The sequence below is a fragment of the Aplidium turbinatum genome, chromosome 5, assembly GCF_918807975.1.
Source record: "Aplidium turbinatum chromosome 5, kaAplTurb1.1, whole genome shotgun sequence".
NCBI lineage: Eukaryota > Metazoa > Chordata > Ascidiacea > Aplousobranchia > Polyclinidae > Aplidium > Aplidium turbinatum.
Window position 1 is genome coordinate 21,787,201 of NC_137476.1, and position 144,179 is coordinate 21,931,379.

The 144,179-nt window shown below is 36.8% G+C and overlaps 8 protein-coding genes across 10 annotated transcripts; 3 read left to right on the plus strand and 5 right to left on the minus strand.

Moving 5' to 3' along the window:
* The first annotated feature begins 2,758 nt into the window (after window positions 1-2,758).
* Window positions 2,759-21,576, plus strand: LOC145770309 (uncharacterized). Of its 2 annotated transcripts, none has more exons than XM_082581909.1 (8): window positions 2,759-2,995; window positions 3,993-4,117; window positions 4,825-4,990; window positions 8,750-8,854; window positions 10,657-10,757; window positions 11,112-11,258; window positions 13,275-13,513; window positions 18,293-21,576. In XM_082581909.1, exons 1-8 carry the CDS (start codon window positions 2,827-2,829, stop codon window positions 18,603-18,605), a joined length of 1,365 nt encoding a protein of 454 aa, XP_082438035.1. In that variant the 5' UTR covers window positions 2,759-2,826; the 3' UTR covers window positions 18,606-21,576. The 2 variants fall into 2 exon arrangements, with proteins under 2 accessions (XP_082438035.1, XP_082438036.1); XM_082581910.1 differs by having other exon boundaries at window positions 13,275-13,478; window positions 18,293-18,407.
* Window positions 21,577-21,865: 289 nt separating this feature from the next.
* Window positions 21,866-22,405, minus strand: LOC145771031 (protein FAM200A-like). Its single transcript, XM_082582773.1, has one exon. It carries the CDS (start codon window positions 22,403-22,405, stop codon window positions 21,866-21,868), a length of 540 nt encoding a protein of 179 aa, XP_082438899.1.
* LOC145771032 (zinc finger BED domain-containing protein 5-like) lies at window positions 22,406-23,278 on the minus strand. Its single transcript, XM_082582774.1, has one exon. It carries the CDS (start codon window positions 23,276-23,278, stop codon window positions 22,406-22,408), a length of 873 nt encoding a protein of 290 aa, XP_082438900.1.
* Window positions 23,279-28,439: 5,161 nt separating this feature from the next.
* On the plus strand, window positions 28,440-43,279 carry LOC145771383 (guanine nucleotide-binding protein subunit alpha-13-like). The gene is made up of 8 exons (XM_082583139.1): window positions 28,440-28,629; window positions 30,195-30,341; window positions 35,244-35,444; window positions 35,851-35,901; window positions 36,107-36,238; window positions 36,880-36,984; window positions 41,486-41,676; window positions 42,084-43,279. The coding sequence occupies exons 1-8, from the start codon at window positions 28,522-28,524 to the stop codon at window positions 42,226-42,228; spliced, it is 1,080 nt and encodes a 359-aa protein (XP_082439265.1). The 5' UTR covers window positions 28,440-28,521; the 3' UTR covers window positions 42,229-43,279.
* Window positions 43,280-43,962: 683 nt separating this feature from the next.
* On the minus strand, window positions 43,963-57,980 carry LOC145770355 (NAD-dependent protein deacetylase sirtuin-7-like). 2 transcript variants are annotated; one of them, XM_082581974.1, is made up of 10 exons: window positions 57,860-57,980; window positions 56,099-56,284; window positions 55,156-55,287; window positions 51,830-52,010; window positions 51,145-51,314; window positions 49,430-49,581; window positions 47,218-47,334; window positions 46,840-46,922; window positions 46,329-46,395; window positions 43,963-46,225 (listed from the first exon to the last, which is right to left on the minus strand). In XM_082581974.1, the coding sequence occupies exons 2-10, from the start codon at window positions 56,276-56,278 to the stop codon at window positions 45,766-45,768; spliced, it is 1,542 nt and encodes a 513-aa protein (XP_082438100.1). In that variant the 5' UTR covers window positions 56,279-56,284; window positions 57,860-57,980; the 3' UTR covers window positions 43,963-45,765. The 2 variants fall into 2 exon arrangements, with proteins under 2 accessions (XP_082438100.1, XP_082438099.1); XM_082581973.1 differs by lacking the exon at window positions 57,860-57,980 and having other exon boundaries at window positions 56,099-56,334.
* A 2,957-nt stretch (window positions 57,981-60,937) lies between these two features.
* Window positions 60,938-79,415, plus strand: LOC145770818 (uncharacterized). The gene is made up of 23 exons (XM_082582548.1): window positions 60,938-61,072; window positions 61,233-61,328; window positions 62,459-62,563; window positions 63,751-63,912; window positions 64,113-64,322; window positions 64,747-64,907; window positions 65,135-65,229; window positions 65,860-65,950; window positions 66,354-66,434; window positions 66,593-66,706; window positions 67,407-67,515; window positions 67,772-68,224; window positions 68,779-69,326; window positions 69,684-69,873; window positions 70,467-70,613; window positions 71,108-71,293; window positions 71,975-72,078; window positions 72,586-72,679; window positions 73,307-73,441; window positions 73,546-73,664; window positions 74,567-74,775; window positions 76,878-77,182; window positions 77,592-79,415. The coding sequence occupies exons 1-23, from the start codon at window positions 60,938-60,940 to the stop codon at window positions 78,021-78,023; spliced, it is 4,281 nt and encodes a 1,426-aa protein (XP_082438674.1). The 3' UTR covers window positions 78,024-79,415.
* A 398-nt stretch (window positions 79,416-79,813) lies between these two features.
* Window positions 79,814-109,552, minus strand: LOC145770287 (myeloperoxidase-like). Its single transcript, XM_082581885.1, has 18 exons — window positions 109,474-109,552; window positions 108,121-108,283; window positions 107,228-107,337; window positions 102,824-102,988; window positions 102,282-102,419; window positions 101,269-101,382; window positions 97,700-97,858; window positions 97,108-97,235; window positions 96,846-96,959; window positions 94,720-94,880; window positions 92,220-92,374; window positions 91,405-91,585; window positions 89,229-89,398; window positions 88,353-88,565; window positions 85,976-86,194; window positions 85,563-85,678; window positions 84,535-84,680; window positions 79,814-81,762 (listed from the first exon to the last, which is right to left on the minus strand). The coding sequence occupies exons 1-18, from the start codon at window positions 109,535-109,537 to the stop codon at window positions 81,693-81,695; spliced, it is 2,586 nt and encodes an 861-aa protein (XP_082438011.1). The 5' UTR covers window positions 109,538-109,552; the 3' UTR covers window positions 79,814-81,692.
* Window positions 109,553-122,649: 13,097 nt separating this feature from the next.
* On the minus strand, window positions 122,650-137,807 carry LOC145771392 (polypeptide N-acetylgalactosaminyltransferase 13-like). The gene is made up of 12 exons (XM_082583152.1): window positions 137,691-137,807; window positions 137,340-137,478; window positions 136,552-136,726; window positions 133,002-133,168; window positions 132,277-132,484; window positions 131,697-131,867; window positions 129,739-129,856; window positions 128,702-128,882; window positions 126,166-126,305; window positions 125,379-125,477; window positions 124,558-124,692; window positions 122,650-123,985 (listed from the first exon to the last, which is right to left on the minus strand). The coding sequence occupies exons 1-12, from the start codon at window positions 137,727-137,729 to the stop codon at window positions 123,836-123,838; spliced, it is 1,722 nt and encodes a 573-aa protein (XP_082439278.1). The 5' UTR covers window positions 137,730-137,807; the 3' UTR covers window positions 122,650-123,835.
* Window positions 137,808-144,179: the final 6,372 nt, after the last annotated feature.

The window sequence follows — 144,179 nt, forward strand, 5'->3', positions numbered from 1 at the left end:
CAATGAGAAATTCAAAATTCACAGCGATTTGACACACAGGTGTACAAACGATTAAACTGTCTGAAAGAACTCCTTAAAGCGAAGAAAACATGTCGACAAAATTTGGCGGAAAAGCAAAAAGTTAAAGGTAATCGCACCACAGAAAACAATTGCCCCGATAGCTCAATTGGTTAGCACGTCACTTCTGGAAAGAAGAAGCTTCAAGATCAAACGGCGCTGGTTTGACTTTCGGGGTGTGCGCTTGAGCAACAGACGTTAAAGACTGCACTCCATTCAGCGGCATCTAATGGATGGAATAGTTCCCCGGCAACAAGACTTCAACAATCGGAAACTTCACTCTGTCAATCTCGGTGACCGGGTCTGCGTCAGTGAATCAAAGCCTCTACAAGTATGCGAAACTGCCAGGATTAAGCTCTGCAACAAGCTTTCCCAGTCCGAGGATAAAGATTCAATGAATCAATCAATCAATGAAAGTTTGGGATCACAGAAAACGTGTTAAAGTGTAGCAAATTTATTAATAGGGGCAAACCTAATCAATATTTGATTATATTTAAACAATATGCATCTAATAATAAAATAGACTCTCGGATTTGAATGTAAACTTGCGGCATAGCCGTACGAGCCAGGGGGGCAGGGGGGGCAGCCGCCCCCCCTGTTGTTTCAAAACGTCGCAAATTCGGGCAAAATCTTGCAATTATTAGGGCAAAAATTGCTATATAAAAAGCTACAAAATTGCATGAATTAAGAAAAACTATAAATTAATATCTTTTACCGGTACCTATCAAACTAAGTACAGCCTCTTATTTGCACAAGAAATGTGCCGCAAATTTTCATTTGGCACACCCGTATTGATGTATTGTATTGCATGGTGATCAAACTATAGTACGAAATGCATTTAACCAACTGCATCATGCCAATTTGGGCAGCCACCAAAATATGTCTCTAATACTTTTGTGAAACTGCCCAAATCAAAATGCAAAATTTGCTATATAGCTAATTTTATTAATTTTCACAAATGCATTGTGTTGATTTGGTCAGCTAAAAACATGAAATTATTTGATGAAACTGATTAGTAGTCTGTTTATGCAACTGCCCAAATTAGCGAGAGGCAGTTTCCCCAAAATGAACAAAATTATTAATTTTTCCCATTTACATAACTGTATCGTTTAGATTTGGGCAACAAAAAAATATGAAATTATCTGATCATAGTCTATTTATAAAACTGCCCAAATTGGCATGATGCAGTTGCCTCGGCATCAAAATTTACAAAGTCTTTAATTTTTTTCATAATATCCATAAATGCATCATCTTGATTTGGGCAACTACAAAATATGAATTTATATAAATCTGCTGGTGAATATAGCCTACTTTTACAAAACAATTCGGGTGGGGAGGTCACAGTATACTTTTTCAACCATAAATGGACATAGCTAAGCAACACCACAGCATTTAACAAAAACTTGTAAGCCTATACCTGTTAAAAGTACTGTTAAAAGTTCTGCTACTATTCGGCGAGTTCCCTATTCGGCGAGAGCCTTTTTCGGCGAGTTTCCTATTCGGCGATTTTTTGAAAATCCAACGACGCCTTCTGCAAATCCGATGATTGAATATTATTCAATATTTAGACATTGAATCAATGTAAATACGTACTGTTAGGCTAATTGGGTTCTTTGAATCCTATGTCACCGTCTGTATGCAAACTTAGAATATATTAAACTTAGTTATTTTTGTCATCAAATTACCTAGCCTAACTATATTTTTAGAAGTAGTGCTGCCAGACCTTTTTATTTTTATACTAAAATTCGTATCATCAAAATTACTTTAATTGATTGAACAAAGTTTATTTGAACAGAAGTAGTATGTCTGTGTTTTATTACATTTAATTATAATTTCTCTATTGTTATGTACTTTTTCTGAATCCGCATGGTCACCCTGAGCCGGTTTCCTGCAATGTTTATTTTTCTGAGTCTTTTATGACATCACAACTGAATATTTAAGTGGCCTTGTTTATTATTTGTGGTGTGTAAAACAATATTTGTTACTCCTACTTACCATGCTCTTCAAAGATGAATTCAGTTGTTCTATCTTGATTACTTTGGTAAGAAATTCTAGCTAGCTGGTGATCAGTAGCGTAGCCAGGGAGGGGGGAGGGTTGGGGATGGCAAAGAGCGAGTTTTGCCATTACCAAACATTCACATATCTCAGCCAGGAATTAACAACAAGAAAACATAGAGAATTGTAGCTTTATTTCCGAAAAATATCGAAGAAAACATGATCTTATCCTTTTGCTATGCCACCGGACAGCACCATTTTACAAGAATATTCATAACCACATTTTTGTTGAAAATACTCTCAGAATGCACCAAATTCAAAGTAATTTTTCAAAAATTTTTGGGGGAGGCCCCCCAGACCCCCCGCTGCTGGGTGTCGTCATAAGTGAAACACGCCCTTAACCCCCCCTTTCAAAATTACTGTCTACGCCACTTCTGGTGATCTTGTCATGTCACTTTTTCACTGTTATTATGCACCGCATACATTATATTTGGGCAATTTCTATAAAAGCGTGCACATTTGGGCAAATTTACTTTCTGCCCCCCCAAAATAGTTTGGTCTCGTACGGCTATGACTTGCGGAACCCCTAGACTTACTGACGGAACCTTAGGGTTCCGCGGTACCCTGGTTGAAAACCACTGCTCTATGTTATATAGCTAGCACAATTGTTTCAATGATTGTACAACATATTTTGCAGCCAGGCAAAGTTTCTTTTAAAATGTTTTGGTAAAATTTAGAATGCTGTAACTAAGGTTACAAAAACAAATAAACAACATGACTTTACCTGCTCCCTTCAGTATTGAAGTTAACTTGGCGGATACTGGTGAGGTATTTCCTGTGGACAATGTTACTAGTTTCACAAAAATTGGCACTTTGAAAGAGAAGTTGGAATTGATTGCTGGAATTCCAACTCACTTGCAAAGGATCATGTACCTTGACCAAGGTACGTATTTCAATAATTTTTTTTAATTAATTCGCTTAGTGATGCACTGTATCCATTAAATCAAGCTAATCATTTCACTTTTGACTTACGGGCTTTACAAATTCATCCAAATCACTTAATCATTGCCTGTTTGCATCTTTTCATCACCAATCTTTTCAGAATCATATTTTACTGCTTTGATCTTTTTCTAATTTGCTTCCTATTTTTAGGATTTATTCCAGTGTTATTTAACATGTCTATTTTTTCCTACTGCACGGCAAGAAGACTTTTCCACAGCTTTTTTTCTGTTTGAACATTGAAGATATTTGTTTATTTTTGTAAAGTAGTTCGTTCTTGTTCTGTTGGTATTCGTATGAGTATGTGTACCGTACTTCTTTTTGTATTTTTTTGGAATGTTTTCAGTTTCTTTATTTGTTATTTTGTGAGTGACTTTGTATCAGCTGCAGAGGTCAATCATGGTTCTATTCTTCTGTCCATGGTTTTCCATTCCAAGCTGCTTGTTGTATTTATTTTTCAAAAAATACTTCAGGCATTAGGCTACTGGATAAATTTTTTCAACCTGATGTTTATTTCACTTTTTTTGCAAGTTACTTTCTTGGACAAGAACAAGCGTACATCCGGAGTGCAGCTGATTCCATTTTTGATTATCCCTAGAATGTTTAAGGTTCAAAATCTTTCAATCATTTTTTTGCATTATTGCAACTTGTTTTGGTCATTTTAAATGCTATGGAATCTTTTGTAGTGGTCTGCAAGGTTTTGTCAACGCGGCTGCTTTCTCCACTATGCCTTATTTTATGGCCTGAATTTATTTTTAGAATTATTGATTTATTGTTTTGTGCAAGGTCTATGTGTAAACTTTAATAGAGTTTTGAACACAATATTCTACAAATTTTAATTATAAATTTTCATTGTCTTTTTGTTACTCTGAACAGCTCTTAAACACTTGTGAGGCTATCCTCTTTTAGTTGTAATAATTTGGTAGAAACTATGTTTTTAGGTGACATGGAAGACGACAGCACATTGAAACATCATGACGTTGTTGCAGGTGCAAAACTGACCATGCACATTTGGAGCTCATGGTTATCTCTGGTTAAAGCAAGCATAGGTGGAAATATTAAAAAGGTAAAAGTAATACGTTCATTCCATCTAACTTAGTAAACTAAGAAAAAAAAAATGCAATTGTCAGTCATTTTTGTCTCGTTAGCTTAATAGTTACGCATCCGACTCAAATCAAACGGGGTGTGCACTTGAGCAATGCATTTCAAAACAGCTCTCCATTCAGCGGCAGTTAGTGAATGGAATAATTTCCCGGTATTAATACTTCAACAACTATCGGTAACTCCACTCTGTCAATCTCGGCGACTGGGCTTGCGTCAGTGGTTTAAAGCCTCTACAGTCTACAGGTATGCGACACTGCCAGGATTAAGCTCTCATAGAAGGTTTCCCAGTCCAAAGATAAAGATCAAATTAATCAGTTTGTTTATGGTATCGGTAGCCTATATAGTTTTTGTAAGAAAATAAAATTTAAATTTTGTTGATAAAATGTGCATGATAGTAAATGAAATAGATATTTTATTGTATTGGAAATGTACAACTTGTAGCAACAGAGTGCTGCTTCAATTAATCAGTCTAGTTGAAACCATACTTTTATTTCTCTGAACGGATGAACAGTCAAATTCTAAACAATTTAATGTCAAATTCTCATCTTTTATTCAACAGGCACTAACAGAAAGAGGTTTTATCTGTCTGCTGTATGTAATTCAATTGTTGTGCCCACATATCTGAAAACATAAAAACACCATAATGTTGACATTGTATCCACTATCCAGGTTATGAGTTTGGGAGTGACGGCGAAAAGCAACTTTTCCAATCCGAATATTGCACAGATGTTACCTGAAGCGAAAAAGCAATACTTCCTGTCTCGATCTGCTATTGCTTTGTATGTGGCTGCCCATCGTGGACATATTGAGTTGATGAACGCTTTGCTGAAATCAGGTGAATTGACGCACTTGCACCTATTAAAAATTTATTTTTTCTTTTTATCGTTCTGTATAAGACATATACAACCAAGCAACCACACGGCATTTAACATGATCCATTAAAATTGAACATAAACTATAAGCTACAAACGTTTTCGGCCATACACACGTTAGCCCTTATCAACACAAAAAAAAAAAATTACTGCTTATCATATCTACAATGAAAATGAATAACTGATCTAAACACTGAATTGAAAAACGAAATGCAAAATGAAACGGCAGAGCATAGGAGAAAGGCACATCACATGGCGTTTAAATTACGCGAGGCAAAGACGCATCATATGACGATTCAAGAAAAGACGTTGAGTTAAATAAGATGCACCTGAAGCAAACAACTGTGTATTGAGGCGAGGATTGTATGATTTTATTAGCAAAGCCTCGTGGATTTTAGTGTCGAATTCGGTGGAACATTTGGTGATATTTCAAAAATAAAATTTGGTAACGGACAGACATTGATGCGAAATTCTTTAAATTTGAAGACCACAAGAGCCCCAGCTCCACAATATTCATTGTGTTAAAACTACTAAGTATGATGGTTTGTGCAGGAAAAAATTTTGGGTCTGGTATCAGTATTACCAATTTTACGGACTATTAAAATAAAGTAACGGACAGACAGATAGAATTGGGAAAAACCACTAGTCAGCCTTCACATGCACTTTCTATCTAAATTCAGCTCCCAAACCCAATAGATCAATGTTTTTTTTAATTGGAGATCTACCCCCCATCTTAAAAGTAATATTTTTTGCTAATCCCTGATGCAGTGTTTGCGCAACAATTAGTTCAAAACCTTGATATAAAGTAACGGACAGACATTCTAAAAAGTAACGGACAGACACTATCTCATTTCTGAAATTCTTTGCTGCACTGAACCAAGGTGATGGAAAAAATGTTTATTTCCCAATAGGAAAAATTATGGTTTGCAACTTTGGAAAATTTTCGTTGAAAAAAAGTTCGTTTTTTTTACAAAAAAATTGTTTTAATATTCATAGGCTACCATTACAATTATACAGTATACATAAATTACATACATTTTCGAATTTGTTGTCATGTATTTCCAAATAGTGGTGCTCCCCTGCTTTTTCCAGCCCTGCTGAAGTGTTTTTCTACCCTTGTTCTTTCATTTCTTACTATATTTTTATATTCTTATCAATATTTGCATCATCATAGCGGTCACTTTTCACTAGTGGAAGATAAAAGCAGTTTATTGTATATAAATTCTTGAAATTATCTTTAATTCATGAAAATTTACGACTTTTTCAAGTTAGTTCGTAACACAATTTGAGTCATAGTATCCCCAATTATGTGATGAAGTTCTGGTATGTAAAAGGAAACATTTCTCTCTCCTCCAGGAATAAGGCGTGGTGTGACTATAGCCTGCACAACATCACTTATTATAGGGTAATCATGGAAGATTGGAAGTCCTCATCCTTTGGCCATCTCCATGTTGATCCTGATATGTTGGCTTTGGAATAACATTTGACAGTTACTCTCTCTTCACTTGCAATCAAAACTTGTAAATCACATTTGCAGCGAGTAACCAACAATTGTTAGAACAAACATCTTTGATATTTCCCTGACTCAAAACATGATCTTCATTAACGAATCACAATTATAATGGGAATTTTTTTTAATAAAAAACATTTACATATAATTTTTTTTTACTTCAAAATTTTTTTTTCAATCTATAAAGGGGGGTGTCTAGTGCGCTAGGGCTAGTTCCCACCTTCCCTTTATGACTACATACCCAGTCATCTTTGACAGTCTTGGTGTTTAAAGCCCTATTTACAATCTACACAAATTCATCAAAAATATGGTAACGGACAGACACAATATCAAACTTCCATAAATGTAGTGATTGAAATTGGAGGAAAGATAATTGTATAGGGTTGATATGTGCTGCCAAATGTGAGATAGTCAATATATGTTAGAAGTTAAAAAAACATATAGTTGTTCATAAAAAAAACTTTTTTGAGATTTTTTGGTAACGGACAGACATGTGTGGCTTACCAAACTTGCATACCTATTTTCTAAACTATGTATCAAACACAGAGCTAATTTTTTTTATATTGTTTCATATTGTTTCATATATATATGACTTCTCCAGATACATTGAAATTAGAAGAATAGAATAAAACAAAAGTCATTTACACCTGTACCATTCTAAGTGAATTTTTAATGAAAATTTGCTTGTAAGCAGGTGGAGATTTCAAAAATTTAGAAAAAGTTTGTCTTTAATGATAAAAACAAAGTAAGGTTAAATATTTGCTGTAGAGACATTACCCTAACATTTGAACCTACTCAGACTTAACTGCGTTACAATTTTATTTTTTCTTACACTGTCACACAATTTTGAAATATGCCCATTTACGCATAATTCTAAACGACTCCAAGGATGGTTTGTTATTTGAACATGTTTGACAATTGAATATGTGATCTTTAATGGCACTTTGCTTGTTCAAATTAGTTAAATCTAAGTGCTCCCTCACTCCCGTGGCCAAATGCCGCGTAGACATACCGATGTATGTACAATTCGCGTCATGCGAACAAGTGAACTTGTACACGACATTTGAACACAAGTAGGAGGGAGTCCTAGATTTAAGCTGAAAATAATAAAATCATGCAATCCTCGCCTCAATACACAGTTGTTTGCCTCAGGTGCTTCTTATTTACTCAACGTCTTTTCTTGAATCGTCATATGATGCGTCTTTGCCTCGCGTAATTTAAACGCCATGTGATGTGCCTTTCTCCTATGCTCTGCCGTTTCATTTTGCATTTCGTTTTTCAATTCAGTGTTTAGATCAGTTATTCATTTTCATTGTAGATATGATAAGCAGTTATTTTTTTTGTGTGTTACTTGATACTAAGGGCTAACGTGTGTATGGCCGAAAACGTTTGTAGCTTATAGTTTATGTTCAATTTTAATGGATCTTGTTAAATGCCGTGTGGTTGCTTGGTTGTATATTTCTGTGGTTGAAGAAAGTGACCTCTTTACCAAAATTGTATTCTGTATAAGAGGATTACAAATTTATTCAATGCATTGTTTCAAGCGATGAGAAACTTAGGTACAATGTAAAAGCTATGTTATTTTTTACTGAATAGCTTACTTTATAAATCGACATGTCATGTTTAGCATATGCAATGAAACACAAAGAGGGAAAATTGACCCCGTGGCTAGCAAGAGCGGAAGAGAGAAATAACTTAATTAGCAATCAGATTCTATAATATAGTAGGCTACACAATAAGCTTACATCACAATGGAATAGATTTAGTTTCGCTTTTAGCAGCTTAATCGTTAATTAGTTCAAAAGTGTAGATTAAATGTTCCTTTTCAGCCTAGTACTAGTAGTAGTAGGTGTAGTAAGCCAGTTGTAATCCGGTGGCGGTGATGTCCCATTGTCCCCATTGCAGAAGGTTGCCGGTCCACCTCCACGTGCCGCAATCGCCTTCACATTTTGCCTCCATATTGATTTGTTTAAAGCGTCCTCTAATGCTGTGCAAATTGACGAGAGTTTTTGGAGTCAGAGTGTCGTTGTTTTATAAGGGCTCTTATACATGACTAGCGAACTGTGTTCCCTTTTTGACGTATTATTTTTTTTCTAGTATTGGTTAGGCTCGCTAGGCTACATATTATTTTACATGGTAATTTTCCAATATGTGTTTTGGCTACTGTAGCCACTAGCCAATGCAGCCTAATAACTTGTGATTTTTATTGTAGGTGCTAACATAGCGGCTCGGACTAAAAACGGACGAACTGCTCTTCATGTTGCGGCTGCTAGTGGGAAGAATGACAGCATAGAGGTTCTGCTAACTCATGGTGCTGGTATGTCCATTGTCTAATCGACATGTTTTCTTGATAACATAAAAAATTATTTTTTAGTGGAACATTAGCTATATATCGTGGATTTGTATGTTGATTATATAGATCCAGTAAAACCTCGAAAACCACACAGTTTTTGGTAGAGTAGCAGCTTGAAATCTGACTAGTAGGTGCTACTTCACAGAAGAACTGACAAATTTGTATGGGAGAGATCATCTCATTATAACAAGTTGAACTTTGCTCTCAGTCTTTCTTGTCAATTTATCTGAATGCCTGAAACATCCAATATACCAGCAAGCTCCAATAGTTCTCTGCAAGCCATTGCTTTTGCAAACATCAGAAGTGACGTCAACAGTGAGACAACTCCAAAGTAAACTTGTGAGAAAAAGCACCGGATGGCCTTAGAGTGGAAAACACGCTTCCAGACACTTTTACGGTAGCTTAATTTCTCAACGAAAAGAGTAAGTGTAGACTAAAGACAGGGACATCACAGACAGGCCAGACCCACAGCCCAGTAACATGGTGGATCAATCTATAGAGTCAAATTATTTAGTGATGTAATAATTCTACAGGTTACACCCCTACAGTTATCACACAGCAGCAAGCAATACGTATCATGAATTTTCATTTGGCTTGAAGCAATCATTCGTCGTCAAAACGTGATCGTTGTATCAGTCTTTAACTGATGCCGATATTGGCTGAGTGCAATTATTTTAGATTACAGCATCTACTTTACAAACCTTCATTCTCGCGCATGCTACCGCTGTTCCACGGCGTTGCTTTTTTCTAGTGACTGGCTGGTCTCTACCTACGCTGTTGGCTCCAACAGCCAGCATATACTTGACAGCATTCAAAAACACCCAACACCTTATTGTCTTCATGTTCTGCAACTAGTTATTTGGCCGCAACAAACGAACCAACTTGTTTTCAGTTTGGTTTCTGAGAAACAGAGACAAATCCTGATGTGGCCATCAATATTACTGATAAATCTCAGTTTGCCATGTGTGTGCTTGAAAAGTTTCAACATCACTGCTCTGAAACTTGTGGCACTCACATTATTGAAGGGGTGTATTTTCAAAAAAACATACTGAAATTAAAACAGCCTGTCAACCGCTTAACGATACTACCACTTGACACAGCTATTGGGAGCGAGACTTACAAGGATCTACAACATGCAACGCCCTAGATTCATCTTTCACGTGCCGCTACCAAGCTGTTGGTAACAAATGAGAAAAAACACAATAATACTAAGCTATACAAGCTGTCGACTTCTCACATTCAAGTCAAGCTGAAAGCACGGCTTACCAGTACCACTACCAGCTTCAGTAGATTAATGTGTGCCACGTAATGATACCAAATGAAGCAACAAGTTTTCTTTTCATCTGTACAGTTATTGATTGATTTTATTTTTATCCTAGGACAGAGAAAGCTTCTTCGAGTGCTTATTTCTGATAGTTTCGCATGCATAACTTGTTGAGGCTTTGAACCATTGATGTAGGCCCTGTCAACGAGTTTGACAGAGTAAAGTTTTCGATTGTCAAAGTGTTGCTGTCTGCGATTTATTCCATCTATCAAGTGCCGTTGAATGGAGAGCTGTTCTAGAAGTGGGTTGCTCAAGCGCACACCCCGAGAGTCGAACCAGCGCTGCTTGATCTTGCAGTTTCTTTGTTTGTAAAGTCAAGCGCTCAACCAACTTGAGCTATCGGGGCGGACTGTCTGCTGTTACGCAAGCATGGTGTTATTGATTCCGTAGAAAAGTTTTTTCTCTTCAGGTGTATCTTTATTAATTTTTTTTTTTTCGATAGGAAAGTTTGTGAACGCTGAAGACAAGTTCGGAGAAACAGCTTTACAAGTTGCGACCGAATGGGGTCATAAATCATCAGAACGAAGATTGTTTTTATATCAGGTTTGAACAAGAGATAATTCAACTTTTTAAAAATTATATTATAAAAAAAATAAGATTACGTAAATCGGCTATATTCTAATTATGCCGGGTATCTGAAGCTTAGGATTGACAAAACAAAAAACGGATCTTTGTGATCATTCTATTCATTGTCTTGGCAATCCTCAAATCGCAGTCAGTAGTTTTTCAAAATGTGCGAGTCACTTTTACAACATATGGCATAGCAATCTAAGTCTTTCAACTACGAAATTATTAGGTAAGCTACAGTTTTTTTGGGCATTTTGCTAACAGTTATTTGAAATTTTACAATTGTGTATCACTTGCGGTAGCTTAGCTAATTGCCTTTTTTTTCAATAGTGGCGAAAACGGGCGTCAAAACTGTCCAAAATGCATTCAGCAAAGTTTCACGACTTGATGGCACATCAGTTATACGACTCTTCCTCCAAGACATGGTTGTCTGGACCCCAGGCGCAGCGATATCACAGCACCATTCTACCTCCGCAGGTAGGCTTATTTTTAAGTAATTTTTTTTAGTTTGGAGTCATTGTTTTTTGAAAGTTGCTGGTGTTTCATGCTTTTTAGTGTAAGCAAATCGCTGCATAAGATTTGTTTGTTGACATGTATAGCGATGAGTGGTTTTTGAGCTGTTTCACATCAAGTCACCTCAAAATTTTACATATGAACTAATTTTCTTAAAAACAATCTTTAAGTTTACATGTTAGTTTACTCAATTTTATGCTGTACAATAATAGGTAAGATTACATTAAATTTTAATTTTGAAAATTCTATGCTTTACAACAGAGGTCACCAACTGGCGGGCCGCATGCGGCCCGCCACGCTGTTGTGTGCGGCCCGTGGAAGGTATCAGCGTACAAATATAACCAAAAATAGTTTTCTTGAGGAGTTAAAGAGCATGAAGGCAAAAAATACTTTCCGGGAAGCATATTTTCGCTTTGCATACGATTCTACCGACCAACCAATTAGATTGTAGTTCTATGTGGGGGTCGCTTAAAGTTATTCCAATGCGATGTCCAGCCACACTGTCCCAGTGGTTGATTAAAACGTCTGTTTTCGAATTTCGAAATTGTCTGTGAGCATAAGGTTGCTTATTGTAAGTTTGTAAATGTCATGTAAACACTATATTGTGCGTTTCACCGTTATTGTGTTTCATGAGCTGTGTTCCGTTTATGCAAGTTTTTGTTGGCAAAATAGGCCGTTGTGCCAACTCAATTTATAATAAATTGGCAAAACAAAATAGCCTATTTAAATTTAAAGACTTTCTGGTTGTAATGCGAAAATATTTAGCTTAGTACTGCAAAATGTTGTTAATCAACAATTCTTGCCATGCTGATAAGCACCGCGAGTGACATTTCTTTTATAATCAAAGAAAGACGGTTTTAGAGACTCTCACAAAAAGGATGAAAAACCAATTCATTGCTTTTTTAGAGGGAACACTGTTCATGAATTTCGATAGAAACGCTTTTTCGGTGATTTCCACAAGCGTTTGTTTCATGGTGCCTGGTTTCTTTCTCCCTGTTAATGGAGCCTATTTTTCACTGACATGTTTGCAGGTCACTATCATTGCCTGTATTGCCATGTGTCAAACATTTCCTTGTTTACTGAAACTGTTAATTGCAAGATATATTTTGTGAAGCGAAATGACAACACCACTCTTGCTTGGCGATGAATATTCTGATGAAACCGCTTCCCTCGCTTTAAGTGCGCAAAACAAGTGGCCTCGTTTATTAGGAATTGCTAAAGAAGTCAAAAGTGTTGTTAAAGAAGTTTGGCCCGGAAGTAGCGTTGTTCGACTAATTTTGTTGCTACAATATTCTAAGATAAATATTAACAACATGTAACGCTGGATACTGGATACGAAATGAGTTCTTTTCTAGCATAAGAGTCAACCTACCTAAAATTTTATTAGTGCGGCCCGCCACAGCTCTCCAACAGTGCTAAAGTGGCCCGCATGCAAAAAAGGTTGATGACCCCTGCTTTACAATAATAGTTAAGATTAGGTTAAATTTTAATTTTGAAAATTCTTTACAAGTTGACTTGGAATTTAGATCTTAGATTTATTTTATGTATAGTTTATTTAAAGTGTGTGGACCACCAGCGGTCAATACTGTAAGTACTACTTCATGAACACTGACGTAAATACAATGAAAAATAACCATAATTGAGCATATCATTTAGCCTACTTTCTATTGGTTTACTACAGTTTAAAGCCATTCCGATTTGGTTTGATGCTTTTTATTTACATGTGGATGCTCTAATTAATTGCTCTAAATGTCGTAAGCATTTATAAAATATCTTCATCTGGTGAATTGAATAAGCCTGTTTACGAATAACAAAGCTATGAATGACATGGTTATTACTTTATGCTTGTTTAACAGCTTTTATCACAGTCATGAAATAATTTGCTGTATAACGATCTGATAAAAATGAGTGCTCAACTTTAAGCTTTGACTGTTTTTTCTACAATGTTTATGAAATGTTGAATTTGGTTTAAACCTTAAGGAATTCCAAGGAACTGGCATCGATGCAAAACTCAGTGATCACAAAAACGTTGGAGCTCCATCTCCTCCGCGGTCGAAGACTCCAACCAATGTTGATGCAATGGACAAACTATCAAATAGCAAAAAGTCTTCCAAGCTTGATGTCTCGTCTCATGATGCAGTTTTAACAAAAGGATTTCGCAAAGACGACGATAGCTCTTCATCAGTAAGCCAACAACCTTCGTTTGTACGACAACACAGGTGCCTCCTGTAACTATTTCAAAGCATGAAATGGTGCCAATTGCATTCATAGCCGTAGGAAATGGGGGTGCAAGGGGACAGTCGCATCCCCGCTACAAAAAAAGGTCATAAATGTCCAGGTATTTGAGTAAATTGTTGCGCATTGAAAATATATGAAAATATATTTGCACAGACAAAAGTTGGGCAAATTTTGTTCGCACCCCCAAAATGTTTTATTGATCTCCTACGGCGGAGAAGAGAAAGTAACTTGATACATTTTTAACATTTTTGCCGGTTAACTGAAAATTAAGTGGTACAAACTATTGATTTTAGGTTGAAATAAAAGTCTGATCTCGTACCCACTTTTTAAAAACATTTTCACTTTCCTATTTTTGTTACTTTTTTAAAAATTGGAATGTTAAAAACGTCAAATGTATCAATTTACCTTGAAAATTTACACCCGGAAAGTAATTTGATAGAGTAAAACTAATACAGAAATCCCCTTTGACAGCAAAGCAACAAATGAAAATTTAATGTTTCGTTGGCGTGCTTGGGTACAAAGATAACTATTGAGCCCCATATGTGTGGCAAAGCTTCTGCTGCGGGATGAACATGGGAAGGATGATTGGCCGAAGTTCTTATTCAAGGTTCGGGCCTTACGCTGTTCTTGTTTTTTGACAGCAGATAGCATATAGGGGCAGGCCTACGAAAGCCTATATAATAGCTGTTTCCCAAAGTAGCAGATCTAGTTGAAAAGAACAACTTATTTAAATCAACTAGATCAGTGACAGCATTTATTACACTTACGGAAGGGAATTTAATATACTGTATCAATTTACCTTCTGCACACGTATCGGTTTACCTTTTTTCACTTTTTCCAATTTTTTTTTTATAAAATTCTGATTTTTGTATGCTCGGAATGCTCATTGCAAAAGAAACGTAACATGCCCTTGAAGCATGGCTTACTATATTACAGGCCTTCCAGACGCGCAGTACCAGCTAAAAACTGGAGACGAGTGTTTTAAAATCACATTTAACGTGTAATTGGTACAGACCAATCATTTTACCGTTTTGCAACCATTTTTACATTTCTGACTGTCAAACCTACTACTTCTACACTGAATAAATGTTGCTAGATATTGAAATAACATAAAATAACTGATTTTGCTATAGGTTGTGTAGTGCTCAGAAAGCATGCAAAATTGCGATTTAACCAAATGTCAACAAAAGAAACTTAAAAGTTTATCAACATGAAAATGTATGCATTACACTCAATTCAACAATATTTATAAACAAATATGCAGTTATTTGCTGTGAGCTTTGAGTTTTTAATTGAGTTTTACATTGCCAATTAATAAATTGTAACTTCTGGCAATAGCCTATAGTATACGAAAGCCACATGCTAGCACAGTGATTCTCAACCTTTTATCTTTTGTGGCCCATTTTTACCAAGCAGAAATTTCGTGACCCACTATCTTGTTCAGTGTTCACACTGTTGTAGTAGCTTAAAATCAAGGTTCGTATATGGTGCAATACAAGGCATTGATTGCAACATGCCACCGAATCTATAATTAGAACAAAAATTGCCACTCTGTAGTAAAAAACAGCAGCATCATTCGTTGTTACTACTATCAAAACTACTAAACTAACGCACAAGTGAAAAATTAACTACCAGTGAAACAAATGAAACTAAAATTTTCAATGAATCTAGCATTTTTTAAATAGGTCTGCAGCCCATCTCAAAATGTTTCCATGGCTGAGAACCGCTGAGATTGCAATATTAATTCTTCCTTAGTTTCTAGCAAAATTAGCTTTTTAGCACAATCAAAAGTTTTAATGCAATGGCACAAGTTATCAAAGCTTTTAATTTTTTGTGCCTCTGCATACATGGCATACTGGTCTGGCTGGACATTTCGTCCCGCATTTGATGCTTTGACAGTGCTTCTACGCTTAAGTATAGAATTTCTTGTTGGAAGCAAACTTGGTTTGATATCATTAAACACAGATGGTGGCTCAGCTGGTCTATCCTTGCCATAGCACTTAACTGTTGCATAATTTTTAGGCCAATGCCGGCGTTCGCAGATAACTGTATTGGGGCTGTCTGGCACATTATCCTGCGCTATAATTGACATCCGCAACTTTTTTTCTTTGGCATTTTGCGGTAAACGGAGTTGTTAATTATTGATTCTATTTTTTGTTAAGGCTCTCACTCCTAAGGAGGTTTTGAATCGAATGAATAAAGTCCAGTCTGATTCAGCATATTTTCATATGTATTTTTATATCAAGGGTGAGACTATTTACATCTAAATAAGTCAATTCCAGATAGTTAACTACAGACTAGTTCAATAAAAACATTTCTACCTTATTCAAATACAACAACACATTAATTAAAATACACATAATGAACTATCAACCCAAAGAAATCAAGCTAAATGACTTTTATTTATTCTAAAATCCATAGCTCACTATCAATTCTAATTTCGTTTCGACCACGATGTACTGTAATGCTGGCACGCTAGACCTTAAATCTGGTATCCGGTCATTAATAAATAAAATAAGTACGTTGTTCGAATATTTCACAGGAATGTTTTTTGCTTTTTGTCTTTTTTGAGTCACACAACATTTGCATCCCATTCAGTATTTACTAATTTAAGATAATAAGTTTGATTACAAGCTTGATTAATATTATGTATGGCTGCATCAAAAAAGAAGTAAACATATTATTTCTGTGTTGTTGCACACAATAAATTGTCTATGCACCGTAGGCTACCGGTAAAAAGTTAATTTTCCAAAATTTTGCAACAAAACCAATACCAGTAAATCACTTTCTGGCCAAAATATATAATACCTATGTGACAGATGAAAAACTATAATAACTACATTTCGGCAAACCTGAACTTTAGCATTGAAAATTATTCCAATCGAAAGATGACAACCACAACCATGCGGCCACTCCATACCCTTGCGCAGGTTATTAAACTATGCCAACTTTGACAGAAATAATTTCCAATACTAAACTGCCTTAAGGCCAGGCTTCTTGGATCACAATCAAATTAGCTCACTCGTCAGTAGTCTGATTAAAACATCTTTCGGCTTTGATTTTTCAACTACTTATTCTTTTACCCATTGCTGGACAACATTGTACTTGCAACATTGTACTTACTGTTCAAAGATGGCCAGTGCAGTATTACTCAATATCTTAGCTCTTAGGTTAGCACTCACTGCCATGCAAGAATACTGTATGTGGATACTTTTCAAAAATTCACACCACATCCATACACTTTGCAAAATGTGAGAACTGTTCTGCTATAAAATGCACCATGCACCTTTTTTCAAGCTAAAGTAGCCGTCTGAGTGAAATCATTTCATTTGAATTCTTCAATAAAATACAAAACTTCTATATATACTAGACTTTTATCTATAAAGCTACACAGGCTGCAAGATCTGAACTAGCAAAACTAAGAATGGCTAGTGCTAGTGCAGGTGTACTGCATACCTAGTGCTGGTGTACAGCATACCCTAGTTGGAGTTACTCTTCTAGTAAGTAGTATTAATAGTTAATATGAAAGCACCAACAAATGTTTGTGCAAATACAGAAAAGAAATAAGCTTCCTAAAAAACAATATAAAAACATCCTGGGCTATAGCAATAACATGAGCTCTCTGCCTCTTACAACAAGATTGTAGCACTTTCAAACACGCACAAATGTTTGGACCAAACATTCAGGGTTGCCATTCTCTATACATAACAGAGAAGCTCGCCTCCAGTTTTTAGCTAGCACTGCGCGTCTGGAAGGCCTGTAATATAGTAAGCCATGCCTTGAAGCCTTATCAACGAACTGTTAAATGAGTTTGGTTTTATCTTTCTAGAACTTTTTTTATTTTTCCAGAGGAAAATAACTATTAGCTCAAAACTTTACCATAATACACAAAAACACACTTTTCCAATTTTATGTCACAAAAGCACGATCGAGTTAGCTGCATGGTGTAATTTTTGTAGGCATTATTTTCACAGATCTTCCACTTCATGATAGTATTTTCGATTAATATTTTTTGTTCAATTTTGTAAGGGGGCTGGACGGGGTGTATCCAATTACCTTCTCTTCCCCTATGATTGATTTTAATGTACAATTTTGTAACATTTATCTTGGAGACAGTTAATCATGCAGACAGTTGGTGTGTCCATGAAATAGGGTAATCACTAATCAGTCTACCGGTGATTATTGTTACGTTTAACACGTTAACTTACTTGGGACATCACGACTAAGAGGTGACTTCAGGTGTAGAATAGATGTTGATGGAAAAAAGATTTGAAGACCGGACAACTGCATTCACCTCATGCTGCTTTGTCGTTGCATAGCTGACTGCTGGACTACAAAACAGTACTTGTTCAAACTTCCATAAAATATTGAGCCAGGAGAAATCTCAACTGAAGGAAGAGTGACATTTGTTGACGGTTGTTGATATTATAATTTCGAAACTTCATCATCATTTAGTGTGCGGATAGTTTGGCCCATCTAACCTTCATGGTTTAAAAAGCAGAAAATTGTAATGTTTGGTTGCAAGTAGCGTAATAGTTAAGAGTTCTATTTGTGCATGGAGCAACTGGCAATAACATCATGACATGCATTGCACCACAACTGCATGTGTCTTTGAACAGGATTGCTTATTTTTATGTATTGTGCTAGTGTCTCACATAGCCTACTTACTGGTTTGTATTCATCAAAACTTCATGCCCAGCATTTTCTTTCATATCTCACGTTTGACCGCATAGATTTATCACTAACATTGTTTGTTTTAGTGAAGCGAAGCTATCAAGATTTCAATCAAAATTTCTCTCCATTGATTCTGGAAAAGAAAAGCGGTTATGGCGTGGGGCGGAGCAAAATATCAATGTGCCTAATTCAAAGCATAGAGATATGGGATATTCTTTCAAACACTGGAACTTGAAAGATATCTCAGAACACGTAGATGTAGAATATTCTTCAAAACCCAAGAAGGTGGACTCTGAAGTGAAACATGTAGGCCTACACAGAGAATCCAATTCAAAACTTATTTCTGAGGATGCTAGTCTGATACAGTTGAAAAAGCACTCGCGTAAAGTTAGGTTTTAAATCTGATTAAATTCAGATAACTTTTTGCTTATGAGTAAACATTCAAACTTAGAAACTTAAATTTTTTTAGACTCAATCTAGGCCTACTTATATTTGTGGAACATGGTTTAATTGACACAATTTTCAAGTGGGTGATGTAAGTTTCGTTTCATTTAAAAACTTGTGTTAATTGATTTGATGAAGTCAATGATTTGCTTTAACTGATTTTTTTCATTTTTGTAAAGCCGATGCCATCTTCACGTTATGATTTTACGTTGCTTAGACGTAATTCGCATTTTGCACAGCTGCAGTCAAGATGACTTCTCATGTTAGACCAATTTTACACGTTAGAGAAGGTTGACCGGTTTTGCTAAATAGCTTATTTCTTTCATTAATCACGAACTTTCCATCTACTTTCTCGAAACTAACGCTACGCACATCCCTCAATCATTCCTCAAAACTTTACCATTTTTGCTTCAGTCTTCCTTCGTCACCATCCACTTCATAATTTAAACCTAATCTGTATTCTTTTTGCAACACCAGCTCATACCATATCAACTGCCTTCTTCACACATTTAAAGCAGATTTTAGGTTGGCTAATTCCACAGTTGGCAAACATACAAAACCTTCGAACTATAATTTCAAATTTGACTGTTTCTATGTAGTTTGCTTTGTGATAAATGGTAAAATTCATTCATTTATAAACACGTTGTGGTTTAAATTTTTTGATTTATTATTTTTTCTCATAAACGTAGGGCAACACTTGCTTTTTACTTGAGGTCACTGTATGCGGGTAGCCACTTTAACATGACAAAATTCCGCCACAGCCATTGAAACCTCGAACCAATCAACCAATCATAAGCTACGTTTTCCGTGACGTAAAAAAGGGGAAAAGAATATGATACAAAGCAAATGAAGGGATGGATTCTCTGTCAGCTGGTTGGCTTAGGGCTAGAAAGTAGTCATTTCATGACATGGGTTCGATTACCACCCCTGCCATTAGACTATACTCTCTTTTTTATTCTGTAAATACCAAATAAAGCTTTGGTTTTAAACCATAGACAAGCAAAACAAGCGGATATAACATAGGCTAACTTAGCTGTCTAACATTATGTGTTTGCTTACACACAAAACAAGATAACATAATAACTCAAACGTTTTCGACACGTAGGATTAAATCTGCAACATACATGAAATGAAAAATTGTAAGATAAATTTGACTTTGCACTATAACTGTAACGACACTCCTGACTGAAAAGCACAAACTGAAAAAATGATAAGCCTACAACTACAAGAATGATTTCGAGTAAATTATACGGTGGGAAACAGATCACATGAGGCGTAAACTACAGGCATTTGACAAACTATTAGAACACACACAAAAGGAACGATGATCTACATGCGAATAACTGCCGGCTGAGAGATGGATTGTTACGTTTGATTCTTGGCTTCCATGATCTTAGTCTGAAAATCAGACCTGCCTCGAGAGATGATTTCGAAACAGTTATAGTGCAAAGTCAAATTTATCTTACAATTTTTCATTTTATGTATGTTGCAGATTTAATTTTTGATGAAGACACACGTAGCCTACGTGTTCAAAACGTTTGAGTTAGCCTGCTATATATTTTGTTTTGTGTAGGTGTCACGATTTCTTTCTATCTCTTACCAGGAAAGAGACTAGGAAAGGTTCAATGACGTAGTTTAATGGGATATTACCGAAAGGCAGTCAATTAAATGTCGAATATTTCTACTGGTGAAATGATAATGAAAATTCTTGAAGGACTTTAACGAACGGCTTCTCAAATAACTCTAATTTCGAACAAAATTTATATCAGCACCAATTCTCATCTACTTGTATTCAATTACTTTAAATCTCAATCAACAATAATTTCTGCACCTTTTACCAATCCACAACTCATAACACAACTCTCATAATCAACTCATAAAAAAAAATTCATCAATTTACACCACTATTTATAGAAGATTGTTCGGTCTAGTAACTTCGAGAGCGTTACGTAATGTTATATCATAAGGACTCATTGCTCTGTCGCGCTGCACTAAACGTAAACAAGCAAGTTTAAAGAAACTTCTAGATCTTCACGTAGCAGTAAAATGATCTAGAAAATACGTTACATAATAAAGATTTCGCAATTACAGATCTACTGGTAAACATCCTTATGACGTCATGACAAACGACATTTGGCAATCGTGGAAAACAAAAGAACATTCTAGGTTTGTTCTGAATGAATGTTCTGGAAATACATTACATAATAGAGATCTCGCAATTAAAGGTTACTTCTGGACAATAGCCTAACCGATGATAACCTATAGCATAAGAATTTTACAATCAAAACAGCACGCTCGATCACGATACAAAGTAGCCCGTCGCGAGACCTCCCACATTGATTGTGACAGAGGCTAAAATACATTATGTTAAACCACCAAATAAAGCTCAAAACAAGGATTAACTCTCTGACTGAGTGCTAGAAAGGTCACAATTGGACGATAGCCTCTTATAACGTGTTCTGATTGGTTGGCGTTGTCATTGGGTTCTGGCAGAATTTCTTCATGTTAAAGTGGCTTCCCTGTATGCGCTTGCGTCTTTTTGCCCAAAGTTTCGAAAACTCTTCGGACAGAGAAGCGAAATGAGGTAGCCTATCGATTTAAAACAAAAACATGTTTTTCCTTAGTTGTGTTTCACCGATATAGTTGTCAACACCAATAGCCTAACCAATTGTCACGGTGTTTCTTGGGAAAATGTAGCCTAGTTTCCTATGTGCCTGTTTTTTTTTAAAAATAGTAGGCCCCATCGGCTACGATTTACAAGCTTTTTTGTGGGCCTGCTTCTTATTCCAATCCTAATATTTCTGTTTTAAATATAGTCTACTCATGCACTTTTATTTACACATTCAATGACACCTCTATTTCAGTGTTATTTTGTGCATTGTTTCTTCATCACTTCCAGGGTTCAGCACTGTTTGTGGTTTGTAAATCCTACATTGCAAAATACAGTTTTAATTGGACGTAGCCTATAGTCTATTGGGAGAGAATGTTCATGGAAGGTGTGATAACAAAACTGCTTGCCTTGATAGGAAGTGTTGACGTTGCGCTATGGCAGTGGTTCTCAACCTTTTTGACCCACGGACTATTCTCAAGCTCGCCTATATATCCGCGGTCTCAAGCTATATATTAACGAAAAATAGGTTTTTTGATTTCTATCCAAGAGAGTTTAATACGGTATCAACGAAAAAAGCAAGCACTGTTTTTCACTCAACACACACTCAATGAGAGCCTTGTCCTTGAACTTGCTTGACAAGTTTATCGAATTCTGGAATTATGGTTGTCAGTGCACATCTAATGTCATCTTCCGGTTGAAGTCTATTGCCATACTTCGTTTTGATCATCGTCAGAGTTGAAAAGCCAGATTCACACAGGTATGTGGTTGGAAATGGCAAAAGAGCTGTTGCAGCTTGCTTGCAAAGATCTGAAAGACTAGGCTCCATCGACTGCACATTTGCCCAAAATTGAGTCAAAGAAGCCTTTTTAAACTTGTCTTTCCACATCTGTCGGCTTTGCAATTCAAGCAACTGTTCAGCAATACAGTCCATATCTGAGTGAAGTTCTAGCGCTGACACCTGAAAAGGATTCCGAACCCAATTAAAGATCCTGCAATAATTGTTGGAAGGAATATAACGATCCAATTCAGAAAGAAATGTGTTGAGGTGCTCAAGATAGATGGGAAGAATGACGCCCAAATTGATATCTTTCTCTTCCACAAATAAGTTCAATCCTGGGAAAGCAGCTAACCTCCCACTTTTCATTCAATGCATCCACAGCTTTATTTTACGTTTGAATGCATCAATACTTTCCAAAACATCAAAAAATAGTTTCTCTTTTCCTTGCATAGAACTATTCAGTTGGTTTACATGGCTGAAAACATCGGCCAAAAATAGCAACTTTGCAATCCATTCATCATCACGAAAGCGATCAGCAAGTTCATGATTTTGCTCTTTTAAAAAAGCATGGGTTTCCTCTTTAAGAGTAGCCACTCTCTCAAGCACCTTTCCTCGTGACAACCAACGAACAGTTGAATGGAACATAAGCCCACTGAGTTCCGCTCCCATTTCGTCACACAAAGCACGAAATAAGCGAGTGTTCAAAGGACGAGATTTAATATAATTCACCACAGATACAACCTCTTTGAAAACTATGGCAAGATTTTCTTGTATTTCTTTTGTTACCAAATTTTCTCTGTGGAGAAGACAATGAACGACCGAAATGTTATTGTTTTTCTTTTTCACAAAACTCATGAAGCCTTTCTTACTTCCCATCATGGCTGGAGCACCATCAGCACAAACAGACACGCAATTAGACCACTCAAGCTGATGTTCTTCAAAGAAGTAATCCACTTTTTTGAATATTTCTTCTCCTGTGGTATTTTTAGCAAGTGGACGGCAAAACAGAAACTGCTCAACGAAATCATTTGTGTCAAAATATCGCACAAACACCATGAGCTGTGCATCACTTCCGATATCGGTTGTCCCATCCAGTTGCAAACTAAATCTTTGACAGCATCTTATGGCAGCGATTGTTTGTTGCAGAACATTTTTTGAGAGTTCTTCGATACGCCGCTTCATGGTGTCGTTTGACAAAGGAACCATTTCCAGTTTGTTAGTAACAGCATCACTACACATTATCCTGGCCATTTCAACAGATGCTGGTTTAATCAAATTTTCTCCAGCTGTGTGAGGTGCTTTTGCACAAGCGATTTTCCATACAACCGCAAAAGAAGCACGCACTGCATGACTGTGAGAATATACTATTCCTCCCCAAGCAGTTGGGCGATCAATGCGACTTTGCTTCACCTGATGCTCTTTTTCTTTAAATAGCCTACTTCAAGAGATTTGTTAACAAAATTTCCATGGTTTGATTTTAGGTGCCGACGAAGTTTCGTGTCCTTTAAAGAGCTGTGAGCTTTACGTTTTATTTGTAATACAATATTAACTGACTAGCCTACTAGCAAAAGCAACTGTGCTCGCGGACTCATCCAGGCCCTTCCGCGGACTCATTTGAGTCCGCGGACTCGGGGTTGAGAAACACTGCGCTATGGTATCTGAAATTAGCATAGGCTATTGGTAGAATTTATTGAGCTTCTTTGTAGACCTAAGCTTATTCTTGACAGTTTTGCATATTTGGATGAGCTTTTAACCACTCGACAGAATGAAGCTATCGCTTGTTGTCTGTGAATTATTCCGTTCACTATGTGCTGCTGAGTGCTGATTAAAAACCAGTTCTTAAAATTGCGTTGTTTAAGTGCACATTCATGAGTCGAGTTTATCCACCTTTGCTTGATCTTGAGGACGTGTTTTTTTTTAAAAGTCGGATATAACACTTGAGCTGTCGAGGCGGAAAATGACCGAGGCCTAGAAACTTGCTTAGCCTTACTTTGCCATTTGAAGGCCTATTTTTAATTTGGTGCGATTGCATATTTGACCAGGCCTACTTCTTGCGTAGACACAAAAAAGTGAGATTTGCATTTTGCAAAAAAATGTGATGGTATATTGTATATCACAAAGAGAATCTTCATACAGTGTTCCCATTCACAGATTACGCATCAGTGTCTTACAAGCGGACGCGGTAATGTCTGTGTTGGATGTTTTCTTGAGCAGAAATAAATCTACTCAAATAATATTAATTTATCTGCTCATATATCACCACCAAGCGGACCGAATTGTTGGATGTTAAAAAAGTTTAGAAATAGGCTGGTCCAGGGTTGCCAGGTTGGCCTTTTTACGGCCAAATTTCAGAAATATGGCCTTTTTGAAAAGTGTTTGGGCGGACAATTTTTGTTTGGCCCAGGGATATCTATAACTACGGGATTGGAAACTCTGTGGAACTGAAAACCATTTTATACACCAGTAGGGTCACTTTTCTTTGTGCGCTGCTGTGATAAATAATCACGTAAATTGACCACAAAGGGCAGCAAGTAGTAGGCTAAACAAACAACCAAAAGTGTAACAATCAATTCACCTGCTGTAAATTGTAAAGTCTACGCTTGCCTGGTTTGTTTATTTGTTCGTATTCCATTAGCGTACATGCTGTATTTTGTTTGCTGCTTAAAAAAATTCCAGAATGACTATTGGTTATAGTTCTGATGACATCTTGAACGTATTGGTTTCGTACTAGATTGGTCTGTAAACAAGTTGATGATAGAACAGCATATTTCACTGATTGCTGAACACTCCTCGTTTATTTCTGATCCGATTTGCAGCACGCAAAAAGCTAAAGAACAACAGTAGGCGGTTTTTGGACTCTTTTTGGTTGCATTCATTCATTTTTTGTATTCATCGTTTTTTTTTCTAGCAGCTTAAATGTACCTTTATAATTAATTAAGTTTTAATATGAGTGTACATTTTGTATTATTATTGTAAAATCAAATTTTGTATATCTTTTAGTCGGTATTTTGTTTTGTTAATCTTTCTGTAGTCGTAGTAATGTGATGACCCTACTGATGTATAGCACTGGATAGAGTTTCCAATCCCGTAGTTATAGATATCCCTGGTTTGGCCACTTGGCCTTTTTTTGGCTTTTTTTAGTTTCCCGATTGGCATTTGTTTGGCCTTTTTTTCTTTTGGTTTTCATAGTTCTTTTGGGTATCCCTAGCAACAGTGAAAAGTTTTAGTGTAGCGTTTTACATCATGCCCATTTCAAAGACCTTGCTAGCTATGCTTTAACATGTCTCTGCATCCCTGTCAGTAATGCAGTAGTAGAGAGGATTTTTTCATCACTTACTGAAGTGAAAACAAAACCACGAAACAAAATGCAGACTGAGCTTTTGCAAGCGATTTTGCAAATACGAAACGGACATGCTGCTGAATGGAAAATGTTGCTCAAACTTTGATGCCAGTGTCATAATGATAAGGCGTTTCACATCTGATATTTTGTTTGTTTGTTTTTCATATCTTTACCCTGCATTGCGGGAAAGCGGACTTGAGCGCTATGCAGGGGCGCCGGAAGCGGGGGGGCAGGGGGGGCGAATGCCCCCCCTGCCCTCAATTTTTCTGCAGATGGAGGGGCAGGGGGGCAATGGTGCCTTTTTAAAGTCATGTAAGCTACTGCACATTTTGCAATATAACAATTTCTGCTTTTCGCTTTTAGCCTAATTATAATCTTTCATTTTTGCCTCAAAATAATATTTACTGCACAAAATTTTGCAACACAGTACAGGCCTTAAACCTCGTTTTTTTTTTTCGGCAGCCATCGTGGCCTACCGGGAGCTCCTTCTCGGCGGCCAAATCTGCGTGCTTGGAGGCCAAAATACAAAATAAAAATAACGATAGCACAAGTAAGCTTAAATAGAATTAAACTTGCAACAATGCTAAAATCACTTAGCGTTGTTGAAGCCCGAGCCTGGGCGACGTCCTACAATTATAGAATCGTTGCACCACGCAATAAGTGCTTTATCGGGATTGTGATCCAGTACTGCGGGACCATCTAACGACACTCGCACGAGTGTCTCCAATGTAGCTGATTTTAAAGAAGTTCGCCACTCCCCTAGAATTCTTTTTAACAACGAAAAACAACGTTCGACTTGTGTTGACGATGACGGCAAGGTAATAAAATAAGTATTTCAATGATGTGAAGGACATAGCTAAAAGAAGCATTTGCAATGATCAAAAAATGTTTTCCCCTCCGATGTCAAACTAACCAGTCTAACCTAGTTCTCCTTTTTAACAACGATTCAATGTCCGACAACATCGAATCGACATAAAAACGACAATATTGCCAGCCGATGTAAATTAGCACTTCGGATTAAGACTTTGTTAAAATAAACGTCGGAAATTACAAACAAGACTTACAGCGCTGGTGATCGCAGATGGATATATTTCATCAATAACAAATATCCCCGCACAATGCAACAGTGGCGATTATGACTCGCTGACCTAATTTTGCGTCACTCTTTGATACTACATATTTTCGACAGTTAATCCACGATCATTCTATTGCGAAATTAAATTATTGGTTAGAAGAGACCGGCGGCCAAACTTGGCCGATTGAGGAGGTAGCACCGGCGGTCATTCAAGCACTACTTAGCGGCCATGGCCGCAGGTTGCTTTAAGGCTTGACAATAGGTTACATCATTATAACATAGCATGATGCCCTTCTTTGTATACCGGACGCTTGTAGGCTATCATTACTCAATACATAGTGAGCTGATACATTAGCATTATCGCTATATGTTACTTGAAAAAAAATTGCCCTTTCAGTAAACAAAAGTGCCCTTTTTTCGTAATCTTGCCCCCCCAGTCAAAAATCGTTCCGGCGCCCCTGGCGCTATGCATCGGTGTAGGCCTTCCGACGTACGCCTAACCCACGCTGCAGCCGACTGCAATGTCTGTTTCCAGTTGTCCACTCTACTTATGACTTAAATTTGGTACTACTCATTACTTGAAATCGATCACTGGGTAGAGGCAATTATCGTAAAGTTTCTTGCCCAGAGAAACAACAGCAAGTGCGGGTGGCTGGAATCGAACATGCAGGCTCTCGACTGCGAGCCTAACGCGTTAACCACTCGGCCACAGCTGTTTATGGTGAAACTAGCAGTAACGAAATGGCAGAGGCGCTAGCATTCCTAGAATAAGGAGTGTTCATTGTGGAAGGATGTTGGACATAAATGCAATTGATTTCTCTGATTTTGCAGTGTTGGGTGTTTAATGTAGCCTACAAGTAATTGGATTGGGTATAAATATTGTATATAGGCATATATAGTATTTTATATTGCATTAAGTGATATGCCAATATTATTTCCTTTTGCCTCTGCTCACTAGTCACCAGAGTCTCACTGGTGGACGTTAATAGCTTTTTAGTCTACAGGATGATGCTTAGCCTAATGTTATATATATAAATACATATCTCAGTTGTATTTGTAATTGCTTCCATACCTATCTGTTTGTATTTTATGGATTGCATTTTTTCAGGAATTTTACTAAGCAATTTTTCTTTAACAGATAACATGTAGAACAATAGAAACTGGGTAAATATTATCTAATTTGTTGTTGAAAGGAAGTGCAAAAACACCACTGATTTCAACAAAGAGAACAGAACCTCAGGTTTGGCCTTTTTTTCTATAATTTGGCCTTTTTTTCTATAATTTGGCCTTTTTTGGGGATGCATTTGGCCTTTTTTGTTTTATCAATCTGGCAACCCTGGGCTGGTTTGGTAAACTGAAGTAGGGTAAGGCAGCCTATCTAGTAGAATCAGAATCCTGTAGAATATAGACTTGTCAGTTTTCAACGTTGGTACTGATGATAGCAGAAGTAGTGCAGTCTATTTATTGGTCTTCTATTCATGCGACAGCTAAACAGCTTATAAAATTAGGCTACCTTATTTAGTTTAATTTTAATGATTTTGTGTTTTTGAGCCTTGTGCTGATATTCGTTAAACTTGTTTGCCTTTTGTTGTGTATTTTGAGATTTTCTTGGAATATATAGGTGGTAGGCTATGCAAACACTGTATGAAACTGCTGTATGGTACACGAATAGAAAAAGTTTGAAAATTACTGCCCTAGTCTATGGACTGATGACTGAGTCTTTCTAGAATTGTAAAACTGCTTTTGGCTAAAGCTGTAAAAAGATTAGCCTACTACTGCAGTCTCATCATCAGCCATGCCTGAATAAGACGTTGGCTACTGTGATTTTCCACAACAGTTGATCGTCCATTGTTGTTACTACAGTTACAAAATCCTGGTTTGTCCATATTAAAAGATTCTTAAAAATTTCAAACATAGATGGCGGAGTTGGCGGACGCTCCTGACCTTAGAAGTCTACACATGTTTTTATATTTAGATCACTGAAGGAAGGTGTAAACCTACTTAAAATAATAATTTTTATTGTGGTCACTTTGTCAATGGAAGGTAAATGGGCAACTTTATAGTAACATGCCTTTGGATTGTGGTTTAACATGCCTTTTTGATGATGTCAACAAAGCTAAAAGTAACAAAATTGACAAAGATTTGGCAAAGGAGAAGCTTTACTATAAACGCCAGGTTTGTTATGTGTTTGTTTTTTCTTCTTTGCTCGGGTAAAATTAATTATAACTAGCTAGCAGTATGCTATTACCTGCTATACTGGTACGGTACTGTTTTTCTGTTGTAGAGGAGAGCTGGTCAGACCATTGTCGTATTAAGTTACTCTTGCTTTTTGTTCAACTTCTAAATTAAAACGATACAACCATTAGTCCATTACCATGTATTGTTGAACTGAAATACACCATATACTTCAATGTTTTAAACCTTTCAAGGTTTTGCCACCTTTTCCCGTTCGTTAACGTGCTGGTAGGTCTATATGGTGGGATGGCGCAGTGGGTAAGGCGCTCACTTTCCAATCACGCAATCCTGGTTCGACTCCCAGCTTATGCTGGTTGTTGACAAACACTGCTCACCTCTACCCAGGGTGTAATAAATTGGGTGGGCGACGTAATTGCTAAAGTAAAAGCAGCCAAGAGAAAGGAACTGGTCACCATACTCTCGCTAGTGGCGATGGCTTAGTTACGGTACCTTAGTATAATGAGAAGAGAACCATCTTCTCATCCCCCTGATGCTTGGATTCAAGTATGGGACTCACCTTATTAGGTCTATATCGTTTTTTGTAGTTAGTATCTTTTTTGTCCCGGACGCGTAAATGACGAAAAATATAATGATTGATGTGACTGTATTGAATACATCTTCGCCATGCATCTTGTTGCTACATTTTTATTTAACATTTGTTTAGAACTCTGTCTGCTTTTGACACCCTCCCCACTTCCAGTTTTGTTTATATTTTTTCCTTCACAATTTTTGTTTTGTTTTTACAAAAATCATATTGGATAGGCTATAAAACAAACACAAAAAAATGACTCACATCAGATACACATCATCAGGTAATGATCAATATCTTGCTAAACCAGGCCTTTAAGCTCTCGGCGGCCATGTCCTCCAAAGAGTCGTCAAACGGGCTCCAAAACTAGCCCGCCTGTAGGCTATGTTTGGTCGCCGGCTTCCAAAAGTAAAAATTTCTCCACTGCATTCCCAGACAACAATGTATTACATTGGCTGAATCCATGTAAAAAAACGATTGATTTGTTGTCTGGGTTGGTATTAGGGTACATTTTTTACACTTGCAATCGTATTTCAAAATGTTTTCTGCACTCGCATTTGTACTTGAAACTTTTTTTTCTTCACTACCACTTAACTGATTCACTTAACTGATTTTTTATTTTGGCTACCAAACGCGAGAATTTGGTCGAGATGTAGAAGCTCTTGTAGGTCATGCTTAGTCGCCGGAACAATATAGGAGCTGAGAGGCCTATAAACCATCGTGTTTCTGTGACTGTGAGAAGGGTTTTATAACACAGACAAATTATATATAATAAAAGAAAACTTTTTCACTGAAAAGAAATTTAACTACTGTTGAAAAATGCTACTTTAAGGGATTAACCTCCTGAATAGTAATTTATTTTTATATTGTTACTTAGCATGGTTTTGAATTGTTCTTATGGTTCATGTGCAGATGTTAACCAGAGACTGAAAAAATACCAATTAGTGTTGGGTAGCTATGTTTTTCTATTGTTTAGGTGAAAGTTCTTTTGCTTGGTGCTGGAGAAAGTGGAAAAAGTACATTCCTTAAGCAGATGCGCATTCTTCATGGACAGGGTTATGATAGAAATGCCTTGCTCGAGTTTCGATCAATCGTTTACAGCAACATTGTCAAGGGAATGAAAGTATGTGTAAATTGTAACATTCAATAATTTTCACTATAAGTGGTTGGATTGTACTGTTTTGAATGACTTGCTTCAAATAAATGAACACTTCATTAAATCCATGCTTTTACTGAGACAGTTGCAACCCACGTGCAACAGAGTATGGCAACTTTTTGTCAAACTGTGTACGACGTGTAGGCTCAGACACACATGCCAGGTACCCACACTGTGGTCCTGAGTGATTTAGATGCTATTTCTTATAACCTGTATGACTGTATGTTATTGGATGCTTGGTGATTAGTAATTGTGCAACACTTAAGTCACCCAGCGCCACAGTGTGGTTGCCTAGTGCCTACATGTTTGCACCTACAGGCCATCGACCCAAGATTTAGACCGTTTAATATTGCAGTGTTGAGTATTTTAGCTCTAATTCCACAATCCTGCTTGGCAGCCCATGTGTTGCATTCTATAAGAGTTTAGATTTACAGGCCTCGAAACTCGTTTTTGCTGACGGCGGACAACAGGGATGGAGGAACCACGTGGGCCTTGGCCCACCTACTTTATTTTCTAGGTGGGCCTGGCCCACCCACTTTTAAAAGCCAAATTTCTTTGAAAATGTAGCGAAAACGGCAAACCAGAGAGGGAGTATATATAAAAAAAGGTCTTCACTCATTTGACACATAGTATTAGTAGTTTGATTATCTTTGATACTGATAGCTCAATGAAATCCAATCTTCAAACTTTTCTGTTGAGTCGATTATTGATGTGCAGCACATGTGGGTGTGGTTGCGTGTGACTGGTGGAGCAATCTATCAATCAATATAATTATTATTTATGATCTCTATGGTTAGAACAGTGATATCATTACATATGCACAATGCACATACTGTATAATGCTGCATATTATTACTCCCAGGAGGTATTATAACTGTGTGTGTATTGTTGCCTTTTTAATTGTGTGTATTATACATTGCCACATTTTGTACAGCGCTATAGAGCAATTCAACAATTTTGTAAAAATTTTTGACCAAATCCGGCACAAAAATGGAAAATTTTGCCTATTGGCACGAAAGGCAATTATGAAAACGCAATGTGTAAACCAGGGGTCGGCAACCTTTTTCTAACAGCGGCCAAAGCCAAACTTTACATGGTCTTGGCGGGCCGTAGCCTATTAATACCAGTTTTGATAGATTCAGAGGCATGATTTCAAGGCATTGATGTAGCCTAATGCCTTCAGAATATCGGCTAGTAATATCCTTGACGGGCATCAGCTGAACAAATTCTTAAACATCAAAATCTTTGTTTACTGCACGCACAAATACTGCCAGCTCAGTTGTAAGCTTATCTGTCATGTCTGTGCTCTCACCGATTGCCATTGCGAAGAACTGCAGATACATATACAATTACTTTTTGCTAGATGTTACGTTCTCCGATATCTCTTCTTTTCGTCGAGGTACGGTTCTTGTTGAAAGACTTATAGGCCTATATCTGAAAAGTAGTTTTTTTTTCTCTGGACATATGTTTTCAATAACATCCATCTTACACTCTTTTCCCAAATTCTCCATCACTATACGATTTCTTGTCTTTTGCGATTGATTGTGCTACCTTGTAGCTAGCAAAAGAATTTTCTGATTGATTGGTTTTCCTTTCCTTTGTAACAGAGAAATTTGCTGTTTTAAAGCTATTTTTGAGTAGATTAACTTTGCCGTTCCTTGTTTGACCCATTAACTTGGAAAAAAGAATATATGTTTTGTATCGTAATGGCGCTTTATATTGAGTTCTTTGTTTTAACAAACAGAAACGCTGCAAATCAAAGACGTGGGCCTACTAAAATGATTAATGAAAAGTAGCCTACTTGTTCTTCCATTCGATTATACTGTAATAAACCACTGGCCTGGCCACATATTATTATAATTTGTAAAGGAGCGGCGGGCTGGATGATTTTTCTTGGCAGGCCGTAGGTTGCCGACTCCTGGTGTAAATGATTTTAAATATTATGAATGCAAGAATGTTATGGGGGGTCTGGGGGGGCGAAGCCCCCAGAAGTTGGATTGACTTTGACTGCTGCGCCTCTGGGCCCACCTACTTTTAAAATGGTTCCTCCATCCCTGGCGGACAAACGTGTCCGGTCTGAGCAGCTATCTCGGCGGACAAATTAAGTCTCACGGCGGACACACCAGTTTTAGCGTCGATCGTCTGCTTAACACTGACTTTGTCTTGATAATTCTTCGCCATTTGAGAACTATAGGTACGGTTTAGAAGGCTTTTTAAAATTTCAGAGAAGTCACTCTGAAAGGCTTTCATCAGACTAACGGCGTGCGCTTGAAGAGTCAAAGCGCCGTGTAGCTGCTTAAAACGCCGCATAACTGATTAACTTCCACCGAACGAGGTCGTGTGGCTTCTTGCGTCACAATGCTCTTGGCAAGAGTCGGAAAATTTCAGCTCTAACGCTACTATTTTCTGCTTTGCAAAGTTTCACTAGGGTTTTTTCGTTAGGTTTATTTTTGAGTGTCATGTGAGCGAAAGTGAATTTTCCCTGGGCCTTTTCTTTCTTACTGTACTACCAAAACTAACAAATTTTGCTGCATCTTGATGTAATAGCCTACTCGTATAATCTCATTTTGTAACCAACCTTGCCTTATCAATATTACTCGGAGATCAAAGCCAGACATTGTGACGTAAGACTTGAACTAAGTTGCGCGTGCTTAGTGTAGAAGTACGGGTACTCCCATCCATAGGCGCCGACTTTTATTTTTGCACGGGGTGGCGGATAGCACAATATGGCAACCTAAAAACTTTCAAACTGCATGTTTTTGTTTGATTTTTACTAAGCGTGTTTCGTAGATGCAATTGTTTTTTCACACCTGCTTTGTAGCTCGATAATTTACAAAGCAACTTTAAAACAAAGCACAGGAGGTATATCGTGAATTTTATTGTTACGTTGCTGCTCTGACACTTAACATTTGGAAAAAGTATTTTTGCGAACAGCAGCTCTGTCAATCCAACTGTCAATCAACTGGTCAAGTTGTAACCGTGAAGCTTCAGCTTGATAAACATTTAAAATTAGGAAGTGGTTCAATCGCTGTTGCGTCATGGTAGATCGCAAGTAGGGTTTTATGCGCCTGAGTGCACTGAACGATCACTCCGCACAATGCAGACCACGTTTGGAAGCATTAATGAAATTGTTTCATTTCTTGCAAATAGATCAAGCAGTTGCGACATAGTTGCAAATCGGACAGAATGCTCTATCTTTGCATCTATCGTATTCTAGCCACGGGAATTCGCTCTCCCACGATTTTTGATATAAGCTTCTCCCTTCAACAGCGATTATCCTGCCCGTGCTCTGTTCTTCCACCTCCTTGATCGTGCTAACGCCTTTTGGCAGTGGCACACTTTCGTTTCGTTCAGGCATTGCCATTTGGTCACTTTCATGCTGGCTGAAATCCTGACTAGACGCAACAAAAAATAACTCAATGGAGAGCTGCAATTTTGAATGCTTTTTTGGTGGCATCTTTAAGCTGAATAAAGCTGGAATGTTGGCGAAAACTTTTACTGGACGACTTTTCGTAATTTTTTCTATGATGTAACCAGCAACTCCTATGTCAGACCAATAAATTCCCGCCTCACAGTTTGTCACGCATCGACACGCAATATTACTGCATGAAGTAGATAACACAGTAGAAATTAAAGCATAAAGTAGATGACGGTACACTCCAATTGAAATCGGAAAATAATTCAAAATGCAAAATCTTGAGTAATTGAAAAAGGTTGCTTTTATTATTGGGAATTGGCAGGGGGTGTAGCTTTCCTCGAATAGAATCATGTAAACGTGTAAATTTGCAGAACGTTAAAACTGCTAGCTTACTTCACTAAGTGCACTTTTTAAATAAAACTCAAAAAGTTTCAAAAATTGCATTTTTTTAATGAAATTTGAAAATGGATATTCATTTATTTAGGGGGTGGAGCTATCAATCATCGAGATAATTTTATTTCCAAGTATTTTATAGCTGGCATAATTTATAGCGATATTATGAGCAGTTTAAAAGTTTTCAAAAAAGATTTTTGAGGGAGGCAATGGAAAGATCGTATTTTATTGATTAATAAATCCCATTGTAAACCTAACAAATGTAACAATGATTTATGACAAGTAACAAATAAAACGATCGCAACAACAAGGAAAAAACTCGTAGCTACGTGTTGCGTAATCTTCACGTAGCTTGATGTTACGCGAGTATCATGCTTGTGACAAAAACAATCATTTTCTTTGCAATACTGTATTGGTTCACTTCTTGCTTTACGTTGACTTGAAGCGAAAATCAATGATCAAAAAAGATTAAAACGTCCGTTTAAATTACATTTATTTGCAGTAAGTAATGTAACCTAAACGGGGTGGCTGCCACCCCGCCACAGCGGTTACGGGGTGGCGTGGCGTGGCCACCCCGTAACCCCGTAGCCGTAAGTCGGCGCCAGTGCTCCCATCGATTCTGAGCGAAAAATTCACCATTGTTACGCTGATTCAATGTCAGGAAGAAGAAGATTGTCATCAATAGTTGAAGCAACATAAAAACCGAAAGTTTTCCTGCTGGAATGGAAGCTAAGGGATACAGTATTCACATTTTCCAGATTCGCGCTAGAATGCGCGGGAAATTATATTCTCGCAACAATTGTTCGTGCTATGCAATGACAATTTGTATCGCTCCTGTGTTATTTCTCGGCGGACAAATATGACCGATCTAGATGGTACTTCCCGCGGACATCATATGCTGTGACGGCGGACATGTCCGCGGTGTCCGCCGTGAATTTCGAGGCCTGGATTTAGAAGCGGCTTTTTAATTTACTTTATAAGGCTATGTTAGAAAAGATGCGTTTGCATCACGGTTTGCATAATTTTTTCACAATTTTGAGAAAATGATTTTCTTGTAGGTGTTGGTCGATGCAAGAGATAAACTCGGCATAACCTGGGAAAATCCAAGCAGACAGAGTCAAGCTGATTATATCATGACTTTTGATCGTTCATTTTCAATGGATGTCAGCACATTCCTTCAATACATTCCTCATATACGAGAACTTTGGAAGGATGAAGGAATCCATCAAGCATACGAACGGAGAAGAGAATTTCAATTGGTATTTTTCTGTTGTCTTTAAATAGTACATTGTTAGAATAGGTTTCTTCCATTGTATATATTTATAATTTTATCAAGTTGTTCAGAAGATATACCGCGAAAATTAGCTAACTTTGTGCCTCTAAGTCTAGTGTGACAATGTTAAGTGCTTTTGGACTGAATCTAAGGCGAACTCCTTGTTAGTATTTCTTGGTATTGTTTGCTTCCTAGACACAGTTTTGTTAATTTTTATTTTAACTTCAAGTACTATTTTTTAGCTCTTGTGTAGTATAATTGTGAATTGCATGGAGTTACTTTTGTACAAATACGAAATTAAATGTGGCATGGTTTGCTCTTATAAAGTAATGCCAGGTTCATGTGCTTTCATTTTAAGAAATTTTTTAGTTTTGTTGTGTTGTTATTGGCAGGGAGAATCTGTTTACCATTTTCTAGAAAATTTGGAGAGAATTGGCAAACCAGTAAGTTTTGTTTAAACTAATGTATATATAGTTGTTTCTTTGTATGTCTGTAGATGTCTAATTAACTCAAAACAACAGCATTCTAGCTACCATTTATTCCTTTAGGTACACCACTGTAGGCTATGCAAAGAATCATCTGCTACTGGTGCATAGGTGGTTCTTTCTTGACATCATTGGAAAACAATATCTTTATTTAAAATTGCAGGATTATGAACCAACCTTACAGGATATTTTACTTTCTCGACAAGCCACTAAAGTTATCCAAGAGTATGTCTTCGAAATACGTAGAATTCCCTTTCGATTTTTTGATGTTGGAGGGCAGCGCAGCCAACGTCAGGTATTGATTAGAATATTTATAAAACTTTACACAAGATTCTTTATGCTCAAAAGTCGTAGCTTGTGTAGCGCAAATAGGTTCACAGCATCGCCAATAGTGACAGCTTTAGGCAGGTGAAGAACTACTTAACTCCAATCAGGGCATTGTGAAACTCACCTGGGTGACCTTATTTCTCGCCAACGCAGTAAACTGGTTTGGTTTCGAAGAGAGAATTTATGAAATGTCACGTCATGACCCAATTTCGATTTGGTCCCGATTGATGAAGTGGCCGATGTTTTTCGATGCGTTGTCGATTCAACACCGCCCATGAGGATGTGGCTGTGTCTTTGGAAAGACACGTAAAGGCGTGCCTGAAGGTTGACACGATGATTGGCTTCCTTACCTTCCTGTTCACTAATCTAAATCTTTAACCACCGGCACTTGGTGGTGAATTCTGCCACCCTCGGTAACGGGGACACCACCGGATTAAAACTGGACTACTACTACTCATGGCGAGAACTTTTGTAGTTTAGGTGAAACTTTACATCGATTGGCTAGTGACCGAATTTTCCTATAGGGCCTTGAAAACGAATGAAGTTATTGATGGTTGTTTGATGACAAGAATAATCGGGTGATTTAACGGCCTTTCATTTTGTATCCAGAAATGGTTTCAATGTTTTGAAGATGTCACGTCAATCTTATTTCTTGCCTCGTCATCTGAGTTCGATCAAGTCCTAATGGAGGATCGAAAGACAAATCGATTGCAGGTATGTAACTGCGCAGGTTACGATTATGTTCTAGTATTTATGCCGGAATGGCCCGTTTCGGCGAGTTCCCTATTCGGCGATTTTTTGAAAATCCAACGATGCCTTCTGTAAATCCAACGATTGAATATTATTCAATATTCAGACATTGAATCAATGTAAATACGAACTGTTAGGCTAATTGGGTTCTTTAATCGGGTTCAACTTATACCTGGTCAGAAAAAGTTCCCTTTTGTACACGATTTCAACGTCTGGCGGACGTTAAAACGATGTGATTGCCTTTACATTACATTCAAAAGTTTTGTTGACGTCAAAAATTCTTTGACTGTTTTGAGTTACATCATCGTTTTGTGAAAAAGGTTGTTTTGATGTAAAATATATTTGAAATATCATATAAAATCAACAACTTGTTTAAAATATGAATGACATGACGCAAAGAAGGTGGATGTACCGTTGCAAGTGTAGGTTGTACCCATAGGCGTCATTTCAGGGGTGCGAAGGGTGCTTGAGCACCCCAAAATGAAAATCTGAGGTAACAACATAAATGCGAGAGCACCCCTGGGCCCTGGTTTGCATACAAAATACACCAATTCAAATAGAAATTTGCATTGCTAAATAACGTTTTTTTTTCTTTCTTGAAAGTCGTTTCACCAAAGCGCAATATTTTCAGTGTTTTACATTTGTGTGTGGCACGCAGCGCCACGCATATCAAAGGCAGACATGATTGTACTATTGCATAACAATTAAGCACAAACATGCGCACTGCGTCAAGAAGTGCCGTTCGAGAGAAAACAATTTGTCTCAAACGTCTACAAAAACATTCTGCAAACGGCGTCAGATGCAATCGTTAGCCGTTTCTCTTCTTCATCATACCGAATGGCAGACTTGCTACGAGAGCTGCTAGAGCAGTGGTTCCCAACCTTTTTTATCCGGTGGACCCTTTCAGTCAATATTCAAATCTAAATTCCCCCTCTATAAATTTAGTTTGTTAAAAACTCGTTTACATTAATATTTTAATTTAAGTTTTGTAAGATAAACTAAACTTTCACTAGCCTGTAATATTCCTTTTCATATTAAAATAATTTAATTAATGAAGAACGTTGCTGAAAAGTATTTTATTCAAAGAAAAAAGAAAAAAAGAGACACAAAGACCAGCTGAAAGTCTCCCACAATCATGCAAACATTGATCTGGATTCATGGGAACAACTTGCTAGTGACAGATCACTCTGGAGAAAAAGAACTAGGGAAGGCACGAAAATTTTCGAAAAAAAAAACAGGATACAAAAAGCCTATGAAAAACGAAACACTAGAAAAGAAAAGCTGAAACTACCACGTCCCCCACCATCCATACAATGTGATTTTTTCAAACGTTCTTTCCATCATAGACTGGGCCTCCAAAGCCACATATGACATCACCATCCAAAGCCAAATTTGATCGGACACGAGCTGGAGCCAACGACATTCAAAATATAAGAGTCAATGCATTTAACAGTCTGTGTGAAGCTTGTGATTTTTTGCTTCGACAGCTGATGAATGTGGAGAAAGAGTAGACCTATTGGAAAGAGCATAACGAATATCATTCTCCACGTCTAATCTGTTTCTCTGTTTTCTTTTCATCTGCAAGAGTTGAAAAACCTGATTTGCATAGATAAGTGGAATCAAACGGAAGGATACTTCAAATAGCTTTCTCTGCCACTTTGGGATAGAAATTACACGTTAATGGCCAAAATCCAGTGATTGATTTTTTTCTCTGAATAAGTCTCTTGCGCAAGAATTCGTTTTGAGTTCTAAAAATTCATTCTGCAATTTATCGGGAAGTTTTTCCATCAACAATGTGAATTAATTTCGTATTAAATCAAGCTCATCGTCATAAAGTTCAGGAAAATATTGAATGAATTCCAGTTCTAATGCTGTGAGATGTTGCAAATCAATTCTTTTTCCAACTCTTGTTCTTTGCCGTCAACAATCAGCACCGATGATAATTCGTTAAATATGGTGACAGGTTCAATTGTTCATTCTAACTTTTTTCTTTCAATCATCAAGCTTGCTTGTGAAAGCTTCCAAAGCATCTTTAAATGCTGAGCGGTACTGGCATCTGCTCCTGGAAAGGGCTACCCAAGCCAGGCTGGTCGAAAGGTAGAAGCCAGACAAAACGTAGTCCCCCCGCGATCAGGACAGCAGAGCCTTCTAGTACCTTAAGACAATCTCCTTATGACAGTGACATAAATCAATCACTCTCTTCCAACCTGCCTTGAGCCAGCATGGAAGCAGTACAGTTTGTAACTTCACATGGGATACAGATAGCCCATGTTGAATTGTTGATGCGCAATCTGCTTCAAACAGAGATGGCGATTGAATATATACCGTATATTGGTGTTTTTCCCTTGCATTTTCAGATTCAGTTTATTCAATGGACCAAACATATCAAACAAATAAGCCAGGAATCTAATCCATTTGTCATCATTCAGCAATGAAACAAATTTCAATTTTATTTAAAGGTCAAAAAATAATTTAAAATCGTTTCTGAGCTAAAACACTCGCTTGGTTACGTTTCCTGATGAAAACCATCGAGTATTTGCATGAAAAAGAAGTAGGCCTACGTGATGGTTTGCATCCATGTCAGTGCACAGTTGCTCAAATAATCGGGAGTTAAGGGCTCCTCCTTAACGCTTTAAAGATTTGGTCTAGGCCAACTTAGGCTACTAGGCTTAAAAAGCTTTACAATCCTAAAAACAAATTCCCCCCTGAAAATTGCAAAATTCCCCCCTAGTGGGGAATTCCCCCCCGGTTGGGAACCACTGTGCTAGAGAATCCCACAATGAAAGAAGCCGATGTTACGAAAGTAAGCAAATTTTATGATGGTGACTGGGAACGCAAGGATTTGCTGCGTGAACGCTAACAGTGGTTCGCTTGTTGCAAACGTGACGGTGATGTTGTGACAGTGAATACGCTACGTCAGAAATTCATTGCACAGCCGTCAATGGTCGATGTAATGCCTAATATATTTGCAGCTTTGGTAACTTACATTGTTATGCCGACTTCTTCCTGTGAAGCCGAACGTTCCTTTTCGTTATTACGACGCTTGAAGACCTACCTTCGCAGCACTCAAACGCAACAACGACTGAACAATTTGGCTGTTATAGGTAGTCATCGCGAATTGGCGGAGAAATTAAACATGGAAGAACTTGTCACGGAGTTTGTTTCCAAGACAACGACCCACAGAAACAAATTTGGATGTGATTAATTTATAGCAAGCCGCATTATAAGGCAGACGTGAACAAATTAAAGTCGAATATATTTCAATATATCACTTTCGCCTCGCATGTAATACTTGTTTTCATTTCTATCTGATCGTTTGACATACCGCTGCAGTCTATTCGATTACACGAACGACAAAATTATCTTTTTTTATGGTGATTCGACATTTCATGACGTAGGCTAAACATGGTTGAATTTACTTTTAGATTGAGTCATTTGTTTAACATTTTCCATCGGTTAGGTTTTCAATTGATTAGCCTATATTGACAATTTTCATAAGATAACTTAGAGCACCCCTAATTTCGTCAAATTTTTTAAAAAAATTACGCCAATGGTTGTACCTGAGAAAGATTTACAAAAGCCATTCGATTTGTTCAAAGAACCCAATTAACCTAACAGTTCGTATTTACATTGATTCAATGTCTGAATATTGAATAATATTCAATCGTTGGATTTACAGAAGGCGTCGTTGGATTTTCAAAACATGCCGAATAGTAGCAGACCCTATTTAATATTATGCACATACTTTTTGCAACTGATGCAGTGACATTCGAAACGTAGCCAAAAGAATACTCAGTCCAAGTTTAAATACTTTATTGTGTGTTTAGACACAAGTCTACAAAAGCCTAAATAAAAACCACCGAGTGTGATGGCCTGGTCAATACCAATGAGTATTGTGCACTCGCGGTATTGCGATGGTGACAAAGGATGGTAGCCTACGGTATGACAAAGCTTGTTAGTTTTATTGTTTTGTTAAATCAAGTTACTTGATCAATAGAGCGAGACACTAAAAATACAACCAAATAGCCAAAGATGTTGGATTTTTCCGAGGAAAATTTGTAAGTGTTGACTGAGATCACTGTTAGAGTAGAGCACGAGAGCAGGTTTTAAACAGAACTTACCATACCCAGTTACCCACCCGACCACAACTATATTCACCCAAACTGATGTCTTCACCCTTATTAAAAATTCTTGATCGATTTGTGAAATCAGCATATACTTAAATTTGAGCTGCATGTTGTCAAAGAGTGATCGACTAATTTAGCCATATGCTTTTCTCATTGCCTTTACGCTGAGTGTAGCGTTTGCTATAACGCTCAGTGTAACATTTTACTATAAATTAGCTCTTTTTGTTCTACTGCATGTTTAAAAAGTAATTTCTTAACATGAGTTGTTAAGGGCAACAGTTTCCTTCTTACTCGGTGGGGGTGCTCAATTTTGTGTTGACATTTGCGTATTGTTTCAGGAATCATTGGACATATTTGAAGTGATAGTCAACAACAATTACTTCGTTAACGTTTCAATCATCCTTTTCTTGAACAAGAAAGATCTCTTGGAGGAAAAAGTATCTCAGGAAGTCCTTATTTCCGATTATTTTCCAGATTTTGATGGTGACCCTCATCTATTATCCGATGTACAACATTATCTTGTATACAGGCAAGCAGATGCATGGGTGGAAATCGAAATTTTTCACTGTCTTGAAATTTTAGTTTTGTTGATTTAATTTTTGTAGGGTTTCTTTATCATGTATTTGTGCAATACCTACTCTTATTGATGCTTGTAGGTTTACTTATTCAGTAGGCTACAGTATATTGAATTTGTCTTACCTTTTTCAAGGGTGTCGATTACGTTATATTTTGTTCATGAAAGCGCGGTTTCGTATTTTTATGCAGTTATCTAGAGCTTGAAAGTTTGCCTATTTTAATCTCAACCTTTATACAAAAGATTTGTTTCAGATATAAATATTACTGGCAGTTTTTTTTTGATTGGATTTGCAGTGTTTGCAAGGTACATGCTTTTTTCACGATCCTGATATCTTGTTGAACCACATTTTTGTACTGCAGATTCGAATCACAGCGGAAGGACAAAAGCAAGCCGTTTTTCCATCACTTTACCATGGCCATCGATACAAACAACATTCGGTTTGTGTTTAACGCAGTCAAAGACACGATCTTGCATGAAAATCTCCACCAACTCATGTTGCAGTAGCACCATGTCCATAACCTGTGTTCATGATTGCCAAAGTATATTGCGCTATCGCCTACTGTGCAGGTGTGGTCTTGTTTTGAGGATATTGGAAACTTTGATCACTGATTGCAATAACGCCGTATTCAGATGAACATTTGGGAAAAACGAAGACGCATGAAGTGCAACGCATTTCTATGTCAATTTGACTGCGCTGGTTCTGGTCGCGATTTGCGACGTTTATGCTCAGGGCATTAGTCTCTCAATGATTCTGTGGTGGCGGTTGCATTGCAGTATTTGTTTTTATTACATTTTAACGACAATCACCACCGCGTCCTGGGACATTTGTATATCAACTAACAAGCAGTAGTTATTTTACCATTGATTGTACCTTCTACGCACCCTGTGGGTATTTTTTACTTTGCCAAGTATACACTTACACACTGATAAACAAAATTTCCTTGTTTGCAAGCTTGAACTAATTGTGCATTTTAGAATACTGGCTTCGTAGATAAAGTTTACTATCACGAACAAATTAATCTTTAGTAATGTAAGTAGTCTGAATAGTGAATACGCATATTTTTGAGCCTTTATTTTTGACACCGCGCCTTACAAGGATACATAAAGGCTTCACTTAATGGTGGGAGTAGCAAAGCGTGAATGAATGAGTATTTATTTCTACGGCTGAAAAGGCCCTGAAACCAAACAAGACTTATCATTTTTGATCTGCTTCAGTGACATGTCAGTCTGTTAGCAAACTCTTTGGTTCGAGAGCTGTTTTTGTAGAAGCCTAACGTTATTGAATGTATTATTTAATTAACCCATTTCTGTCCAAAGTTTTAGACATTTCTGAGCCCATTTGTCAGTATGTTGTATTTTCTTTTTTTTTTGCAATTGCAATACTGAAATGTGACATAGCTTATATGTAACGCTGAACAGAAGCGAATATGTTTTTCGTTATTTCTTGGCTGCTTTCAAGGGTTGTTTTACGTCTTCGACGACGAGTTTTACGTCATTTGAGGCAACACTGATGTCCTGAGTAATGATTCGTTGCAAAATTAAAATATTTTATAATGTTTCCAGTGAAAAGTTTGTTTCAAGTTTGAGGAAGACGCGCGAAAGAAGGAGGTTCAACTGCAACGCATTCGAACAGTGTGAATTTGATTGAGACATACAGTAGATACTGTCGAATATGTTTTTGCAAACCAGAATTTTAGTTGCTTATCAGTCACCATACCTATATCAAGGACAAGCAGGGCCGTTGAGAGGAATGTTTGGGACAAGTACTAATGAGATTCTCGGTACCCAAATCTAACAGAAACGCACTATATCCCAAGACTACTTAGGGAACGTTCAAATATTACGTAACGCTTTTTTTCCGAATTTTTGACCCCCCCCCTCCCCCATGTAACGCCAACGTAACGCCTTTTTCAACCCCCCCCCTCCCCCATGTAACGCTTTTTCACTACAAATTCAGCACAAAAAACTACCGTTCCGAACTCGAAAGCGTTACGTAACGTTTTGCTTGAACCCCCTCCCCCCCGATGTGACGCTAACGTAACGCTTTGCATAAACCCCCCCCTCCCCCTCGAAGGCGTTACGTAATATTTGAACGTTCCCTTAAGGGAATAATAACAGATGCATCGCTTGGTTACACAGTTTGTCAACAATTCTTCATCATTCATTCACATCTTGGCCTACCTTGTAGGGCAGGCTACAGTATCGCATTTTGCATGATACACCAAAGATTAATAAACACAAGCAACTGTTTATTTGGTTACAAATACAATCAACTTGTTAAATATAAGTTACCGTACGTTTATGTAGGAATACATTGACACATTTAATCAGTTGGTCCGGGCTAATGCGGAAAAAATTACGTTCACCAATCTGACTAACCAAAGCCAATAAGAAAATAACAAAAACGATGCATTGTGGGAGTCAGAAGCCGGGGAATAACTTGAAACGACTCTAATACTCTGTGTCTATTGGCCAAGATAATAAGTTATCAAATCCTTGGCGGTCGAAATGGCTTCTCGACTCAACTTCGGGTCCTGAGTTACAAATTTATGGTTTGGAGAACAGCATAGAAAAACTTCTATTACAAAAGTACTGCAATGGGCCAAAAAGAACTGAGAGGTAAATAAAACAACTTGCAGTACGTTTGTAAACTATGAAGCTGCTAAATAAAAAAAAGGTGAAAACGTTTAGAATATACTTTTTATTGTTTTACACGTGCTCGATTAAAGAAATATAAATAGAAACCACGCAAATAAAAAAATCTGCTTCATAAGTGTTGAGTGGCAAGCACAATGAGGCGGGGCTGAAAAAACATCACTGAAACTTATGCAAGAAACGGTTTGAAAACTCACTTTCAACAACCTTTTTGTATGCACATCTACGAAGACCTTACTGTTTTGAATGTTTGAGCGAAAAACCTGAATTTTGGATTCATGAGACATTGCAAAATAGCGATGTTTATATCGCTCTTGAGAGAGTTTCTTCGCATAGCCTAAGCTTCAGATAAGATCTTTTTTCAAAACAGCAAAAGATGACATTTCTGTTTCTCTGTTGTATCATCATTTACCTCTGTAGTTGTTTGCTTATGTATTTAGTAGTCTACCGTTTCTTAAGCAAATAAATTATGAATTAAAATACTTTCTAAGTAAGATGAATACAACGGCCATTTGGAACGTGCTTTCCATCAAATATTGAAGTTCATTTGGAAGCCTCAGCGAGATTTTCCAAAAAAAACAAAACAAGTCTTTGCATTGGGTCGATTTGAGGCTACATGCAAAAAAGTTTCTGAAAGGTTGTAATAGACTTACCGGTTTTCAGGTCATCTGGTGCGCAAGTTTAATAGACATTTTTTCGGCCAATTTAGCACGAATGCTCTCAGTCCCATAACCTGAGTGCAAACAGGGTTAGGTTCGAGCATGTCAGCCAGATAGGGCATTATTTGTGGCTATCTGTCGGTTTCAATCAATATTCGTTTGGAAACAAAGCCGTCAAGCGCTAGTTGAAAAAAGGAGCTATTTGGGTCATAGAAAGTAAGGATTCTAAGAGCTGAAGAAAATTTGCCTTTTCAAATGAACAGAAAGATTTCGATATGGTAGAGAAGATCTTGAAGGTAATGCGGGTTGTGGTACACCAACGAGGTCAAAACGTTTTGAAAACTTGATGCTGTTGAAACACAAGTCGAAGAAAACCGAAGATCAATTGTCTTTAGATAGCCGAGACCATGAAGATTTCGGCCGAAACTTTTTGCGCGATGGGACCCAAAAGAGTTGCGTCCAGATCAGCTTTCGAAAATGAATCGTCTATGCGATTTTGACTAAATTTGAAGCAAATGAAGATAAAAGTTGAGGCTTAGATGTGTAGATATCTTAAAAAATTAACCTAAAAGCATAGAAACCGCCTGAAGTGCATCGACCTTGATCGAAGCAAGGTAGAAAAATAAATTTCTTCCGATAAAAAGTCAATAAATTATTACGAATTCCGAGAACATTTTAAATGCCCTTGTCACATCACATTCACTCGACAAGAATCTTTTTTGCATTGTTAGTTCGTTTTCCTTCTTTTTTTGCTTCCCTTTCTTTTTAATATTCTTCGACCTTTTCCAAACCAACTTGGCACCTCAGGCAGTTTGGATGGCACAGACGAAACTGTTACAGAAACAATATCATCGTCTTCAGCGATCGCTGAGGTACTCCAAGATATAAAATTTTCTTTGACATTTTTTCTATCGTTGTTTTCATCTGCCTTGGTTGTAGCTTGGCAACCGTCACCACTGCCCTGCTGTTCCGTATGGTTGAAGTGGGATGACGAAGGTTTAATATCGCGTTGAAGAACGTGGCAAGAGGTATACGGACGGCCAGAAGTCATGGTTGCAGGAAAGGACTTGTGATGAAGTGCCTCAGGAAATTTGGACTTCTCGGGCACAAATACACATCTGGAATGGAAGCTGTCGTATTGAGAGGCGGATAGAGGGACAGCGATGTCAAGGAGAGGGTCTTTATCACTGAGTTTAAAATAGTCAGTCAGAATATTCCATACAAAACAATTATTGCGATGCCAGTGTGTTCAACTTCATCTAACCTAACCAAGTAAAATATCCAACTTACCGAGCGTATGATGGGACGTCAATATTCAAATGCTTCATAAGAATGCTCATAACTTGGTCGATTTTACCTGGTACATGAAAACTATGATTATACGAAGAATAGAACTTTTATCATCTGACATACGCTGAAGTACCATGGCCAGACGCAATGAGTGCTACTTTGTAATGACCACAAAAGTCGCATCAAGTCCAGAAATCGGTTAAGGGCTAAACTGTGTGCAACCGCAAATAAAATCAAACACTCATGGTGTAATGGCGCGTCTTGTTGGACAAACCCAGTATTGACATAATGACATAGTAGTTTCGAAATTTTCTTGAACGAGTCTTTATCTTTAGATGCTACGAATATTGTAGTGCAACTGTAATCTGCTTACGCTAATTTTTTTTAAACGAGGAGCAAAAAGTAACTTTGTGTTGCAGTGACAACACTTATCAAACGCAGTATAAGATTGAAAATAGATTATTCGGATGTATCTTATCATGTGTTAATAGCTGTTGAAAAAGTTGATTACCATGAATCTTTAAGTGAGCCTGCGAGTCCTTTGGGGTCCACTGCAGGTTAACAATGCATAGCAACGGCCTTTCTTTCTTCTTTCTGTAAATTAAATACTTGAAAAATTTATCAGTAAAAAATATCAAGCTCAATATTGAAACTGAAATGAATGATTTAACATTTACACCAGGTCACTGTTTGCATCATCTACGGACAAGAAATCGGCTTTTTCTGACAGGAGTTTTAATCTTATATTGAAGCGCTGAAGCAAAAATTTAGTATCAAGTGTTGGTAGAGAACAAGGTTCATCTTGAACGTGGCGAAAATACAGTTCGTATGCGGAGTGCAAATAAGTAAAGAAACATAAAAAAGAATAAAAACTCAAACTGTACTGGACCTGTCAGTAAGCCATAGTTTTTTGTATGATCTCAACACTTTCAGGCTTGAACCAAGACATATGATTAAGTCACACTTTTCGGCATTTTGTTCTGCTTCGTTCCAGTTATGGGGCCACCTGCAAGGGAATAAAACATACACCGTGACACAGTCCATTTCGAAGTCTGAAAAAATAAAATTATATAATTTCATCCAACCTTATTTATTACATTCCTTCGAAAAAATGCGATGGTCAGGCGCACACCCCGAGAGCCCAACCAGCATTGCTTGATCTGGACGCTTCTTCGTACACAAAGGTTAAGCGCTTGACTTTGTGTACAAACAAGCTTCAAGATCGAACAGCGCTTGTTCGGCTCTCGGAGTGTGCGCTTAAGCAACGCATTTCAAGGACTGCTCTCCATTCAGCAGCACCCAGCGGAGAGACAATTCACAGACAGCAAGAGGAAACTTCACTCTGTCAATTTCAATGACTGGACCAGCATCAGTAATAAAAAACCTCAACAAATATGCGAAACTACTAGGAGGAAGATCTCACAGCTATTTCAGTTAGAGGATTTCTCTCAATCAAAAGATGAAGGGGAAATCACCTCTGTTCAGGTTGCTGCCTCAATCAAAGCATTGACATTACGCATGCAATTTTATTGACCTACACTGTGAGTTTTATCAAGTTGTTGGTTTTTCACTGATTGACTCGGGCAAACCTGACTAGACAGTGAATACAAATACATTTGTTTGTTGAGTTAAAACAGTTTAAAAATAATTTTTGAAGGATTGCTTTTAACAGTAATAATTTGCTTACAGTGTACACTGTACACCATGAGTAGGTAAAGGTGAGTCCCATACTTGATCCAAGCATCGGGGGATGAGAAGATAAGGTTCTCATTATACTAAGCCTTCGGCACTAAGGAGAGTAGGGTGGCCAGTTCCTTTCTCTCGGCCGCCATTACTTCAGCAACTACGCCCACCCAATTTATTACACCCTGGGTAGAGGTGAGCGGTGTTTGTCAACAACCAGCTTAAGCCGGGAGTCGAACCAGGATTGCATGATTGGAAAGCGAGCGCCTTATCCGCTGCGCCATCCCACCGCTTACACCATGAGTGGAGAACCTATTTATTGTCACAGGCCGCATGAATTTTGAAATGCTATTGCTATTTTTTAATTTTTAATAACGGCTAGAAAACATGATAAGAAATGGCCTGTTCAAATCAGACTTACGCAAATGATTTTTTTATCAATAGCCAGATCCAACATATGAGCCACTTCTCGCCTAACTAGATGAGTTGACACAATTAAGTAAGTTGTGGGGTTTTACTGATATTTGGATAGATTTAATAACTATTCGTCTAGTTCTGAGCTGGTCAAGAATAGCAGTTCTGCTGGAAAAATTGAAAAAACATCTGATAACACTTTTTCCATCAAATATAGTTATTACTCTCTAACACCTCTACAGCCTGTTTCACTCCAAAAGGAGGATCATCAGAAGGTCCTTATTCAAATAGAATCAAATGGTAACACTTTCATATATCCCAACCAATTCCGAGCAGGTAGTTTAGCCTCACACCAATGAAAATCTTTAGTTTTCATCTTTTCTACAAGCATTAATCCATTCTACTGCAACAGACCTGTTAATAGATTCCGAGTAATCTACTGATGACGCATCAGATTAGTTTTTTTTCTTTGCTTCTCTACACATGTATTTTTCACGTACTTCTACTACGACATTGGGGGTTGTTTCTCTTTCATTGTACAGTATTTTCATCACACACCTTCCCTTATTCAGATTTCATTCAAACGTTTTGCAACAATTTATCTTTAGAAGAAGTTAAACAACTTGAAAAAAAAGAGAAAATGTATTGACTGTGTACAATACTAAGTTGGTGATCAAGAAGCATTTAGTAACTTTAATGTTAACATCTGAAAATGATTAGTTTTAATGTTAATGTTATACAGTATACCTACAATAACACAATTTAATAACGGGCAACATGAAATGATCTAAAGGACTGCCCCTGTTCTACATTCTATACCCCAGTGTGTTTTTTCCACCGTCTAAAGGTGTAATTTTAAATAAATTCTATTGTCAGTGAGGGGGGCGTTCCCAGATGAAATAAATTAAAATCGAACTGATATCTTGTGTTTAGCGTTTGGTCAAGTATTTTTTTCCAAATCAAGTATTTTGTACATGTTATAGCACTTGCAATGAGCAACCTACTTTGTATCACTATGCTCTCCGAAATGAACAATTGTGTCTTTTAATTTGCCAAGACAGATGTCACACACTCTAGTGGTGTAGTGTTGTCGAAACCCGGTACGTTCGGTGACATCAAACACACGATAGTAAGGTTTGCTACATGTGTTGCATATCTGCAAAGTAACATAGTCGTTCGTGGATGAAAATTATACAAATAACAATAAGACAATAAATTTATTAAAAATTATTCAAATCAATAAATTAAATTTAGTTTTAAGTCCGCAAACGTATGTGCTGCATTTTTCAAACATGGTACAAAAAAAAAAAAATGAGGAGAAACATAGCTTTTTATTTCATACAGGATAACAAAATATAACAGTTGAGTATTCATGTTGATCTGTCTTAATTCTTCTTATAAATATATAAAAGTTATCTATGAGTAACCAAGTTTAATTATTTTTGTCACGCTCTTTGCTGTGTTCGGTACGGTAACAGTCTGTTATCGAGCAACAGTTTGATCACAAACTAGATAACGAATGTACGTTGCACATAGATCCATGCAAGACAAAGTATGCAGTTTAGATTTTCCACAAGTATGAAAAAAGAATGCTTGGATGCATTTCATTTGTGTTTACTAAAGTTGCAAGTTTTTGTAAAATCCATTTGCCACAGCTTTTCTTTTTTTTTAAAAGTTACTTTGCAAAATTAAAACACAAATCATGGGCAAAAAATGATAACTTTGAAAAAAGAAATTGTGTAAGCTCTTTGCAAAAAATATGTTTAAATCACATCATTTTAAACAAATGTTTTCTTTTTCAACTTATTATACATAATATCATACCTATCCTAATTTTTTTACTTTCCGACAAAAGTGCTAAACCACAGCTGATATGTGTGTGCTCTTAAAAATTTTATTAGTTCCTAAACTCTAATGAAGTTGTTGCACCCCTCAGAAGCTCATGTTCTAACGACACACAATTGATGAAATAAAATTTGGAATGCAGTATATGCACTGTGCAATTTGACAGCAAAGTTAGCAGTGAAAAAACATAATACTGATTTATTAAGTTTTATCATATAAATCTTTAATAGGCTATGACATTCAGACATGAACAACATTGTAGATGAAGAATGAAGAGCAGTCCGTAACATGTGTTGCAATAGCGCACACCCAGAACCGAACTAGTGCTGCTTGGTCATGTGGCCTTCGTCCTTCATGCACGGATGTATGGCCTGTAGTTGAAATTGGTAGACACTGAGGTATTAGAGCAGGGATTATAACATTTTTACTCTTGTATACTGCCTGCCGGCTGTCTGAAGATAAATTTATCATGTAGTCTGTCTTTTCTTCTTTATTGAATTTACTACTGATTGATAACCCTTGTAATAATAAGCCATTTTTACCCTATGCAGCTGATCATGATTGCAGAGCATCTGCTCTTCTTTAGTTCTAAAGTAAAGTTTCAAATAAGAGAATACAAACAAATAGAGTATCACAAATTTTGAAAAATATAAATTTAAGAGAAAACAACAGAATGATTCTATTGTAATAAGAACAGAATGCACTGACGAAACACTGACTTGTGTGGCAAAAGCTCTGCAGTACACTTGAATTCATAAATTTAGTGTGATACTCTCTATTTCTTTAAGAAAAAAATAGTTGGAACAATTCTGTATGCTTTTGATAAAGCGACAATGTTTGTCAACAAATCTTGTATTAATTAAATAATGTGTACCTCAGCATACATATTTCCATGAATTTCTGCAAGATTTTCTGGTGCCAGGCCACTCCGAAGATGTAATCCATCACAATTTTGTGAAACAACATATTTTACCAATCGATTTTGAACTAGAAGGCAGATGGCACAATGTGAAAAGGTGGGAACAGCAGCAGTGAGGTTTTGTTCTGCATAAACAGAACATGATTAATTAAAATACTATTTATCACATTCATAATGTTACATTTTAAACAGTGTTTCTTCAGCTGTCACTAATTTTTATTTTCAGTGTAAAGTTATCATGTCAAAACTGAGACACTAGTATTTTTCAGTGAAATGTTTTATCATAAATAATTTCATTCAGAAATTTGAAAAAAGTTTAAGGCTTCCTTTAAATAAACTTTTTCTAATATGCTAGCGACTAGCGTGTCTACTACTGTCTACTGTCTATACATATTACATATTCAGTATCGATTTTAATGAATCTATAACGACGAGATATAAGGTGGTTAAAATGATCTTTAGGTATGTAATCTTTAAAAAAATTACAACCCTTGGTCGAAATAAAGGGAAACTAAAATAATACATTTTAAAATCATTATCTTAATGGAATCAACCTCCAACCGTCACTCATCTCAATATCTCATGGTTAGCAGATATTTGACATTATTTGAATCAAGCTGTTTTTGGCATTCTGGCATACCCATCTTTATGGCTTGGCCTGCACTCAATTGGTTCCACACGCCTTCAGGTCCACGATAGTCAGGAATGTTGGCTGAGGTACTTATTCCTGCCCCAGTGTATATTACAGCATGTTTGCTAGATTGCAGAATAGTGGCAAGTTGCTTCACCTTCTCACAAAGCACTTCAGGTCTGTCTTCAATCTGTTAAATTATATGCAAATGATGTAGTGTGTACTAATTCTGACTTAGTTAGACAGTGATAACAACTTAACAATTATTGCCATGTGCAAAGATATATGCAATAAATAGTCCGTTCGAGCCATGCCTGTTAGGGTGTAACGCTCCGACCAACTTACTTGTTGGCTAGTTATTGTGGTTTGCGAAATGACCTAACTTGATCAATGGAAAAAAAAATTTGGAAAAAAAATATTGTTTAAGCAGGCCACGCTCCCCGTTTTTGTTGCGAAATCCCCATTACCCCACAATTTGCTATATCTCGTATTCTGGTGGAGATAGAGAGCTGCTTTTGCCACCAAAAGATGCAGAATACCAAAGTTTCTATCCGACTTATGAACATGCTACAGCCCTAAAACCTTTACTTCTTTCTATAATTGAGAAAAACTGTTTTGAGAGTAAAATCTGTCATTTTTGAAGCAAAATGCTTGTATTTCAGATCTTGGCTTGCACGATTGTCATTCAGTCATTAAAAACATAACCTTTATAAATCAAACTTGTAAGCTGTATAAGAACAGTGATGTTTTATTCAATAATGAGGCAGGAAACAATCAACACAAAACTATACAATACATGCTAGACCAGTGGTTCTCAACCGGGGGTCCGCGAAAGTTTTCGAGTTTTCAGCATGATTGATAAATTACGAAATTTAAAAATTGTTTGTGCTTTGTTTATGTATCATATTAGCTTACAGTGATTCTCAAACTGTAAGTTGCAACCCACTGGTGCGTCGTTTAAAATTGCAAAGAACATTGCACAAAGGTTTGATTTTTTAACTAAAAAATATCATATAAATGACTTAAACCTTTTAATAAAGCAATGTTGGCTATGTTCAACTTAATTCTTTTGAGACAGCAGATTGTTGATCAATGATTAACTTGGAAATGCAACTCACATATTTTGCAATGACTGTGATTATAACGAATTAATATTGATTACAAATGAAAAAAGAGAGAAATTCTTTGTAACGGTCACAAGTATTCTATTAACTTTTAATAAAATTTATAGAAAAACATCCTCAGCATATAGATTACTGATGTTTGATCCTGTGTGCCAACAAATTATAGCTCATAAGTCATAACATAATTTCATCAATCGTCAAGTGCGTTGCGAATTCAGCAAATTCTTCTCAGTGTGTTCCTTCGAAACTTATATAACATATGATTCCATAAGGAGACGCGATATACCAAAATTTCAAATAGAAATTGTTAGGGGTCTGCGACTGCTTCGAAGGCACCAAAAGGGGTCCCACCAAGACAAAAAGGTTGAGAACCACTGTGCTGGACAAAGTACATTGTCCTGTTAATTTCTCATTGCGAATAGTATGCATTGTTAATGTAACTCTTTGTCTTTATGTCAACTTCACTTGTGTCACGAATTTTTTGCTATTAATTGTTTCCTTCACGTGGCCTATCAATCGATCACAAGAAGTATTGTTGTTTCGAAACACTTCCTAATCATCCTTACTCCCTGGTGTCAGATATAGTGAAAATGCAGAAGTTGCATCCATAAATGCCGCCAGCGGACGGTTTGACCACAACAGAGCTTTGGTGTCTGCTTTATTTGCTGTTGAAATCCTAGATACATCAATGTTGGCATGCAGTGCACCCAACACAGCTGTCTTTGGGTTCAGCCATTTCTCACTGTGGTCAATGAAGCATTTCTTCGCTGGCTCAGAAGCATTACATGCTTTCATGAAGCTTCTCATTTTTAAGACAACTGATGAACCTTGTACGGCACTGGGATGCAAGTCTTTTGTCTGTTAATTTACAAACATTAGAACTCACAAGGTGTGATGATGTTGAAGCAATTTCCTCTTCACTGCCACTCATACACTCAAATTCACTGGATGATGACTTTGGCATTTCCTCTTCAAAAGATGTCTCTAATTCATCACTGTTACCAGTAAGATCAAAATCATCACTAGCGTGTTTATGGCAAGTTATGAGAGTTCTGTTTTGTATTTGCTTCAAATGTATTTGCTTCAGACAGCCACATCAACACCACCAATCACCATGTTACGTTCTGAGCGCTGATCTAAAAGAAGTCTTAGCTCTTTTGGATGAACTCTTGAAGACATTGGACAAGAGCAAATAACCTTTGTTCTCCAATGGTCTGTGCACTGTGCAGGGGCGAAATGGCCTGTTTCGGCTAGTCCGATTCGGCTAGTCTAGTATATACATTTAAGTAATGCTGAAAGAGTTTCTATCACAGACATATTGCTGAGTATATTTTGATGTGATATTTAACACCAGCAGTTTTAAAACCTGAGGTAATTACTTAACCAGCTTAAAAAGCATTATTTTGGTGACCTGGGGAAAATTCATTATTCGACTTCTTACATCTTTGTAATCAATTTTGAGATAAACATCATAAAATTTTGTATACCAGTGCACAGTGCTGTATATTGGTGAAGGAAACTTGTAAAATTATACTGATTCAATTCTGTGAAAAAGTTTGAGAACAACAATACTGTCTTCTGTTCAATGACTGTACTAGTTACACAGTTGTGAGTTTGAATAAAGGCTATCTGTAATGGCTGAATGACATTCATCTAAGCCATGACCTAAAATACAAGCATTTGGTTACGAAAGATGCAAATTTTACTGTCAAAAACAGTTTTTCTCAATTATAGAAAAAACTAAAGGGTTTAGGGCTATGGTACATTCATAAGTTGGATATAAACTTTTGTATTCTGCATCTTTTGGTGGCAAAATTAGCTCTCTACCTCCATCGTGGGATGAAATATAGCAAATAGTGGGGTTGTTGGGGTTTCGCCACAAAAATGGGGAGCGTGGCCTGCTTAAATGATTTTTTTTTTCAAAAATTTTTTCCCCCTTGATCAAGTTAGGTAATTTTGCAAACCACAATAACTAGCCAGTAGCAATTTGTAAAAAAAGTGTGTAAAGTGTTACACCATTGCCTGTGGCACTTGTACTGTACAAGCCACATAATAACTAATATATTATATATACACCTGTTGTGCAACTGAAAATTAAAAAAATACTACACACTACTGTTCGAGTGTTCGTATAACAAGTTTGACTAAACAATGAATTTGGATTGTACGTTACATGGCATATAATATTTGTCTATATTGTAGCATTTCTACCTCTTTTGATCTTTCTTTATTTTTGTGGTATGCCACTTTTCTTGTCTCCACAAGTTTAACCAGCGATTTATGTTGTTCCAAAAATAGCTCATCGTCAACACTGCGACAGGTCTGTCTAACTACTGAGCGTATCTGCAATAGACGGACATCTTAGAGCAGCAGCCTTACAAAATGTAGTGAACCTTAAGAGTGCAGAAATCATTAAAACTAAAGACACTGGGCATTTTTGAATAGCTCAGTGTCCAGCAACTATACCTAGGCTAAGGTATTTGTTAACCGTAAAAAGGCAGTTCATACGATTCGTTTTTTCCTTAAACTAGCCCACCTAAAACATTTTAAAAATTCAATTAAACTTTATTGCTGACTATTAAAATAATTAAAAATGTGGTACAAACGACAGTTAGAAGCATGAAAAAAACACAAGATTCATCAAATGAGCCACTTTAAATTTGCATCAAGTTAAAAAAAAGTCGCTTAATGAGCTGTGTTGAATCAAGAACCTAATGGAATTTTAAATGCAAAGACTATAAAGTAACCACTTAAATTCATGCAAGAATCAATGAATAATGAGGCTATTAAAGCCAGATATTTTCGTAGAGTCAGCAAAAGAAAAAGTAACTTCATGCTCAAAATGTGAGTAGGGGATCATGGCCTCAAAGGCTCTGGCTATCATACTGTACATGGTAACCATAGCCACAACAAACAATCAATTATTGATATTAAAATATAATACTATCAGTTTTTTACTGACATTATATAATACGGTACTACTTTATTATACTATATTATATACTATCAGTATACTATATTATTATATACTACTATATATAATATAATACTATCAGTTTTTAACTGACATTATATTATACTATTTTTATGACATATATTAGAGGGTACATTATTATATACTGGAAAAAATATTTATGAAATTTGCAATATATACCTTTTTAGTGATGTCATTTTGTTGTACTACATCACAAGATTTCCGAGGTCTTAGATTTCTATGGCCAGTTAGAGAATTAAGAACTTCATTAGATTCATACGTTTCTTTGCATGAAGAGGATGACATAAAAACATCATCACCTTCAAGCAAGTTGTCATCCAATGATTCACCATCAGCCATTATCTTCTATAATGATATAAAACTTGGCATACTCATATATTCCATGATGTCATGTATAATTGTATATACACTAGAAGTTCAACAGCAATTATAAACAATCATAAAATAACCAATTAACAAGTTATGATATGAACTTGAGCAACTAGGCTACTGATTTAAAATCATTTCTAGCACTTGTTGATTTGATGAAAATAACAACAAACAAGTTGATTTATCGCTTCCCTGACGTTTTGTGCACCATAACAATGTGCACCCCAGAGCAAATAACATATTACAAAATAAAATTTACAAAAATTAAAGTTTGCACTATATAACTTTGTCAGTGAAGCAATAAATCAACCCGTTTGTTGTTGCTTTTACTTTCATTAGATGAATGTTGCAACTAGTGCTAGAAACAATAATTGTCCTGATGAACACCCAAAGTCCCAAACTTTTCAGTATTCCATTTAAAAGAATGTAACCAAAAAGTTAGATTTAAATCTATGGCAGCAAGGTGTGCGAGGATTGTAAAAACAGTTTTTACACAAGTTAACTTTGATCATGAAAATCTTTATCCTCAGACTGAGAGTAAGTTTGTTCTGGAAGTTTTGCATACTTGTAGAGGCTTTGAACCAGTGATCCAAGACCGGTCACCGAGATTGACACTGCGGTTTCCACTTTTTTCTATGTGTTATCCAGCATATATGTCACTGAATGAAAAGCTGTCCTTCACATGTGTGCTGAAGTGCACACCCCCCAAGAGTTAATCCTGCGGCTCATGATCTTGCAGTTTTTTTGTTTATAAGATTGTTGCTGTTAAACCCACTGAGCTATACAGGCGGACGAGGTGAGCAATTGCGTTTACTTCATTTAGGGATGGTAGAAGTAAGGGATTGCTCACTCAAAAGTAAGGTGGACAACCGGAGAATCATAGTATTATCACAAAATTTGATGCTATTACAGCTTGAGGTCTACTGCTATGTGTCACATACCCAGGTGCAATGCATGTGACCTGTCCATGTGTGTATACACACAGTGTGTAACTGTGTATTGACAAAATAAATGTAGGAAATATGTGATATCATGTATATTTAATGATATTCAAGTCATGATAATGCAGGGGTAGACTTCACGCAACAGCGATAATCGTAGGTAGCCTTACACCGCTGCAGTAAAGTTTTGCAGATGTTCGAGCACCCAATATTTCAAGCAAAATATAGCAATTCATTTGATGAGAATGAATTTAAGTAAAAGTGAAGAAAACGTTTCGCAGTTCTGCTAATTTTTGAACATCTTAGTGATCCTCCAGCTGTCTATTTTGCAAGAAATACGGTACCGTATCAGTAAAGTGAGTTGTCCCAGTATTCCGCTTTCCCTAACTTCATTAGGCCTATATCAAATTAGCACTTGCAGTAAAAGATTAGGGTCGTTTGTAGTGCTTGAGAGTTAATGATGATAGGCTATAGTTTCAGATTTAAAACGTCTTCATTTAAGACTTAGGCGTATGGTGGAGATCCTTCGCGTTTTTCAAAAAAAAATTAATTACACCTCTCCAGTTTCAAGATTTCAGTCTTGAAATTTTCGAATAAGAATTTCACCAACCTTTGTTGCACTGCATTGAGTCTCAAAAAAGGTCTTCACACTCTTCACCCTTTCAAACGCCAGTGCAAACAAATCTCAATTTGGCAACACTGAAACAGAACCTGACTTTAACTCAGTTGCTGCAGAATGCAGTGCTGCGATAAACAGAGAATTTGCAGGGAAATTTCCCAGGTCTAGCCTACTGCAATTTTCCTGTAAGAAATAGAAGTTATCCAAAAAGAGCCAAATTTTCCCACGGACACACGCGGTTTGGTAAAGTGTCATGGAACCAACAGACACATTTTAGGTTTATTATATGTTTGTTATATTTGTTAATTGCATATTTCAAACATGTACCTATGTTCCTGACTTCCTGTTACTGACATATAAAACATTGATTGATTGTTCTTTTTCTTTGATGACTGAAATTTTTACGCTCCTGAAAAAAGTATTTTCTTTCAAAATTAACAGACCTGGGTCAAAAACCTGTTAAACTAGCACCCAAACAGGTAAAATATTTCTTTGGAGATACTCTAAAAGTTGGAAGAAATATAAAAATCATTAGGCTACGCTAAAAAACGGTGGTACAACTGAAATGCACAATAAAGTAATCAAACTGCTGTAAGGGAAATTCTGTTGCCGGTGACTGGCAACACTGTTTCGCTGGAAAGCTTGATCTACTTGGCGTCTGCATAACGCCGTACACCCTGATAGTGACTAGTAGACTACTCACGACAGAACAGCGAGCATTGCGTTTCGCTAACCAAATCGGTGTAGCCGCCACGCTAGCCATCAATACTTTTTCAAAACATGGTTTCTCTACAGGCGAGTGTAGCTAGAACAGACAGCGATAGCCACGTGTTTCGCCCATGAGCCTGGGCTCATCGGTATCGCGCTACTAATTCTCGCTACAGAGTTTTCAATCGCTTCTTTTGCCATTGCGTTCAAAGTTGCTTTAAAAACAAGTGAAGACCATTTTTATCAATTTTAACTTGGCAAAGCTTGAAAGTGGTTAAAAATTGTGGAGAACAAGAGGTTACGTTCGGGGGATTTGTGCATATGGAATTTTATCCGTCTCTCAGACTCTGGCATCACTGTTAGCATCGGCAATCCAAAATGGATTCTGAAATCAGAATCTGTGGTTATAGCTTTTTAGCTCGGCAACGACACCTCTGTCCAACTAAAAATACTGTAGTTTTAAAAACCGATTGTCAAGGTTGCCAGTTGTAATAGGACTGTTTTTGTAGATCAAGGCAAATTCAATCCACAACACTTTTCATTAGGCTGTCATTCATTACTACATGTGTGCTTCTCTCTGTTTTTGTTTTATTTTTTGCTATTTGTTTTTTGTGTTTTGTGGCCGTGCTAAATACTGATATATAGCCTACTACATAATTTTTCATTCAGGCACGTTTTAAACCTTTCAAGGTTTTGCCACCTTTTCCCGTTCGTTAACGTGCTGGTAGGTTTATATCGATTTTTGTAGTTAGCATCTTTTTTGTCCCGGACGCGTTAATGACGAAAAATAAAATGATGATGAGGTTACGGTGAGGGACTGGGGGTTAGGGTTACGGTCCGACAACATGCAAATGGTTGCCAATTCCTGGAAATTACCTTACAATGCCTGATGATCTTCAAGGGTTGCCAGTTTCTCGACTTTTGCCTGCGAAGCCGGGCTAGTTTTGTTTCCAGGTTGCGTCAAAATTTTAGCCATTGTGAATTGAGTAACTCAGGGTTGATCTCTAAGTGGTTAATCACGAAGCGGTTTAAACCTGGTTTTAACCGGTAAAAACTAGGTTTAAACCGGTCAAAACTGGTAAAAACCCAGAAAAATATTTTTATGTAGTAAATGGTCGGCTACGTACGGTACCTGGGCTATGGGCTATTTAGGAAATATAAAAGCAGTTGTGAGTTGTGACCATTTTGATATGCAGGCCTCGAAATAGCTGGCTGGCGGCCGCCAATATGGCCCCCAATACCGACCTGTCAGGCAGCCACAGATCGCTGCCTGTAAAATTCGTACGAAAGATTATTCATCTTGAATTTTTCTCTTGTTTCAGCGCCGCCAAAAACAAGACATCAAACAGCGTTAAGACTACTACCTTAATTTCATGTCGTGCTACGCAACGGGAGACTAATTACCGTAATTTACTGTTGCTTGGTCCTGCATTTTCACCCTGCAACCAACTGATTGAAATATCAAAAATAAACAGAGAAATTGAATATTTTTTGTTCCAAATCCAGCATTTAGGTTATTGTTGATCAAAACAAAATATAGTTGAACATCATTCGATTATACCAATTTCGATCATTACTAAACATGGAGGCCTACCGTAATATTTAAAGCAACTTGATTCGTACACTAAAGGGGTTTTGACCAGTAATAGGTGGTCAAAACTGCCCAGTTTAAATCAGGTTTTAACCGGGTGGTTTAAACTGCCCCGGTTTAAACCAATCAACTCTGGAGTAACTTATGGGTAAATCGACATGACTTGTGTGTAATTTGGCATATACTTATATGTGATTCAATGTGACTTACTGTATGGGTAATTCGGTTGGAATTATGGGTAACTTGATGTGCCTTATGGGTCATTCTATATGACTTATATATACTGCTTATTATATATGGGTAATTGGTGGGATCGCAAATGAGTACAATTTTTCACAAGTGTAAGCTGTGATTGTTTTTAATGCATTGTGTTATTTCTAACTTGAATTATAAAGCTTTGGTAGAGAGTTTGCTTTGTTGAACCATAAAGAAATAAAACATAGTAGCCTAACCTTAGCTGGTCTAACATACTTTATTACACACAAAAGTTTTATATATGTAGTTTTAATTATAATATGTTATATTTTTTGTGTGTAATAAAGTATGTTAAACACGCTAAGGTTACTATGTTATATTTCTCTAACTTGAATTGTTGGTAAGCATGTTGCCAAAGCACCAACTGCCTTGTTTTGTAAAATTGTTTTATTCTAGTAAGATATTTACTTCCACTATTTATGTTAAGCCAGCTATGAAATTAAGTACTTACTGCTACTGGTAGCTTGTCATTGCTTTTGTTGAGTTTTTTTTTTTTTCAGATATACAACCAAAGAATGAGTGATAAGCAACAAATATTTTTTGAAAAATGTTATCAAGGAGAGTACATTGAGGTAAAAGGTTTATTGGAACAAGGAACTAATCCTAATCTTGTGCAGTCTTTCCCTGAAACTGGCAGAAATTATCCAAAGGTAAATTGATTTTGCGAGATATATAGTTGATTTTATGGTTTATGATTTAATAAGTAAAGATACACTTTTTAATAGTTTGAATAATAAAATGACAAAAAAGTGGCTATATCTATGGTGCTTCACATATGTGCACGTCTAATTAACATTCAATGTTTTGCAGGAGTTATCTGCTGTGTGCATTGCTGCCAAAGAAGGCCATTTAGAGCTTACCAATATATTGGTAAAGCATGGAGCAAATATTAACTATCGCTGCCAAGTATGTACTGACTTGCTACAATCGTGGTAACAATTTTATTAGAGGTTGTATAATGTATACTGTATGTTGATTTAGTTAACTTATCTGCATGCCTAGTAAATATTCTAACTACTTTGGGCTATCTAACTTCAATCAAATTCTTTCCACATAATTATTGTTCGAATTGTAATTTTAAATTTCTCAGAAGGTGCTTGCATAATTTTGAAGGTCTAATGAAAATGAATTAAACATTACAGAATAGCGAAACATCCAAATTGAATTATATTTAAATTGAATTATTATATACATTTTATTATCACATTTAAAAGTTAGGCTACAAATTATTACATTTTAGCAGTCATCCAAATTGTTACATACCGGTACAAGATATAGGCTACATATAAATTTCATTTTTTATTTTCTCCTCTTCCTCTAACGCTAAAGGGTGAATGGTTTTATTCTCTGCTCTCTTTTTTATATTTATCTCAGCAGCAGCGGTTACATAAAAGTTTACAGAAACTTAAGAAATAAAAGGAAAACTTATTTTCCGTAATAATGGATTATACAACACAATTTAACGCACATACGCCAGTATCATAAATCTTTAGTCTTTACATAATATAGTTTAATTCAGTGATTCAAACTCTTGGTTCCGGTGATCTTAATTTTTCAAAGTGGTGATAGCCTATGGAATTAAAGTGAATAAAAATTTGGTTATTTCCAAATGCATCAATTTATATTTTGTTTGAAAAAACAACTTGAAACAATAAAATATAATATATAATATATTTCAAAAGTTAACCTTGTTAACAAGGAGAGTCTAATAGTAATTAATCAAAGCAAACTTTTGAGTACGGTATGCAAGAGTTTATGACCCAATTAACAATTTTTGCTGTACAGATACTATTGGGTGAAATTTTATGATTACATTGAAATTTTGATGTAAAAATTATTATTTTGTTTGTACAATACGGTATGTTTGGTGGGTAACTATATAGTCTCACAAATTGTTTAAATCCAACTGGAAAGTTGAAATCTTAACATTTATGCATCTTAGGGGGCTGTAAGATTGGTTTTACATGGTTAAATACGGTATATAATAATCCTAATAATAATAGTGACTTGAGATTTGACTTTCTCTTAATTTTTAGCAAGGAGAAAGCGCATTGTTCCTTGCTGTACGTCATGGGCACTTAAAAGTAGCACAATGCTTACTGGAAGCAGGTGCAAGTGTTGTTTATACCGCAAAGACTGGAGTAAGTTTAACGTGATTCTTATTATTCTGATAAAAAAGTTGTTGATACTGTATATACATTGTGTATGCATACAATAGATAATTAGATAATATGTTTCCTGTATTGCTGTATGATATGGTATTTGTAAGTTTAGTGTGAAGTACCGTATCCACTTTTGAGGCTTCATACTTTACTGGTGTGGATTGAGTTTTTTCACTGCATCTTTGAAGTCCTCTCTATCTCATTCTACGTTTTTGCTATAATCTGTCTCTGATTTCAAACGGTTGTCTTCTTTTGACCATATGTATATGGTATTCTTTCTAATGAAAAGTCGTTGCGGTTTAAGTTATCAATTTATAATTGGCTTCTAATCTAGTAGTCTTATTGTGTTATTATTCAATGCCCGTTCTTGGCAGCCTTAAATGTCATTCATAGCATTTTCATTACCGCTGGCATCTTTTGTTGGGTGTACATCACTGCTGGTCTACATTGCTTTGATTCCACATCATGTTGCCTGTCTCTCATGTTTTTTTTGTACATTTTATCTTTACCTTATACCGTACCGTATGACACCTTTCTATCAATCTATCATATGTAAACTTTGGGGTCTCTTCCAAGCATTCTAACATGCCCATATTCTCTTTGTCCTTTGTCTGGTCTGTTTTTACTCCTGTATCGAGGTACAGTATATTAAGCTAACTATTGGTCACTCCTATTGTCCTCGCAAAATACCGTAAGCATCGAGTATAGGCAATTGATGTGCTTCTATAGAATTTGAAGAATTACATTTTTTTCAGATATTTTCGCCTGTTTAATTTGTAAATTATCTGTCAAAACATTTCCGTTTGGAAACATTTTTATTTGATGAGAAAAATACAATTTGTATTTCTTTTGTTCTGCCTGTCGAATTGTTCTTTGTTGTCTACCTTTAATGCACTCCTAACCTTAGTTCTTATACCGTATATTCTTTCAAAACTATATTTTCTTCAACCGCTGGCTGTGAATTTTTGCTTCCTTTTCTGTGTCTTTGAATGATATATACCTTTACAGCTCTGCGACCCTGTTTTTGTTAGTTTTTTTTAGAGCTTTGTTCAATCCTATTATCTTTTTCTCCAACTCTAAAGTACAAACAATATATTTTGTCCTGTCTCACTGTAAGGTTTTCAACAAAGGTAACAAATACCTAATACAAGTTTTCATATTTGCAGGAGAAAGTAATGCTGGAAAATTGGGAAGTGTTCACACAAGCGTTGCTCAAAGCTTACCCCAAACACATCAATGATCCAGTGAATGCTCCTTATAAAGCTGTTGTTCAACTGTTGTTGGAACACAATGCGAATAGTCAAAGACCCAGCACATTATATGAAGCGGTAAGATCAATGTCCAATGTTCATTCTGCAACTTTAGGTTTTACATTGATTGGAAATGAGAAGACCTTTTGAGTTGTTGTATTATCATCATTATCATGTACCATTTCCGAGCCCAAGGTTGACTGTCAATGTCAAATTTTTCAATTATGCACACGGCACATCTGTTCACTTTGCTTAGATAAACCTTTTCTCTTTTTCAGCTTTACTGCTCTTTGACTGTGTTTGCAAATCCAATTGCCGTCTACTGTGTTGGAGCATATGCTTTGTTGGGTTCTGAACAACCATATGTGGTATTTTGTGAAGACAATTTTGTTGGGGCTCTCTGCCATGCGTTTGATACTCCTCATGCTGCATCGTTCATTTCCACTGTTCAATCTATTTTGTCGGCATATAAACTTCGACAAAAAGATGTAAGTGGTTCAATGTTTTAATAATTATTGCTCAGGCCTCTAAGTCATTGCCCCCGAGAAGTCGTTAAATGATCTACGAACTATTGCGCCGATGGGTCATGTTTGAAAGTTTGGTCATGTCGGCTTCCACAAGTTAACATTTCTCTAATGTGTTGGTATTTCAAACTTAACTACTACTGCGGACTCTATTTTTTCACACCAACTATGGTTATGCAATAAATTTTCATTATCTTAGTTCAAGATTTTCTTAGTTCAAATACAGGTACTCGGGTAGCCTATTTCATTAGCATACTTTCATACAATCATGACTGATTTAAACAGGTTATCAGGATAACACAAGTACAAGAAAATCATTTTGAATTAGCGAAGATTTGAACAGTAGAGTCATAAGCTTCATAACTGCAGAATACGACTTTATGGTCAGGTTGTCCAAAGCTTAGTGAAGAATTTCAATTGGGCGGACTTGTTGCGAGGATTTGCTGAAAATTCCATACGGGGCACCACTAGCGATGGATTTGACGTCATCAAAGTGTTAGATCAGCTCATGGAAATCCTGTTCATCATAATTTCGAACTTTCATGTCAGGTATGTGCATCAACCATTCTTGCAATCGCCATGCATTTAAGCTTATTGCTCTTTTGCCTTGGAAAAGTGTGAATGACAAAGTTAAGAGAACTTATTACTGCAGTTTAATAGTTATACTGTATTTTCTATTTAATTAAAGCTTTAATTCACTTTTACTTTGAATGATCATTGATGAGGTTTGCAAGTCATTTGTGCAGTGTTTATCTTATATTTTTATGTGATCCCAGAGTGGAAGTGCAAAGTCAATTTGCAGCCATGACATCAGATGACATTGGAAGGATCGGTCGCCTGTTTAAATCGCTCTTTGACCAACAAGACAACGGTACGTCACATAAGTTTGTTGTTGGAAGGTTGGGGTTTTAGATTTGCTTAAAAGTAGTTTTGTATTAGTTTACACATTTAGATTATATATTTTTAAAACTTGATTTGAAATTGAAAATAAGTCAATGAAATGACTACTCTATTTCACCCTAAGGTTGGGTTAGTTTTAAAGTTAAGTTTAAAATTTGTTTACCGCTGTGTTAGGCGTTAAGTACTTTTCGTACAATGTTCAGTGGACCACTTTCAAGAAATTCATGAAACTTTCTTCTTAAAAATCTGGTCTTGGTAAAAACATATAAATAGTGCGAGTCACAATGCAACCAAAAAATCGATCCCGCAGAAACGCTTAGACATGTACTCAACTCTGAACAGAAGGCAGGGAAACACTTTGTGTGAATATGATGCAGAAAAGGGCATTGCATGTCCAACTGGCTCATGGATAGGCCGTATCGTCGCCGATTTTCCATGTTAAAAAGTTAAGCATATCACGGAGAGATAAGTAATGTCATTGTCATTTATATCAGACCGAAGATATGACTACATCTACATACTTACAGCAGTGTTCGGTATTTGAATTCATTCGTAACATCAGCTGCTCTTAAATTGCTTGAGAATGATTTCTATTATTTAGATGGAAGCTCTGGTAAAGGTTTTGCTTGGCAAATTTTCTTTTTTCTGTTGAAGCACCAATTACGAACACAGCAAGACACCAATGTTGCAAGGTAACAAAAACTTTTAAATTGCTCTTAATAAAATGAACTGTAACGCTTGAGCGCAGTCACATAGTTTTTTTTTTTTCGAAAGGTAATAACACTACGCAAAGGACGAAACTAGTTAGATTTAGAACGATGGGTTCACCAGAGCCATTGGAGGCCTGTATACAACAGACAATCAGACATACAGTGTCTCACTCGTACTAGCGATTGTTTAGACTTGGGTTGAAAGCTCTGTATAGTTTATGTTTTTCATATTTTTTTTCCAGTCGCAGTGCTTGGTTAGTTAGTACTGTATTTTATTTCTCTAACCGAAGTAAAACTTTCAATTGCCACCAATACTGTCATTGTATTCACGATGCCACTGAATAGTTTATTAGATACGCTGACTAATTTAGCATTGTATTTTCAGACTCTTAGTACGCACGAGCTGGGGCAAGGGCAAAGATTCATCTTCATCTTTACCTGAGTTTGAGAGAAGAGTTTTACTCAGGTTAGATTATGCTTATTGCTTAGTTTAATAAGCCAATGCAGTTGGTTATAATTTTGAACAATTGTTTGTTTTATTTAGGAAATGTGCTTGGAGCTATTATGACATTTTACAAGGTTTGTATCAGTATATTGATGATAATGTTAAATCGGGTTGTTTAGATGCGTCGATGAAGACATTTCCTTGGCACATTTGCTCATCGACTTTGGAGTTCCTGTCAACGGAGAGTGCTTTGTCAAATTCGTTAAAGACGGGCACGTGGACCTGGTGGACAGGTAGTGAGAATGTCGTTTGATTAAATGCTACTTGTGGTGCTACGAAAAAGCGAAGACATTACGAGTCGTATTAGTTACAACTAGACGGTTTCATTGACTTCAGCTAAAGATGAAATGTCTTTCTATGTGCTGCTGAAAGATTAGTTATTTTAATGATACGAGAATAATTCTTTGAAACGGGGCCGGAAAAGTTCAGTGTTTGTACGCGTTATTTTTTGATCAGGCAATCAATGACTGTCGGCAAGAGTAACGGGCGAACGTCCCAAGGGCAATACCTTGTGACCGTGAAAGATTTTAGCGTGAGCCAGACCAGAATGAAGAAGATCTACTTTTTCGACTTCCTCAAGCCATAGACATTTTCTCCTTGTATTAATGTCATTCGCATGTTTTTCTTACACCGACAAAAACGTAATTTAGATTTTCGGTACTTTGTCACGGACTGACACAATGTAGAAATGGCCTCTTGTTCTTTCTGCAAAAATTTAAGTTGTGGCGCCGTCCCTGCCTCTTAATGTGTGTATTATTTCTCCCCACCATGTCACAGAGTTTGAGTTTGATGCCATGATTGCTTCAACAGTCTGGAATGTATCCTTTGTGCTGAAGGTATGAATTAGGGTGCTAAAGCGTAGAAAAAGGCCCGGCACCCTGTGGCCACTCTGAAGTAAAGTTACTCAACTTTTAATGCGTGTGTTGACACCAGGTGTGTGACGGACAACGAGCTGTTGTTTTGTAAGGAAATTCTTGCTTTGCTCCAGACTCCACTCGTCGTACGAAACTCGACCAACCGTAACATGAGAAGATGCATACGGGTTTGTCATGTTTTTAATTGCTGTGTCTCCGCTTGATTATGATAACACTGCGATTATCCGCTTCGTTTTATTCTACATATACTTCCTTGTTGATTGGAGAAGTAACTCTACTGTTTAGAGAATAGGCTACAAATTGGCCACGTGGTATGTCATAAATGTAAATTGCACTTAGTTGCTTTTAAAGAAAGTATAAAAAGAAAATTGTGAGTTTTTGTTTTACTATGAGACGCCATTAATGGTTTGCTACCTTACGCAGGTTATTAAAAATCGAAAAAAATTGGTTGAAGAAGAAAAAAATAAATTCGAGGAGGAACTTTTAAATGATGATTTTCCGAATAAGAAGAAGAAAAAACAACGTTCAAGAACAAAACAATCTTCGCACAATTTATCCATCAAAAGCAACTCTTTGTCCACTTCAGTTGCAAATGACAAAAAAAATGACTCCCTTTCAGTTCAACCGCAACGTCCTTTATCTGGTGACGCGGAAAACCTTATGTATGATATTGAAAAGTCAACTGACAGTTCCATCGATTCCTTATCGGGCGTTTTGATGCAAAATAGCATGACGGGAGACCACTCTTCACTTAGTTGCAAGCCTGCTCAAATTCTTTCCTCCAAAGGAAAGTCAAAGAAAAAACGGCACAAGAAAAAGAGCTCGGAGAAATGCAAAAGTGATCCCATGCCAATACCACAAGCAACTTCTTCTGTGGTAAGATGTTCATTGCTTATATTGATTCAGATTGCACTTTAGGCAGGCAATTGTGAAAAAGTATTTTTGCTGCATTTTTTGTGGTGAGTTGAAAAAAACAAACATAAGCGGTTGCAAAATGTAAAAACTTGACCATATTAAACTTTTTCTGAATGGGGTTTACATTTTGTAGCAGCTTAATGGTTTCTTGATTTTAGCGACTTGCTTAGCATAATTGGGATGGCGCAACAGATAAGGCGTTGGCTTTCCAATTGTGCGAACCTGGTTCGACACCAGGCTCAAGCTGGTTAGTGGTTATTGATAAACATCGATCACCTCTACTCGTACTCAGGGCGTAATAAATTGAGTAGGCATAGTTGCTAAAGGAAAGGTGGTCGAGAGAAAGGAACTGGTCACTCCACTCTTATTAGTGCCGAAGGCTGAACCTTATCTTCTCATTCCCCAATGCTGAGTATCGGACTACTTTTACCTTTTAGCGTAATTATTCCATAATGGCAAGGTTTCTTGATTTGAACCCTATTAAGTTTAACAGTGAAAACTTACTTTTCTATCAGGCTAAAACTCCGAACGATCCATGTGATGAAGGTTATGACATCTCTAATAACTGGAGAGATTTAGTGATGACTTCATCTCGTCGTCGGCGTCGACAGAGCTCCTCCTCCTCTGATGCGAGTGTGGGATCAAGGAAGACCGTTCACTTTTCGCATCCTCTCACATTCTATGAGAACACCAAGCTCACTGAAAAGACCCGGCATCATAAAATACCCAAAGACGTTGCTCCTAAACCAAGCAATTTGAAACAGGCTGTCGATGAAGAAATCAATTTTGATTTGCCGGTACCGCAGAACAGGAATAAGCCGTTGCCAGAACATAAAAATAATCTTAGTCGGTTAAATTCCATTGAACCGTTTGACGACTGCTTTGAAGATGAACTTGATGGTTGTCTCAGATGGAGGTCTATGTCTCATCGATGGGCCCCACGATTTGAAGATCTATCGGAAACTAGTATGGAGCGGTTGAAACAAGTTCATTGGAGTGAGGATGGCAACGAAGAAGTCACATACTTTTGTGATAACCAAAAGCACTTAAACATTGGCTCCGGGTGAGATTCAAAAGCACTAATATTTCCTTATTCAAACGTGAAAATCCACCAAGAAACAAAATTCTGTTGAAGGCATACATAAGCATCTACAGTTTTATGAAAAGTGCTGCTTTTTTTAACTACTTTTGTTTTGTCTCATGGATAAGCTAGAATACACAGGCAGCTACAACATTTGGTAACAAATTGGTAGGCATAATGGAAATAAATAAAAAATGTAATGTTTAACCTCTTATATATGTTTCTTGTAGGTTGGTTTTTGTTTTTGCAAATATTATAAATGCTTGGAATGAAATCTGACAGCTTTTAGTTCAATGTTTGAAAACTTGCATTTATTTACATTGCTGCATTCACTTTCAGGCCAGATTTTAGTCAAATTTTTCTCGGTCTTACGAAAAAAGGTCTAGAAGTTTGCATTAAAAAAATAAGTTCCAAACGAGCTCCTTTTCTCGCGCAAGCAGATGTTGTGCCTTCTTTGTTGGCGCTTGGGAAGCATTGCAATGTAAATAAGTATCATTCAATTGAAAGACAAAAAGGTCATTTTTACGTGGTAAGTTTGTACTTTGAGCTATTTTCACTGTTTATTGGTGTATATAGTTTTAATCTGTTTGGTAGTTTGTTGTTAGTATTTTGTTCACTTCTAGAAGCTTAAGTCATGCTTTATCTTACGTAATTACGTTTGATTAATGGCGGAGTAGCATTATGTTCCCTGCGTTTTTTGTTTTTTTTTAATTTTGTGTTTATTTTAACTTTTACAAAATATAGTGCAATGCATTCGTATGTCATAGCACTGGGAAGACAAAACTAGTCATAGGTTTTTAATGGCAACGTATAATTAATGTTATATAACATTTACATTCAACAATTATCTTTCCTAAAATATACGTATGTCTTGTAGATATCGTAGAACATTGTATGAATGCCAGTAGTTTGAACATAATTGCATAGAAACTGGGCTGAGCTCGCTATTTCTTGAAATCTTGATCTCCATGTGCATTGTGCAGTGCTGAGTTGAAACGATATTTTTATCCCAATTTTCTGTCATTCAACCACAAGGGCCATCTAATGCTAACTTGGACGCTCTGACAGTCTTTGCACCAGATTTGTAAGATGGTTTCAGCTTACGCTTCGTTTATTTTTCAGATGCAAACTGTTGGTGATTTTTCTCTTGTTCAAATCATTCGAAAAAAGATGATCTTGCTGCCAGGATCCTTAGCAGAGTCTTGCCGTCAGGTTGTCTCGGGCTTGGAGTATCTTCATCGCCACGACATACTCCACATGGCATTGAAAGTAACTGTCAAATAATTTTTGAGATTTTCGCTTAGCGGCGTGTTTTTTGAGAGTCGGAATCTTCGCTGAACTATTGCCGCAGTGTGTGAAAGTGAAGAATTGCCTGTAGGCGAAGTGCCGCTGAATGGAGAGCTGTTGTGCCTTGCTTTTGACCCCGAGGGTCGAGCCTTTGCTTGATTTTGCGGTTTTTAGTTGTAGTGCCGGGTGCCTATTCATCACGATACGCCAAGGAAGCTTGTGTAATAATCGAACCAGTCCTAAATTTTGGTTAGATCTTCTTCTGATAGCGAGTTGTGTGGCGTACTGAACGTTGTTAACCGATTTTTTTTATCATGCCAAGCTGTCTTATGAAAATGGAATATTGCCACTTACGCTAAATTGAATTGCAAAAATCATGATTTATATGTAATAGATCACACAGTCACTTTTTCATCAAATTTATAGCAATTCAATGTAAAGAATGAGATTCCAATCACGTCTTTTTGCCATTTCAGCCAAGCAATGTGTTTTTGGGATCTGATGGAAAATTGCGAGTAGCCGATTATGGAATACATCAGCGATTTCACAGCAATGACCACAAAGGAATGTTGGGTCCGGCCACGAACTGCATGTGTTGGATGGCCTGGGAAACCCTGTTGCCATCTGACAAAGCAAAGTTTTCGACCCAATCAGACGTGACTGTAAGACATAAGGATCAAACATAAGGGGATGTCATTGCGTATATTTGCCGTTTTTTAGAAGCGAATCTGTTATGCTCAAAACGATGTGGCTAAATCATTAAATGCTTTTCCCATCCTTTATAGCAGAGTTGTCAAACTGTCAACAATCGCCGAGCGCGTTGTTGGCAGCTGGCCTGTTTGATTTGAAAACAAGTTCAAGCGCTGGAAGCGTTCTAAGCAATCGATGTATTACAATGCACGCCGGCCAACATTGAGACACTCGATCGTCACAAGCACTTATCGTATGCAGAATATGAGTTTGAAGCATACCGTTCCTGCTTACTTGCTTGTCAACATTAGCTTAGCAAGTGTATCGACTCAGTGGTGATCAGTGCTCTGGATAGACTTGATTATGTGCCACGAATCAAAAATCGTTTAAGAAAAACTTCTAGCCTTGATATGTATTTACAACAATGTCGGGATATTCGTTTTAACAACAATCTTCTTGAGAATCAGCTTAAAGACAACACCTCCACTATCTGTAACTTTCATTTCACTTTCAATAGCCATCGCCTGCGTGATCTTGTTAAGACAAAGCAAGCAATGCGCTTCTAAATGTTAGGTAGTAGCATTGTTAGATAGTAACAGCTTCAATGTAAACTTAACCATGATTAAACTCTTTGACCGACTTGTATGTTGCAGTGCCTTGGAATGGTCCTTTTCTACATGCTGACGAACGGTAACCATCCGTTCGGAGATCCCGACACAGCTCCAGGCGAATGTCTATGCAACATCAACAAGAGCATGTCAGTTTTATATCATCTTTTTCATGTGGATTTTGCATTGCTGTGATGCAATACATTTTATGCAGTTTTTAAAACGCTTGATTTTTTTGTGAAATCTATATTCTTGTTTCAATTTGTTCATTGTGTTATTGTTAATGATATATTGACTAATCTTGAGCGAGAGCAATTCTGGATAATCGTTGTACATTGGGATTTGAACGTTTGTTGTTTGTTGTTACGGTGCCTTGTTAAGCGATTGATCTTCCAAGACGTTGTTGACATTGTATTTTTTCAATATCAGTGACACGGCCTTCTGCTCAGAATTTTATAAAAATATTTTTGAAACGCTTTACAAAATAAGTTTTTCGGTTCAAGTAAATTTTTCCAAAACAAATTTTTCTTAAAACAAACCGGTTGGTTCTGGCGTGTACTTTGAGCGCGAGAAACGCATTAGAGGTTTTTATGATTGCTAGTGTGGCTCTTGCTAGAACGGCTACGATTTCGTTGCTGACTGGGAATATTTGTTAGGTACACTTTGAAAGGACTAACTGACCCATTGGCGCACCATTTGGTGACGAACATGCTGTCCAAAGAACCAGAAAAACGGCTGAAGACTGCCGAGGTAAATATATTACACAGCCTTCTTCCCACTTACATTCGTAGTGGCGAAAGTGTAGAACAAATAGCTTAACCACGAAATAAATCAGGTGTGTGGATTGGGCGGAAAATGTACGACTCCGGCTTCTGTGTTGTCAGAATTTGGAGAGTTGCCAGATTAAAAAAAATTGCCTTTTATCATTTTTTAAAGATTTAATTTCACTTTAAGTTGTCATCGAAATTGAACCAGCGACTTTCATAATAACTAACAAGATAAAACACTTTCGATGAAGTTGTTGAATTCAACACGGAAAACAAGAAGTAATATTTTTGAAAAATAATATAAACAAAATTTTTATTGTTTAACGTTTTGTATCCTGCCGGAGTCGGCCTTTTTTAACAACTCCGACTCCGGACATGCCAAAATCCTTCCGATTCCACGATTGCGACTACACACAGTCCTGAAATGAATGACAATATGATCATCATTTTTTAACTTCGATATCGCTTGCACATAACTCGAGCATAATAATAAGTGGTAATAAGCTATAATATAACCATTACCAACTTATGTGAGTTCAAACCACTTAGTGCTGTAGTTCTTGTGAGGATTAGTGTTATCACATTTGTAATAGATACTACTCATGCTTAGGTCTTGGCTCATCCATTTTTCTGGAGTAATGAAGACAAGGACTCGTTTATCACTGCTCTGGCTCAAGTGGTGCTCGCTGATGAAGATCATTTAAATGGCTGCAATGTATCAGAAAATTTGAAAGAACATGAACAGGTAAAGTATAGCAATATAATATAGACCACCCACCACTTAGACGACAAAGGTCTTTTTTTAACCAATACCTTCCACTGATTGATGTGTTCATTGTTATTTTAAAGGACATTATCAAAGGAACCTATGCAAGGCCAGAGCACTTTATCAACGTTGCTGAACGATTATCATCGGTGCAAGAAATGTTGATTTTCTTCATGGAATGCAAACAAGACAGTGAGATTTTGTAAGTAACTGACCAGTTGACTCGAAATCATGTCTGCGCTAGTTGGAAACCTAGTGAAGCCATATGTCACCGCCGTTTGATTAAAGTTGATGAGAAGGCGAACTCTTCAATTTCATGAATCAATGTCACATGAACAACGACTAACTTCTTCGACGGCTTCACACCAAATACGCTTCACGTCTTCTATAACTCTGCTTCAAAAATTCTACAACTTCTTTCACGATTTCCACCACCACTGCTACAACAATAACTTCTGTACAACTATTGTACTCAACCACTCAATGCTTAGTGAAAAATACGCGGCCATCCATAACGAGTTTGATTTGACCAAAATCATCCATATTCCACGGTAATGTTACGTCTTAAGAGCTAATTCTTTTGGCCAAACTTTGCAACACGTAAACATGTATATGATGTCATGGAAGCGCATAACTTGGTTAACTCGAGAGAAGTTTCTAGAAATGCAAGAAAGCGTCGAATTATCTAGAAGCGAGATGAGCAACAGAGGTTGCGCATTTGCACAATGTTTAGGCCAAAAGGTTACTTAATAATAAGGACAAACGATCAGCTATAAAACAATTGAACTTATATAATCAAAGTAGCACACAGTTAAAGAAATAGAGATAGGTTGTCGTCTGGGCTATGCACAATTGTGGCAATGTGGATACATTGACAGCAATAGCCAATATGTGTGACTAATTTATAGAATTTTCGAAACGTCCTGTGCGTGAGATATAAAAAAAGAGTTTTGGAACTACAGCAAAAATATGGAAAGGTTTTTAATTTGTTAAACCAGATTAGGTGTTGTTAATTTGAACTACATTTTCTTTTTTGCATAGAACAAGCAACTTTTTTTTATTTTGCTGACAGCTGTAAGTAGACAAACGATCTTCGTGTTGCAGTGATCGGCACACAAAATCAGAAATGCGGACTTTGGCATCTTCTCCTTCCCGCTATTTCCTCGTCTCGTTTCCGGGATTGCTGTTGTACGGTAGCAAGATTGCATCACTGAATGAACTCAGGAACACTTCTCAATCCATTTCTGCTAGCAAGCGTCTACCAGAACAAGACAATGACTCTCAAAATTCATTTGTGTTGACTTTGCTAAACGGTAAGCAATGGCTGCATGGTTTTGCTAAAAACTTCCTGTTTTTGCATTGATTTTGATGTTTTTGTCTATTAACTAATAAACAAACTAAAACTTCTATTTTGTGCTGGGTTTGTTCAGTTTTGTTGACTTTTTACTGTTTTAATTTTGAATGTGACATAGATTTTTTAAACCACCCACTTTGGCTCTTAATACTTTCTTAATTCTGATTAAACTGTTACGTCATTATAAAACATGCTTTTTTCTTAATTTCGAAAGTGTTTGTATGGTTTAGCTTTATTCTCGCTATTAATTTTAGGTTTTAGAAGTACGTGTATTGATTTATTGTTGTACACTGTGCAACAGAAGTAGGCGACTGCTTGTCAAACATCGTCGAAGTAGTTCGTAACAATGTCAGTGATTAATTAAGCCGAGAAAGTGATTTATTGTTATTTGAAGACGTGGAAGAATGAGATCTTTTCCATATTCTGCATTTTTTTGTTTACAGGACCTAAATTGAAATTCTAATTTAAGCTTTTCACTAGATAACCTCGCAGCCATAATCTTTTACGCAGTTGCTACTAAAACGGAAACCACAATGATATTGGCCCAACACTAAATAATAACTTCCTACGTATTGCTATGATTATTATTATCGTTTGCAACAACTAAGGTCTTGAGATTTTCTGTCGTCAATACTGTTGCTGCTATGTTTATGGTGTGTTTCATATCATTATCACCACAACTTTAGATTCTTTCTTACTAAGAGAAATGTTCGGTATCGTTAACAGTTTCATTTTAACATTCCTGTTCAGGTTCACACCAAATATAAAAAAACTAGACTTTTGCACAAGAATTTAATAAACAAACTAAATAACAACTGAATTTGTAGACGTTCTGTCGTAGAAGTGACGTATTTTACGAGATTTAATAATTTAAAAACAATGATTGTAGGAAAAGTTTTGAAAATGAGAAATAAGCGTAATTGAAAAAGGTTTTAACTATCAGTTGTTGTAAGGAGAGAAGCTCTTGATTAGTTTTTACAAGGAAGCGAAAGTGCAAGTTTTTCTACTATTCAGAAGGCAGCTCAATGCTAGCAACATTATGCGGAGGGCTTTGCTTTGATGAGAACTTCGTTGTGCCAGTGACATGTATGGAAAATATATTGGTGTCTCTTTAAGGAACAGGTACCTAGCTAGACAATGCACAAGAAACGATTTGTCTAGAATAGGGTTTTTCAGGATTTATATTACGGCCCTTTTGTGATAGCTGCAGGCATGATTAACAATTTTCAGTGAAATTGATGGTAAATTAACACAACAGTATTTTATAAAATTATAGTATTTTAGACAGTATTTTATTTTGTTTATGAAATACAACATAGACTTTTATGATCTGGTGCAGTTGATAAGCGATTATTAGGCTTTGCACAACTTTCATATCATTCGCCAAGTTGAATCTTTTCCCTACTTTGATAGCGAGTGGTGAAAATGCAGCTTCAAATCCCTAAGTTGTTGGCTACTGAGTAAGACACTTTTTTGTGTTATCTTTGCTGTATTGATGTGAAACTGCGTCGTCGTAATCTGCCTTGCACAACATTGTATAGTGGTCTTCCTTAAATGTCGCATAGTGCAGTGCTGTGTGAGTACGTGCGTCTGCACTATGTGCTGAGTTATTTTTAACTACCACAGTTTCTAATGATTCACTGTTTTTGGGGTGGTAAAAGAATATAACCTCGGCTCCAGAGGCTCATACGACGACGACGACTGTTTTTATTTGTTTCGAAGGTAGCAGAGTAACTTTCTGAACGTACAAGATATACTGACAATGACAATGTATAGTTGCAATCGCAAGAATGAAACTTACTTGTGTCTGCGACTTAATAATACGACTATGTAAATTCATTGCAAAGTACCAACACCCAACATGCTGTAATATCGTAATTCAAGCGATTTTATTTTCGAAACAAAAACAAAGCTATGTTGGAATATAAATAAATTTAACCACGCTTTTTATGTGCGTGAAATTTAAGCAATTTTAAGCCATTTGACGTTAACGTACAAAGCATACAATTTACCGTAGTGGTTTCAACAGCTTTGAACATAGTAACATCTTCTTGTGTTTAGGTGAAGATGCTTTTTCCAACCAATCCGGTGATATGCTGCATCAGGGACCTTCTTGTGAAATGCATCAGAAGAGCCATGACTTGAAAGAAGATAAGAAGGAAATGGATGGGGATACCAATTCTCAAATAGTGCATACAAAAAAACACAAGAAAAATACTTCTCTCTGTTTATCTGGTTTGCAAAGCAATTTCAATAACAACATCGGACCGCTTGAAAAAGAAAATGACCCTTCCTGTTCGCTGTCTAGCGGTGACAAACACCCCAGCACTTGTTTGAACAAAACCTGGCATGATGGATCGAGCTTGGTAAGATATTTACATGTCTGCTACGGGAATATATTAATGTATGTCATTTCAAGTTTATTGTAGAGCTGTGAAGTTTGACAAAAATACGCAACTCCTCGATTTTTAACGGTTCGACTTTGGCTTTAAGAGTGAATTATAACAATTTTTTGATTATTGCACATGGGAAAGTGGTTTTTAACAATCATTCATTTTCGATATAAGTTTTGACGTCCATTAAATTGGCAAGGGTTGAATTTGAAGCTCTCTAACACTGTTGTGGCAATCGGTAATGTTGCAATGTTGTTTGTTTTAAACCAAGTTTGGATTTTGTTTATTGACCACCGTCACAGCCCTGGTTATTGTGATGCAAACGCATCCATTTGGATAAGCATTATTACGTTAATAAGGTGATGTCTTCCCTGTTTTTCAGGCGAATGGAGATAGCATTGGTAACGATTCCACTACCAGCTGTGGCTACTTCGATCAAACAAACCGGTTAAAAGTGGATAAAAGCGGTTTATCTGTCGAACAGTTTGACCGGCCACAAGTTAGTTCTCCTGATGATTGGATTGAAGTTGGATCTCCTTTGGTAGATGAAGGCTCTCATGTTTCTGATATAAGCAAAAGCTTGCCTATAACTCTGTCTAAAGGCCATAATTTAAATTTCTCCGATGACTGTGAGACTGGTTCCTCGAGTAGCTGTTCTGTGGACGCTTGCTTCGACTTCGGTAAATTTTCTGGATTTTCCGGAATTGAGCAGGCCGGCGCCGGGCCAAAATTCGAAAAAGAAAGCGATGGGTTTGCATTTTCGAGCCTTAAATCTTCGCGAATTTCATACACAGACATTGATGAACTAGATTAAATGCTGTTCTTCAGCAAGGTTGTCTAAGCGTATGATTCCATCTTGTGAAATCCGACTTGAAAATTGTGCCAAAAGAATACCACGACCAAATGAACTGTCATGGCACTTGTAGCCAAGGTGTTTATTTAGCCTACTTCGTTAGCTGTGTGTGTTTGCGCGCGCGCGCGTATTTTGTACCCTCATTTTTGTGGTGCACAGTTCAATACATTGCACGGTTTTATTTACAAATTTTGCAATGCACTGCTTTGATTGAAATGCACAAATTTGAAGCTGACTTTTTACCAATTTTTTAATTTGAAGAATTTCTACGCAATGGCGATACTGAGTTGATGGTTTCGGCCACGTAAAAAAATTGTGTATCGTCAAAGAAGGCTTCACTTACGAAGGGAATCTTGGTCTATATTTGAGTGATGCCCTCACATCAGTATACATCCCGTCTGGTTTTCATATGGTGTTTACGCTTATATCAGGAGCTGATGACAATCTTTCATTCTTATATCAATGGCATACTATAACTTTCTTTCAGCCATTTTGCTGAACATTTTTATTATTGGTTTAATTTTCAATAAAAGTTTCTTTTAAAAAGTTCAAATTTTAGTACAAAGCACCTTTGATTGTGTCAATTTTGTTGATTTGCGTTGTACTGAAATCTTAGCAGCATCTTCATTGCTGCTAAGATATAACGTTCATTTAACACCTACTCACATGTTCCGTTTTGATTCGGGTGGAAAACTTGTTGCATTGTTTCACTGTTTGATGGTTCCATTTTTTACGAACCGTTTAATTACAAGGCTTTTAGTTCGATAGCTTTTTATTAGGCTTACTGCTTTGATGGTTCAAAAATGTTTCCTCTTATCAAAAAGCGTGTTATGCAAATGAAAAAAGTGCGTTCTGGTCTTGTTGCAGCAAATCGACTGAGTCTTTCAAGTTCCATTTGATGTCACGATTACTAGTTTTAATTTCTCTCCGGTTTTGAAGACCATTAAATACCGAACAGTTTCATGAAGATTGATCTTGACAAGTGACGCGTTGTATGGTTTGTAAAACGTTTCATTTTATTTGACGTCATCACATATACCTGAGCTGATGAGAAGCTGGAAGCTCGAAAGGACGTCGGTTCGACACTCCTCAAGAGCGGTTGCGTTTTTTTGCAAGACACTTGATGACTTACATGAAGCTGATCAGACATGCTGTCTCGATCATGTAATTCAAACTTTCAGCCACCATGCATTATTTCCGTGTTCAGCGTTTGCAATAATTTACCATGAAATCCATCGAGCAACCCTGAAGCAGCAAGATTGGCGTGACGTTGAACCGATTTTACGATGGTCTTGAATTTGTACGGATCTAATTGTACTAATTTATCACGAAAAATAAACCTGCAAATTGCTTGGCGTCATTTTGAAGCTTTTAGTTTCACATCTTCAGTAGGTAGACCAGTTAAAAACGTTAACTTGTCTGACGTGTAGGCATCAAAGTGTATATTTTTCTAAAAATACAAAACTCACCTAATCCTGCCTTCCCCCTACAGGAAAAAGTAGTCTGTAATGTGGCGTTGCTCAATTTCATCTCTTTTGAAAACTGTTTAAAGGACATCGGCTTCCACGTTGTATCATAACAAAATGACTGCACTGGTTGTGATAGTCGTTGTATCGAGCTCAGATTTAGAGTCACCACACCAATCGTTGCTACGTAAGTCAAAAACATACTGGCCTATCTTTTTTGTTTGCTGACCATCACTATACTGTATGTTATGCTCTTCCAAAGCACTCTACACGTCAATATACGCCCATTAAAGCATTGTAATACAGGATGAGCAATGGACATAAAACCGACCCCCCATCATAAACGGTGCACAAAGATGAACAAAACAGAACAACAGTTTTGGCATGCTACCAGCAGCTTTAATTCCAGATCCAAGTAGCCCCTCGGTCATGTGTCCTCCCAGAGGAGCAAAGTATTTCTATAACGCTTTACAAAATTATTAGCTTATGAAGAGCACGTCTCACCCCTAAACCCTTTCCGTGTTACAGCTTAGACCTTTTTCTACAGTTTTTTTTTATACAATTGTTTGAAACCCAACATTAATGTCCCTCAGACGCGTAGGGGAACGTTCAAATATTACGTAACGCCTTCGAGGGGGAGGGGGGGGGGGGTTTAAGCAAAGCGTTACGTTAACGTCACATCGGAGGGGAGGGGGTTCAAGCAAAACGTTACGTAACGCTTTCGAGTACGGAATGGTAGTTTTTTGTGCTGAATTCGTAGTGAAAAAGCGTTACATGGGGGAGGGGGGGATTGAAAAAAGCGTTACGTTGGCGTTACATGGGGGAGGGGGGGGATTGAAAAAAGCGTTACGTTGGCGTTACATGGGGGAGGGGGGGTCAAAAATTCGGAAAAAAAGCGTTACGTAATATTTGAACGTTCCCTAGCCTGAAATTTTTTTTGGAGGGGGCCAAATATTTGATGAAATGATGAGAACGACAAAGTGTTTGATTAAGCCATCGCCACCTGATGTGCAGTGGCGTATCCTGATGGGTTGATCAAGGGAAGCAATAAAACTGGTGGGGGTTAAAGCGTGCCGAAGGCACGCGTATTCTAGGGGCGTCCGGGGGCATGCTCCCCCGAAAAATTTTTGCAAATTTACACTCAAATAATGGATTATAGCGCTTTCTGGAAACACTTTTAGGGTAATATTTGTATGAAATTTATTAGCAGATAAACAGCTATTAACTTATTAAAGGTAGCTCTTACACACGAACGGGCAAAAACTGCGGCTAAAATTAGAGAACACCAAAAACTCAATAACTAGCCTACACAAAAACCCAACAGAGTAAGCCATTCTGAAATTGCTCCACAAATTAGTTAAAAGAAACGTAAATTGAGTAAATTTTGCGCGATTTACGATTTGCAAAATTTATTGGTGTCTTTCTGTGTGTCTAAAACAAATCCTTGCGGGTGGTGATAGCCAGATTAGATGTCTTGGAAAATGTTATAAATTTCTACAAATTTTATTATATTTTCAACAAAGGGCTCAACTTCGGAATCCAAACTTTGAAAATTTGGGGGAACCATGGCTCCTTTCGCCCCCCCTGGCTACGCCTATGATGTCCCTCAATTGTTAAGCAGATCCGCTACTGTAATAAACATCTAAACATTTTTCCTCACGTAATTTTTCAACTTTAGTTAGTCTAGGCATGGGCTTTATTCAAAGGCCATGTTTTAAAGCCATTAAGGTATTGATAGATTTTACTGTGGACCTTACGCATATGTCCAGTTTATGGTAATTGACAAAGGTCACTTGGCAACATAGTTTCAAGTTTGTCTTAGCGCTATAATGGTATCAATGGTATTAACGTTTTAAGTAAGTTATTGTAACAATTTTTTTTAAATCGGTTGTTTATATCAGTGGTAAACGACGCGACACTGGCTCATGCAGAAACAGAAAGATTCAATCGAGCGACCAAATTTGTAAGACTCAACTGATTCAAACATATCGTCTAAAATTGAATGTTGTTTAAGAAGCGACAAAAGCAGTCCATATCGAAACTTGCTGAACATTATGTGGATAAAAACTTAAAGATATATATTGTACAAGTAGCATGTGTCAATCATCAAATCTTTAAGTCGATGCTTCTTTATCGGTAACGTTGAACTATTTTCCTGCAAGGCCTATTGGGGACCGCTTGGAGGAACGGCTGGAGGACCGCTTGGAGGAACGCCTGGTGGACCGACTGGAGACCTGAAATCAATTGAGATAAATAGTAAGACTCGCATCAAAATCAGCATTGGTCAAGAATAGGTCTACCTTTGCAAAGCATATTTACATTTTAGAGAACGTTTCAAGAAAGATATGTTGGTTTGAAGCTTTATCTTCGTACTGAAAAATTCTCTGATTGGTTAACAGATAGATTCTTCCTGGCAGTTTTGCGTAGGCTACTACTTGCAGAGGCTTTGAACCACTGACGCAGGCATGTTTAACGAGATTGGCAGAGCAAAGTTACGGGTGGTCGAAGTGTTTTTGTCTGGTCTGTGAATTATTTCATTCACTAGGTGCCGCTGAATGCAAAGCAGTCCTTGAAATGCATTACTCAAGCGCACACACCGAGAGTCGAACCAGCGCTGCTTGATCTTACGGCTTTTTTGTGCACTAAGTCAGGTGTTCAACCAACTGAGCTATATGTATTTATTTATTTGGATTTTGTTTCAGACACAAGTAGAATAATTGGTCCATAGGATACAAACACACAAATAAAACGAAATACAACATCACACAGAGAACGAGTAGCAGCTATCGGTACTACACAAATATTAACCACAAGTTTCAGGCTGGAGAGCACGATCACGATGCTGGAAGAAAGCAGATTGATAATAACACTCCGAATTCATCAAATGTTGAATCCACGTATTCGATGTGTTAAGGCAGCGATCAGTAAATTGATATATACTTTTACGAAGGAGAGCATGAAACGTCGTAATTTTGTTAGTTACCATCACAGAGCTTATACTTATACGCCTCGGGAGATGAAATATAATTCTATAGCTGTTATTGTACGCCACACGTAGACGGTTAATACTGTAAGAAAAATATTTACACCACAGCTGAGAACCATACATTGGCATGCAGTAGGATCGAAATAGTACGTTTTTGACAGTGGTAGAACACCTGGAGAATCTTGCTCTCAGCATATTGCCAGAGCAGTAAAGTGACCGGAGCTGTCTTTTTATGTCTTCATCATCAGACAGCATGTTGTTAATCACAATGCCCAAGTACTTTACTGTCGTTTCAAAACGAATACATTCATCACCCAGATAAACAAACGGTTGGAAATCAAGTTTTAAGAACTTGGTTTTGAACATAACTCCAACCGTTTTATTACAATTAAATATAATGTCATGCAACATAGCATACTGCTGGCACACTATAAAGGCGGACTAAAAATATCTAGGACGTGTATGAATGGGCTTGCCTATTTAAACAGTTTCTAATCTTGTTTTATTATTGTAGGCTACAATTCTTTCTTTGTATTTATCCACCTATAATTTCCAAATTCGTTACAGATTACAGCCTGTAATTTACAGGTATCCCATGAACTGAACATATTGATAACGGCTTATTGTATTGTGAGGTTGGCAAACCTCTTCTAGACAACTTAGAAAATGTCAGTTTGTTGGTTGTGACACAGGTTGAGAAGTCCAATACAGATAGAATGAGCTTGTGCATTGTGATAAATTACTCTCCCTTTGTAAATTTATCAACGAAAAAACATAATAAAGGCTCGTCAAGCATTTTTGCAAATCGTTTAATTCTTATTGAATAGAAAGTTAATGAGCCAAAAAATTGACAGCTAATCGTTAGCTGCACAGTCGTTTTACTGACACTCTTTTAGTTGTTATTGTTTGGCAAAACATAACTAAGTCTCTCTCAAAGCTTTTGATAGAAACGTTTTGAGTAAGTTAGTCAATATTGATTGAAAAATCCTTCACAAAATGTAAGGTTTGTCTTGCAATTATCAAATTTCATTGTAGGCTAGCTACAATAAAATTTGATTAGCCTAACTTTTTATTCAAAGAATTTTTATTCGAATTAAAAAACTTTTTATTCAAAGTAAAACCTGCTGACAAAGCTTTGCTACCACTAGAATAGATTTGAGGTGGTACAATTTGACCTAGGTCATTACGCAGACTATATTGAAAATGTGCCAATTTATTTTGAAATTAGCCTACTAGGCTATGTCTTTAGGAGCAAAAGGGTTGAAACGTCTGGTCAATTTCATCAAAAAATAAAGAGCCCAAAATGTAGACAGGCTACTAACTCATGTTCACTAAACCCTGAGTAAACCTTTCAAAAACAAGACTGCTTTGTATTCAGGGCTATTAAATGGTACGTCCTTATATAGACAGTTTGATCTGTTATAGAGAGGGTAGGCTATAGCTTGTAAGCTTACTTGTATTAAAAAGTAAATAAGCGAACATGACTAAAGTATTGACCTCATTCAGAACGCAAGCAAAATTCTCAAAATAACCCACCATAAAATTTTACATAGGCCTAATGAAAATCCTCCGCGACGTTGTATCTCATAGTGAAAGTAGGCTACTTATGAAAATACCTTTCAGCACGATAATGTTTCCAGATTGCAAGCAAATAGAATAAAAAAAAATAGAAAATACAGCACTAAAATGGCAAATTAAAGTTTATCAGAGCTTTCTATTTCTATTTGAAAAAAACTATATTGCGTGCTGATAAAGCCACACTTGTGTGGCGAAAGCTGTGATAAACTAGAATTTGCCAATTTAGTGAGGTAGGCTACTGTCCTCTCTTTTGATTGTCTTTTGTTCTACTTCGCATCGTTTTAGATCATTGGAGAATTCAAAGGAAGATTTTAATAAGAAGTTTTGTGACAACGATTTATTTTGAAATGGCCTATAGCTTACTTTGTTGTATTTAAATTAATGCAATGGACATGAATCTGCGGCAACAAAAATGATCTTCGTTTAGTCTCATCAAACTTACGCTCGTCGTCCACGTGGAGCTCTTCTGCAAAGGTAGCGGACCCTGTAGTTCTTGCATACTCCTGATTCTTGATTTGCTCCTTCACAAGTAAGTCCGGTGGAGACTCCAAATTCAGTAAATACGTCGCCGGACTCCCCAGCTGGAATCTAAAAACAAAATAAGCATAGGCTACTGTGTTTGGACTGGAGCTTAAAAGTGCACACTGCACAATGCTAAGATGTATGCAAGCAGGTTGTAAGAAAACGGTTGCATCGTAGGCTAACAACCAAGGCCGGTATTGCTGAATCTATACGGAGTTTGGTTTAGGCTGTATTTGAGAATTCGACCTAATCAATAAAGTATTGGCTGGGAAATTGGAACTGCAGGCTTTGCAAATTGTGATGTAATGTTTGACGTGTAGTAGAAATGTGTTTTAAAAAGTTTGTTTTGTAGGCTAATAGCCGCATTAAGATAAGTGTTTTTTTGCCGAATATTATCAAATCTCAACGAATGCAAAGTTATAGTAGCTTACCGTAATAATTAATCTGAAATTGGAGCGCAGAAACGATATGAAATTGATACAACATCACCACGCTATTACTCGACTTATTCTCACTTCGTTACGCACAAAAGAAAACATTCGGTAACTTTTTTAAAGTTTTAAGAATTACCCAACCGAAGATCGAACCAAAACCTGTCAACTGAACAACCTACAAGCCGAAGGTGATCACCTTCGGCTTTTCAGCCGATCAACTGAAATATGGTAACAACGGCTTTGTCGATTATACAATGTCAAACCATTTTCGTTCAATTGCATCGTGCGGCTAGACTTGACGTTGGCACTCGTTTCTCTAGTATCCATCTGCACTATTATCATCGACAACATTACGAAAAGATACAAATTTGTAGTGCACCACTAGTGCTTCATAAATTGATTGGTAGCCTATGTGTTGTTTATAGTTGTGATTGTCGGAAATGAGAGCAAATCTGAAACTAATTTTTCAAATTTTAATTAAAGTCCTACATTTTTTTCTGAATTATAATCTCACCCTGTCATTGGTTTGTGCTTGAAATTCTATTGGATTGCGACAGACTCCTTCTCTTGAAGTTTCTTTTTCATCATCCACTATTTTTTGGTTATTATTAATCCATGCAGTCCAGTAGTCTGAAATAAAGTTAAATGCAAAGCTTTCTGCGTAATAAAAAAAAATGTAACACCTTAAAGAAGTTTAGCCAACAGAGCAAAGTTTTTTTTTAACGATTTTGTGATTTAAAAGCACCGCGATGAGAAAACGCATCCTAGAAGAGAAAAAGATGAAACACGACTTGTCTAAACAGCATATGCTACAAACCGGATACTCGTATGTTTACAACAAAGATCGTAATTTATTACAATGACAACTCCAAAACCAAGGAGTTTATTTTGTGTTTTTGATTCGGTCCGAAAACAAAAAAAACTTACAGTCATCTGACGGGAAGTTCGGGAAGTCGGAATATTTGATGGTGCCAGGCAAACATTGGAATCTAACCACCCTGCGGTTGCCCACTTGTTTTGTCTCAGTGTTCATCACTTGGGTACAAACTTCAGATGGTCGAATTGTTAGCAGCAGATTTAGAACATCAGCATTTGTATATGTGATCCCTTCATATACTGTGGCAAACCAATGTGTCCATTCATAATCTGAAAAAAATATGTTATCGAGAGAAATTTAATTAAAATTTTAAATTGAAGAGCCCAGGTGCAAAACGATCAAACTACCAAAACCAACTTTTCGAGAAAACTGAAAATTAGGTTTGAGATTGATCGTTTTGTGGCTGAACCCTGTTTTTTTAAAGCCTTATTTTGAGAGATATTGATCGTTTTGCCGCAAAAAAAGGATGCTACATAAAACTTTCGATGCTAATGCAAGGGAGATGGTAAAATTTAAAAATCACAAATAATGAAGTTTGATCGTTATGCACCTGGACTCTTCAATTGTAATTATACAAAATAGTTTTCAGTGATTCATTTCCGAATCAATTATAGGCCTACTCATTTTTTTATTTGAACAAGCAATTTGGAGATAAAATTAAGCTTATTCACAAATTTTGACAAACTGCATTTTCTTTCTAACACAGTGTGCAAGGATAAAAAGGTTGGTGATGCAGGCTACAGGAAGGGATTTTAAAATTTATTTCTGATGGAAAACCATATAAATTTTTTTAAGTGCTTCGCTTTGATGAAAGTTTGAAAATCACAGCATTCGGTCATAATGACCTCTGGGAGGAGTTTTCCTTCAAGTACTCCACTACTCAAAAGTACATGACGAGAGTTAAACTAGTGTTGTCATTTGACTTCGTTTGTATAGTAGGGGGGAGTGGAGTTAGTTGGAAGGCGGGGTTAGTTGAAAAATTATCATTTTTTAAAATCTCGATGAATTTTTTAAATATTTACTGCCACCATGTGATGTAGTTTATAAAAACACATAATCCATGTTAGTTTCGATTTGTTGAGTCAAGGTATACCTGTTTGGCTGACAATTTTGTATGTTCTTATTTTCGAAGTAAAATTTTTGGCGCTTTAAGAAACATTTTTTGCGTCGATGTCGTTAAAGATAGGCAGAAGTTTTTTGGTGTGTGTCAGCTGTAGGTGTTCTACAACACCAAAAAATAAACAAATTTTAGTCAAATGCACCATGTTTGAATATTTTAGGAAAATAGTTTGTCATATGCCAATGGGGCTAGTTGGAAAATGGAGGGTTGGGTTAGTTGGAAAATGTTTTAATACCAGTATGACGATGTAATATGATGCGAGTATATCGTCGTGGTATGATAGTACGTAATAGTATAAGCTCCAATGTACTTGTTTTAAGCAGATATACTGGTAAAATTTTAATTTGAATAGTATGGAAAGTGCAATATATACGGTATCACAAGTTTTAAGAATGAGTTTATTAAAAAACGTTTTTACGGTGATTAGGTGTAGAATTTACAGCATTTTGATTTCAAAGCAGGTAAACATATTTGCTTACAACCCATGTAAATGTTTGTTGGTTGAAAAAAGAGTATCCAGTTAATTAGCGTGCAGTAAACTGACGTTTTTCAACTAACCCCAGGCATGGGGTTAGTTGGAAAACCAATTGCATGTTTGTTTATTTTAAATTTGCATTAAAAGTTAAATTGACTAAATACTTATTTTTAGTTGTATGATAGTGGACAACATAGGTGATAAGTTAAGCCACTTCAAGTTGTCAGGTTATGTACCAATTGTTTTAAATTCCACTTTAAAAAAAAACTTTCCAACTAACCCCAATCTCCCCTACCTCGCTTAAATGAATGTAAACGCACTAAAAGAACACGGGGTGTCCTTTGAAATTGTCTGGCTCCTCGGAAAGAACCCGGATTACTAAAATTGTCCCGGGCCCAGATTCAAAACATTCTGGACTCAATGTAAACACTACTGAACTTTGCATTGTACAGTTGTACTTACACTACTATATGTATAATGGTTAATACTGTATTGGCCTTTCCTACTCAACTAACTCTCATCACTTAAAAAACAGAGTAGCCTAAATACTGACACGCTATCAATAGTAGGCTAATTGTATTTTCAGAAAAGCGTGTAAGTCAGACGTGTATCGGACAATTAACAAAATTTAATTCAAATCGAAGAATTCCAACTTTGAAACCTTTTTTAATTTTTTTTTTCTGTTTCCGTGCAATGATTGATCTTGTTATACGAGCTCAGGTTGTTGTAAATCTAAACTCGTTACAAAGAGTTTGATTGTGTAGGCCTAAACACTTCACATTGCATTTTTTTCGTATAGTCTATAGTCGTTTACACTTCATAATATACGTACCTTGCTTGATGATTGGCTCTCCAGTACGGATCGGCCTTCCTGGTTCGCTTTCTTTCCATGCATTCACATTTATGGTTGAAAATTCTCCACAATGGTGTCTTTCATTACCGGGTCCTACTTTCTTCATTGGATATTCTTGGATAGTTCGCATGTCAGTGATGATTTCACACAACAAGCCGGGAAAGGTTGCTTTTCTGATGGCTGCTAGCTGGTCTAAAAACACATAAACTTGTCACTCAGTTTGTCAGCACTTGTGTAAATGCGCCACGCAACCTTTGACAACAAGCATTGGAAGTGAGCGAGTGTGACGCAATGAAAAGACAAAGAAAGTTTATGATTGCTGTTTTAACAATCTCTTGTTTTAGCATACATACACTTTACAATGTGTCCTTTTTTAACATAGTTCTAATGCTTTTATCAATTTCACAAGTGTAGATACAAACCGTTTGTATCTGCACTTGTAAAATAAACAACGATCATGCTGCTTTAAGCGAAATTCAATCTATTACATTAGACCTACTTAACAATCCTGGGACTGAAATAGCCTACATAGCAAATTGTTACCGGTTGTATGAGTTAGGCTACTGATTTTAGTGGACTCTCTATTGAAGGAAGAGCTTTTGTTAAAAAAAAAATTAGGTACTTTTTATGCATGGAAGCCATGTTTCACTTCTTGAACGTGAACAAGAACGGAAACAGATTCATTCTTGTCAAACTGTCGATTTTTGCTATTTAATCTGCCATAATTATTCAATTCATATAACTAGGTTTCACACTCATTTAATTTATTTTGGGCTCTTAGCTTACTGTGCATTTTGCAACAAATGTCTGTTACATTACTAAATGCGCTTACATTACAAAAATTTAAACTTCCACCTGAATTGAAAACTTGGACTGCGCCTCCATTTTCGTGGTAATATCTATCTCCTCTTTTCAGATCTCTAAACTGGTGAGCAATAAGACAAGCAAAAGTTGGTCCTATAAGAGCCCCAGGAAGTGGAGTTTCAGAAACACCTCCCACGTAAAGATCAATGTTGTTGACATTTCTGAAAATAATATAATTAGTCTTATCAAAGATGCTTTTGTATAGTTATTAAGTAAGCTGCTATGCCATTATTTTGGCATGCCACTTACAGTAAGTGTCTGCCGAGACACAGCCGCGTGCTCAGACTGTCATCATTTAGCATATCGCATCTAAGCCAATTGTTAAATATCTCTTTGTCAACAGCTAACATCATAGTTGCGAAGGAGCGATCTTCCTGGCGTCAGCACTACCTGACTATTTATTATAGAACAGCGAGCATTGTCTTTCGCTAACCATACCGGTGTAGCCTCCACACTAGCTATCAAGACTTCCCCAAAAACATGTGTTTCTCGGTAGTCGAGTGTAGCAAGAACTCAGCGATAGACACGTGTTTCGCCCATGAGGCTGGGTTCATCAGTAAGAATTCAATTGACTGGCAAAAGCAGCGGTTGAAAACTATGGGACAAGAACTAGTGGTGCGGTACTGATGAGCCCAGCCTCATGGGCGAAACACGTGTCTACTGCTGATCTTGCTACACTCGAATGCCGAGAAACACAGCTAACATCATTTTTAATTTATTTGTGTACAAAGGAAACTCGTTCCCCGCCTGTAGCTAAATCAGAACTATTTTGACTCTAAAAATCAAAATTTTCCAACAATTTCTCTGAAAGGAAGTGTTGTTGCAAGATTTGATTACAATAACCCAAAGAAGGCGTTAAAAAAAGGATATTTATATTCTATACAGTCAGAGATGGGCGTGATCTTGATCTTGAAGATCACTTTTTTTTTGGTGATCTTGATCTTGATCTAAGATCACTTTTTTTTGTGTGATCTTGATCTTGAAGAACAATAAGATCAAGATCACTTTAAAATTGAATTTTACTTCCTACATAGAGGCATTTTTTTTAGAACTCGTAGGCTACTGTACAAAGTAGTTAGTGGCAACTACTAACATTAAGCCACTGTTAATATGATATGTGCCCAACAAAAGACGATTTAAAGTCTCCATCAAATCTGGTCAGTGTTGCCATTTCAAAATTGAAAAAGTTTTCTGTGTTGGTCATAATGAAGAAGTCAACTTCCGTGTACTTTATGTTGACGTATAATAAAAAATGATTTAATGTGAATTGTAAAGAAATGTTTGCTTTTTATTGACGCAATTTTAGATGTTTCAAAAGTCTAGAATGGCGGTGTTAAAAAATCTGGATTCTAGCCGACTTTGGTCATGTAAAGTGGTTTATTGCAGCAAATCAACCAGACCAAGACTTGTTTAGGGTCTGAGTATGGAGCGGTTTGTCGGACCGCAAACCTCTGAACTTTTTTGATAGCAGACAACAGTATCAAAGTTGCCAGGTGGGTAAATGGTGCAATAAACATTTACATAATGCAGTGAAAGTTAAAACTACTTAGTAACACGAATAAAAACTCCCACATGAACCAGACAAAAATTTGGTAAAAAATGATGCAGTTCAAAGTTTATTTTTATTTATTTATTATAAATAAAAAGTATAAAACTAATTGCAAATTTTGCGACTTTTCAGAACTACTGTAATTAACCTCTGCCTTGGGGGTGACGTTGCGATTCTAAGCAAACTACGTCAACAATTGATAGGCCTATAATGGCAACAGTCACTAACTTATTACAATTCTTAGGCCAGCGATCGAGTAGTTAAAAGTAAAAGTTAGCAATACCAACTATATACCTTTACCCAGATTGCTTATAGTTATTATTTTTTGCAACATCATTGATCAAAAACTTCATTTTTTTTTCAAGTACACAAAAAGTGATCTTGAAAGTGATCTTGATCTTCAAGATCACGATCTTGATCTTGATCTTCAAGATCACATAGGTTGGTGATCTTGATCTTGATCTTCCAGATCACCTATTCTTGGTGATCTTGATCTTGATATTCAAGATCACCAATACTGGTGATCTTGCCCATCTCTGTATACAGTAATGTAGCAAAATCTTCATTGTGTGAAAGTCGTTTTAGCTGTAGCTTATGATAAATGTCAGCTCTTCTTACTTATAAAGTCTCTTTAACTTCTGTTGATTCTCGTAATTAATGTCTTCCAACCCTTTGAAATGTCTTCCAACTTTTAATCCACAAAAATCTCTGTATTTCAGGTAGTTTGCAAGCCCATGATCCCTTCCTCTTTGAATATTAGTAGCAAATAAATCAGCACCGAATTCTCCTTGACCAATTTCTACAAATTATTGTTAAAAGAGATGGTGAAACTTAAAAATGATAAGAAGATGGAGGTTTATGCTTGAAGTGCTTTCGTCTCACTTAGAAATAGTTGTCAGAATGGAGTACTTAAATTTGATAGAGTATTTATAAATCTTGGATTTGGATTTGCTCCTTTCTGATGACAGCCTCTTGAAGTGAATGAGACAAAAAGTACGTCAAGCCGTGAACACTGCTCCTTCGTCTCGCCAGCTACAAGTTAGTTATGATATGTTTTCACAACAATTTTTTGAAAAAAAAAAGTTTCTTCATTGAACAATAAAACCTAGCAAGTGCAGTTTCTAAAACCATATTTCCTGTAACTTGTTGTAGGTCGTGGTAAATGCACCATTGTAATAATAAAATCTTGCAAAATAGCTAAAAACTGTGGATAAAGCAAAAATTAGTCCATGCAAAGAGATACATAAGCATCCAGCGTGTTGTTGAAGTTTAAAATACACTATTATTTCACGGAGCAGACATAACTTAATATGAAGCAGTGACCATTTAAAACTTTACACAGTGAAACAAAAATTGTTGTTCGAGTACGTCACAAGTATGTTGAACATTCACTGAAAAATCAAGTTTAGAAATTTGAAAGCTCTTGGAAATACCTCCTCTTGGTTGTGGACGGGCATCGAGGAAATTTCTCAAGCTGTTGGAGAATGATGGGTCGAACCACAGAGCAGAGTCGTTTAATGCTCCTCGAAGAAATGAGTTTGGTCCTCCAGATCTTATTTGACGAAAGATAGACCCCAAGTTGAATAAACTGCAATAGATCATTGCGTAAGTGAAGGAGGTATCGTTTCATTCAATTGTATTCAATTATATATTGATTGTCTGAATTTTCTTGAACAACCTGGGAATTGCAATAAACCAATTTTGGAAAGACTGTTGGCTATTGCGTGGAGGTCATGTGCCAACAGCGATAAAGAAAATTAAAGAGGAAAACATAAACTGGTATAAACTTTTTCCCACAAAAGTAAAATAACCAAACCTCGATATGTGAGATTTAAAAAATAGCTTTGTTCTGATGCATTTATTTTTCGAAACATCAGTTTATATCTGTTTATTGTTTTTGTTTTTTATTTGATCACTTTTGCTCTTCCTAAAATGTCAATGCAATAGTCTAGTTAATTTTAACACTTCTGCTACTGATAACGTAGCCTACATTTTATTGTAGACAAAACATAGATTATGTACTGTACACTGGGGAACGTGTTCGCGTTAGGTCTACATGTAATTTTATTTGTAGGCATTAAAAACGCTTTATAATGGTATTTTTTGTTAATTGGCCTACTTTTCTGTGACGCAGTTTTATTTGATGCAAACTATTTTTTATCAAAATCGCACAAAAACATCTTTATTTGCACACATCAATTCCAACAGTTCATGAAATTTAACTTGCCTAATCCCTGTGGCATGGGCATTAGGCAAGATAAATTTCATAATTTCAAATTGCATTGCATATACTGCGCAGGCAGGCCCAGTGCACATGCAGTATGCAATGCACTTTAGCATGCTCGCTACAGCCAACCAGTCCAGCGCAATTTCTGCAAAACATATTCAAACTGAATTCAAACTGAATGTAGGCTATAAACGACAATTAACGACTTCCTTAATACTGAATCTTCACTTGACGTATTTTGTAATTATCCTTATTTGCTAATATCCTAATTGACAATTTTTCTGTGCACTTGTCATTCAATTTTAAGCCAAATTCAATTTTCAGCCAAATCCAAGGTGTTTCTAAAACAAGGTACGCTGCAGGCTACCTTTCAACTGTGCATGCCTTTGTTGTGCAAGTGTGAAGTGTATTTATTTGCCTCTTGATCAGCGGTTCTCAACCGGTGGGCCATGGCTCACTAGTGGGCCACAGATCTATTTAAAAATTTGCTAGAGTTAGAGAAAAATTTAGTTTCATTTGTGTTACTAGCCTATAGTGAATTTTACACTTGTGTGTGTGTTGTTTAGCGGTTTTGTTTATAGCAACAATGAATGGTGCTGCTGTAATTTGCTGCAGAATGGTAATTTTCATTCTAATTATTGAAATAATAATTTTGGTGGCGTGATGTATTCCATGCCGTTTGTTGCATAATATACGAACGTTGATTTTAAGCAACTACAACAGCGTGGTTCATATAGGGAGCCACTTGGCTCCGTAAGGAGAAATGTTTAACTTTAAAGGGAGGAATAATTGTGTTGAAAGAAACTGGAAAGAAATGTAAACCAAACGTAAATCTATCTAAATAATCTATTGAAATGGTTAATTTATTTATGACTGAGCACATAGTTTTAGATCAACGATGAGTTTTTACAACATTTCAGAATGTAATAGACCACTTTGTGATTGGGCCTACAATCAAGTCATAGCCTAACTGAAAGTGGTAGCCTACTGAAACTTTTGCAGATCTGTTTTTAGTATTTTTTTGTGAATTAATGTGGAGAGAAATTGACAATACTTGTGTCTTTCAAAGGAGGAATACGCATAAATGTTGAGAACCACTGTAACTACAAGTTGGTCAATAACGTTCAGGAGCACGCATCTCATTGATGCACGGTTCAATAAATAATCTGTTTTGAAATATTTTCTGCTGTTTTTTGTTTTTAAACCTGTTTTGCAGTTTTTTTCTTGCATAAACAATTAATGGGCCACAAGAATTTTTGTGCAACGAAAATGGGCCACGAAAGAAAAAAGGTTGAGAACCACTGCTCTTGATCGAGTGCTTTAGCTTAGTAATATGTTCAGTCAGAGGAAACTGCTTCGATTGCTTGGTTGCGTTGTTACTTGCTAAAATATTGTTATTGTAGCCTACACGATTCCGTAGGAATCAGCACTTGTTCGGTGAGCATTTTGAACTGGCCTAAACAGTTGTTGTTTTATGCTTTGTAGTGCTTAAAAAGATTATTTTTTTCATTTTTGCACGTCAAAGGCAATTCATTTTGTAAAGATTTTCAAAGTTTTCAAATATTTCAAATTAGACAGCATTTTCAAATATTTACATAGAATCGATGGTTTACCAACATCTTCTACTCTGACTCGTTCAATGCGATAATAAAATCATACGAACATTACTAAGATTAATTTTTAATGCTTTGTTAGAAAATGGTTACCTTTCTCGTACAGTTATTGTTTCGCCATGTTTTTTGTTCCAATGAGGATTTGGTCGCGACATTTCGTTACTAATCAATGTATGTCCCATACGCAATGCCGCCGTAGCAAATTCATTGAATGCAGTGCCATCGTACGAGGAATCGTAGCCAAAATAGTGTCCCTGATGGAAAGATAAGCGGTTGATTGAAATAAGCTTGTGCTGTTTTAACTGTGTTTGAATTTTTGAAAAGACCTGGCGTGTATGAAACTATTCCAGTGCTAATAAAGGTGTGAAGTGAAATGTGCATTGTATAACAGAGGGAAGTGTGGGAATACCTTGGTCAAGTTTCAAAATTTCAATGGTCGTCATATCCAGGCTTACACCTGGTGGTTGAAGATTTAGATTAAGCAGACGGGAAGGCAAGGAAGCCAATCTTCGTGTCTACCTTCAGGCATGCTTTTAAGTGTCCTGCCAGAGACACAGCCCTGCTCTTGAGCGGTATCGAACCGGCGCCCTTTCAATTGCCGTTCCAGGGCTCTCACCACTCGGCGATACAGCCGACAAAATTTAAATGAAAGACAGTGAAACACTTTATATGCTACAAGGTATGTCTATTGTTTATTGACACAAAACTGCGTTAAAAATATGAACAATGGTATTAAATTTTTCTCTAGTCGTGAAAAAAATTATTTAAAAACTAACTCCAGTGCTTTTTAAGGTCTAGTTTTGATTTGATTAATATGGTTTAATACAAATCTTGTAACTTAAAAAATAGTACTGGGCCACAAAACACACAAAAGCAATCAAAACAAAGCACAATTTTTTAAAATTTTCTTGTGGTATGTTTCCCCAGACCAATTTTCTTAATATTTGATTTTTTGTACCTCAACTTTCACATTGCCCATTTTTTTTAGAAATATTGCTTTGATGAAACCTGGGTGCCCCTACAAATTTTTTTTCTAAATTCAGGAATTACAACAGGGAAGAAACACCATCAAAAAAGCAATAAGTTTCCCATTTAAACAGTAAGATGCTGAATAAGACTATTACCGCGAAAGTTTTCTTTCATTTTAAGAAAAATTTTCCACATACAACAACAATATCAATGTAAATTTATATTTGAAAATGAAAGTAAAATAGCCTTCTCAAAGTTTAGCTTATACGACTTCCGATGTAACTACATGGGAGATTTGTCAGTACCAGAGCAGGCAATTTAATTTACAGTACCGGTACTAACAATGCAGTCAGTGTGGTTTTCAAAAGTTTTTTTCACCATTACTTTGGTTTCTGCATGTCGGCTGCATATTCTACTTGGTTTGATTGCGTATGCAATTTTCCATTATTTCAAATTTTACATAATCTTTATATCTTTATATCTTGTTGATAGCTTCATCGCTCCGTCAATATCTGATTCGGAAAGGATTGCCTTCTGGTCTAACCATATATATTTTCCTTAAAAGTTCTTTTTTTAACTTTTTTGAATTTTCATTTGTCCCGGTAGGCTATCACTAATTTTGAATATTAGTACTTTTTTAAATTTTACTGTATATAATTTACAAAGTGGATCGCTTTTCTATCACCTAGGAAAAAGCTTGAAATTTTTTTGCAAAAAATAATTACATAAATTTATGCTTCTAAAACAAAACTTGTGAAAATTGAAAATCAGGTGTTTGCAACGAGTTTTGCAGAGAAATCAATGCAATCTGTCAGAGCGGTATCGTCATATACTATTACTAGAGACAGACCACGTCATACAGAATGTATAAAAATGAAAACCGAGTAACACTAAGCTCGCAACCGAAAGGTTAAGATTGCATTAAAATGTTGTCACAAAAATGATATTGATCCTCAGGAATAGAGCTAATCAAAAATAATGGAGCTCCATGAAAAATATGTAAAATATTCTGTTAGTTAAGGTTTATGCAATATACAGTAGGTAGCCAACCGTAGGCTGAAACTCAACGGGAGTCATCGAATTTGAAAATCGTTTAGACATTCCCCAAGATTTGCACAACCTTTCACGTTTGATAAAAAGATTAAAAATGCCTTTCAGATTAAAAACGCCACCGACAAGTTGAAATACGACAAACAATCGATCGTTTACTACGTTTCTGTGTGCTAAGATACGGTTTGCATTTTACTTACATTTTCAACAAGGTTGAGACCATATCTTTTCATCACATCAGGTCCCAGTAAGATAGGTAAGAAGTGGCTGAAGGTTACTCGTTGGCTGAGAGCTCCCACAATTGCTCTTGCATTCTTAAACAGGTACAGTAATTTTAAATATCGGTTGTAGCCCTTGTGATCTACTAATTCCTGTAATACTTGCATATTTTGGTCCGTAGGTCAGCTCCAGTTAGTTTATTTTTGAAACAAAATTTTTTGATAACAAACAGTTTTTACGTACGTAGTACAATGTGTCCGAGTCCCAATTAGCATTTAATCTCTTCAGTCTTCTAACCACATTGTTGTGCAACCTCATCCATGTTGTGTGGTGGGACATGAGTATGCCGTTTTCGTTGGTCCGAGGGTCACCTTAGTAGAATCAGAAAGTTTTATGTTAGACTGCGGTGATTTTCGACCATTTCTAGACTCAGGTCGACCTTATTCTTCTAAAATATTTCAGGTCATGGAAAGTGAGTAGTAAAAAGTAGAAATGCGCTTTAAATGCAAAAACAGCTTCCTGTGAATTCGCATGTGTCAATGATGATTTTGAACTGCTGATATCAGTTGCAGAACTGCTGATATCTTCGAACTGCTGATATCAGTTGCAGAACTGCTGATATCTTCGAACTGCTGATATCAGAATGAACTGATATGAACTGAATGAAGATATCAGAATATCTGAACTGCTATTTCGAACTGCTGATATCAGTTGCAGAATTGCTTCAAGATCTCTTATAAAAAAGCTTTTACATTAAAAAGTCAAACTTGTTTGGAGATTCTAATCCGATATCACACTTATTTCATGCAAGTTTTTTTTAACTTCAAATCCTGACCTGATACCATGCAAGGGATTCCATTGGTTGGCTTGCGTACCAACGGAGGACAAAACATTGCTGATCCTGCAGCCTCGATATTTGGGAAGTCAGTTTGTGGGAGAACTCGTCCAAATGTGGTGTGTCTGGGAGACTGGTCGATTAACTCACCGATTTTATCTAAAATAGCAAATCGATCGTAAAAAAATCTGCTACAGTAGGCTACACATGCTGCAGCATAGGCCTAGAGGAGACCGGGGATAGCTCAGACGATTTTTTAAAAACAGCCCATATTTTTTTTAAATTACACAGCAAGTTTGTAAATGTTATTTTGTTGCAAACCTTAAAGCTTTGCCAAAAAAAAGTAGGAGTATCGTTTGTTTTAGAAAACCGGAAATGCTTATAAAAAGCATAATTTCTACGGTCTTCAAATGTCCGAAGTCACCCCGGTACCGGGGTAATTTCGGACATGCCTGGGGTCATCTCGGACAGCAATTTTATGCAGACGTTTTGAGTTGATTTGACAGTTAATACATAATATTTGTTTTTCTTTTATATGTTCGAACCATTATGTCTTTAAAATTCAATAAATTATTCAAAAGATCTGAAAATAAGATTTTGTCTGAGTTTGATTTTTTCCACAGGGATACTTCGGCCATTGTGTCCGAAGTATCCCCGACCACGTGACTACAGGTAAATGAAAAAAATATGGCTACCTGATTAACTGCTGGTCAAAATCATCACTTGCATATCTGAGTATAGCTTTCTAACTACAACCTCAATCAATAAAAAGTTTGTTTTGGTTAACTGCAACGGAATTATGACCTTACACGTACAATTTTAAAATCTTGATATCACTGATAAAATTACTTTTTCGGCCTCAACATTCTAAGAAAACCAGACATACTTGCAGACTTTATCCTGATTTGTAATGGAGCCACAAAGCTTTGGTAAACGTGATTTAACAATACTCTACTGTGACGTCAAATGCCTTATCCGAGGTATCCTCGCGTCCGAACTATCCCCGGTCTCCCCTATGTATTTTTTATGGTTATAGTTGGCATGAGATTCCTCATTTAACAGATGTCAAAAAACGGCTTATTTCGACTCAACTTATCACTTCTTGATTAGAATTAAGCACAAAGTGTTTTTTGGGACTTCAAATCTTAGACATTTTTGAAGTATTTGTAGGGGAAGGGCAGGACCTACGAGCCGATTTTTACAAAGTCTCATATATTTTTTGTTTGGTGTCTAAAATTCGTCTCAAAGTTTACATATATTTTCCTACCTACAGTCTCCATACTTTCATGGATTTTAAGCATGTTCCGATGGAAGCGGGAGTCCCTACGACCATATGTGGAGAGTCCTCTAAGCCGCTTGAAAAAAACATGCAGTATTTTCGATTTTTCATTTATTTAACAGTTTTATGTTGTGCTGTTGTCATGCTAGCCTACTACAAGAAATGTCAAATGGGAAACATTAAGTGCATGCGCTCATTGGAAAATCTCTCTGTTAAGAACACAGATGATTTTACTATCAGCACAAAATAGTCCGCGCACAAAGTTTAATTCGCAATCAGCAAATTGGATAAACATGAGTGTACTTCATCACCACAAACTTGTTTATTCAAAATTGTACACAGAGAAGTTAACAGGTATCAATTAATTTCTTGGGATAGTGTTGTTGACCCAAAACAAAATGGTTCGCAAGTCGCTCCAACAGGGAGGTTCACAGGTCACGCACCACATGACCGGTAATTTTTTTGCTTCCAGCCTAAAACCTGAACTTTTTGTCTCACTCAAAATAGCTAAAAACAATGCTAATTTATCGCACATTAATCACTTATCACTGAAAGCCAAGACATCAATCAAGTTAAAAAACTAGAAAACATGTTGTGCGACCTCAAAAATTCACAAAATTATGTCAAAATCAGCAATGAGGTCTCCTGTCCACAAATCGGCTCAAAAAATGACGTTACTTCCTAGGAAAACCTAACGAAGTATGTTAAAGCCAACAATATCCACGTTTGGCACTAAAGAGTTGTATAAAAAAAAATTACGGGGGTGGTTCGCAGGTCACCCCTGTTCACAGGTCCCGCTCTTCCCCTATGGGCTGTTTGGAAACTAAAGTTTACTTGCTTGACGACTTACAGCAGCCTAACTGCTTCTCAAACAAAATGACACTTCAGTATCTTAAAATAGAGAGATGACGTAATTGTAAGGGCACGTAGAATTCCAAAGATACTTTGTTATAATGTAGGAAGATAGAAGTGGAAAACAAAACTTGGAGCTTTATAGTCACATGTTAGAAAAGCAAAATCAACTTTCAAAGCTAAGAATGCGACAGTTTTGGCTAAGTGTTATATGGAAATAGAAAAGATCCTCTCGACAAACAAGCAATTTTGAATCGGTGGAAGGAATATGTTGGAAAAATATGTCAGGATGCCCAATTACAACCACAGACAGGAGACTACGAAAGTCAACAACTTGATGCTCATGTCCTTATTAGAATAAAAAGTTGTTTTGGCAACGGATCAACTTTCCAAACAAACTTTTCGAAACAAAAAGCACCAGGAATGGATGGAATATCCAGCAGAATTATTAGGATACTTGCCAATTCAGATGCCATTAGCCATATACCAACACATTGGGGACTTACAAGAATGGCCAAAAGATGGGGAAAGATCAATATTTATCCCAATTTCAAAAAAGGAAACAGCACACGGTTTGTTTAAAATTTTCAACTACCAAACAATAGCCTTAATACCCTCTGCAGGCAAACTTCTTTCTTTTGAAAGAAAAATGTCAGATGAGCAGAATGGATCCAGAAAAGGCAAAGATACTCTTGACCACATTACATATTTGAGATGGATTATGCAAACCAGGAGGAAGTATCAGAAAGACCTGTTGGCCTACATATACTGTATCTATTACATATAAGATGTTATCTAACATGACAATCTTTGGAAATATCTGGAGGAATACCAATGCACTCGCTGGAATTCATCAAATTATTGTATCGTGGTCAAGAAGCTACAGTTTGACATGGCGTACGAAGATACAGCTTGGTTTAAAATAGAAAGAGATACAAGTCAGCAATGCATTCCATCTTCTTCTTTATTCAATATGCATACAGAAATGATTATCTCTTAATCGACTGGAAGAATGAAGAAGATTTTGTCATCAATTGTAAATTGGTGTGTTACTTTCAAAACACTTCGACCTCTGTTCTTGAGTGTAAGTTATTTTAGAAACTCGAAAGTTGTCTGTTGAAACAGACAATTAGTCGTTACGTTGTGGGTGGAACAATCAAGAAGACTGGTATGACTACTGACTAGCCAAGACTGGTAAGGCGACTTAACGTAAGAAAAGCTTTACGAAATGCTTAATACAACTTTTACTTTAAAATAATTATAAAAAAATTCTATAAAAATGTCTGAGTATCATTGAACCATTGCAATCGCTATGCCTTGAGCAAATGGTGTCATGTAATTTTCACCCCACTAGGAGCACGTTAACTATATTTTTAACTCAAATACGGCAACTTCACCAACAGCCGCTAGTAGCTGTTGATCAAGCCAATGTTGCTACCTGAATCATCCAGATTACGAAGTGCGTTCACGTGTGCTTCGTTGTTTCCGTATACGACAGCAAAGTCTAGGAAACCTGACAGTTCATTGAGTTGCTGTTGAACAGAATTATCGCCTGCAAACATGTCAAACAGTTGATATGGAAGTTTTCCGTACCTTTTTCATCATTTTTTCAAAGTACATGTTAAAACGCTGTAGCTTCCCTACATGTACATCCAAATATCGTTATAACCTGGAGTTTGGAAAGTGATGAAAGAAGCTTTTATTGTATCAATAGTAATATACATTTTATGAAATCTTTTGGCATCCATATATTCTCTTCCTGCAGTAGGATTCAATTAATATTTACCTCAAGTGCGATTGGTTGATCGAAGCATTGTTGTAGTTTATGTCACTATACCTTCACAAGCTGTCCCAATTATTCCAAAAAAGTTTAAATTGTATCCTATGGGAATCAAGGTATGGGACAATTTACCCCAAAATCTAAAAAAACACTCTGTCCAATATCATTATTATTTTTACTTTTTTGCATTTCTTGCGTCCGTATTTGTATTTTTTTTTGTTCTTCCGTCCTTCTTTATTGTGTCAATTTGCTATTAAAAAACGCAACAGTTGCTTTCGTATAACTGTTTGAATGAGAGAGTGCAAACTCGACGACCTCCTATACGCCTTTTTAGGGCTACGGTCTCTGCACTCTCTCATTGGATGCACGCTGTAGGCCTACGTTTTTGTTTTATGTACGTTTTGCTTCGCGTCCAAACAAAATGACCATCCATCCAGATGAAAGTCGTAAATTTTTCAAAAAAAATGCATAAGCAACGAATACTTCACTCCTAGCTTCCCAATTAACTGCACACACAACAACCTTCAAACTATATTTTTTAGTGTTTCTTTAATTTATTACTGAGGTATACAAAAAGAAGTTTATGCAAAAGTAGCAAAAACATGTTACAGCTCAACTACCACAAAGAATCAATCAAAACTTCATAAAACTAAAATTTTAGATTTACTTACAATCGTCTGATTTAGCAACTGGGAAAGATCGTCTTAATTCAAAACAAGTCTTTGGGGGGACTCCAGGATACTGTTCGTCGGTCTCGGCAATGGCAATATTAACGCATTCATTATCAGGAGTGTGGCAATCGCAATCAACTGCATTTAGATATAATTGTTTTATATGGCACCTTCTGCTTATTGAACTTAAGTAAGAATAGTAGAACTGCACTGGTTTTATGTCAATAAAACACTGAACTATAGAAAATAGTCACAATACATATGAAGCAGGAAGAGTGGCTTTGATTTTAATTTTTTGTATCCCATGTAGCTTATACTGCATTATTTCCTGCTTAAAAAAACTACGTGCTAAACAATGTAGAAGATATTTATCGCTTCCTAATGTGCTAATCATCTTTTTAAAACCTTAAAAATTGTTTTCCTAAAATATTACAAAAGTCAAAATTCTTATATTTGTAAAAATCTATCTACATTTTGGTTCTGAAAAGCAAATATTGAAACATTCGACTAAATTGACATTAACTTTTTGATATTGTACACACCATCAGGGCCGACTTGAAGTGTGAGAACAATGTCGTGAGTTATAAATTGTCCCCAGAATGGAACCATGTGGCTGATGTTATTTGATGGAATGTTAGGCCCGGACATTACGTTCGACACAACTCGAGCATTTGGCAATTTTATTCTATTCCGCGCTTCCAGAATATCTGTATCAGAAAACGTAAAAAAATGTAAAGTTTAGTTACGGTATAGTCTACATTTTAAACACAAACAATCAATTACGCTACTAACTACATTATAAATAAAGCGGAAATTATGCTGAAGATAGAAGTAAAACATAAAAAACAATCAATTTTGTCAATAAGCTTTCCAATATCAACTGGGCATTCCCAAAGTTACACTAGGGTATACTTTTAGCGGAAGTTTTGACATTGCATCAAACATAAAAATCTAAAAATGACTTCAATTAAATTATTAAAATGAACCTCTGGGTCCTATGAGCTCGAGAATTTTTCTGACCGCATACTGTTGCTGTCATCTACTTTTCCAAATTACTAGTTTGTTTCATTCGCAATTTCTTTTCGGGGAGCAAAGCTAAGTGGTGATTAGTCAAAGTACGTTGAATTGAGGACCGATAAGTGGTAGACTGGGATGGAGTTTTATGTAAGTAATGACGACCGAGAAAAATGTAATACTTTATCAGATGAAGAGAGTGAGTTGGAGAAATTTTGTAGATGAAAATATGAGGATGTTCTGTGCCTCTGTGGTAATCAGTTCAGTTCAGTTGTTTTTATTTCTGACCATCATATCAAAAACAATACACGTCAACATAGCAAAAGTCGAGAAAAAGGTACAAGCGACAAAACGCGAACGTTAAAACCATAGGCGCCAACTTTTTAAAAAACCTTGGGGGACGAGAAAGGTGATGACGTCATAACCATAACGCTATTTTACTCAATTAAAATAGTCTTTAATTCAGTTTACTGTCTTGTTTATTCTGACACCTTGGTCGCAAACCGAATTCATTAGAAACGCTGCTTGAAACGCAGTGATGTACGCGCATACAAAAAATATTGACGCCGTCAGCGTAAACGCAAACGTTTGAAAAACCATACGCCGCATGCGTTAACGTAACTTGTAAAAAAGTTGGCGGCGTCAGCGCATACACTAGCGTAAACTCATTTTGTTTGCTAGGTGCCAAACATTCACACGGTATAAACCATTCGAAACAAACGAGTTTTATTTTGACTTTCCACCAAGAAACACAAGCATCTGAAAGTGTTCATCTGACCTCTGACATTTTGCTGTGTTTTGGTTCCAATATGCCTTTGCCCATTGAAAACATTCTTTCAACTGCAGAGCTGGTAGGTATTGGCGTGTTGTAGCAAAAAAAATACATTAAAAAGTATGCGTTGACGCTATGCGCTGAAAAACCGCGAAAACTTTACGGCGTAGCCTCAAGCGCAAACTATCCAAAAAAATGTCGCCGCAAGCGTTAGCGCAAACAAAAAGTCTACACCGCAAGTATGCGGCGTATACGTACATCTCTGTTCAAACGATTAGTTTTACGCATGCAGTAGTACGCCTTGTCGTAAAAACTATGCTATTGTTAGCTCTTGGAACAGTTGGAAAACAAGCCGATTCATTTCCTTTTAGTGCGAGTGAATAACAACGATCAAGACAGTGAAGTTATCGAAATAAAACCCAAAAATCATGATCTCAAGCAGAGTGGAAAACCAGTTATCAGTTTTACTACCTCGTTTCGCTCCTTTTGCTAATTAGTTACTTCAAAGTGTTAACAACGGGCAACGGCGAAGTGTTTTCTCTTCTGTGAGTGGGAGTGGTCAGTCTTTATCGAATAGTACAGGTTTCTCATAATTGTTGATGATGTTGATGTATATATTGTAAAAATATATACATCAATGACAGTGCTTATTGAAGCAAAACACGGATGACAGTTTTGAAAAAGCATTTTTTGCTTAAGATGTATTCACGTATTTGTTCGTTGTGTCGTAGTTTCAAGTCGATAAAGTTTGCTAAAATCGATTTCATGTTTGAAGTCACAGAAAATTTAACGGACGTTTGTATAACTGGTGAAATGAGAATAAACATTCCACCTCGCATTCGTTTTTTCGCTACCACGCGTTTTGACTTTGGAGTTGCGCCTTCACGCACGGGAAGATAAGCAGTCTGTGAGCGTGCGTATCTCGGTGATAATTCATATTCCAGAGAAAGCCATGCGATCAGCTGTTTTGCGGGCAAGAACAACGTAGGCTGTTTTTCGCTTTCGGCATTCTTTAAGTCCGTGTAAATCAGGGGTTCTTAAACTTTTTTGATCGCGGACCCCTTAAAAAAAATTTGGTTTGCGTAGACCCCCTTTGTGGCCTAGTCCGAGAAACTTTTCTGATCAGCATGAATTGGACATAACGCAATAAAATTAAAATGAATTGGTAACAAAATTTATGTTTTATTAAATTTAAGAAATAGCGAATGCAGATTGTTTTTTAGTATCTTCGATTTAATTTCATCAATGTGAAGGATGCTGCTGTTGGTCTTCAACAAGAACATTGTGGCTTCGTCTTTGATAGGCAACATGCATGTCATCCTTTGCATCCAACCGGTTTCGGCTCTTTGTTTTGATAGTTACCAAGGAAGAAAATTCTGACTAACATAAATATGTGGTTGCAAAAGGGATTAAAGCAGCCATGGCTCTCTACCAAAAGAGCATATGCTTGCGTCAACGAACTCCAAAAATCGCCAACACTTTTCAAATTGAAGGACATTCTTAATGATTCCATTGCCCTTAGTTCAATGAACTCATCTTTTGCAAGGTCCTCATCACTGATAGATTCCAGTTCAACGAGGAAAGGGTAACGTATCAATGCTGTGTTTTTAATATCCTCTGCGGCTAAGCAGTAACCTCTGAAAGAGTTTTGCAATGCTTCCAAATGTCTGCACATGTCTGTGTGCAGGGAAGATGGTAAAGCATTACAAACTGCAGTTCCATTTTGAAGCATAAATTCTTCCAAACGTTGAGAAAATAGAATAGTTGTTAGTCTCCAATCTCCTCTTCTACAGAGATAACTTGTCCTGAAAAGATTTACATGTAAGTTTTTCAGAAGCGTCCATAGTTGTAACGGCAGGGCCTTGAACAGAACGATTTATCTTATTCATATGATTAAAAGCATCTGCCAAGTAAGCTAACCCATGAATAAACTCTTCACTGTTAAACTGCTTTGAGAGTTCAATATTTTGTCTCTTAGAAAAAAAGAAACTTCCATTCGAAGTTTAAATAAGCGATTCAAAATTGTCCCAATGACAGCCAGCAAACTTCTGTATGATAGAGGAAAACTTCCTGTTCCGCTCCCATTTCTTGACATAACCTCTTGAATATTCGATGGTTCAAAGCACAAGCTCTGATAAAATTAACGATTTTCACACTACCAGACCAAATTTATTTCAAATTTGTTGGGAGAGTTTTAGATGTTAATGCATGGCGATGTAAAAAGCAATGAGTAACGATGACCTGAGGAAAATCATCAGCGTTGTTTGAACTTAATCTCTTTTCTTTTAAAAAATTTCTTCTATTTTTGAAATTATACACGAAGATTTCGATTGGGCCTTCATGGACCCCCTAAAACTAGTCCGTGGACCCCTTGGGGGTCCATGGACCCCAGTTTAAGAACCTCTGGTTTAAATGATCTAAATCTCTTTCGCAAAGTATTTTATTTTAAAAACACCACTTGTAATTGCCATTTTTGTTGCCCCTCAACCATAAATTTACGGGGGGCGCCGCCCCTCCGCCGCCCCGGAAGTCGGCGCGTATGGTTAAAACGTGCTTGTGACCAAAGTAAGTTATTGAGTTGAAAAAAATATGGCACGGTCGCAACACCTTCAGAAAAATTTAAGATGTAAAGGGAAAATAAAAAAAAATAAAATGTTCCAAAAAAATAAAATAAAAAACATAAATTTAGGCTATAGTTTTATTAGCCCACATAGCTTTAGCTGATCTATTTAAGATTTGCATGGACAGTTGCTATGAAGATTGGCCATGGTGCGTTATCAAGAGTGCTGATGGTCGTGAGGAGAACACGTCTTGATGCGTTTAGCTCATAGCAAATAAGAGCAAGGCAGGCAAAGAAAACCCCACAAAGAAATCCTACCACGGACAAAGCCATTTCAAGCGCAACGCACCAGGCCTTGCACGACTCACAAAATAGATAGGCCATAACTTGACGACATGAAAACAATGACAAAAACAAAACAAAAAAACTAGCAAAAACAACATCATCATCTTGCGGAAATAAGTAAGGTAAGGATGAATATGGGATACTATGTGCTTGTGTGAGGAGACTGACTTGAAACAAAACAAATCAACTTCCTTTGAACGACAATTCTCAGTAAAACAAATTCAAAACAATGAGCAAACTTAAAATGAGCGTTACCTCCTTCGTAATTGGCATATTCTGCAGGGAAAAACCTCCTGAACGACCTATGAATGGAACCTCTTTTTGGGTCCAATCTGTTGTTACACTCTCCTCTTATACTAGCAAACCTAAAAACCAATTAATTTCTTATTGCGAATAGAAGTTACAGTAGCCTATATTATACTGTAGGCTACATCAGTAATAGTTAGACATCAGAAATTCGATGCTTGCCGTATCCGTATCAGAAATTCGGTACTTGCCTTTAGAAACAATTCAGTTCCGGTATTCGGTACTTTTGTGAAATAAAAAAGTGCTCAATTAGTTCACTTAGATGGGTGCTGTTTCGAATTTCATCAAAATAAAAAAGTCATATTTTTGGTGTAAACAATTTTGTTTTTCTGCGATGCAGTGTGGACTAAATTAGTAATACAGCACAATACGATCATAGTTGCAATACTATGCTATAGTCTCTCAATTTTGTGTAAAGTCATTTTTGTAGCAGCGACCTTACTCTCAGCCATGTCCGTTTTAAAGTTTTGCATCACTGTGCTTTTTGATATCACTGATTTCTCCCAAGCCATTTGCAGCAAGCATACGCAGACATCGCGTTTGTTGCGAAATTTGTCCAACATTGTCAGAAGAGAAAAAATACTCAAAATCTGTTCAACTATTTATTACTTCAATGTGCATATCCTACAAATTTATTACAATACTTTTCAGAATTGTTTCAGTGTTGACAATGGAGATGAAATAAATATAATTTTATCCCAGGTTGAAAACACTTTTCAGAATTTTTTCGGTGTTGGCGGTAGATCAGAAAAATGTAGGCTATGATGTTATCCCAGGGCCCGGATTTTATCAAGTCATCGTAGAAGCAACAGTGTAGCAAAGTCTATTGTTGGAGAGCTTACTTTTGTGCGTACACAGGTTCGCATACAACTTCATTCAGACAATTGCTGTCGTCCGTTTCAGGAGTTACTTGGTCTACCACCATTGTCCTGATTGAGTTAGCAGGATGTCTTATGGGAAACGTTCTTCCAGCACGACCTAAACCCGGTTCTCGACGAGAGTTGGCTAAAATACAAAAAGTTAGGCTGTAATTGCAAATATAACACTGAAATACAGTAGGCTACTATCGTGATGATCAACTCAGCTACCTGAACTGTACTGCAATGCACCGCCACACCAACATTGTTGGCCTGCATTATTTTCAAATAGAATATTAAGCAGTTTTTATAAAAAATTCTGGTAATAAATTGTGAACAATAGCCTACATACACAGTTCATAACTTTCTCTATTTTTATTTCAGATTTAATATTCTTGTTGGTTTTACGGCTGCATCGATTATTGGTCATAAGTAAGTAATTGAATGTGGAACTTATACAGAGTCATCATATACAGTCAAACTTCGATACTATGCCACCCTTCGGGACCAAGAGAAAGTGACATAGTAGTGAGGGTGGCATAGTATCGAGAGTTTGTAAAAACAGCCTTGTGACGTGACCATGTAATGCCACGTTGTGTTGTACGATTATAATTGTACGAGGAAATCCAATCTGAGCCGGATGATGTTAATCTGCTCGAGATCTGGAAAGCGCTGCCTGCCGAGGAAAAGATGCACGAGAACGAGGAGATCGAGCTGTCTGACTTTCTTGAAGCTAATGAGCGCCTTGAGACTGGTGCGTCTTTCACACTGGATGTGATTGCAAAGGAGATGTTGCGCAGCGAGGAGCCGGTTGAAAGCGAAGATGGTGAAATAACTGTTGAGGAGGAAATCGTTTCGGTCGAGGAAGCCTAGCGGGCATGGAGCACTGTCCGGAAGTTCATGCAGCAGAAAAGCGGTAAGCCAAGTGTGATGCAAGCATGCGATCGGCTAGACGACGAGGTGTACGAAATTCACCGAAAGAACATGCGCCAGCTGACGATTCCTCATAGTTTTGGGCTGAGCTACAGTAGATAACTTGAGAGAACACATTACATGCACATACACATACTTTTGCCGTTTTACAACCGTTTAATCGTTTCGTTCGTACCGTTAATTGTTTCGTTAATACAGTAATACTGTACTCTCATGTGGCATAGTAGCGAGGGTAAGGGGTGGCATAGTAAATATATTTTCTATTGAATTTAGCTGGTGACGATCAAAAGTGGTATAGTAGCGAGGGTGGCATAATAGCAAGGTGGCATGGTATCGAAGTTTGACTGTAGTCTATATCACCATATCATTGGTACAATGTAATGCGTAGTTTAGCCTATTACTTACGACCACGTCGGGCATCGATGCATAGAGCAAGCACCGCTACGATGAGATACTTCCAGAAATTCATAGTAACAATATTAAAAGTCCCTGAAAGCATAAAGGTCTGTAGATATAACGTTTTTTTTTTTTATTTAGCTACCGGTACCTTTACAAAAGCTACTGCTAACTCTATCAACAGGTGGGGTGCATATTCGTAACAATACAAAGTGAACCCAATCAAATAAATATTTTATCATGGTTGCACTCTTTTTAATGGTTGCACTAACGCTTTAATAACATTTCGAGCACGAAAGTATCACCCATACTGATGGTGAGGAATGCACGAATATGGGCCAGCTGCATAGCCAAGTGGTGAGAGCCCTGCAACGGCACTCGAACGGACGCAGGTTTCGACACCGCTCATAAGCACGTGGCTGTGCTTTGGGCAGGACACTTAAAAGCATGCAGAAAGTGGACACGACCTGGATACGGCAAACAATAAAAGCAATGCACAATACCAACTTTTCCAGATATATTCTTCAGGTAGGCCTCAGGGCCGGATTTAGCTGATGGGGGGCCCGGGGCACTTTTAGATCGAGGGGCCCCCGTGCAAACCATCTCTACGTCTACAGTAGCATCAGTCCAGTACTGCACAGCATTTTGCAGAAACTTTAAAGACCAAAAGGAAAAAAATAACACAAAATCACATTTTTTTCCACATAGGGGGGCCCTTCAAAAGTCGGGGGGCCCGGGGCAACTGCCCCCTCTGCCCTCCCCTAAATTCGGGCCTGGTAAGCCTATGTAGGTGTTGTGCCTATTGTAATGCTTTTGCCATTTCGCGAAAATCTACATGCTTTAATTTCAATCGGTTTTGAATGTTTTTTTTTCTTTGTTTCGACAGCTCATTTGGGCGACAGACAATAAACGTAGAAACGGTTAAACTTTAGTAGCATGCACTTGAGCAACGCACGTCGTGGACAGCTCTCTAACCAATGTCACCTATAACAGATGGAACAATTTACAGATAGCAACTGTTCGGCCAACGGAAACTTTACTGTTAATCTCGGTGATCAGGCTGGTATCAGCGCTTGAAAGTCTCCACAAGTATGCGAAACTGCCATAATCAAGCTTTCAAAGAGGCTTTCTCAGTTCTAGGATAAAAATTCCTACAATCAACCAACCTTCAGTGACAGAAATGGCTTAAAGTTGACACTTCTATTGGTTTTCAAACTAAAAATTATTTTCTGGATTAACTTCCAGCAAAGCAAACTCTTATTATATTGATTTAAACTTTTGGATCATTTTATGAAAAGATTGCATATTCATCATTTCTTAAAGATCATTTAAATTTTATTTATCGTATTTTTTTATGACATAAGCCTAGCTAGGGCACAAAATTATTTGATTTGAAAATCGGAAAGTGAAAAACTGGTGTATTGATCAAATCATTTTTTTCAAGTGAATTTGTAACTTTAGTTCGGATTTTTATTACGTTTTTGATCTTTGAGATATAGCCTACTGTATATGAAATAACATACTGTATTTAGAAATAAGCTTTACACTTTGCATGCATCTCACTTTGCCTATCAGCACCATAAAAATGAGCAGTGTCGTAGTAATGAGCACAACTACAGTTATAAAGACCAACTATTACTGATGTTGATGATCCCAAAGTCATATTATTCTTGGCAGCATAACGCAGGCTACATAATTACATACACAAGCTATATATAGCCTACTTTTAACTTGTTTGAATTTAGCTTTTTTGTAATGGAATTGTTAATTCATTAAAATTAAGCGAAATATACCTAACAAGCCAAAGAACACTCCTTGTTAATACACCTTCTCATCCCTCTGTTTGGAATCCACAAAATAGGTATTTCCTTATATTGCACTGAAAGTAAACGCTTTCCGGCAAAAAAATGAAGCTGTTTATGGTTTTAAATTGCTTCCTGCTTCCCAATGTGGATGTTTTGCTTGTCGGTGTTTTCTCACTCTGACCAAACTTGCAAAAAATTGTACAAATTGCATTTCATTTTGCAGTATAAATAATGTTCTTGTTTGCAAAGATTACAGATGTTAGCAGACAAGTTTGATTTAATTTAATTTTTGACATTTCGACAAAACTTACTTCTTTGTTCATGTTTGCATTTTGTAAACGCAATAGCTACAAAATTTTGCTTCGCTATCAACATATTCTATTTTATTTTGTTGAATGTATCGTAAAACAAAACAGAGGATGAAAGAATGTAGGCTACCTAAGTGCAAACTTGTGGATAACTCCTTTAGAAGCTTATACTTTGAAGATGAAGTTTTCTCGTTATTGTTTGTTTTTCCTTTGAACTGACGAATTATATCATTCGGCTGTCAGTCAGCTAAGCATACCAAAACAAAAGTCTTTGTATTAACGATTTGTACTTTTTATTTTATGCCTATGCACCTGAAGCACACATTGCATTCCGAATTACAAAGAATCACAATGACTATCCTTCTTACATTAACAAACAAGACCAGCAAACTGTTAAAATAAAGATAAGAATTATTCTATGGTAAACAACTTTTCGAACGGATAAAATCTCTCATGTAATATAAAATAATATAGCCCACTCTGCCGTGAATTCCTATACCGTATTGTCTATGAAAATTTTTTGTATTATTGTCATCAAATATATGCCATCATATTGCAAAAAATTACTTATTGTCTCCTTTCATTTGCTATTCTTCTGCAATGAAATTTTACGATGGCCCACAATTTATGATAAAAATAGAATGGTGTCCGGTGAGTGCAAAAAGTTATTGAACTTTCCATCATTCAAGAATTGAAAAAAGGTCATTCACGGTTCAGAAACTGAAACCCATAAACCAAACAAGCGATCGTTTAAATTAAACTTATGTTTTCATGATATTTAGACAAATGTAATTGGGTTAAAAATATTATTACAAAAAGTGCTTTAATAGCCACCGCACAATAATTACATCGCACACTTTCGTTAAAACATCGTGTAAAAGTTAAGTAGCTACTTCCGTCCTCGGCTAACTGTCCGATTTTTTCATGGTGATCGTAATGCATTAGACCTCTAAGTGCAAACAAACATTGAAAGCGATTTCCCGCTTTTACCCCCCAAGGTAAACAAGGCAAACAAAGTATCAACAATGAGATGCCTTTGAGTCATTTCTCGTTTGGGTTATATTAAGTCTGATGTTTTAATGACGAATTAATTTTCGAAAGTTTCAATTATAGCCCACAGGTATTGCTCAAACATGTTAACAGACACAGAGTGGATTTCTTAAGTTCGTGTGTTGTCGCTTCCACCTTTTTCTAGACCTCTGCTTTGTTGACGTGCAGTGTTTTTTTTTATGTGTTTTGGGGGACCGAAACGGTCCCCCAAATTTCTCCAGCAGTTTCCCAAAATTTGGACTTGCAACTACAGTAGAAAAGTAATGGTTATTTCTCGCTATGTCTTGTCGATAATACGAATATAGAGAAATTTAGAAAAATTAATACGAATTTAAATATAGAGAAATTAATACGAATATAGCCTACGATCAATAGTTCACGTCCGGAAAAAAAGAATAAGTGGAAGTACAGCTAACAGCTGAATCAAAGAGTTATTCACAAAAGAAGTGCACCTTCGATACTCGTCAATGTTTATTTCTGATTTATGGCGCATAATGATCAGTTTGTACGTGTGGAAACATAACAAGCAGAAGCCAACAAGCACACTTTGTTTGATTGTGCAGCAAACTTGTTTGGCGGCTGTGTTGGGCAGGCTGTTTGGTCGCTGTCACAATTATTTAAGCTGTGCCTTGTCGAATAATTCATTTTATGTTGCGTTGGTTGTATGTAGTAATGGCTATTTTTTGGCTGTTTGTTGGTATTTAAATGAAACACTTGCGGTCTCTTAAAACTACTTTGCGGTCACCCAAACCAAACCTTAAAAAAAAACCTGTTGACGTGTATTGTTTTCGTTGTGATGGTCAGAAGTAAAAACAACTGAACTATTTCCAAATGAAGATTTTCGTTTTTTTTATTCTAATTTAAAACAACTTGAAGCAACCTTGACTTATGAAGGGACAGCGATCCCAGTTTGGTTGTCATAGCCTACTTGTAGGATGCAAAAAGGTTAAAGTAGTGATAAAGTTTTTGAAAAATCGATCTTAGCAATAAACAAAGAGATCCAAATCACTTCGGACATTTTTTAAGACTTTTTTATGGTTCTGTCGTTTTGTATTCATTAAAGATGTAAAAAGTTGTTATTTATCCCAATTACTTTGTGTTTGATAAAATTTATAAAAAAATTAAAGTTATGCAAAAAACTAATTATGTAGCTTAGGTCTAGCAATCAACTAGCCTATTACGGTGTGCCAAATGTTAGACTTCTTTCCGCTTCTATGCAAAGCTAAGTCTTCTAATTAAAATCGGTAAACAAAATCCTAAAAATATTTTTTCTAATTTTACCAAAAGTTTAATTTTTTTTTATTGTGTTTTGCTATATTCAGTTTTTGGAGAAACTATATTAATAACTTTAGTTCTTTGACTGCAAGGTGAAATACTGAAGTAAGTTTATATTTTTGACAAACTTGTGTTCAAACAAATTTGTGACCAGAGAGAGAGAGCGAGAGCAGACTTCCATTTTGTCTACTGCGAGAATAGTATGGTAGGCTACAATTATAAACAATAAGAATAAAATACCATCATAACAATCTAGATTCAATCAATCATTTTATTTTTCGTCATTGACGCGTCTGGGACGAAAAAGATACTAACTACAAAAATCGATATAAACCTACCAGCACGTTAACGAACGGGAAAAGGTGGCAAAACCTTGAAAGGTTTAAAACGTGCCTGAATGAAAAATTATGTAGTAGGCTATACATTAGTAGTTAGCACGGCCACAAAACCACAACAGACTGGAAGGAGCGAAAGACTATATCAGTAATCGAGTCAGCTGCTTCCAGCTGCAAAACTAGAAAATGAAAGCCGACGGTACAATGTAGGTCTACAACTTCAATTAACGCTTGTAACAAAAGCGATTAAGCTTTACTACACACAAGATTGGGGGTGACCAGGTGTTCGGTAAGCTGAAATTATAAGACTTGGTGTTCCGTTAGTAAAAAAGATTGAGAGACCCTGTTCTGTTGCATTAATTTTGTTTGTGACGCAAATCATGCGAAGGCAGGAAACACCTTTCGTGATGGGATCTTCCTGTCAACAGTTACACGTGAAATCATGTGACTACAGGACTCGCCGTGTCCATTTGTAGGCTAATTAGGTGTGGTAAAAGATTTAACATATTTCTCTGTGTTTCCTTGTCTAAGTCAGGGTTTCCCAAAGTGGGGTCCGCGGACCCCTGGGGGTCCGCAAAGACTGCACAGGGGGTCCCTGACGATATGACAAAATGGCGAAAACAGGCTTGACATTGTACGGTACCGTACTTCCATTGTCGCAGATGAATGCCGCCGTGATTTGTAACTAAAATCAATTATTTAATGAATGTTAGGCCGTGTCAATCTTAAATATTTGAAATGAATTAATACGTCTTGGTAATTGCTCTACCTTAAAAATTGCATTCGGCGTCTATGATGCAACAATTAAACGTACGGTGTATAGCAGTCGGGAATGTTTGCTATATAGCTACAAGGCTAAACTGTTTTTCGGTTAGCTACCTGTAGGTCTATGCAGTCCGAGCATTAAAATAGATAACCCCATAGGTGGTAAGGTTATGAAGTTCTGAAGTTTCAATTTTTGTTCGAATTGGCCTTAGGCCTAGCTTAATAATTCAAAATAAAATAAAAATAATAGATAAAAACATAGAAATAACTCAATGCAAAGGGGCGGTGTTTAGGTATAAGAGTAGCAGTAGCGAAGGGACGATAGAATAGTAACGAATCGAAGTTATCAGATAATTCATTTGTGTTAACTTTTAGTAGAATGGCAAAGGTGGCACTGCAGCTGACAACATTTTTTACAAATATATTTCTGCGCAGCTTTTTCTCCGGTAGTCTACAAAGTCAGTAGGCCTACAACAATTTTCAGCTCTTACAAATATGAAGACAAAATATCGGTCCAGACTTATCGTAGATTCTGAATTGCGAGTTTGCTTGTCACAAATTGCTCCAAGAATTGACAAGTTGTGCAATAAGAAGCAATCACATCCATCCCATTGATGTTGTCATTTCGATTAATAAACATGATTCAGTGTTACTTATTTTTATTTGTATTAACATTTATCGCTGGTTAGGCGGAAAATTGATGCGACATAAGATTGGGGTCCGCGAAAAAACACTTTGACAAATAGGGGTCCATTGCCCAAAAAGTTTGGGAAACCCTGGTCTAAGTAACCTTAAATCACTCGTAATATTAGGCTACATTCTGCATTTAAAGAAAAGGCTGCAGAATGCCTTGTATTGTAAGATGGAGATATTTCGAATGAATTTTAAAATTTTTATGACACATGAAAATAATAAAAAGTAAGCTACAAACTAAAGCTCTTTTTTAATTTTTGTAAAGTAAAGAGTCACCAATAATGACATTTTTGTGCCTAAATATGTTGTGTATTGAGAGTGAGCTTCGCCTAATCTAGGGATTTTTAGAAATGCGTTCTTGATTTTCCTAGTTTAATCGAGCGACTTTCGTTGATTTGAAACATAACGCAGACAACTAAAGCCGACAGTTTTTTTTAAGTGACTCAATTCCATGGCTACAGCAGAGAATGCAAACAATTTTCATGAATTTTAACATAAGTTGAATATATACAAATTAAAAAAGTATTTCAACATTTTTCTTAAGGAATTGCTTTGCTGTATGAAAAGTTGTTTAGTTTTTTTCTTTCACTCGATATACCTATAAATTCTATATTATCCGTGTTTTCAACCTACAAGCACTGTAGCGTGGGATTATATTTAGCGATTCCACTCAAGTCAATGGTACCGTTTTACATGGAAGGCTGCAGTGTTGTTTGTCATAATGCAATAAGTGTGCAAGACAGCGATAGTATTAAGTTGTATTGATAGCTTACTTGCAAATTATGTTGGACAGTTTCCAATTTATACTTGCACTCGCTTCATAAACTGTTCTGTGGCCCACAGCTTTACAATGCGGGCCACAGAACAGTTTATGCTTAGGCTATTACTTATGAGGTTATGAAGATCCGTCTTTCAAGATCTTGATTTTTTTTGCCTTCGGTTTCTACAGACTTTCTCCGCCTACTACAGGAGCATACTAACAGTAAGCAACTGACTCGAATGCAGTCATATGTAGCAAGACGAAGGATTCATCTTGATGTACGAACATATCACATCATGGACCAGCACTTCAACCTTTCAGCGCCATCTACCGGGAACTATTGTAACGAATTGGTATTTTATTTAGCACAGTGGTTTCAAACTTTTTTCGGTGGAACACACTTAGAAGAATTTGCTGAGATCGCGATGCATTTACGACGATTGATGACATAGATTGTGCATTGACGAAGTTATGTCATGAAGTATATATTGTTTGTCGTATCCACGCTTACGCCCGGTGATTGAAGATTTAGATTAAGTGGACGGGAAGGCAAGGAAGCCAATCTTCGTGTCCACCTTCAGGCTTGTCTTAATTGTCTTACCAAAAACACAGCCGCATGCTCTTGAGCGGTGTCGAACCGGCGCCCTTTCGAGTGTCGTTCCAGGGCTCTCACCACTCGACTATGCAGACGACTGAAGTATATATGAATACACAAGACCAAAATCAAAAGTCTGTTTACTAATTAAAAGTTTTTCTGTAAATTTTTGCAACATTTCCAAAGAATTTCTCACTCTTTTGCTTTGTAATCAATATTTTGTTGCAACCACAGTCACGGCAAATCTGTCAGTGGTACTGGGCTGCTGACTAACGGCTGCATTTCTAAGCAATTGCAAACTCTAATGTACAGTTTTCAATGCTTTAATAACTTGACATGCACATGAGATTCAGCGCAGTAGTTCACTGAAAATCAGTGTTACGTATAAATAATTGACCAAAAACGATAGATTTATGACGCAGAGCCACAAAAAAGATTCAATTTGCACCCGGAATCATGCAATCCGTACTGCTTTTACGTTAACGTGTGGATCACGGGATTCACTGTCACTAGAAGCGTTTGTACCAACATAACATGGATGTTGGTTCTTGGTGAAGCAAGTATAATCAAACCTACTGCAAAGAATTACTGCAGCCCACTATATAAATATTTACAAAACACAAGAAGGTTTAATGGATGACAAGTAGGCCTAGTCTTTTTGGAGTTAAAAACTGTCGCGACATGCAGACTTGACTGACAACTTAAAAGATTAGGTCTACTTCACATCTTGATGGGTTGGATGAAGATCGTCCAGAAACGTTCAAAATACAGGTTTTGTCGCCCGCACTCTGTTTAAAACCTGAACCTCACTGAGAGACAAATGCTTTGTGGGTAGCGGGTTGTACATCACTGCCCCATGACAATGAAAACAAAAAACGGAAATAAAAAAATGGAACATTCACACAAGGCATCGAACACCACTGCAATGTCAAACTGCTACACAATGTTACTAGACTCGGAAGAGTATACTCTTCTATATAACGCTAATAAAGCGGCTAAAGATATCGATTAAGCGTGGAAACAGATATACGAAAATTAGTGCACACGCAATATTCATTTCACTATCAATGACAACAACTTCCCAATTAGAATTTCTCTCATGCTGCATTGCTGTACTACAAAGCAAACTCTATGCCAAGAACTTTACAATTAACTTTTCCAAATTGCATTGCTTCTATTGTCACCAACAATTGATATAAAGCTACAGATAAAAACAAAATTGTTTTCATGCAACACAACATTTTCATTGCAGACTGACAAAGGGAAGTTTTGAAACATCAACAATGAGTGAGATCTGACATAAATCTAATAAGAGAACAAGAAATAAAGAGTGAGAAATGAATGTCGAAATTAAAAACGTATAAAAAGAAACGAATCAAGAGGATCAGATCATCTCGGAGTGTTGAGTTGAATCTTGTAGATGCGACTGATGCACGACAAGTCAATTGTCTTGAAACGCTCGTTGCAGTTTAACTCCAGAGATGTTGAAAACAAAAAAAGCGTTTGTTATGCACCTGCAAACTTTTTCTCACTTTACAGTATCTCGGTTAGGCACGACAAAACAACCACTCTCACCATAGCTGCCTTTGAAAATACGAATTTGTAGTCGATATTTTGTGTAGAATGTACGATTGTACGTTTCGTGAACAACCCTTGATTAAGAAGGGTAGCAGCTGCAGACGTTGAATCAGTGTAAAAAACGGTTGATTTGCTGTCTGGCTTGCATAACCTCTAAAACAAGCAGGCTTGAAAGGTTTATCGAGGTTACAAGAGAATTTTCGGGTTAAACAGAAAAAAAACAACATTATACTGATGATACCGTATACTGCTTTGCTTTAGAACGACCATAGCGTTGAAGCAGAATTTTTTTTTATAAAAATTAGTAAATAAAAAAAAAAACAACCAAACATTGAGTAAACGATATATCACGTTTTACCAGCACGGATTTTAACTTGTGAATGCAGATTGTTGTCATTGTCAAATTTTTGTAAGACAGTTTTTAAACAACGCAACTCAGAATGTGACAAAACTGCTTCTAAAAAGACCTGCATGCAAATATGTTTTCAATGTCAGTCACTTTTTCCTCCTGAAACGCCAAAATTGGAAATTTTACGAAGTGGAGATTTGAGTTCGGAGGTCTACAAGTTGTTGTAAAGAGAGAACATATTTACAGTTCTGTACACACAGAGAAACAGTAAAAAATATATAAACAATTGCATTTAAAAGATGATACGAATAAGAATTAAACGTCTATTCAATTGAATCTTACGTTGAGAAGTGCTCAGTATAATATTCTAGTGTCAACTACATGTCCTTGATAGCAAATAGGGCGCAACATATAAGTCGAATTTATAATTTATATCAACCTTAGTTTTGTTGGTAAAAAATACTTTGTTAGAGCATAGAAATATTTTGAATGGATAGAAAACCTGCTTAAAACCAACGATTACCGTCCTTCAACGATCAAGAATCTGTGGGAAACTTAAAGATCTCGCAACTGCATTGATTTTAGAACAAGTACTAACATTTATTTGTTTAAGATTAATTTTGCAACATTTCAGCAATTTAGGTTGTCTCTTTTGATGGATCGCTGCAAGACTTTGTGATGACAAAACACGTTGGGAACCACTGCTTAAGCCCATACAAACTTTTTACAAAATAAACTTAAAACTTTAACTTTGCATGCTTGAATGTCAAGTTGAAACAATTTCAGTCTTAACGATTTAGTAACCACAAGCGACACACTAGGTGTTGCATGTTCGAGGCAAAGTGGCTTAACAAAGCAACATGGCTAGACACCTTTCACCAAGACCAGAAGGTGGAGAAATAGCCTCCCGACCAAACCCACAACTCTGGCGTTTAGAAAAGTTGCGGATCCCGGTAACCAAAGCGAAAGAGACGCCGAAAAAAAATGACATCACAAGGAAAGTTGCAAATCGATGAGGATTGCACTTTAAATCCCAACCACAAAACACCACATCGAAACTTACTGACAAATAAACATATTTCGTCTCGGTTATGACTATTTGCTACGTCAACGACGTAAAAAAAATCCCAACTCAGAAACGACAATTCAGCATGTGCTGCTGACGTATTATTAAATGTTTGGTCATTTGCTTATTAACAAGTCGATTATTTCTATTGCTTGCTCAGTCTATGGATAATATTATGTATCACTAGCAAGCATTTACTTGCTGAACGGAACTTGAGCATTCAAGAAACTCATAACTTGTCGCATGCTGAGCTGTCTGACCAAAAGCAAAGTTATGTCAGATGAATAGAGACAAATGATCATAATAAAAAGTTTCAACATACTAATTATTGCCACACATCAAACGACTTGTCATTACTAGTTGCAAATGCGGACAGGAGCAAACAATGCAACATCTACACGAATTCCCTGTCCTAAAAGCAAGGTACTCTGCACAGTGCACAGGCTTTGGCCGAGTTCAACGATAGAGTAAGAGCTTGCGTGATGCTCTGGGCTACGGCCGTGTAACACAGGACAAAAAAGAGTAGAAGGCTGTTTTGTATAGATTCTAGTTAAAAATGGGAAACTATCAATTGAGGTTTACTTTGTTATAGCGAACAGCACTAACACGTGCATGAACTGCCAAGATAAGTGCTAGCCTGTTGAGGGCAACTTTCGTGATATCGACTAGGGTGTTACAGGCGCCCCGAGTTGTTCGAAAACAGCTCACCTTTTTTTTTCCTGCGGCGGTTTTGTGTAAAAACTACTCAAAAAATTTCTTTACAGAAAACGGATAATGAATACCCATAGCAGAAAAATAAGGCCATTTTAGCCTTAGAAATACCCTTGCGTCTATAATTTCTTTTAGAAAAGATTTGTGAAAAGCCAGTTTCAAATAAGTTGTAAATTTTAATTAGTCCCATAGTAAAATGAAAATAAGAGTGATACAGGTTTAACAACCTAACCAGAAACCTTTCCAAACTACTTTTTTACCCTATTTTCACTTCATTTGATGTGATTGCAATCATGCTTTGAAGTACTTCATCAAGAGTATGGGGAAAAGACCTGCACGAAAAAAGTGATAAGATCTGTATGATCGGTATAATAAGAATCCTTGACATTTATTTTATATTTTCTCCTGAAAGGCCAGGCAATTGATCACCTTCAAAAAATATGCATAGACTTAAACATTAATCTCATTCGCAAGTCCTTCCTTATGTGGTCTTTTTTAAATCCGAGGTGACAAAATATCAAACACAAATACTGCAACCTCCACAGCAAACCTCGTTATGAAAGAAATGCTACCCAGTTGGCAATAATAAACAAAACCAATCCCTTAGTATAAAATTGTAGAAGTAGTACCAGTTTACAATCATGAGATAAAAAAACTCGAGGAACATTACCCGTGGAAGAAAAAAGTCATCTTTTATCGAAGAAGATATACACAAGTTGTCATATAGTGTGAAGTTTTTGTCAAGAATTGCCAAATGAAACAAAACAAGGTCCATTTGAAGTTGTTGCAATTGCTGATGGTAGCCTACTGGTATACAGTAATTTTTCTAATGATAATCTGTAGGCTGATTGAATACCAGAACCCAAATATTGCAGAGTGAATGCAGAAAACGTTGAAGATGGACGTTGGAGATTAGTTTGCAGGCAAGAGAAGCAAACAATGAAGAAAATCACAAATCGACATGAAATACTAGTTTCATGTGAAAATGACGACAAAGAATGCAGAAAATCCTGTTGTTTCAAACTTTCAATTCATTCCTTGCTAACTCAAGAGGTTAGACCAAGGTCCTACATGAACAATAAACATATTGTAAAAACAAAAACGTCTTTTTACTTCGACAAAAAGCAAGTTTCTTAAACGTTGAAGTTGATTTTTTATGACCATGATGTACCACTGTATCGTCTTCTTCTAATGCTCCACTCAATGACATGTTAACATTGAAAATTTTAAATTTTGTATGAATACAGAAAAGTAAACAGAATATGCACTAATGTCGTCACCAGTGTCTACCAAATCATTTATATTATTTTGAAGTAAACTTGTAGTTCTTAACTGGCAATTGTTGAGCAACAGGGTTCCGCTAACCATCAAGGTTAAGATTGAAGAAAGAACAGAAGGTATTTGTTAGAAATGATGTGGTATCTCACACATATTACACCATTTCCAAAAATTCTAAAAGTCCTGAAATTTTTAGGGAAGACGTGATCGTTTTTTCCGCTGGAAATATCACCTTGTTAAAGATTGGCCATCTAATGCTAGATTTTAAGCTGAAAAGGGGGCATTTGCCAAACTTTTGGTATTAACTGAAGCGTCAAATTATTTTAGAACTTTCTAAATGTTGTAAGAAGAGGAAGTTGGCGAAACATCTGTCAGGTTGTTGTAAGTGATAACATTAATGACCCAACCATAGAAAACGAAGTCAGATCTAAATGCTGGCTTCTTGAATTGTAATAAAGTTTAGTTTTATTGCATATTTTATCACATTTTATATGTTGTATGTTAATTGTTCATGTGATAGCTTGCATGAACACATTTTCAGTAAAATGAATATTCCTTAATTTACTGCAAGCACCACTGTGTTAACCTTTTTAATTTTGTTGCACATGTGGTGATGTATCTCATCATCAAGGCGATTTCAGCTTCTAAAAATTCAAAAAATTGATTTATGACAGCTAAAACTTAGACTATCGAACAACTAGCAGATTTTTTAGAAAATTTTGCATGCCTATTACTCTCATTAGTTGTAATTCACGGTAGGACTAAAGCGAAATACAAAATACCTGCAAATATGTTTAGTTTAATTACGTTTTCTGCAAAATTCTTAGATGCAGGGCCATATTTAAGCTGAAAAATCGTCATACTTTTCTGCTATAAGTAAATTTGATCCAAATGAGCTGAAATTTAAACTGAGGTGTTTTTTCATAAAACCACCGCAAGAAAAAAAAGAGAGGAGTGATCGGACCAAGTTTAAATTTTTCTTCGCCTACAACACCCCGACATTCGTATAACATTTGTATAATAGAAAATATTTCCTCAAAATTAATCAAGTGCTTTCGTACGCATGAGACGTTTTAACTCAGACATTAATTCATACGAATAGGTGATCAGATACCAAAAATGATGCACTCAGTTCGCGACCACAGGTAATTTTTGATGCATGCTGATTTGACAATTCGCGTAAAACATTAGCTTTTTTAGACTTAGCTTAAAGCAGTGGTTGTTAGCGAGGGCCCCAGCGAAAACTTTTGGAAATCCCCAGAAAAAAATGCAAAATGAACTTTCATCACGCATCTCCTTTGTATGTTGCGCAAACGAGAAGTCCCCAAGCCAGTCCGTTAAGAAATAGGGGTTCACGGTGTAGGAAAGGTCAAGAACCACTGGCTTATACCATTAGTTTTATCAGGAAAAGCTTAAACCATTAGCTTGTTTTAAAGCAGAGCTTAGAGCATTAGTTTTTTTACTGGTTCTGTGCAGCATTGAAAAATAAGCGTGACAGTTTGCTAACATTTTCAATATGGCTGGAATTGTGAAAACCAATGCAGCTTCCCGAATAATGCATCTCATCGACTAAAAATATACATTACAATAAAATGTGGTGGGTCAATCTACTATCGAAAATATGCAGAAGTGATTGCCGAAGTGGTTTGCTTGAGCAAAATTACCTTGTTGAAAATTACTGCACAACTCAAAGCCCAACTGAGTAGCAACCTTGATAAGGAACAATATTTGACTTGATCTAGCCTTTTGAAAGTTGAACTAATGCAGAAGTACTAATTTTCCAATCTTTGCTGCAGTCAGTTACTATCTAATATTTGACACATCCACAGTCTTTAATAACCATTTCTGAGAAGGCTCAAGTTCGTTGCATGGGTTCATTGAGGGCTCTTGCGAGGCGCTATTTTTTGGCCGGTCCAGGCACTGATGTGTATTGGAATGTTTGAGCAGATGGGTCTGTGTAAAAATATTATTAAATGTCATATTACACTATTTAAGAGAAAGTAACTTCTTAATTTTGTTTTGAACAATGTTAATTTATTTCATCGGCAGACTTCAGTGAGTACATTACAGACTTGACACCAGAGACTTGTTTCTAAGTCCATTGTTCAGATTCTGTTGGTAGATTCCACTATGGCTTAATTACTGCGTTGGCGTTTGTTATCTAAATTGGGCACAATGCTATTACTCAGGTTGCTAATTTGTGATCGAAATTAAAACAGACAAGAACAAACTCTTCTATTTTCTGATAAAGATTTAGAGCGCAATACGGACAAGCAGAAATTTAAAAAAAAAAAATTGCAAACAAAATTTTCGTTTATCTCCGTGGCTTTAGAATTTACAGTAGATAGTTGGATAATGTCAATACATTACTCCAGATACTGTTCTACCTGGACGGAAATACTGATCTGATAACTTTTGGTTTTCGTTAATACCAAAATCCACACTGCTTGTTGTGATGCTATGACATCAAATGTTAACAATGAACAAAGGTCAGTTGAACGTTGAACAAAGGTCAGTCAACTTACTTCATCGTCATACTCCCAAAGTTGGTTTCCCTTCATGTGATGGCATTTCACCATCATGATGGGCCCTCCTGTTTTAGAGACATCAAGACAAATGTCATCACATCGCAATTCTTTGTTGCCGGTATAAGCCCATACCTGATCAAGAAAAATAGTTGAATGTGCATTGCGTATTAACTATTTTTACCCCATACAGTAAAGAAATGACTAAACAAAAACATTTTATGTCGTTTTATCTCAATGCATACAGAATTACGATACTTTGACGAACAAAACAATATTCTTCGGAATAAGATCGATGTGAATTCATTTTTTTGGTTCATGCTTCCTTGGGTTTCACTTTGTGGCTTAGTTCCGTTACTCTAGGGTCGAACATATATTCTATTGACGCCTGGGAGCAGAAAGATTTACGCAGATTACAATTTTTATGTTAGGTCTAGTGATTTAAAGTTGAAAATGAAAGCAAGAAAAGTCTAGAAACAAGTCATATTTTTTCCTTTACGTTCGGTAAAAGTTTGCATAAAAGGGAGGAGTCGTTATAGTTTGTAAATGTTAATTTAAACTAGGATCACACACTGCATAGCCGGGTGCATAGCCGAGTGGTGAGAACCCTGGAACGGCAATCGAAAGGGCGCCGGTTCGACACCGCTTAAGAGCATGCGGCTGTGTCTGTGGCAGGACACTTAAAGGCATGCCTGAAGGTGGACACGAAGATTGGCTTCCTTGCCTTCCCATCCCCTTAATCTAAATCTTCAACCACCGGGTGTAAGCCTGGATACGACAAACAAACAAAAACACACTATAATTTTTATAAAACATTTCACCTGATTCCCACCCATTCCGTGACAACTGAAGATTCCAACTTTTCCGTTTTCTTTTCGTCCCATCGTGTCCAGGCACATTCCTGTCTGCTTGTTTCTAACCTAAATCAACAGAGTCGTTAACCAACTGGTATCAATTATGAAACAAGTGTACCACACTATGTTGTTAAATCTCTAGTATTGAAATCGAATACGCTATGACTTGAGATGCATTCTTGTGGCGTAAGCAGTGTTGGAAGCAGGAAAATTCTGTTCCAGCTTTGCAAAAATTTCACAGTCGTCAATAACAAAAACTGTGATTGAGGGGTTGGCGGTGATGAGTGGCGGGAAACGTGGCCTGGAAACCAGAAAACATAATATTCAAAAACTGGGATTGAGGGGTTGGCGGTGATGAGCGGCGGGAAACGTGGCCTGGAAACCAGAAAACATAACATTCGAGAGAAGGAAACCCCTTTTTGTAGAGCATTGCAATGAAAACGGGCTGTTTAAACTCGAACGCGATTGGAGAACTTTGGAAGTGGTGGTGGGAATTTTTCTTTGACAGCAGTCCAGCTTTGCAATTTGCATTGGACATAATCAGGTTACTGAATAGATGATGTATATTGCAGCATTTGTAATTGAAGGTCTGAATAAATGAAGTCTTGATGCAGCATTTGTAATTGAAGGTCAGTGCAACTTGAAGAAACTAATATAATCTCAAATAACAAACAAATCAGCTCCAGTCCCAAACGCTGACGTGTAGCATCTCTGAATACACAGTTACACACATAGCACTTAAATAGGCTACTACCTCGCCTAGCGATTGATAATTTCCAGGAATCTGTGAATCTGGGTATATGGTCTCCAGGTACCACTTGAAGGATTTGCATTGCAATTTCTCGCGAAGACGTTTCCGTTCAGATATATCTCCATATTCTTGTTTCAGTACACCTAAACAATAACAAAGTTTAACGCAGCGGAGGCTTTATAAGGGTTAGAGATCCCAATCACTAAAAATTTTAAGCAAATTGAGGTGGTGCAGACAGTAAGAAAGAAATCTACATAACCAGGATTAAGAGCAGAGCTAGCATGGAGTATAAATTACAGTTCCTTTGCGACAAGGCGGGATGACTTGCGGTCCTACCTTGTAGGCCACGTTTTGCACAAATCTTTGTGGTTTTGTTCATAACACTGGTCAACACAAATTTTTTGGCAGACAAAGTTAGAGTGTTTTTGGGGGTTTTGAAGGGCGCAGATTCCGAATATGGCCTTAGTTTTCCCGAATTGGCTCTAGTTTAGGAGATATCGCATAGGGTCATTTTGACCAAAATCCCATATTTGAGCCTTATGCGCTAGATCAAAAAAACAGTTTAACCATATTAGATATTTCAGAAATGCAATTTAATGGTCAATTGTGAACAATAAAGACAGTTTTAAGTTTAAATAGTACAGCAACATCACGAAATGTTTAGGGATATTAGATTTGTCATACTTCAAAACTTGATGTTACCGATGTCATATACATTATACAGTACACAAAATACACAATCATATACAGTAGTGTAAGTACATAAAACACTAAAAAATGTTGCATTAAATCAGTCAATCAACCAACCGTGTAGCATAAAATTTAGATAAAAGGAACCACATTATCTTTTTCGTTGTAAATTGAAAACAATGGTATGAAATCCAATAAGATTAAAACTATTAACTAATTTGCGCCGAAAAAATGTCTCTTGTAAGATTTTCGCTTGTGAGAAACTTTTGGGCAGTTTCTCAACAGGTTCCAGCAATAGTCTGCCATCATGTGCTCATTCCATCTGCCCTGATATCTTTCTTCCATTGTCTTAGTGGAACCTTTCCGCCTGCTCCTCACTGTAATCACCAAAATTGTCAGGAAATCTGTCAAGGTGGCTGAATAGGAAGTGAACTTTAATGCTCATGTTAGCTCCAAGTTTTCCAAATGTAGATAACATCTTCCGAACTAATTCTCTGTAATTAGGTGCTTTGTGATTCCCCAAGAAGTTTTGTACTACATCCTTGAAGGAGTTCCATGCAGTGAGTTCATTGCTGTTCATGTGACTGGTGAAATCCAAATCTTTCATCAACGTTCGAATCTGAGGTCCATCAAAGACACCAGCTTTAAGCTTTTTCATCGGAGAGTCCTGGAAATTGACTGCAAATGTACTTGATGCAATTCTCCTGGCTTGTTTAATGCTTTGACGAACTGCTTCATTAACCCTAAATTGATGTGCAGATGAGGAAATACAATTCTATCCCTAGGAACTAAAATTTCATTGATTACATTGGCTGTCACAACTTGAAGACTGGTGCGTTCGGGTCTGCTACTATTCGGTGAGTCCGATTCGGTGAGTCCGATTCGGTGAGTTCCTAACCTCTAACCCTTCACCCTAACCCCTAACCCCAAACCCTAAAACGACAATGATAATTAGGCTACGGTACCCGATAATTTAAAAAAAAAATTAAAAAAATCCCCCTTTAAGGGATCGGACTCACCGAATCGGACTCACCGAAACGGGCCATTCCGGGTGCGTTCTGGCCATTTTTTTTTGCGCCAGTGCTGGGTTCTCGCCCTGCTGTCCCACAAACACAGGGAGCAAGTATACTTGGTATATCCACTTTGTTGACCAATTGTATGTCAACGCAGATGAGCCACTTATGGGTATTGTAGTCAAGCTTTTCAAGGACAAGTTTGATGGCATCATACTCCTCTTTCATCGTGATAGAATGTCCAATTGGTACAGGAGCAAAATGTAGGAGGGAATGTAGGACTTTACAATAATTTTTAAATTAGCTTTCGTTACTAATTATTATGTTATATGAAAGAAAATTGATAAGATTTACGTCCTTCTTGGTGAGATGTTTAGGGGGTAAATACAGGTAAATACACTATTTTGGGCTAATCTAGGGGTATAGGTATCTTCTAAACTAGAGTCAATCTGGCAAAACCAATGTCATATTCGTAATCAGCGACCTTGAAAACCCCAGAAAACATTCTTAGATGTCCTGCCAAACATTTTTTTTCTCATTTTGTTGACCAGTGATAATCCACACACAACACAAAATGATAAAAGGTTGTATCACATTTTAAAAGCTACACAGATCTGAAAAAATGAGGTTGTTTGAGGAGTTAAAACTAAAAGTTGTATGCAGTGCAAAACAATTTTGATATTTGAGTTAACTTATTTAACTCTTGTGTTCACAAGTGTTCGTGAGTTATCAGAAATAAGATGTTGCATAGCTGATCATAAACTCGAAGGTACAATTTCAAAAGTTTTAACTATAAAATAGTTAGTTAGCATATTGTTTAAGACAACATTCAAAACCTGGTGATATGATGTAGAAGAAGTCTTTATAAGAATCCATCCACACTTCCGCCAATCTTCGGTTGTTCTTGTTGATAATTTGTCCAGTTCCTCCAGGAAATGTGTATGGAGTGGCTTTACGAAACACGTGGCCAACATGAGAGCATGTGACGATAAGAAGGGTGCCACCGCACTGCCATATCTGAAAGTAACAAATAATCGAATTTTGTATGAAAGTTACAGTGAATATTATCAGTTTCCTTTGTTGGAATGAAGGCTGAGTGGACACTGGACATAAGCACAAGTTAATTACACCCTGGGTAGAGGTGAGCGGTGTGTTTCAATAACCAGCTTAAGCCGGGAATGAAACAGGGATCGCATGATTCAAATGCGAGGGTCTTATTAGCTACGCCGTCGCACCGAAAGCACAGGGAAAGGGGGAAACTTTTTTTCTTTAACACAATGCGTAGCTAACGCTTATTCAATTATCGTATAAAACGAATTTATTCATGTCACATTGACAACTTTCAATATTTCGGTAAGCATTGACTTTTAGTGAATTTTTTAGCTGTTTAGTACAAGCATGCAACAGTTTTATAGTTTCGAGTATTCTTGAAACTTTCTTAAAATTTCAATCTATTATTTTATTATCATTCGTACTGTTTTTTCTGCACCACACACGTTGGCCCATTACAATCCAAGCAAGTTGTCTTTATCAGTACGATCTTTTGCAGGTCAGTACACTAACCAACTCATCCTACAACTTTTTCAGTCAACCTCAGCCTTCACCTTCCTCGGTTACAAGTTGCCTGATACAATTTATTTTATCTTCCCAGTTCTAGTCCATTCTTTAAGAATGGCCATATTCATGTCTTTTACACACAAAAGAAAAACAATTTCATATTTGCCTGAGAACTGAAGTTATTGAAAATCAATGATTAGACGCTTCAACAAATCATATTTTATCAGTGTTATACCAGTAAACGTGAAATAGCAGCAGAAACACAGTTTTTGCCTAGATTCTAAAGCATATGAATGTATAATTACAAAAGACCTACTCTGAAGGACATTTCTAGATTTTCGCCTCCCCAAATATCCATGCCAGCATCGTACGTTCCAAGTTTTACGAAATAATCACGATCAATGGCGAACAATCCTCCAGCCATGGTGGGTGTTCTAGAAATGAAGTGTATCAATCTAGTTTGAGACCGAATTGGCATGAGGGCACACAGGTACTGATTACAATACGGCTTATTTGTTTATTTGAATTATTTTGTATAACGAAAAGTGAAAACCATGGGCAATTTTCATTTGTCTTATCCGCACCAAGTTTGTCAACCGCATTACAATTTTTTTCATCAGCACCAACCAATGCGTACCATCCCACGGGTTGAAAAGCACTTGTTTAGACTATTCGTAAAAATCCACGAAAAAAGTGTCCTTTCTACCAAGACTTTTGAAAAATTATGACGTAGGCTACACAAAAATGTTTTTGTACAAACAAAAAATCTTTGTATGAATATCCGTACGTTTTAAACTGTTTATCAGGAGTGCGGGAAACAAAAATTGACAACAATATTCAGACAACAAAAGCTGTTATGCACTATGCAGTGCACTTTTTTATTCTCTTTATGTAATTGTTTTGTGGTGAGACTGTTGCTTGACTGGCCGACGAATTTAATCCTGAACGGACGCCATTCACTGTGTGTGTTGTATTTAGCTACGATAAGTCCTGCATTGGCATGCGGGGGTTTCCGCTATTTGTATTCCAGGATGTTCGGTCAACGTTATGCAAGTACAACCAAACTAATCACGGTGCACAAAACGATGCACAACAATCGCGACAGACTGACACGTGGGTCCACAGATAGTGCATTATAATCGTTTAGGTCGAAAATCGGCTACTTTGAAAAACCGCTTTCAGAATCAGTGGGGAATTATCGCTCGCTTGGAATTAGCTTACGTCAGAAAAAAATCGACGCCAATGTAAAGTGATAACAATGATTCGTATTCAAATTCTAAACTTCAATAGACAAAGTGTGAAAAATCAGCAGGAAGAATGCAGTTTTCATCCAAAGCATAATAATAATAAGGAAACTTACACTGAATGGAGACTTACTAGTTTCAATTAAACTAAAACCAAAACCTCGCTAAGATATGGTCAACGACATCTGTCGATCAATCAACGACATTGTCATTTAGCGGCACCTAGTGATGGAATAATTCCCCGGCAACAACACTTCAACAATCGAAAACTTCACTCTGCCAATCTCGGTAACCGGCCCTGCATCAAGAGCCTCTGCAATCTGCGTGTATGCGAAACTACCAGGAAAATAACCTATCAAGGCTTTGTCAGTCCGAGGATAAAGACTCAAAACCAAACATCAATAAGATGTTGCTTCAGGGCAAGGTTGTTAGCATTGCCCATTGCCACATATTTATTAATGATGGGTGAAAAGATGCTATAAAAATAAACAATGCTTCAACATTCTAATAAACCTAACGGACTAACGAAGCTTTGATGTGGAATTACGAAAATTACTGCAAAAGTAGAACAAAATTTGCTACTTACAGCCACATCAGATGAAACAAAAAGTATAAACTTATAACAATAATTCAAAAAAAAAAACTAACTGGATTTTTGAATTAGCACCTATAAATACATATATAGCTCCAAATCAAAAAAATGCAGACAATTAAAAATTGTGTTACATTATATGAGCACCAAACTTAGACCTAGATAAGTGCCACGATTAGACCTCAGCATTTTTGTCGCTTTTGACACTTTATGAATATATACAGCCAATTGTCATGGCTGCTTGGCAGCTTCCCGTTGTCATTCACTTGTAAAATGTAGGGAAGCTTGGCTTGATTATTTTGCGTGCTAAAGTATGATTCATTTGCGCCCTGTGTCATTTACTGTTATGTTGTCATTGAATCGCACATCAAAATACACCAATCAATCAGCTGTTTCCGTAAATGTAACGATATAAAAACATAAATGTGTTGGTTTTACCTCACAGGCAAAGACCTGTCTCCATGCCTTCGATCCATTTCACGTTGAGGGACAGGGTACCAGCGAAAGTTCAGCTTCCAGTTGAAGCCACCGTAAGTCATATCAGATCCAACCATAAATTCAAATGTCTCATCGCTGATCACATCAATGATTGGACATACGACTGTTGTTCTGTTGACGATAGATTTGATGATATACTTGCAAATTCCTCTAATTCTAACATACAAGCTATTAGGCTTTAGCTATGCATATATTTATATTTCGCACTCGTTGTAAAAAAATATACATAAAAGTAACTTCCTCTTTCCATAAGGTTGATTAATTGCGTGGCTACTATCTTATGCAATTGTACAGTTTGTAAAAGAAGAATCAAAGCACTGAAAACTAGGGTCTGCTACTATTCGGTGAGTCCGATTCGGTGAGTTCCTAACCTCTAACCCTAAAACGGCAATGATAATTAGGCTACGGTACCCGATAATTTAAAAAAAAAATTGAAAAAATTCCCCGTTAAAGGATCGGACTCACCGAAGCGGACTCACCGAATCGGGCCATTCCGGAAAACTATGTCATGTGAACTTACTTGTCCTTCGAGATCTCATGCAGAAGAGGTTCTAGCCAGCCTTCAGTGCACTCACAATGCGCATCAAGGAATGTGATAACTTGTCCAGTAGATCTCTCTGCTCCTCTCAGTCGAGCTCGTATCAGACCAGATCGCTTTTCCATTCGAACAACCTTCACCGACACAGGCAGCTTGCTCACATATTGATCTAACTTCTCCCCCAAAAAATCTAAAACAAATATCATGATTGAAAGTCGCCGAGATCAGTGTGTGACTTGCTAGTGTTCAATAATAAAGTTACACCTCATGAAGAATAATAGTTGCAGACATAAAAGTCGAAATTGCTGATATAACATGACAAGTTGACTGTCAAGAGTAGCGGTCCTACGAAGCTGGACGCTACTTTCTTTCATAGCATGCTAGCTTCTCATCCTTGCTTAACCAGTCGTATCTTGTACCTTTAATGGTACAGACTTCACAAAGGGATATCACAATAATCTTTACTGACTTGAGGCAATTTAATCCCAAAGCAATATGTTTCTATAATAAAATGAAATATATATATTACAGACGGCTACCTAAAAAATTATTTAATTTCAACATCATTTTTACCTTGTTTTATTTAATGTATCTAAAATACCAAAACGTTCAATATCTTTATCGCCGGATTAGCTTGTAACATAAATAATGCAATCTAATAGTAATAGTGAAAGCTTTAATAGACGAACAATGTTTTTTTAACCAACCTCTTATACTGGCATCATCGACAAGGATAATTTCTTGCAATAAGTGGCGTGGTGATCTGTTAATAATGCTGTGAACCGTTCGTAACAATGTCGTCCATGCCTCGTTGTGGAAAACAATCACCACAGATGTTTTTGGCAAATCAGTGTTGTATACTTTCTTCTTACAACTGCACACAAAAATGAATTTAGTCACTCTCAACCGCCCATTGTGGTGACATGCGATTAGAGATGTAGGCCTACCGCTTACACAACAGACTACTGGAAGCAGTTAAGAGATATTTAGTCATCAAGTAGTTTCTCCCAATATCTCTGGCAGGCAAGTGTCTTGCCCAAGACACAGTCGCGTGCTCTGGAGCGGTCTCGAACTGATGTCCTTTCGAGTGTCATGCTGCCTGTTAAATGTCCGTCTTTTCCAAAATGTTGTAATTTAAATAAAAGCAAACTTCAGAGCTTCTTTATTTTAGTTCTATGGTTATTTTAATTCATTACCGGAACTAAAGTGCAAAAAAAGATTAACGTATGTGCAGTATGATCAGCAATTGCTGTCTGCAATGTGATTGTTACGCAGAATATCGCATAATTTGCCTCGTTATGTCAGTGTCCGTGAATATCAAGTATTATAATGAATAAAATAATATAAACAACGGTTGACGCTTTATTGAGGAAAAACATGTTTTCGTTTATCAATCATTGCATACCGTACACTCCTCAAATCGCTTCATAGCAGACCTGATGTCATCTGATTGTTTTTAGCATTCTGAATACTTTCAATTCTTCTAACGCTCATTGTATGTAAATTTGTAACAGTAGACATTTAGTGAGCTCTTAAACTGACGACATCCAAAGTAGCTCTCTGTGACCTTTGTGCATTTGCAGCATGTGTATTATTTCGTTGTTTTGGACATGGACACTTGGACAGCTTTGTCTGAATCTGACGCAAACGAATAATAATAATAGAGTCTTAGTTGTGTCATCAATACTCATCATGTTCCTATCAATTACATCAGTGCCCTTCAAATACGCATCTTTCAAAAGTATTCTCACTTCTTATATAAATTTCACACGAGTATGTGATCGAGGTGACAGAAAACCCTTGACGTTTTTCCAAGCATATACGTGACGTTTAATGATTACAATTACAACAAAACAATTGTGTTTGAAAGATCAACATAACCCAAGTGAAGGAGATTCTTTCCACAAGACCATTTTTGAAACAGCAACGAAAAGAAACTTTATTTTTATTTTCTTTAAAAAGTAACATCACTGATTTTATTCAACATACACACAAGTGACACAACTGAATGAAAACATACAAGAAACTTATCAAAACGTTGCAAACTTAATATGCTTGCTTCAATTATATAATCCACTAATGTAATTCGTTATGCTTTTTATTTTGATATAAATTATATATATACAGTATATAAATCATTATATGTTCAACTATAAAAAGTTTGCGCTACCATTGGTTTCATGTACTGCGAGGTACAATCATCAGGCGCATACTTATTCAAATAGAATGTATGCGCCTGATGATTGTACCTCGCAATACATGAAACCAATGGTAGCGCAAACTTTTTGTAGTTGAACAATGAACATATAATGATTTACATTAGCTCTGTCTTTTAAACATTGAGCACTTTCATTTGCAACTGCTGCAATCAATTTCTGGATTATATACAGTATATATATATATAAATTAATTTTATTTTATAGTGAGCTTATCCCTAGTGTTGATGAGGTTGATGGACGATGGTCTTTGCATAAACATGAGCAGTGAAGAGTGACATCTTAAGTGGCTAATAAGTTTAATTCCAGCTTTGAAAGTTCGGTTGCATTTGAAACATTGAAGATCCATTGTTATTGTAAGTAAACAAGTATCGTCGGCATGTAAATCAGAGGAATACTGGTACAATGGTACATGACATGCCAAATAGCTGTCTTATATAAAAAAGGATCAAATGGATTAACCCCTTGTTTTCAGGAAAACACAAAAGATCACTCAGACCTCATTTTCGAAGTCAGGTTGCAATTGTAAAAAGGTGCTGCCATACATTATATCAAGCACTGTAGCATGGGAACGGGAATTTTATTATACCAAGTCTTTGGCACTAATGAGAAAAGAGCAGCCAACTCCTTTCTATTCGCTGCCTTTAGTTCAGCCACTATGCCCATTACTCACCCAATTTATTATGCTCTTGGAAGGGTTAGAAGGAGATTTTTAACAAGCAGCTTAAGCTGGTGGCAAACCACACCAGAATCGCATGATTGGAAAGAGGTCATTTTATTTTTTGCACCATCTCACCATTAAAGTTGTATTGACATGTACTAAGGGGGGAAGAAGAAAGTTTTCTTCAAAAAGCATTGGCTGACTAGATGGGAAGAGGGAACGGGTATGACCAAAAAGAACAGGTGAAGAATAAATCAGACAAAGTCGGACTGAAGAAGGAAGATATGTAATGAACAGAACGAGATGGAGAATAGGAGTAGGCCTATAGACCAGTGATTCTCAACCTTTTTGGGCTTACGGCACCCTACTAGAGAAAAATATTTTGTGACACTCCTGCAGCAGTTTGTTGGAACAAACCTTAACCGTTTCATACCAAAGACTTTGAAAAATGGTATTCATAATCATAGCTTCTCTGCTTGACTTTTAGCTCTAATGCAGTGTGGAGAAAAGTGGACACGTTTGCTTGTTGTGCCTTTAAGAAAGCAAATTAATAATAGCCAACAACATCAGAATTCAATATAAATAAAGTAACACAGCAGTTTTACTTGAAAAATGAAAGCCACTCTGAAACGGCACTTTGAAAAGAAAGCAAAGTAGGCTATAGTTTAATTATTTCAAAGTGAGTGTGAAATTTGTTCTTCGTTTTGCGTTAATATCCCATTTAACATATATCTGGGTGCACATTCAATAAAGCTACTCTCATTTCTTTTTTTCTTGTAGCCTTTTAATTTTTCTGTTTTGATGTTCGTCAAAACGGAAAATCCAATTTTGCATTGGCAGCCTATGATGCGGAAAACTGTAGTAAAATCACTATTAATGTCTTTTCTCCAATGCAAGGATATTTATTTCGAATTTTTATCCAGAGCTCATGAAGCAGCACCTTCCTGCGAATCAGCTTCATATTTCCGTCGTTACGCATGTCTGTTAGCTTTTCTTACTCTTTGAGATTCAAAATAACATGAGAGTCCGATGATGAAAATGGATCTCTTACCGATGCATAATTTTCTGTTCACATCTTTGGAAAATAATTCTCAAATTTTTCCACAAAGATTCGAGATGCTGTGTAATTAATGGAAAGATTTCTTTGTTTTTTGTTTTGGAAATGTTGAAGACAGATAAAAAATGAATATGAGGAATAGTTTGCGGCACCCCAGAGTATTATAAATCGCACCCCATTATAAATGCCGCGGCACCCCGGTTGAGAACCACTGCTATAGACAATCGCTGCAAGGAAGAATCGATCACCTGTGGGGAAAAACCGAGTTTGAATGATCAAGCAGACGTTGGGTAGGGGTAACAAGCTACTTGAGTATCACTCACCCATCCATTCTCACATCAGGCAAACTTCTATTCAAAGCAATCATTTCTGATGCCATCAGATTAAACTGATTGATTTTAAATTTTTCTTGCTTTTCTTTCTCTTTTTCTTTTGGAATTATTACTGGCTTTCCCATTTCACCAGGGCCATTTGAATTAAAGCTGAACCGTGGCAAAGCTAGAAAAAAGTAAGCACAATTAACAACAAACCTATTAAAATGTAAATATGATAAATTGGAAAATATTTGTTAATATTGCGCAGTTATCAAACAATATAAACAGTGCAATAGATTAAGTTTTCCTTTTAGCAGCATGATCGTTGTTTAATTTAATTTCACAAATGCAGATACAATTGATCTGTTTTAGCCTGATGCTGCATGTTCACTGTGATAGTTGCGGTTTGCACTAGCTTTTGAAACACAGTTCCCTAGTCATGTGCAATGATCATAGCACGAGATTATTGACTAGGGAACTGTGTTAAAAATGTCTAAAGTTGTTAAAACTGGAATCACGTTATTAGTGTTCTTTTTCTTAGTTTTGCATGTATCAGTTTTACATACATTGCTATGGGTGATACAAACTGGACCAATCATACTACCATCATTACCAATGGAGGATTCATGCATCTTGTTTTAACACATTGGCAATACTTTCCAGTTTTGATAGTTACTGGTAGTGGTACATTGAGAAATTCATGCACGAAATCAAACAGAAGCATAAATTAAATTTTTTATATGCCTATATTTAGTTTTTTTACCCACTCTATATCTAATTATATCAAATATTGATACCATTTTCTATTGCTGGCAGGACTCTCTTAGCAAGAAAACCTCCACCATCCTTGTCAGAAGAAGGGGTCTTACAATCCGAAACATAAAATAGAAAGAAAACATCAAACATGACCCAGAAAAGTGAAGTCACGAGGATTACCTGAAAGTAAATAAGTAAAATCACTTCACTTGAAATTGTTGCCTGACAAAAAAGTGTGGAATGTGCATGCACATTGTGATATATACCAAATAGACAATTAGACATGCTCTAAAAATATTTAATGATCATAAGTGAATTGTATCTGCTAGAAACTGGTAGCAATTTTAACAGTTGAGATTAGAATTTACATCTTTGATAATTGTAATCCTTACTTTGCAATATTGGTGTCGACGTGCTCTGAACTTGAACATGATGTTTTGTCAAACAAAAGCACAAACAGAGCATAAAAACAACCAAAAAGATGTTCTAAAAATCTAGAGAGTTTTCACCTAATGTAAAGCAAATCAATGCATGATGAACCAGAATTAGATAAAAAGGGTAGATGCAAAACGTAGTGCAGGCAATCAGCTATTTCCATAAAACTATGAAAATCTGCATTAAAACGAGTTGGTCTCAAACCGTCGTTGCTCAGACTTTAAAAACATATGACACATTGTGGTACAACTTGGTCATTTACTATGGCATGTATAAAGCCAAACTTCAGATAATTTTCGTCATACTTTCTCTTTTTCCCCACTCATTTTATGTCAGTAGAACTGATCAATCAAAAATAAACCTAATTAAATCAATGCTGAAATTTAAAAAAAAGTTTAAGCATGGTACTGTTGTACAGTTCGGGATACTGCTGTACTTCTAGTCTCTGTCACTTGTTGGTCAGTCGTTGCCATTATTATTACAATTAGAGCTCGAGGCTGCTGTCAGAAAACTGTTGTGTTACCAGAGTTAAGGTGTCGCAGAAACATTTAGCAACTTCTAAAACATCACAAAGAATTCGAGATGTGGCAACAACACGCTCTACAAACACTGTGCCACTGTAACACAAAGTTCCATCTTTAGCAATCGACTGTCCAGCGTAGTGTAAAGACATGTTTAATCATAATTCATGCAGAGTTTTTCAATTTCTTGCGCCCCCTTATGAGCCTCACACGCCCCCAGTTTAAGAACCATTGGGTTAGAGCAGCGCTTCTTAACCTTTTCTGACTTTAGCACCCCTGTAACTAGGCCTGAACAGTCTAGCACCTCCTAACTATCGTTAACATACGACTACTACAGTGCCGACAAAAGTGTAGTAGAGGCCGAAATTTCGACATGCTTGCAGATCGCTGGCGATATATTTTGTAATGAAGTCTCTTGTCGTCTAACAAACTGTGCTGTTGTTTTAACAAAGTTGATTCAGAATTTGTTATTTCACTTTCATTCACCAACAGAAGTTTAATTATAACCAGTGGTGTACACGCATACAAAAAATATTGACGCCTTCAGGCTTCAGGGTAAACGCAAACGTTCGAAAAACATACGCCGTATGCGTCAACGTAACTTGTAAAAAAGTTGGCGGCGTCAGCGCATACACTATAGCGTAAACTAATTTTGTTTGCTAGGTGCCAAACATTCATACGGTATAAACCACTCGAAACAAACAAGTTTTATTTTGAATTTCCACGAAGAAACGCAAGCATCTGAAACTGTTCATCTGACAGTTTGCTGCGTTTTGGTTTCAATATGTCTTTGCCCATTGAAAACATTCCTTCAACTTATTCAAAATTTGGAAAGTTTGATAAAAAAAAATACAAACAACAGCTAAGACATTAAAAAGTATGCGTTGACGCATGCGCTAAAAAAACGCGAAAATTTTACGGCGTAGCCTCAAGCGACAACTATCCAAAAAAATGTGGACGCAAGCGTTAGCGTAAACAAAAAGTCTACGCTGCAAGTCTACGGTGTAGAATTTGCGGCGTATACGTACATCTCCGATTATAACCATATGTACGTGAATCAACTCTGTTAAAACAACAGCACAATTTGTTAGACGACAAGAAACCTCACTACAAAATATACCGCCAGCGATCAAAGACCATGTCAAAATTTTGGCGCCGCCACCTTTGGCGAAGGAAAGCGATGTACAAATTCATCATTTTGTTTATTCTTCAAAACTACTTTTCAGGGGTACAATGGTACATAGGTCCTAATAAACCAAAATTTGTGTATTTCAATGCGTGCAATTCACGCATGCGGTAGTCACACGGGTAAAAACGCATGGTGAGGTTATGTAGGTGAATACAAAACTGCAGGTACGCACCCACCAGGTAAGTTCGCACAATCTACTCAGGATCAAGTTGCGTACTTGACTGGGAGATGACTACAATAACAGCAAACCATGTAGGCTAATTCGAAACAGCAATCATTGATATGACAACTACTGATACTGGCAGAAAGACGAAAAAATGCAGTAAAGTAAAATGGCATTTTTTGATATTATACAGCATGCATTTAGCACCCCCTACAGTCTATTCCAGCACCCCCGGTTAAGAAACGCTGAGTTAGAGTTAGGAATAAGATTAGGATTTTGATCTTTGTCCAGGCCTTATTTTATATGAAATTTAAAAGGCTGTCGCTATATTTACACTATATAGTGTAATAATAGCCTGAATAGTGTTGCCAGATAAGGAATTCTGCCCTAATTTGAGAAAAGTTTACAGCTGTTAAAAACAAAAACTTGTGTTTTGGAAATTTTTTTAGTCCTGGGAAGATCAAAACCCTAATCTTATTCCTAACTCTAATCTTTACCTTAACCCTTCCTAACTTTAATCCTAACTCTGGCAACACCTGATTGTGGAAAAATAGCCACTTCCAATTTAAAATTATCTGAAATTTAAAATTATTAGAATAACTATAGGTAACTAAAAAAAAATCTTGACTTCATTGATTTTTACTTGCCCTAGTTATTAGCAATTATTAGTTATGAAAGTGTAGCTGTTAACCATAGTTAACAGCAACTGTATTATTGTCTTTCAACAATGCACTTGGTAAAACTTTCCCGACTTTTCACAAGTTTTTGCGTGATTGAGATTTTCTGGATGTTGAATTGTTGATGGCACACAAACATTGTACAAACTTCTCAATGGTACACAAAAAGAAAAAGTTTGAGAATAGCTGAATTACAGCCAGGGTTATTAGATCTAAATTTCAAAAAAAATGCCATATGTCGGTCTACTGGTTCCTCAAGAAATGTCAAGTGTTTTATATAAGGGAGTAAATCAACAGAAGTCATTGTGAAAATAGCTATGTCTTTAGACGTTTTTTTTAATGCAAAAATAACATGTAGCCTATGTAGAAGGAGCAATCTACCCTGACAAAAATATGCATCATGCATGCATTTCACACAAAACAGCAAGCATTGTGGTTCACCGCCCCGATAGCTCAATTGGTTAACGCGTCACTTCTGGAACGAAGAAACTATAAGATCAACAGCGGCGCTGGTTCGACTCTCGGGGTGTGCGCTTGAGCAACGCACGTTAAGGACTGCTCTCCATTCAGCAGCATCTAATGGATGGAATAATTCACCAGCAACAAGACTTCAACAATCGGAAACTTCACTCTGTCAATCTCGGTGACCGGGCCTGCGTCAGTGATTCAAAAGCCTCTACAAGTATGCGAAACTGCCAGGATTAAGCTCTGCAAGAAGCTTTCCCAGTCCGAGGATAAAGATTCAATCAATCAATCACTGGCAATACCAATGTTGCCTCCACGATAGCCATAAACACTTTCCAATCAAAAATGTTTCTCGACACTCAAGTGTAGCAAAAATTGAAAGCGAAAACACATGTTTCGCACATAGCACCAGACTTGCCATTGCACAACTAATTAATGCCAATGAGCGCTCGCCCGCTGCCACACCACAGATGAATCAAGCCTCATGAGTGAAAAAACTGTCTAACGCTGTTAATTCTTGCTAAACTTTGTCAGTTACAAAAGTTTACACCAGTGATACAATTCGGGAGTTACTGCGGTCCAGAAGTTATCGCAACTTTCCGACCACTAGGGGCCTAGCCAATAGGCACCTGGCACTTAGTTAGGCGTTAGGCAGTCCAGATCCAGAACCAGAAATTACTAACATATCAAACCAGAAGCAACCAAACGAACAGAGTTGCCAGGTCCACTTATGGAAAAAATGCCAAACTGGTCAAAAAATAACAAATGACTTAAAAAAATGCCAAATAGGCAAACCGCTGCAAAATTAAAAGTTTCTTCATTAATGAGTAATTGATTCGATGAAAAATGGAAAAAACTGCAACAAAGCTACTGTAACAAAACTACTGCTATTATGCAACTACACTTACTGATATTACACAACCTAGCTACCTTCGTTCTTGAGAGTAGCCTACCGTAATCTTCAGAAAAAAAAGCAACCAAATTTACATACATCATTATTATCCCAGCTATTACCATTAGGCCTAAGCAGTATCACTTCATAGAATACCTGAAACAATTGAAAGCCAGATATGAAAAATAATGGAATATGAAGTTGTTTTCGTCACGTTTTGCAAGAACGATAATAGCATCAAAACAGCAACATAAAAAAGGTTTATGAAAGACTCGAAGACAGTGGCCCGGAACTATTTTTCTCTTGGGGGGGGGGGGCTGAAACTTCCATAGTGTTGTGAGCTTCTGGGGGGCTTCGCCCCCTCCAGACCCCCTGCTGTAGGACAACATTTACAACTGGTAGTAAGTATTATCGGTCCCCTTCTGTGTGAAAAACGACGCCAAAACACACACATTGTAAGTTGTAAGAAACGAAGAACGGCAACAACAAAGGCAGCTGTTCAAGAAATTAAAATGAAAACAAATTAGAAATTGATATGTAAACGACAGTTTGTGGAAATGAGTTCTCACACGCTTCCGAAAATTGCTTTTCCCTCAGGTTTTTCTCTATGAACTGTGTCATGAGTTTTTTTGACATCGAAAGTGTTCAAATGTTTTGCTGGACATGCACCGACGCAAGATGAGTAGGCTAAGTCTTTTTTGTGTCATTGAGCTTCTCAACCACGTTTTCAAGCGTCTTAAAACAAAAAACAACGTTCTGATGATGCAGCTAAAATCGGGCAAAGGCAGAGCTCCACGAATTTTAACGTTTCTTTGAAAAGATCTAGTGTTCGTGGGTTTAGTTGCGATAGTATCTCAGCAACCTTTTGAACGGAGTTTGCGGTTTTTCCACTTACAACATCGCTGAGCAAGGTAAGTTCCGTTTTAAGCGATCTTTTCTCACCGTTTGCACAGCTCAGAAGGGCCTTCTCTCTGTTGGCTGCTGTAAGCAGATCCACCTGGTCGAATCTTCGATCAAGCTCAGCTTGAACCAAATCAAGGACTTCGATGTACAGCCATTTCCATGTTCCTTCTCCTGCAGACGACAAAGCATCCGATTCCTCTGTGTTTCGAAATCTTGCTGGAGTTTTGCTCACTTGGAGATCCTTTGACGTTTTTAGGTTATTGGCAGACGCAAAGACGTTCGCTGCTTCCATAAGTATGAAAACGGATTCATCTTTTCTGAGGTTTTTGATCCGTTTGCGAAAAATGGTGATGGATCCAAAGCTGAAGAAGCAGAGATCTTCTTGTTTTGAAACTGTCTTCCGACAGCTTCTGCAGGCTGAAAAACTTCACCGCTGCAGGTAGGCTAATCGCAAAATAAAGCCGCATTATGCGTGCTTATTTTACCAAGCTGAATATCTTTGCACATGCGTCTCCTTTCATTGCACTATCTTCTGTCATGTCGGTCAGACATTGCAACAGGGTAGGGGTAGGGTAGCACTTAACAGCACGAACTAGGGATAGTAGATCATAGGGATGCGAAACTTCATCCGCTTTTGGCTTATCCGCAACACTAGAAGGGTTACGTTTTTTTCTAATTTACAAAATATTTTACTTTTTATGGGTTATATAAGAAGAGTTAAGTTGGTTTTAAAGTAATTTAAGGTTTTTAGTTGAAAGCAAGCCTGCAGTAAAGCGTAAAAAAATGTCAAATTGGCAATTGACCCTTCTAATGTTGAAGGAACAATGGAGTTGCGCGTCCGTAATATACCGTCCCTAAGCACGAACGCACCAATGAGTAGGACATAAACCTAGCAAATTGCAGGCAACTTCATCGGAACCAAAAAGCGACATGAATAAAGATTTACGTTTAAAGTTTAGTCGATCGATTTACGAATTACAACTGCAACACCTTGAACCGATCCTTTACAACGTCTTGCAAAATCAAATCGAGAGCATGATTACTGCAATAAATGTATAACGATCCAGGGCCTAATGCTTGGCCGGCACTCCGTTATAACAACCAGATCTCTTGCTGTTCTATGCTGTAAAGTGAATATTGCAGAATGATGACCAATAAACGATGGACCGCCGTGTTAGCATGGAGGGTGGCTAGTATGGCTACCGCTACTGCGAGATAGGTTAAAGGTTATAGGCAAATCGTTCGTAAGCAATTGTTCTTAAAGCAATTGTTCTTAAAGCAATTGTTCGTAAGCAATTGTTCGTAAACTGTTTTTCGTAAAATGAAATCCGTAAAATAATTCTTCGTAAAGCATTTCTTCGTATACATCAAATTTTAACTGCATGCACGAAAAAAATGCTTTAGGAAGAATTGTTTTACGAAGAATTAATTTTTCGAACAATTGTTTTACAAACAATTGCTTACGAACAATTGCTTTACGAACAATTGCTTACGAACAATTTGTCGGACACCGCTAATAAAATATCAAGAGGAGTAGAGCGTTGTCTCGCACCTCATCTCCACACGCGCATTAACAAAACAACATATTTTTCTGTTCAATATAACATTTTGTGTAAAAGCATTGCCCTACCTGCCA

Coding starts and splice junctions, on each gene's coding strand:
- LOC145771383 (XM_082583139.1), top strand. CDS start 28,522: ATGCCTTTGGATTGTGGTTTAACATGCCTTTTTGATGATGTCAACAAA. Junction 30,342..35,243: donor ACATTGTCAAGGGAATGAAA/GTATGTGTAAAT, acceptor ATTTTCTTGTAG/GTGTTGGTCGATGCAAGAGA. Junction 35,902..36,106: donor TGGAGAGAATTGGCAAACCA/GTAAGTTTTGTT, acceptor TTAAAATTGCAG/GATTATGAACCAACCTTACA.
- LOC145771031 (XM_082582773.1), bottom strand. CDS start 22,405: ATGAAAAGTGGGAGGTTAGCTGCTTTCCCAGGATTGAACTTATTTGTG.
- LOC145771392 (XM_082583152.1), bottom strand. CDS start 137,729: ATGTTCAAGTTCAGAGCACGTCGACACCAATATTGCAAA. Junction 137,479..137,690: donor GTCGACACCAATATTGCAAA/GTAAGGATTACA, acceptor ATTTACTTTCAG/GTAATCCTCGTGACTTCACT. Junction 123,986..124,557: donor TTTGGGAGTATGACGATGAA/GTAAGTTGACTG, acceptor ATTTTTACACAG/ACCCATCTGCTCAAACATTC.
- LOC145770309 (XM_082581909.1), top strand. CDS start 2,827: ATGACTTTACCTGCTCCCTTCAGTATTGAAGTTAACTTGGCGGATACT. Junction 4,991..8,749: donor GAACGCTTTGCTGAAATCAG/GTGAATTGACGC, acceptor TTTTTATTGTAG/GTGCTAACATAGCGGCTCGG. Junction 10,758..11,111: donor GAAGATTGTTTTTATATCAG/GTTTGAACAAGA, acceptor TTTTTTCAATAG/TGGCGAAAACGGGCGTCAAA.
- LOC145771032 (XM_082582774.1), bottom strand. CDS start 23,278: ATGTGTAGTGATGCTGTTACTAACAAACTGGAAATGGTTCCTTTGTCA.
- LOC145770818 (XM_082582548.1), top strand. CDS start 60,938: ATGAGTGATAAGCAACAAATATTTTTTGAAAAATGTTATCAAGGAGAG. Junction 69,874..70,466: donor AAAAAGGTCATTTTTACGTG/GTAAGTTTGTAC, acceptor TTTATTTTTCAG/ATGCAAACTGTTGGTGATTT. Junction 72,680..73,306: donor AACGGCTGAAGACTGCCGAG/GTAAATATATTA, acceptor ACTCATGCTTAG/GTCTTGGCTCATCCATTTTT.
- LOC145770287 (XM_082581885.1), bottom strand. CDS start 109,537: ATGAATTTCTGGAAGTATCTCATCGTAGCGGTGCTTGCTCTATGCATC. Junction 102,989..107,227: donor ATATGCCAATTACGAAGGAG/GTAACGCTCATT, acceptor TTTCTGATACAG/ATATTCTGGAAGCGCGGAAT. Junction 86,195..88,352: donor AGAGCCAATCATCAAGCAAG/GTACGTATATTA, acceptor TATTTTTTTCAG/ATTATGAATGGACACATTGG.
- LOC145770355 (XM_082581974.1), bottom strand. CDS start 56,278: ATGGCTGATGGTGAATCATTGGATGACAACTTGCTTGAAGGTGATGAT. Junction 55,288..56,098: donor AAAATGACATCACTAAAAAG/GTATATATTGCA, acceptor CGTCTATTGCAG/ATACGCTCAGTAGTTAGACA. Junction 46,396..46,839: donor GGCTCACTTAAAGATTCATG/GTAATCAACTTT, acceptor TTCATGTACCAG/GTAAAATCGACCAAGTTATG.